Genomic DNA, 132,374 nt, shown 5'->3' on the forward strand with positions numbered 1-132,374 from the left:
TCCATTTGGGATCATCTGAGAATTTGTTCATTGACGCACCGATATCGCTATCCCGGCATCACCTTAATTAAACATCTAGACATATCTCCTAATTAAGACCCTTTTCAAGCCTTTTCAATGTCCTCCTGGAAGAAAAGGCCTGTTTTTCTTTCTCGTCTCCTCCCCAGCATTTTTCTGCCTCCTCCAAAGACTTTAATTGAATGCTCATATAGTGCGTTTGCTGTAGGTGAGCCAGGCGGGACAAAAGGCAGGGCAGACGAGGGGATGAAAAGGATGTCGCCAGCTTGAGGAGCCTTTCTACAAACGCACTCATTAACAGATGAAAGATCTGCGCTCTACATATTCCTCTAATTCACGCAGCAACAGGTGCAAATCAAAAAATGATTGTGGCTTGGTGATATGACTCTTTGACCCTGTTTGTTGGTACAACACTCTCAAAGGGCTTTTTTCCCCTTAAATGTTTGCATGTGCGTGCAGGGCCTTTGTGTGAGTGGAGATTTTTCATTATGAAGTATTCTTAGGAGACTGCTGTGCACTGTTCAAACACATCACTGTTGTACTGCATGAATTCAGTAATATGTATGTTCATACATTTTTGAAGGGAAGATGTTTTATATAATGGAGTCAGGAAGCACATGGCTCCTTATAAAGCCTAACAATATACTATTAAAGAAAGTCCAAGAATAAAGCATCTCAGTCTATTCTCCTGGTTTCCATGCAACTTGGAATAAAAGGTTGAGTAAGAAGGTGGACTGATAAAATAAGAGACTCTTTCCATAGAATAAAACAATGGAAATTGCAAAGACAGAAAATTAGATTTCAGAAGAAAATGTGATTTATGTGCTTGCTAGTGCTAGGGTGTTTTGGATTGTTGTAGTTGCTAATGTGTTTAGTCTATATGCTTGATTATTGGGCAAGTCGAGTTCCTATGATTTTCTGGTTGGTTTCTATATTTGTGAATCAGGTCCCTCTTTCGGTGAAAGTCCAGTTTTATTATGTATATCATAAGTTCATAAGTCCAAAATGTAACAGCATACTGTACCTCTCCCCAACAGGCCACGTGATTCTATGAATCATTCATGTTCGTAGCACAAATTATGTGGCAAGTGTGCTGATATTTAAGGTTTAGGGGGTTTGAAAATGTGCCCTCTAAACACCACTAATTAGTGAACATCTCAGACTTCGAATTTTTCGATTTTGATTTAATATTGTTTTAAATTCAACCTTAAAATATTCATGCGTGCATGAATGAATGAATGATAAATACCTGCTATAGTTACATTACATTACCTTATCTGTCTTTCCCCCCCTGTGGGTTTTATTCTTAATATAGTGAAGACAGACGAAATGAAATATTAAGGATAAGAGGGAGGAATGAGAATGGAAAATTTGAAATTTAAAAACTGCTCAAAATAATTGATTTCTTTTTCATACAATGGATCAAAAAGTAAAGCAAAGTAAGTTTATCTTAACCTGACGTGCCCACCTGATAACTCTTGAAAAGCACTATATTCTTCCACTACAGTGACTTTATATTCAGGAGGACTACGTGAGTACATAAACATCAGACAAACCTATTGTCATTAAAGTATGTGCCACATTCTGGATGTCATTTATTTTCCCATTCCATTGTTAAAATGATTCATCTCTAACGTTAGTTGAAAGAACGTCACAACACAAGAAAGTTCCTCTTCAGAATGCTGTTGATTTCCCACAGATATTGAGGACTGTTCCCTCAAGTTCAAAGAAAAATAGTGCCCCTCAAGAGGCACCAAATGCTCTAATAAATAACATCTTATATATAAAGGCAAGCGAAGCTTTTTGGTTTATATATATATATATATATATATATATATATATATATATATATATATATATTGTTAGCATCCACGTACATCTCAACAGATCTATTAGTGTTCAGAGTAAAGTGCTATAAAGTAGTAGTGAATGTATAACTTAACTGGTGATTTATTGTTGTTCAGTACATGTGACCAAGGACCACAAAACCAGTCTTAAGTGTCAATTTATTTTTTCCGAAATTGAGATTTATACATCATCTAAAAGCTGAATAAATAAGCTTTCAATTGATGTATGGTTTGTTAGGATTGGACACTATTTGGCCGAGATACAACTAACATTATTTGAAAATCTGGAATCTGACAACGTGATCTCATGATAATTCGTATGTATTTTACGTAAAATGTGGTTCTATAAAACGTACATTTACTTACGTTTTTACAGGCACTAAAACGTACAATACTTACGTATTTTCAGCATCTAAACGTACAAATATTTACGTATTTTCAGCATTTAAACGTACAAAATGAAGTATTGACGACATCTAAAAATAAATCCTTATGAATATTGAAATCGCTGCATTAATTCTATTAGTTGTTTTTAGTTGTCATATCAATTACCTTGTTTTCAATTGCATCATTAAATAGTTTACTCGTTTACTTAATACAAAATGATAACATTTCGTTTTGTGATTTCTGCTGCCAGCTCGTTTCCAAGAATAGGCTTACATAATGTTAAACAAGACTTCACTTTAAACCTTAAAATAAATAACATTTGAAATCGTTTAACCTTTACTTGTCATGTAATGTTTACTTTGTTTGCCATCGGCCACAAAAGGCGTTTTCTCCGACATGCTGTGACTGACAACAGAACTATAAAAAAAACATCAAAACCACAACATAATTACGAAATGAAACGATTTTATTCGTGCGCTGTAATCCAGATTCAAAATCCATACGACTGCGAGGAACAGACCCAAATCCAAGCCTTTATTCGACGATCTTCATCTCCATCCCGAGCAGCGAGTCCAGCGACCGTGAACTGCAAAACCCGCGCTGATTGACGAGTTCGTTACGAATTCAAATGTTGCCGCTTCAAACTACAGGTTTTACTGCAGGATTATCGAACGCTCATTGGCTCTCGCTAGCATTCGTCACAGATTGCGACATGCAGTGTTTCTGGTGAGGTGTGTATTTGAATGATGCCAGCACGCGCGCGCCTTCACGAGTTCACTGAGCGTGAGAGGATCAGGAAAATAATCTGGGTAATATTTTCAGCGATTAACAACATAAATTCTGCTCTGCACCTCACACAAACCTACTGTATTCCGCCAGAGAGGACTGCGGCTGCAACGCATCGTCATTTGGATTACTTTTGGTAGTGCTTTTGACATTTTTGCAATAAATAAATGATTGTAATTGTATTTACCTGTCTGTCATGTTTTTCTTATACTGTACAGAAATATCTTTGTTTAGGTTTAGATGTAGGAGTGGGATTAGCGACTATAAAAACATTTTTAATGCTATATTGTTACTAAAATGGTTATTTTCCTGCATGTTTCGGTCAATTGCGTTTGATATCCTTTTATATTCGCTATAAAATGGGTAGGTTTAGGTTGGGGGTAGGGTAAGGAGTCTAAAATCTAAATTGCTTATTAATAAAATTATAAAAATGCATTGATTCGAATATCTTAATGAGATAAAAGATACGTAAATATTTTTACGTTTTTTAGCTAAAAATACGTATCGATTTGTACGTTTTAAACGTTGAAATACGTCTAAATTGTACGTTTTAGCATCAATAAAAATGTACGTTTTGTGTTTGTAAATGTTACGTATTAATAAGTAAGTTACGTATAAAAAATCTAAATATTGAGAAAATCGCCTTTAAAGCTGTCCAAATGAATTCTTAGCAATGCATATTACTAATATTACAAAATATCTTCATGGAATATGATCTTTACTTAATATACTAATGATTATTTATTATTTTGACCCATACCCCAGCGACTTAAGACTGGTTTTGTGGTCCAGGGTCACATATGTGTTGTTTAGGTGTTAGACTATTTACAGACTATATATATATATATACACACACACACACACACACATACATACATAGCCTATACATGCACACACACAATACATAAGTATAATTAAAATGCTGACTATTGTCCTATTTTCCTTTCTCAGCAGTTTCTTGTAACATAATAAAAATCTTGTCCATTTATTTGATATATATTATTAATATATACAGTACATGCTAGATATAATTAAAATAGTTAAATATATCATACAAAATAATTAAAATAATATATAATATAATAAATATAACTACATGACTGAATGAGTATTGTCCTGTTTTTTTTCTCGTAAGTCAGCAGTTTCTTAATATTCTTAATATGAATATTACATACATAAAATAATATTACAGTCAGCTGGCTACACAATGAATCACAATAAATAAAGCCCTTAGCCTATTGCATAGTAAAATTATATTTTGTATAATACAATATTATTTGTAATAATCCAATTATTTTAAAGTAGCTTTTTATATTTAGGTGGAGTTCTCGGACAAGTGTTCTAAAAAAGAGAGAAAAAAGTCTGCATTACTGTTACTTTTAAACGTTGTCTTAATATTTCTGGGAGATATTTGTCTGCACATCTCGACTGCCCCATTGAAAAGAGCCCCGTCACACCTGGCCATATTCGCCCAGACATCACATGTCTTGCCTTCACTGAACCTCATCTGGGCTGCCATAGAGACATGGGACATCCTCACAAAAGAGACACTGACACAGGCCAGTGAGGCAAAGGATCTGTAACAAAGAGACAGGGGGATGGGGGACATCCATTTAGCTTGCCATACACAGTCAAACGCAATGGCGAAATATCAAAAAGCTACCCAGAACAACAACAAAAACCCTTATGTGATTCATGAATGTTCTGCATCAAAGTCAGTCAGCTGCAAATGATATGAATGCCTAAGAGGATGTTTGCATATTAGGTTTCAATAGTGTTTTTACTTACAGTATTTGAAGATTTTGTTCACATATCTTTTGCTTCTTGATGCCGAGGCATGAGCGTGGAGGAACATATTCATTTGATTTCACCCATTTGACACTTTCATTCCATTTGCATCAAGTGGCCCTCAATGGGCGTCTCACCTCCTGCTCTAATTAAAATGATGTAATGAATAGACTCCTTTCACTCCACCCAGCTAAAAGATAAACGTGTAAAGACTCCATCTCCAATAGACCCTCTGTCGAATGGAGATCATACAGGGCAAAAGCAGGAGAGCAACCAGCTGGATGCTCAGTGTTTGCATAGTTCACTCTGCACGATTAAGAAAGCTAATGACTGGATTTGCAATTATTTTTTGCTTTAAAAAGAGCATGGGGGGCACAAAAGAGGTTAAGCTGTTCTGGCCAACCTGATAACCATAAAGACATTGGTGAAACATTGTAAAAGGAAAGTCACAATGCAAGATAAACATAATCTTGTAGAAAAAAACCAAGCATAATTAGCATTTTCCCATACACTGTAAAAAGTGATAAGTTGACTTAACTTAAAAAAATTGAGGAAATCCGTTGCCTTAAAATTTAAATGATAATTAAAAAAATAAGTTAATTGAATTGTCAACAAACTTTTTTTTTTTTTAATTATTATGTACTTAATCATTTTAAGGCAATGCGTTTCCTCAATTTTTTAAAGTTAAGTCAACTTTCACTTTTTACAGTGTATACAGTGTATAAAGTATACACTTAAGCTTTTAGAAAAACAAGTCTTACATTTACATTTAGTCATTTTGCAGACGCTTTTATCCAAAGCGATTTACAATTGGTGAATACATAAAGCGATTCATCTTGAAGAGGCAATCAGACAAACGAAGTGCTTGTAACACCAAGTCTCAGGCATTGTTTAAATAAGTACAAGCTAGCAGGGGAAGGAATAAATAGAGAGAAAGAGATTTTTTTTGTTTTTTTAGGTGTAGGATGAAGTCTTATTTCAACAAGTACTTTATCTTGTTTTATGACAAATCTAAAGGGATTTTTTTTTTCTTGAAAATGCGTTCTTGGTAGCCTGTGATTAGCAACGCCAAGGCCATGGGTTTGATTCTTATACCAAAACTGTTGAATGAAAGTTGCTTTGGATAAAGGGGTCTGCCGAATGCATTAATTTATGTTGTAAAGAGGAGTAATTAAAAAGGACACAAACAAATCAACTCTCAAGACCATTTGGGGGTAAATTATTCACTAAGTTCAGCGCTGGCCTTGGTACGACAGAGAATTGCGTGCAGACATTTACGGTGCATCCATGCTGTGTGTGAGAGAAACGGTTTGTCAGCCATTGAAACTGAAGCAGGTGTACTTTGGATATTTATTTTGTTTTTGTTGAGCATCCAAGTGAAATTCTTGTTTAACTTTAGAACTAGTTTTATTAAATCTATCCTCTATCTATCTATCTATCTATCTATCTATCTATCTATCTATCTATCTATCTATCTATCTATCTATCTATCTATCTATCTATCTATCTATCTATCTATCTATCTATCTATCTATCTATCTATCTATCTATCTATCTATCTATCTATCTATCTATCTATCTATCTATCTATCTATCTATCTATCTGCCTGTCTATCTTATCTACAGTGCTGCAGGAGCTTCTCTGTCTGGCAGCCCATGAAAGATTCCTCCACACATTTACCACCAATGAGAGAAATGCCCACAATGCTCACCAAATACTGTTACAGCGGCCTGCTGCTCACTCCAGGTTAGGACACATGCAGTTGTGGAATTCTTGAGCTTCTTGTTAGTCAAAACCTTTGAACTGATAGACAGCCTTTGGCTGTGAAAACTGTGGGGAAAACTGTGAAGGCACAAAGGAAATGCAGGCAATTATTCTAATCAGTACTTGGATGTCAGAACAATGAAAAAGATTTCAGTTTTTATACACACAGGTCTTAGTTGTGAAAATATCAACCCAAATAAAGATAATGATATCGGTTCGTTTTTAAAGTCTCGATTGTCAAGTCTCAGACTCTAAGTCTTGTTTGCCAAGAAAACTAAATTATTTTATTTTATTATTTTTCTTACCTGATTTGATAAAGATTAAATATAATAAAACTTTACGGGCTTTATACTTTTTTAATAGAATGAAAAGAAGTCTTATTACGTTGCTTCACAAGTTAATTAACTTTGGGTCTTTTATGGCAAAATAGCAAAAACTGCTGTTTAAAGATGCATATTTTCCTTTTAGGTCCACTAAAAGATAATAGCTTTTTGTTTTATTGAGGTGCTTTTATACAAAGGTCCTTAAAAATGAGGAAATGCACAATCAAAAAATATCAACATTAAAATTGTTAGTCTCTCTAAAACAGAGATTATAAATGCATGAAACAGGTTCATGATGCAGAGTGTGAGATAGTCTTCAATCTCCTGCACTACACTGCCCCTATGTGGACATAAAGCACTTAACACCTAAAACTACTCATACAGAGGATATGATGATGCATGTGGCATTAAGAGGGAGTCATTAAATAGAAAACAAGAATTAGACAAAAAGATGGGGAACTAAAATTAATTAGCACTTCTTCTCCCCATAGGCAAAAATGAATGCAACTGAGAGCAAAATGTCAGGTCAGGTTACCTTAATCATGTTTTTTTTTTCTTACAAATATGCAGCTTTTCACTTCACAGGATGTTAATTGATGGACTGGAGTGGTGTGGATTACTTGTGGATTATTGTGATGTTTTTATCAGCTGTTTGGACTCTCATTCTGACGGCACCCATTCACTGCAGAGGATCCATTGGTGAGCAAGTGATGCTAAGTTTCTACAAATCTGTTTGGATGAAGAAACAAACTCATCTACATCTTGGATAGCGTGAGGGTAAGTAAATCTTCAGCAAATTTTCATTTTTGGGTACACTACTTCTTTAACCCATATAGCCTGACAACCTAAACCGCTACTGGCCAAGACTTAAGTTGCGTCTGTACAGAAACTGAAATGATCGTTCACCCAAAAATGTAGATTTTGTTATTATTTACTTACCCTCCACTTGCTCCATACCTGTATGAGTTTCTTTCTTCTGGTGAACACAAAAGAAGATATTTTAAAGAATGTTGGCAACAGTAGTATTTATTTGTTTTTTTCCACATTAAGGAAGTCAGTGGCTACCATCAACTTTGGTTTCCAACATTTTTCACAACTTATTTTGTGTTCAGCAGAACAAGGAAATTCATACAGGTTTAGAACATGATAGAATTTTCATTTTTTGATGAACTTTCATTTTTTTATGAAATTTTAAGTATGCATTTTACATTGAAAAAGTAATTCAACAGCAATACAATAAATAGTTTTTTGTTTTGTTCTTGAGGCCTCTGTTACTCATTTCATTGGCTATTGACACTTAGAAAGTTCTCTGACAACCTGTTAACAAGCCCCTATGGGAAATCTAATCAAAAGCCTCCTTTGCAAACTGTACACAGTGATAAAGTTCCTTCGTGGATGTGTTGCTATAGATGCTGTAGGGCTTTTTCCTCTCACCCCTGAAATCTCAAGTGTTGAGGAAACACTTCTACTGCAGAGATTATCCTGCCGATAACGTGTTAACGTCTGCATAGTTGTGTGCCGCTTGTCATTGAGGCTCTCTGTGTGAGCAATGAAAGCACAACGAGGCTGCATTTATTTAACCAAAAATACAGTAAAAACAGCAGCATTGTGAAATGTTGTTATAATTTTAGATAAAGGTTTTCTCTTTGAATATGCATTAAAAATGTATTTTATTCCTGTGATGCAAAGCTGAATTTTCAGCATCATTACTCCAGTCTTCAGTGTCACATGATTCTTCAGAAATCATTCTAATATGCTGATTTGCTGCTTAAGAAACATTTCTTTTTATTATCAGTGTTGAAAACAGTTGTGCTGCTTAATTATTTTGTCGAAACAGTGATTTTCTTTCTTTTTTTTAGCATTCTTTGATGAATAGAAAGCTCAAAAGAACAGCATTTGTAATAGAAATCTTTTGTAACATTATAAATGACTATACTGTCACTTTTGTTAAGTTTAATGCATCCATGCTGAATAAAAGTAGTAATTATTTTTTTCAAACTAACCAAAAAATCTCACAGACCCCAAACTTTTGAACGGTAGTGTTTCTGCAGTATATAGTATGCTAATTTTCAGTATGCATAGATATACATAACATATAATATGCAAGTGACAAATATGCAGGTTTGCTGAAATGTGAAATATACATTATAACAGATTACACTGCACTGGTTCTGTATCTCACAATGCATTGTGCTCATCCAGACCTTGCATTTCCACTGCGACAATGAAATGAAACACAATAGACTTTAGTCAGGGTAGACGTCGTATTTAATTCAACACAAATGAAAGTGTGAGGGATAAAAGTGGTGAGGCTGTATCGTGCATCTTGGTACTGATCACAAAACATTTTTTTCTGAAATTGTTAAAAAATACACAACCTAGACTACATCTGTCCCTCATGGCCTAATTTTCATTCACGTCTAATAAAATAAAGCATCTAATAGTGTTCAGTCAGTAGTACACTATCCTTCATGTCTATCCCTGCGTTCCATTCAGAAGGGCTCATCCCTATGCCCTAATCCCTTCAAAGGGTTTACCCTCCGGAGTGAGAGCTTCGAAGGTTTGAAGGGTGTAGGGGACCAACACCATGGGAGCCCAAAGTGTCCATCAGTTGCACCCTTCAAAATCCTTCATTCCAAAGGGCCCTTTGAAATGGCTAGTTTTGAGCACTTCGGTTTGGAACGACCCTTCAATATGGCGGCCATGATTGTTTTCACTCCGAAGTGCCCTTCGGAGGGCGATATATCCCATTTGGAACGCACCGAATGACTGTTCAGTGCTTAATGCTACAACCACAGCTAGAGGAAACGGCTTCTAAACCTAATTTGAGAAATGTACATCTAATGTTAAATTACATTAAGTTGACATTACATTACCCAATAGATACAAAAAATTCTTACATACGCATAAACAGTCTGGGGTCAGTAAGATTGATTAATTAAATGATTGATTTTTAAAGAATAAATTAAAACTTTTATTCAGCAGAGGTGCATTGAATTCATCAAAAGAGACAGTAAAGACATTCTTCTTCAAATTAAAAGTTATTTTAAATTTTCTCTACATCAAAGAATTCTGAAAAAAAATTATCACAGTTTCCACAAAAATATTAAGCTGTTTTTAACATTGATAATAATAAGAAATATTTCTTGAGCAACAAATCAGCATATTAGAATGATTTCTGAAGTATCATGTGATATTGAAGACTGGCGTAATGATGCTGAAAATTCAGCTTTGCATCACAGGAATAAATTACATTTAAAACATACTAAATAAACATTTATTTTAAATTGTAATAATATGTCACAATATTGCTGTTTTTACTGTATCTTTAATTAAATAAATGCAGTTTTAATGAACATAAGAGAGACATCTTTAAAAAAAAACATATGTCCAATGAATGATGGTTATATTCATATACTGAGAAAAAAACAAATGTGAATTAAGATTTGAAAGCTGAAAGATTGTCAATGATTATAAAAGTGTGAGAAGTAAATATGATTGTGACAGTAGTCAGTTAAGCACACATTGCACTAAATCCATCTCTCTCTCTCACACACACACACACACACAGAGTCATAATTACACAGGATCTGTTGATCTTTGCTCTGCCAGAGCTGCATATGGAGTCTCCCTGCCTAATGCAAAGTTCTGGTTAAACATTGTCCCAAAGTTTGCGTTCTGCCTTCTGTTGTTTTTACACTAAAGCCCAGGCAATTGTTGGAGGCATTATTGACTTTGTAATTAAACTATTTTAACGTCAGGATTTTGTAATCATTACATTTCAAGCCATCTGTTCCTGTCCGAGGCCCGAAATGGATTTTCCCTTTGAGGAGATAAAGGCCAGCACAATGTGTCTGGTTTTATCATTTATCGTCACGTCTTTACACACAGACAAAAGCTGAAATCCTCATCTGAGCCATGCACCAGCACCGTACATACAAATATATTATGATGCAATTATATCATTTCAGACGATCTGATTATGGATTTATTAGCGTCCATCTGCTCAAAGACTAACAAAGCTGAATTTAAAGAACCCGGGGATGAATAAACCACACCAAGAGTCACAATGTATGATCAGCTTGTGGCCTGGATGCTTGGTTTTAGTCAACACCTTTATCAACTTGATTGTTAGCAATGCCAGAAATCAATTAATCTCTTAACATGAAGATAACTCCCAAATTTGATCCACAATTGTGTTTCCTGTTTGAAATCTCCTTGGTGTAAACCAGAGTTATTTAAACTAAAACTATTTAAAAATAAATTAATTGAAATAAAAAAAATGGAAATGAGAAATGTTGCTTTGGCAAACTAACTAAACTAAGTTTAAGTTGAAGCATTAAAATTACTTACTAAAAATGAATGTTATATTATGGTAATATTATTTGTCTATTTGCACTTCAAGAAAACCTGTGTTTAATTATCCTTTGTGTATATTAGTTCCTGTTTGTTCCTTAGTTCCTCGTTCGGTGTTATTTATGTCATATCTGTCTTCATGTTCTCTAAGCCGGCTAAGGCCACGGAGGATCCGCCGTGGCCTCCCATGGCTCCTTGATCCTTGGCCTTAGCCCTTCGTCCCCCCCTCCTCGATGGTACTGTTATGGCACGGGACACGCCGTCCGGCAGGGGGACGATCTGTCACATGTATGTTCCTGTTAAGTTTACTGTTTGCCTTATTTGGTAATTTTCCTGTTCTTGTTTAGTTGATTGATCATTTCACGCACCTGTGTTTAATTATCCTTTGTGTATATTAGTTCCTGTTTGTTCCTCGTCTGGTGTTTTTATGTCATATCTGTCTTCATGTTCTCCGTTGGTGCTACCTGCAGTTCCTTGTTTGATTTATTAAAGACTGTTTAAGTCTACTCCACGTCTCCACGTTTCTCACTGCAGGCAGTAGCAGCCGGCCGTGACAAAGTTTGGGGTTGGTAAAATTTTTATGCTCTTGAAAGAAGACTCTTTTGCCCAACAAGGTTGCATTTATTTGATACAGTAAAAACAGTAAAATTTTGAAATATTTTTACAATGTAAAGTAACTGTTTTATATTTTGATATATTTTAAAATGTCATTTAAATTAAATCTTACAATTAAATAATACAATCTTAATACAATTAAATCTCCTTGGTGTGAACCATGCTTATTATACATTTGTGTAATTGAAAATAAAAAAAATTAAATAAAAATTTTACTTACAAAACATAAATGAAACGGAAACTAGAAATGTTGCTTTGGCAACTAACTGAACTAAGGTTAAGCTGAAGCACTGAAATTACTAACCAAAATTTCAACTAAACTAAAACTAAAGTAAAACTTTAATGGAAATAAATTCAACTTAAATGGTAATATTACAAACACAATTAATTAAATAAACAAAAGCACAAATTACTAAAAATTAAACAAATTGAAAACTGAAAATATAAAATGAAAAATAAAAACGAATAGTATATAAATACAACTAAAATAACTCTGGTGTGAACAGGCCTTCATTATATCTGATTTGAACATCTGCTGTCAAAGTCTGCTCTATTAATGTCCTTCTGCTGATTTCATGCTTGTCTCTTTTTAATGACTGCATTAGTGATGTTCTTTATGGATAAATGCTTTTTCCAAGAAAGATATCATTTGAAAACAAAGGCTGAATAAAGGCTCTTTAATTATGGAAACATTTGTGGAAACATTTAACAAATGATATCAGATGGTCACAGTGTAGATGTTATTTAGCTTGTAGTTAATTAAATAATAAAGTTTGACCTCCAGAAATAAAGCAAAAAAAAAAAAAAAAAAATTATATTTTTTATTAGTATATACAAGAATGCCAAATCAAGAACAATAATGAAATTGTATTATACTACAAAACCTTAAATAAAAGATATAATTGGGCCATTACCTGTCATAATCCTAACTGTTAGCACAAAGAAACAACAGTTCAGTAAATCAATTAGTCTTTTTGCAATGTAATTAACAATGAAAAATGCACTGACAGATATACAGATGAGCTAAAACATGTCTCACCTTCTGTGAGTACAGCAGAGATGTTGAATTACAGCTAAGGTTTCGGTCAGGACGGCCCTCCAGTTGACCCCATAAACACAGTGTTAATGGGGGGCAGAGACGACACCATTTCTCTAATATCTGTGGTCCCCTGGAGAGGCAGCAGTGCATTCTGGGAGTGATAAGGAGCAGGAGTTCCATACATGCAGGGTGTCGAGACAGAGCAGGAATGAGCGATGCTGGATCCTGAAATAGGACAAAATAAAGAAGCAAAAGACCGTAATGGAAGATATTATATATCAAAATGACAAAAAATAGCCATGCATAACTATCTCATTAAATATATAAGGGAGGCTGGGGCTAGTTGTCACACTACATGTAAGCACATACCTTAAAGTCTTGGTTAAAGACTGAAAATATCCACTGTTTGTCTTTGTATAAACAAGAATAAACAAGCCGTTCATTTAATGCACATTGAGCGGGGCAAGTTGTCACACTGGTAACCTACCAGTAGTTCATTTTATGACATTTAATGGCTTTTTAATGGTAAAATTTGGAGGCAATTAATGAAACTGAAACATTTTACAACATAGACTACCATTCAAATGTTTGGGATTAGGAGGATTTTTTAAAGCAATTAATAGTTTTATTCAGCGACTGTATATTAAGTTGAGCAAAAGTGACAGTAAAGACTTTTACATTGTTGAAAAAGGTTTCTATTTCAAATAAATGCTGTTCCTTTGAATTTTCTATTCATTAAAGAATAATGAAAAATGTATCATGGTTTTCACAAAAAATAATAATTAATAATAATAATTGTTTCTTGAGCAGCAGATCAGCATATTAGAATTAATGCAATAATACTGAAAATTCAGCTTTGCATCACAGGAATAAATTACATTTCAAAATATATTCAAATAGATTTTAAATTGTAGTAATATTTCACAATATTGCTGTGTTTTTGATCAAATAAATGCAGGTTTGTAAGCATGAGACTTCTTTAAGTTTCTTTAAAGACTTACAAAAAGCATAAAAAAAAACTTTCAGACCCCAAACTTTTAACGGTAGTGTAAAAAAAGTGATACATATAAAAACATGTGACAACTTGCCCAGCCTGACATCTTGTCCTGAGAACACCGTCATCTTATGTTTAAAATTTATACTCTTGTTATGCCAGTGTGGTTTTAGAGTGTTACAGGTGCTGAGATTTCTGTCCTCACCTGCTGTGTGTGTGCCCATTGCGGAGAGATCAGTGTAGTAGGGTCTTGTTGTCTTCCTGCTCGTGTCGTCCAGGATGTTGAGAGGGTCGTGTACTTCAGCATAGGCCGAAACGGAGCGAATGCTGCTCACGCTGCTGATAACTGACACATGCTGATCAATAAACGTGCCCATCCTCTGAGCGTCCACATACCCGCTGCTGCTGTAATATCCTAGCCAGGAGAAAGAACAATAATAATGTTTCAACAGGACCATCTGAAAATAACATCATATTTACCTTGCTCTGCAGCATACTAACATTAATTACAATACATGATAAATCTTGTCGTCTGAGGTCAGTTTTTGGGCTTTGCAAATGTATGTTACAGATAAGTCTATGGTGAAAGAACATAAGGTAAATCGCTTTTTTATTTAAATGTATTTATTTTTATAGTTTTCCTTATTTATGTAATTCCTTTTTTGCTACATTTGTTTAATAGGAGGAGTGAAGAAAGGACAAGAAATGATCATTATTCCCCATAGAACAGATGATTCGTCAGGCAAATTAATTTAATTTCCTTTTAGTTTTTATTTTATTTTAAATTAAAATGTTTTATTTATTTAAATAAATATATAATTAAAAAAATAACAAATCTATTTATTTATAATTATTTAAAAAGTAAAACAGTAATACTGCATTTATTACAGTAAAAAGAGTAATGTTGTGAAATATTATTACAATTTAAAATAACTATTTTCTATTTGAATATATTTTAAAATGTAATTTATTCCTGTGATCCAAAGCTGAATTTTCAGCACCATTACTCCAGTCTTCAGTGTCACATGATCCTTCAGAAATCATTCTAATATGATGATTTGGCTGCTTAAGAAACATTTATTATTATTATCAATGTTTTGCTACTTAATATTTTGTGGAAACCTTAATACATATAAGATTTTTGATGAATAGTAAGTTCAAAAGAACAGAATTTATTTGGAATAGGGTTGCTAAGGGGTGTAAAATTTCTGGTAAGTTTCTGGAAACTTTCCAAAAATTCCTGGAAGATTCTAAAAATTCCTGGAAAGTTTCTAAAATTTCTGGAATGTTTCCAAAATTTACTGGAAATTCTCCACCTTTTTGCAACTCTAATTTGGAATAGAATATTTTTAACATTAATACTTTTTTAAACTTTATAAATGTCACTTTTGATCAATTTAATGCATCCATCCTGCATAAAAGTATTAATTACTGACCCCAAATTTTAAACAGTAGTGAAAATTTGAATACATTTACTTTAATTGGCCAATAATAATTCATGTTTTCTCACCATTGTGCCCAGAGCTGCAAACTGGACCTGAACATCCATCTCCACTGGCAGCACTTCCCCCAAAGCTGTACGCTGCGGAGTCCAGCAGCTGTATGCCCTCGGTATCCATCACAGGGTCACCTGAGGCTGCGTATCCAGTCGCTGCAACCCTCGAGCTGTAGGGAGACACGGTGCAGCTGCTGCTGAAGCAGTCTTTGGTCAGCTGGTGTCCAGAGAAGGGTGCGTAGCGGCCGCTTTCAGCACGAGCCTGATAGGCTGATGTTGGAGTGTGAGTCTGAGCTCTGAACACAGGCTGGTAGTAAGACGAGCTGGGATAGGAGCCGGAACTAGAATTGTGCAGACTCTGGTACATGCCGTCGGAGAAGGTCTGGCAGGACACTTGGGGCTGGATGGGGCAGCTGCTCTGCGGCCTCACAGCCATCGGGCCCTGGTTGATCACGCTGCTACGGTTGATCATGGCAGGAGAGATCGGAGGGGTCATCAGGGGGGCGCTGTTCTGCGAGTAATCCATTTGACCTGAAAAATAATAGTAATTATATTAATATAAATTATTATGTTAAACATTTTCACTTAGAAATTTCACAATTAATGACAAAGAAACAGCAACACATTGAATTAAACATGAAATTTAGAAGTAGAACGACTGAAATAGTATTTTCTTGTAAAATATACAGTAGTGAAGTAATGCTTGTTTTATTTACAACTTACCTGTATAGTTAATATTGAAATACTGAAATGAAGAATTGCTTCATATCATTATAGAGAAAAATATTTATTATTTTAATATAGAAATCTAAATAATAATTATTGTATTAATATTAAATATTAATTAAGAAACACTAACAGCATCACTTTGGAGTAGGAATGCATAAATCTGTTAAGACAAACCTAACTATACTGTACCAAAGTTTACTGAAGTATATTTGACAAGAAATGACTATTTCAGTTTTTCAGTTCAAAACTTCATGTTTAATTCAGTGTGTTGCTATTTCTTTGTAATTATTTGTGAAATGTACTAGCAATTAAATAATTAATAATAATAATAATAATTAAATAAATTAAATAAATTTGCTTCCATATATGAGCTTTGAAGTTGTAAAGCAATGGTACAGAAAATATTATTATATTTTTAAATAATTTATAAATGTACTAATGTTTAAAAATCTTGTTAAATTAAATTTTATACCCTAGTCTTTGGTTTTGAAACAATTCATCTTCTCATCTTTTCATCAAAGAATTGCATATCCTTATGGTGAAAATAATATGAGAATTACTTCTGAAAAAGTGACTGTTACACTCTATAGTCAATAATAACTTTATAATAATAACTTTTTTGACTATATTAAACATGAATATGTCTCAAATTGATGTGAGCTGCTGTTTTCAAGTACCAGATATAGTAAAGTTGTCCGGATCGGCACTATGGTACACAACGGTACTGGTCCCGAGCCCCTGCTGTGCAGCTGTGAGCGACAGGAAATCATGTTCTGGTGGGTTCTCGTCCTTGACGGTTGAATCACTGGACGCCACACCGGATTTATTCCGATTGGCCAAGAAACAGGAACTTGGGGAGGCGGTAAAAGTAGCTTTACTAGCATCTGTCAAAATGAAAAGATCACATTTAACTGGGTTAAAGACATTTGCATATACATTGAAATGTTTGGGGTCAGTTAGTTTTTTTATGTTTAAGAAATAAATACTTTTATTCTGCTAGGATACATTAAAGTTGACCAAAAGTGACAGTAAAAACATTTATAATGTTACAAAACATTTTCTGTTCTTTTGAACTTCCTCATAAAAGAATCCTGAAAAAAATTTGATCACTGTTTCCACAAAAATATTAGGCAGCACAACTGTTTTCCACACTGATAATAATATTAAATGTTTCTCAAACTCCAAATCAGCATATCAGAAAGGATTTCTGAAGGATCATATGACACTGAAGACTAGAGTAATGATGCTGAAAATTCAGCTTTTTTTTAATCACAGAAATAAATGAGATAGAAAGCAGTTATTTTTTAATTGCAAAAATATTTTCTCATGTTTTTACAGTATTTCTGATCAAATAAATGCAGCCTTGGTGTTTCAAAAACATGAACAAATCTTACTTTTTAGCGTTAATGTACAGTAAAATAAACTACTAAGGGGCCTACTAATACACCTATAAATAAAACAAAAATATCAAGGTACCTGCACTCCTCATGTATTTCTCCAGTAGATTCTGAAGGTCTTGCTCTTTGTCGTTGTTGAATTGGGTTTCAATGGCTAGCAGGATGTACTCATCCAAAAGCATCCGAATGAGATGGAACGAGCCTGTAAATAACATTAAACCAGGTTCAACTGTTTTAGTATATGCTGCAGAATTCACTTCCTAATCTTAATAACCATAATAATCAAACCCTTATAAGTTAAAAGTAGCTGCACTCAGCTGCACACAAACTCTGGGTTTGTTTAGAATAGCACACTACTTGTCCTATTTTTGCAGTTCATGGTACAGTATTCCAGGATCACTGATTATACAAAAAAAAAAACACACTATGCAGAGTACTGAATCCCACAATGTAATGCACACAACCAGAGTTTCCCACGGGTTTCACCGAGCTATTGCTGAGGTCAAATGTGTGTGGCCTTCCAGGTGATACTGTTTGGCTTTGTGAACACCTGTAGGGTCATCAAATGTTAGGAGCACTGAGAAAGGTCGTTCCCTAATCAGGGCGCACACACGCGACACGAGATAACGCTTTGTTTGCACAGGCTTTTATGGCTCATTCTCCGCAGTGGATCCCCAGCTAAAGAGCCTGAATGAATAGTACAGATTTGACTATGCTATTATGATTCAATTATATCTAAAGAATTTGAAAGCAACTGAATCAGTGACTGCAGTTTATATGAATGCATGCTAAAGGCTTACCAAAGCTAGTAGCGTTGTTTAGGGTGAGATTGTGCATCACTCGTGCTCCAAAAAAACTCCACTTCAGAAGGAAATCTTGAGCTCGCTTCTTCACTGACCGACCATTTTGTTTGCTGGGCTAGAAGACAGATAATGTACAATTTAACATTAACAGTCATGGCTAGCCTGAATACTGTGAGTTTGAAATGCGACAAACCTTAATAACTTTCTGCTCGACCACTGAGTCCAGCCATTCAATGAAAGACTCTACTGTGGCGTTTTTCCTCAGGAGGTCTTTCAACTCTTGAAACACTGAAATTGAGTCATCTAGCAGATAAGATCAAGAAATCATAAATGTAGTTTGAGGCTCAGCATATGAGATTAAAAAAAAGCCATCAGTAACTCACATTCAGAGTAGAAGTCTGAATCTTGGTCATTTGTAACTGAAAGGAGTGCTTGAGAACCAATACTGTTCAGATCCACCTTATCAATATCATTCACCATGGAAGTCACTACATTCTGGTCAAAAAGTGCAGGTCTTGCAATCTGAAAAGATATAAATCCATTATAGATGCGCTTTTATTTAAAAAATGACCAAAAGCAAGATTTATTGATGTTTCTGTACAACATACTGTATCTACCTGTGCTAGATGTAAAAAGGAGGTCTGTCTCTTTAAGGAGGACACAAATTGTCGCGCTATCGGCAGTTTCTTTTCTGAGAGGATTTCTGGAAGATTCTCTAAGGAAGACACCATCCAGTGTTCCCAGTGCTTGGCAAAATTTCGAATATCTGCCAAAAGACTGGAGATATTTCCCTAAACTCACTCAAAAACACTTAACAATATCAAATTCAACATCTTTTTGAATCAACTACATATAAACCAAATGTGCAATATACTGTATAATGCAGCAGTTTAATAGACGAACCTCTCTGGCATGTCCTGCATAGTAGCAGGGATGAGAACATCAGTCAAAACCTGTGGAAAATAATTCAGACAGTTTGAGTCAAACATGATGTGACGACTATGAGTTACTGTTCAACAACAAAAAAGTATTAATGGAATGATTCGTGTAAATGATACCATATTTTTGAATTATTTCATTATAGCTTTAAAATGTAACAATATTTCTGTGATTGATTTTCTTATTTTAAGATTCAAAGTCTAGGTTTGAGACAAGGGTACAACAATAAAACTGACACATAAATAGCATTTAAAAGTAGCAAAAGAAATTAAGTCATAGTAGAAGTGACAGTAAAGATATTTATAATGTAGCAATAGATTTATATTTAAAATAAATGCTGTTATTTGAACTTCACATTCATGGAAGAACCCTGAAAAAAAATCTATCACAGCCTCCACAAAAACATTAAGCAGCACAACTGTTTTAAACCAACCCAAAACTTTGAATGATAGTATAAAATGCACATCCAGATATGGCTCAAAAACACTCACTTTATAGAGTATAGAGTCACACACACAGAAGATGTCCACGATAACCGGATTCTCTAGCAGCGGCAGGAGATGTTCAGGCATTCCTTGCCAGAAGTGAAGTAGAAAGTTCTGGATCTGGAACAAATGGGATTGATTACTGTGCATTTTCTAGAATCTAGACGTCATGATTAGAGATTCTTTAAGAGCTTAAAATTGCACCTCCTCAAAGTTGACATTAATGGCATTGTCCAGAATGCACTGACAGTGGGTTTTATACATCATAATCAATGTGTCGACCTAACAAATGAAAAGAATAGCAGAATCTGAATTAAGTAAATTAGAAGTAGCACATATAAACAGCATTTTGGAATGGGTCTCCATAGAAATGAGCAGACCTTATCTTTTGAAACAGACTCCTGAAGCACTAAATGCTGTGCACTCGGGAATTCAGGTAAAAGAGTTCCTGTTTTAGAACTAAGAGAGTATTTTCTGGTGAATCCTCCCTGTGAATAATAAAGAGCAGGTATAGAAGTACAATTATGCTGCTGTTTAGACACCAAAACATGACAACATTTTTAAAATATATATGCAATGCATGTGAAGGTCTTACATTTTGCAAGAATACACAAGTATTCCACAAGTATTCGATACTTTACTCAGCAAGGATGCATTATATTGATACCAATCATTGCATATGATTTCTGAAGGACCATGTGACACTGAAGACTACTGAAAATTCAACTTTGAATTCATTGGAATAAATTACATTTGAATTTATATTAAAATAAAGAACGTTTCTTTCAAATTGCAATAATGTCATGCAATTTTACCGTTTTTACTTGATTGAATTTTGATCAATTAAATGCAGCCTTGGTGAGCATAAGAGACTTATGTATATTTAAAAACATACCAACCCCAAACTTTTGGACAGTATATCAATGAGAATGAGAATGTTGAGATACTAAAATTGAAGTGCAGCACTTCTATTTAATATGAAAAATAGTAAAGCTGCCAACCTCATTTTTTAGCTTGCTTCCAGAGAATCTGTGCAAAACGTATAAGAGACATTACTATTATGATAAAACATTAAAAATTGTAAATGAATCATGAAAATAAACATCAATACATATAATCTGTCTCAGTATGGGCATTGAAAAATCACTTGCATTACAGATTATTTAAAACATTCAAGGACTTGCAATTGGACTCTGAAATGAAGGGATGAAGGTCAAAACTAACCGTGTCAAACCTTTTCCAGAGTACACAGAGTGATAATACGCACTGCTCTCCTTGATTCCAATACCATAATAATGATACCTGAAAGACAAACGCAGAGAGCTTTAGATGTAGCCATTTAAATAGCACATTAAATAGTAATAAATAACATTTTCAGTAAGCAGGCCATTTAGCTCTCTCTTACTTCGAATGGCCTCTGGTTCCAAGCCTTCGTGTTGTAAGCAGAGGAAATTTCTGCCTTATGGTCTGAAATGACAATGACAGAGTTCTAATATATAGTACAATCGATCTCCATGCACTGTAAATACAAAATCAATAGGTATTTTTTGTCTGATAATGATAAAGCACAACCTTTTACCAGATATTTATCATGACAGCTTTCTAAAGATCAACTAAAATAAACCTAAAATGCAACAGGTTTCAGTAGAGTACCAGTTTTAGAAGTTACAGAACTGAGAACGTTTCTAATAAACACATAAAAAAGATATAAAAGCTCCTCTTACCTTCCCAAAAGTGGCAGCACATGCAGGATCTAATTTCTCCTTCCGACAAAAGTCTAGATAATGAGCGTAGAGGATGCACCGTGGCAGGCAAACACCTTCGCAAACTATGTAATTTTCCTCAAGCCTAATAAGACAACAAAACACAAGCGTATTATCATTCTTTGCTTCCACTTTCTGTACATTATTTATAATGGCAAGCTTCATGAAAAGAAGAAATGATGAGAGAGTACCATTGTAAAGTAAGTTGAGTCTGTTTCTTCTTGTCCTTGATGATCTGACTGATGCTTTTCTTTGGCACAGTTTGTTTGACAGAGAACGTCTTAGAATAATCCAGGTGGCCCAGGTCCTCTTCAGAGGATATGCTTCCATTACTTTCATCAGCTTCTGCCAAATGAATAACATGCATAGCTTTCAAACCGTGACGTGTGCCAAAACTATTCATACCGTATAATTGCTAAACAAACTGGCGACAGATTGAGAATTTCGAACTGAAAGCATAGCAGTAGTTCAATCAAAGCCGGTTTGAAAACAATTTACAACAAAGATGATTTCCCCACCTGATTTAATGCCAGAATCCTCCTCCTCATCAAGCCTGGCTTTGAAAAACATGTTTTTCCCGAGATTATCTTGGTCAACACGAATTGTAGAGTGGAGGTCATCTGCGTTTTTGCAAGCTCTCTTTGTCTGCGACGCTTGTAGTTGATGAAACGTGTCATTCTTCAATGGACTCCCTATATTTCTTTTCATTGGCATGTTCAAGGAGAAATTAAAAAGAAAAACTGGAATGCAAAATTAAAACCACCAAGTCAAATAATACAAAAAAGTGCCCTCAACATCTAAATTGTTAAAACATTCCAAAATCAACAGCCCATTCTAACGTTTGGCAATGTGATGCATATATCCATTCCTGAAATGATACGCATCTCCAAAGCGTCCCAACGAATCTCCAAAAAAACATTTAAACAATTTGTCAACTATGTGTGTTGCTTTTCCTCTTTCCTCAGAAACAAATGCTCACAAAATAAACCTGTAGCATGATAACCGTTCAAATATAACATTAATCCTGGAAAAGTTCATTAATCCAAGAATGGGCAAGATAACACCTTCCAGTCTTAATTAAAGCTCCGCTCTCTCTGAAATGGTGCGTCACAGAGGTGACTACCTTAGGGCCATTTATCTTATTTACAGAAGACTGGCAATGGATTCTGGGATTTAATGATTAACCAAGAGGGATATCATCTCCTTGAAATCTGGTGCTGGTCGTGCAGCTCGGCTATAGACCCAATCAGAGCCAGTCAGCCTCCTCAATGCTACTTTGCCTTTCATTTACATGCATTCATACACTATATTCAGAACATTTTGTTATTACTGGGTTTATCTGCAACAGTGAGGACTAGATTCCAAGTTTCAAAAAGCCATGTTAAATAAGTAGAACATTTTGAATAGCCATATAAACACAAATATTGGACAATAAAAGAATATTAGGTTTTAGGTGTTGAGTTGTTGTGGAACAGTTTGACTGTAAACATTATTGCAGTAATTAAACAGTATATCATATAAGATTTTAAAGTAAATCAATCTTAAAACAATTACAATGCAATAAATGAAACGGAAACAAATGTAAAATTTAGCATACAAAAATAGCATATACCATATATATATAGTAGAAATTTTATATATTTCTTAAATTATATTTTGAATTAGTGATGTATGCATTTCTAATATTTCTTATGTTTTAAATTTCAGTTTTACTTTTAGTAATTTTAGGCCTACATCAAGTTAAACTAAATGAAAAGTTGCCTTAGCAACTAGCTTAAAAAAAAAATTATAAATATATATATATATATATATATATATATATATATATATATATATATATAATTTGTTTTATTTTTAAGTAACGATTTGTTAAATTGTTTTAGGTTCAATTTTATTTAAGGATAGCCCTGATGCTTGTGCGCTTTTATTATGTTCTGGTTCACCCAAGAGTAGCAAAAATATGATAAAGCTTTTTTGTTTTTTTAAAAAAAACAAACATTTGTATAATTGGACATATGATTGAAAATCTACTATAAAAGTTACTGATATACAGACAACCTAGCTGTGTGACAACGGTCTCCCCTGCGGTTCATTTGTTGAACTATATGTAGAAGATTCCTTATTGGCCCACAAACGCAGCGTTTTTCGGCACGTGTCAAGGCCTCGCAATCTCCAGAAAACATGATGCGCGCTCGGAGAAGCTTGCCAGACGAGAAGGTAAAACACAACGCAATTTATAGATTCTACAGACAAACTGTTTGAATATAATACATTCGGTATTCATGACTTCGGTATTCAACCAAAAACTACTTTTCAACACAAATACACCTTCATATAATCTTGTCAGGTCGACAGATTCGACAGGTCGACTGTCATGCAGAGAAAACTGATTAAACCATTCATAAATGATGAAGTGCGAATAACTATATACGTTTGCATTAACATATAAAGAACTGCAGTCGTCGGGTGTTACTTGCTACAATCTAGTGCTTTTATATTTATGAGATATGATCGTGCAGCTCAGAAATGAATAAATTAATCAGTCTTACAATAATATACGATACTATTGCAGGTACATAAATTAACTTATATGTGTTGTATAACGCTATTTTTTTAGTGTGTTGACCTCCATCCCAAGCTGTGGCAGACATGCTCGGTGCCTTAGCAATTACCACGACTGCATAATTAGATTGGATTCATATGCCTTAGAGTCAAATGGAGAGGTAAGGATTAATTTGTCATGTTATATAACTGATGTTTCTTGAACATTCTGTCATATGCATAGCTATATTTATGTAGTTTTTAGTACCAAATTATGTGCTGTGGACTTGCTGTGCTATCCTAATATATACAGAAAGTTTGTATATGATCATTGGCTTTATCTAAAAAAAAAAAAGTCCACAAGAAAATGTTAAATTGAATTGAAAGGGGGCGTGACCCTAACAAGCCCCACACTGTACTATATATTCCCGCTTGTTCTTTTGATGAAATCTAAAAAGGCAGAAAGCACAGTCAATTATTTGTATGCACTTACAGTATTTGTTACTGTCGTTTTGCATTGAATTTGGAGTGCTTAATTTATTTACTATACATGCAGTGTTTCCCTGTCAGACAGTGTTTGTAGATGTTTGTACCAAACCATTGATTTTTGAGTAGCTTGAGAAAGACATTATACTACTTAAATATTTTACTAGAATTCAGTGGAAAAATGGCTTTATTGTAGTGTAAATATTGATACAAATTTTTAAATTTAAGAGATTTATCAAATGCAGCCTAATATATGTCTTATTTTATAACAGTATATCTGTATATATGAACAGATGGGTTTTATGAGTATGTGGCGCTAACATTGTCATGCTCACAAAGCAGTTAAAATTAATGCAAACCACTGATAACCAAGATTCTATATGTGTGAAGTGCCCTGCCAATAAAAAAGATTGGCTTTGCATTGGGATTTCATTCAAACAAATGTGACCGGACTGCTGTTGTTTTAAGGACTACCAAACATCATTTGCATGCTGGTCTTTGTTGAAAGAATGCTCAAGACTTGTTAATATCATTTTAATTTCTTCACTGATTTCTTACTTTAGTTTTCTTCTTATCTGTTGTTGTATTTGCTGTACACATGCAGCTGAATTGAGCATTACCGTAACTTTGTTAAACATATTCCAGCAGCACAGTATGAATCCGTGCCGGATTTTATTCCCCCACTTTGTAAAATAATTTCTTCTGTTGAAAAGGGGGGGAAATAATTATGTATCTAATTTAGGAATTGTTGAACAGGCATCATAATTTGATTTGGCATGGAATTAAAATTGTAATGTTTTGCTGTGGTTCACTGTGCTTGTCATAAAGCCAGTCTCTCAGTATAATTAATTTCCTTAGATTGCCCATTTGACCAAGTAACGTAAGTGTCTAAAGTTTATGAATTAAAATGGTTTGTTCTGAGTTTTAAGTAATGCTGTTTTAAAAAAAAAAAATGTATTTGCTATTTAACATTTAATTTGTTCTTAGTTTATTGATTTCTCGCAACAATAGGACTTGTTTAACACATTCTTTTAAAGACAGCACACTGAAAGAAGATTCTTAAATATTTAATTTGTTTCTGTTCTATCTTGTGCTTTTGCTTTGAAATATTCTCTCCTTTTTCTTTTTCACTGTAAAAAATAAAAAAGTTGAGAACTTAAAAGTTTAAGGCAACCAGCTTCAGCAGATTTTTGAGTTTTCTCAACTTGTTGTTTTCAGTTTATACAACAAAAAGTTGAGAACTCAAAAGTCTCCTACAAAAACAAGTTGAGAACTCAATCTGCTAAAGCTGGTTGCCTTAAACTTTTCCTTTTTTTTTTTTTAAGGTGTTTTAATATTTTAAAATATACTGCAAATGGGTTTATTTGATTTGTGTATATTCACTTCCCCTATTTTGCATTGTGACAGTAATGCTTCATGCATTATTTTTTTCTGGCAAAACTTTATTTTTATTTATTTATTCTCATACAGACTTTTATTGCCCTTGCCACATATCCAAATTCCCATCCCGGGATGGCATTGTAATAACACCACTGCAATTTTGTGAAAATATGAGCCAGAGCTGTCATTTACCTGGTCTCAGATTTAAAGTGCATGTTTCATACGTTGCAGAACGTTGATAAGATTTTTTTTTGTATTTTAGGGCAAAAGAGGAGTCAAAGCTCCCGGCTCCATGTGTTTTGTGGCCTGTAGAGCTGAAGCTGACTCACATTGACTGCAGTCCTGAGGACACACTGGTACACTTTCAGGGCCAATATATGACCATCTGTGAACTGGACTACAACATTCTTCAAGTTGAAATTCAAAATGCTGTGAAATCGAAAGTTTCTGTTAAAGTTGGAGAACTTTGTCTGGTAGAAGATGCTGTGTCTGGTCGCTGGTTCAGAGGAAGAGTCCAAAATATCCAGAAGGATTTGTTCCATGTGTTTTTGCTGGACCATGGAGATGTGTTGATTGTTGGGCCCAGCCATTTGTCCTGTATATCTGACACACTGCTTATGCTCCCACCAAAGATTGTCTGCGGTTTCTTTGCCAACATACTGCCAGTCCAGACCCGATGGGACAGTTTGACAGAGAGTTATTTCTCTTCCTTGATAGGCAGTCAGATTAAAGGATATATCCATGCCCGTCTGCCGTACCATGTCCTCTTACTTGAAGTTCCAGACATTAATTGTGACTTGTTAAAACTGAGGCTTGGGAGACATGTGGACACTAGTACATTTCTGCTACTAGTTGAGATGCTTATTGGGGAACCGATTCCACAAAGTAATGAATCTGTCCCAGATCTCTTGATTGAAAACCAAATAGGGCAAGAATGTTGCCTCAAATCCTCAAGCCTGTTGGGCTTCGAAGAGATTCTGTCACTCAATGGCCCAAAGCTGAAAGTTGGTCAAAAAGTAAGAGTCGTCGTAGCTGCAGCTGTGAACCCTAGATTATTCTACTGTCGACTGTCCTCCATGAGCAAGGACCTACAAGAAATGTCAAACAAATTGGCACTTGCATGTGAATCAGGCTGTGGTTCCCTAAGCAGTAAACCTCTTGAAAATCTCGGCTTGCTCTGTGCAGTCAAAGGGAAAGATGAAAAATGGCACAGAGGATTTGTGCAATGTCTCCCTCTCAACTCTCAAGTCCGAGTTGTGTTTGTCGACAGTGGTTATTGTGAATCGGTGAAAGTTGAAAACATCCTTCAGCTACCATCAGAATTCCTCTCAACACCGATCATGGCATTCCCATGTTCACTTTCATGCTTGGAAGAACAAGAAGAGACAATTAAAAACCAACAACTAGAGCTTCTCAAGACTGGGTTGCTGGGGAAGGCTTTGGAGGTTGAAATCAATGACTTTCACAAAGATCAGAACTTCTACTTGGTCACATTGAGCACTGCCGAGAAGCACTCAGAGGAGCAAGCCGAAGTTAAGCCGCTTGAAAGTGAAGTGTTTGAAAGCAAGTCCAACCTTCTCCAAAATGTCCTTGAAAAGATGTACGCAACAGAGATGAAAGCAGTCCAGACTTCTGATACAGTTCCTAGTCAAGCAATACCTGACGGTTCTCTTTTTGAGGGTTATGTGGTGCATGTCCAGAGTCCAAAGCATTTCTGGATAAGGACAAAAGAACAAAATCCTGATTTTGAAAGCATGACGGAAGAAATCAAAGATTACTTCAACAAACTACAGTTGAATGAGGAGGTTTTTGAAGACCCAGTGCCTGGTGCACTTTGCTGTGCAATGTTTGAAAAAGACATGCATTACTACAGGGCCCTTATAGTAGATACTTTGGAAAAAGGAGCTGAGGTGTTTTTCATTGACTTTGGGAACACTGAAAAGGTGCCAAGCATGTTAATTAAGAAGCTTCCCAGAAAGTTTGCCATTCAACCAGAATTTGCACTGAAATGTGCTTTAGCACATGTCGCTCCCATTGAGGACATCTGGACAACCACAGCGTCCGACTTCTTTAGGCAAGTCACATCAGACAAAACTTTGATAGTTCATGTCATTCACAGGAAAAATAGCAAATATGTTGTTGATCTTTTTGAGAGAGGAGCTGAAAGTAATACTAGCATTGCAACCATCATGACAACAGAAAAAATGGCCCTGGATTGGAGATACAACCCGGGATTGGCATCTGTTAAAATGGAGCCGTCATGTAAAGATAAGGGAAATCTGAATAAGAAAAAAAATAAAAAGGTCTGTCACGTGGTGACCTTTTGCAAAGTCACATCTTCTAGGCCCAACCCATATCATGTGAAACCAGAGTGTGAACAACAGAATGACGCTGAAAGATGTACTGCCAGTGAGACAACCAAGCCGAAGGTCATTCCTGCTGACACTTTCAAACCGATACATTTAAAACCTGGATCTGAATTAAGTGTCATTTGCTCACACATAAATTCTCCATCTGATTTTTGGTGCCAAAACCAAAGCACAAAAGTTGATCTGGACAAATTGATGGAAGAGATGCAGGCGTTTTACCGAACGCACACCATTGCGTTCAAGTCGCCTGCAGTATGCTGTGCTGTAAAGTCTCCACAGGACAACCGATGGCATAGAGCATGCATTTTAGAAGAAAAAAACAATGAACTGTATTTGATGTTGGTCGACTTTGGCATAATTATCCAGGAAATTATGCAAAATATCCAAGCTCTTGCCCCACAGTTCTTTGAACTTCATGAAAAAGCATTTCGATGCACTTTGAACTTGATTGAACCTGTTGGAGGAAGTTCTTGGAGTGCAGAAGCATGCAATTTGTTAAGGGATTTTGTGTCTGAGGGTTCACCCAGTATATGCAGAATTCAATCCCACCTTTATGAGCAAGGAAAAGGTCTCCTCTATGTGGTCACCATTCATACGCCTCTTCAACAGGCCACCACGTACCTTGTAGAGAAAGGAGTTGCAAAGAAAATGCAAATTCCAAAGCAGCTAATCTCATCAGCCCAGCCTCGCTCCTTCGTTTACTCTTCTTTCAACCTAAGTTCTGGAAGCGAAGAATTGGTGCATGTTACTCAAGTTTGCAGTCCTTGGGAAATCTATTTCCAGCTTGACAGGAATACAGAGATAGTTGATACGCTGATGGAGAGAGTTGCCGAAGAAAGTCACTTCTTGACTGCGACATCTGGGGACTGCAGTGGTAATGTTTGCCTGGCCAAATATATCTGTGACGGCAAATGGTACAGGGCTCTGACGCACCCTGTTCAATCCCATCAGCATTTGAGTGTGTTCTTTGTCGATTATGGTGATATGCACATTTCTGAGAAAACAAATGTTATGCCGATTCCCACAACGGCAGTTGACTTATTGATGACACCAATGCAGGCTCTGAGATGCAGTCTTTCGAATGTTCCAGAGGGGGAACATTTGCCAGAAGTCAACACGTGGCTCGAGACTAACATCCTCAACAAATCCTTCCATGCCAAGTTTGTTTCAAGGGACAAAAATGGACATTTTGTTTGTGATCTTTATCATGGAAATGTGCATGTCAATGAAAAAGTCAAAGAACTCCTGTCAACTCAGGGTGTGGAAGAACATGATCTGGCTGTCAGCATACCTGCCTTAGATTCCCACAAAGAAGAAGCGAATGTTGACGTTTCAAACAGTAAAGCGAACTCCAAAGCAAGGGGACGTGGTAAAACCAAACAGGTTGATAAGCAAACTCCAAAACCCACAAAATCTCCCAAAGTGGAACGCAAAGGACCAATAAAAGCAGAAAGGCAGGCCATGCCCTGCTCTCTTAACGTGGTGCCGCCTCAACAGAGCTTGCCAAAACTTTGTGATCTTCCTGCTGTCAAAATGGAACCAGCTTCTAAAGGTGTGGGCTTCATCTCTCATTGCAATTCTGTTAGAAGCTTCTTTGTCCAGATGGAAGACGATGAACCAAACATCCTTCAGATGGGTGAGGAACTAAACAGCCCTGTCTTCAAGGATAACGTGAAAAATGTGAAAACTGAAGTAAAAGTAGGGGACCTCGTTGTGGCTGAATTTGAAGAAGACTTGGCTTTGTACAGAGCTGTTGTCACCAGCGCATCAAACTGTGGCCACTTAACAGTCGAGTTTATTGATTACGGCAATACTGCAACTGTTGACAGGAAGAATATTCACATGCTAACCAATACGTTTTTGTCTCAGCCCAGATTGAGCACTCCATGCACACTTGCGAAACCTTACTCTTTTGAAAACAACTCTTTTATCAAGGAAGCAGTTGGTAAGCCTTTACTGGTTGAATTCATTCGAAAGCTCGAAAATTCATGGGAAGTGAGGATCGAGATTGTTGAGGATTGCCATGTGCGTGGGGAATCAAAGTATGATGGTGATCAAAGCAAAGATGTAGATTTGACAAGTCAAGACAAATTTCCAAAAGCATTCCAGAGCAACAACCAAACAGATTCTTACATCCACGAGTCTCAAGCATTTAAAACCTTCCAGCAAAAGACCAAGCCATACACACAACAACGCAAATGTGAACTTGGAAACAATCAGACAGTTGCAACAAAACAAATAAAGAAAGTAGTCACTTTCCTCCCGACATGCATCAAAACTAAAGAGTTTTTGAGAAAGAGAACAAGAAAGAGAAAGGTTAACTTCCAAACACCATGTGCGACAAGAAGTTCAGTGTCTAAAAATTCAAGTATGTTGCAAGAAAATGTTTCTCCTTGTTATGCTAATGACATTGAAACCTCTAAGTCACCTGTTAGCGTTGCTCTGCAAGATGTGAAAGACAACAAGTCAGTGAAAAGTCCTGATAAGTCGCTTGACCATCCTCGCTTCCAAGACATGTCTTCAAAGAGCAGCTTGGCTCGACCACAGACTCTATTCCAGGCCCCAGTCCAAATGAACTTTGAATATAAAGGATTTGCAGCAGCCGTCACAACCCCATCTGAATTTTACGTCATTCTTGAAGACCTGCTTTTGATTGTAGATACAGTCTCTGCCATTCTTGAGAACCTTCCTGAAGAGTTGGTGCAATTACCAGAGGTTCATTTTGTTCCTGGTGCGAGCTGTTTGGTGAAATCGACAGAGAAGAAAAAATGGTGCAGGGCAGAGATCGTGCAGTGTGATTCCACATCAGTGCTCATGAACTTGGTTGACTATGGTCAGTATGTCGTTCTGTCTCGACGGGATGTCGGCCAGCTAAAAAAACTTCCAGAGGAGCTCAGTAGATTACCTAAAGTCACCTACCATTGTTTACTGAGGGGAGTTAAACCCAAAGACCAGGACTGGTCTGACGATGCTATCGTTTTCTTCCAGAACTGTATGTGTCATAGCAACCTTCAGATACGTTTCAGACAGCATGTTTCTGAGACACAATGGGAGGTCGACATTGTCACTGGAAAACAAAATCTTGCAAAAGAGTTAGTAGATGCTGATCATGCCATGTATATTGATAATATGCTTGGAATCAGGTTTCAGCAAGAGCTAGAACCAAACGGGGAATCTAAACAAGACATCTCCAGCAGTGTGAATGTTTTATCCACGACAACTGAGCACACGAGCGAAACCGAATGTTCTCAGCCACTCTCTTCAAAAGATCAAAAGTCATCTCAAGATTCTGTTGGGGAGCAAAACGCATACCCTAAGAACAGCAGTGAAGATCTCGGACCTGTAGAGAGGGCAACGCTTAGTACATCCGGTGTCAAACAATGTGAGTGAGAATAATGATAAACCTACTATGATCTATTGTATTAATTTAACTTTCTTTTCTGTCTTTATGGTCTACAGTACGTAGCCTGCCAGTCAAATGCTTGGACACAACTACTCGATTCTTAATTAGGGGTTAAATGTGACCCTGGACCACAAAACCAGTCTTAAGTGTCAATTTTTCAAAATTGAGATACATCACTGAATAAATAAGCATTCGATTGATGTATGGTTTGTTAGGATTGGACAATATTTGGCCGAGATACAACTATTTGAATATCTGGAATCTGAGGGTGCAAAAAAAACAAATATTGAGAAAATTTCTTTTAAATTTGTCCAGATGAATTCTCAGCAATGCATATTACTAAACAAAAACGATGTTTTGATATATTTACAGTAGTAAATTTACAAAATATCTTCATGGAGTATGATCTTTACTTAATATACTAATGATTTTTGGTATAAAAGGAAAATCTATAATTTTGACCCATACAGTGTATTTTTGGCTATTGCTACAAATGTACCCCAGCGACTTAAGACTGGTTTTGTGGTCCAGGGTCACAAATACTGAAGGAAGATCCATTTTTAGATGGCTACAGTGTTTAACTATTTCTTATGTTTGAAATAGTTTAACAGGCTCATAGAACAAGTTTTTTTGCTGATATAGTTTTCTTTATTATTTAAGTTTATTTTGAAGCAATTACGTAAATATTATACGTAATACGGCATATTATTGTCATTTTGTAATATATAAGGCAGATAAATTACAAAATTACATTTACATGGCGTTAAATTAGCCACAGGCCATCCTGCTCTCCGAGATATTGATGCTGAAAAAATAAATAAGAATAAAACAAACACAATATCAGTCAACTTCTGCTGATAGCTTATGAACTCTTTGGTCTAGAAACACAATTATTTTACTTCTGTTTTCATTTATAATCTCAAATACTGTAAACTGAGTTGTAGTGCCGCTGTTGTAAAACATTTTTAATTGAAAAGTTAGCTCGCACGATTTTCAGACCAATCATCAAAAGAGTTAATTATTTCAACAGTTACCGTGTCACAGTGTAATGATTCTGAGTCAGTCAAGTTGACTATATTAAAAAACAATTAGGTTGTATTTTTGTAGTGCTTTGTCATATTAAAACAGCATAGTAGGTGTCATTACTACAGTAGTTCCATCTGAGCAGTATTTAAAGTTTGGTGATAGTGCCACCTACTGGTCGTAGATCATATTAAAAACTATCTTGGGTCATATGGATTAAAATGATGATAATTTCTTCTCTAAACACAAAATCAAGTGTGTCCACTTGACTTTTGACTGGTAGTGTTTAATGAAGACCTAGATTCATACTATTAATCATCAATCTATGCATGAATAATTTCTGAATTTCACTGTTCAGCTAGTCACCCCCTGAATAATTTATATAGATAGTCTTTACAGTATTCAGGTATTTAAAGAATAGTCTCATAATATTCATCAGTGGTTGATGTAACCAGGAATTGTGGACTACCTTTGAACTAATTTAAAGCTTTACCCGTTTCTTTTATATGTTATATTACTTTTATATTTTTAGTAAATAACTTGTGGCTTTTTTTAAATTTTATCTTAGGTGAGCTGATGTGAGACGGCCTATGCTTCGTAAGTATGAAAATTTAGATTCATTTCCTGTATACTGATTATGTAGGTAAACTGAAATTTTTCAATTGGTTTATTTCAGAACAGAGATGCTGGCGAGTTATGCTCGACATTGCACTTAAAGAACAGTCCAGCTTTGGAATGGCTGGATTTAATTGTTTATTATTTTTTTGCTTCAGTAGTGATGTTCTATAAGTGTGTTTTGTAGAAATAGAGCATTTTGTTTTATGGAGTACAATTTGTATTGTTCAATCATAATAGTTCGTAAGATTTTAACCATGACACTATATCATATTTTTGATGAAAAAATCTAGTTTTAGAACTAAAGACTGGATTTCCAGCTTTTTGGCAGGTCTTATGTATCTATAAATGGACGTTTGACTGATGAAATATACAGTCAGTTTATTGATGGATGTTGGCTATGATGCCTTTGTTTCGAACAGCAAAAGTTTATTTAGTAATTATAAGAATTGACATTTCACCTCTGTTTGATTGTGCTGTTTAACACAGTGTGTTTTTTTTTTTTTTTTTTTTTTGTTTTGTTTGTGAAAATGTTAAAATTTCTAGTTCTGTTGAACGTACAATAAAAAGATAATCTACAGATGTTGTGAAATAGCTGTGGAAAAAGGTTGTTGTCAGAAGTGGGATTCGAACCCACGCCTCCAGGGGAGACTGCGACCTGAACGCAGCGCCTTAGACCGCTCGGCCATCCTGACTGTAACTACATGGTTATTACACGCTAATATAGCTATTACAGTTATTACAAACATTCATTTACTGGTGATTTTAACTACATCTACACATCACTGGCTTCATTAACGTTATATTGTCCTATGTGGAATACAGCATTCTTAGCTAAACAGGACATACTGGAGTATTTTTTGTAACGATGACTCATTGGCAGTAATTGGATGGCACATATCACTAGGTTTCAGATTGTACACAATACTCGTCCACGAGGGGGCGCAGGGCAGCTCAAAACAAACACTGAGCAACACACTAATCTGGGGCCAGTTGCTTAAATTAACCTCTTCTATGTAGTCTAACCAACTACCAGTTAGCCAGTAATCAGTCTTATTTTTTGGATTCAATTTATAATAAATGACATTTATATCTAACTGAAATAAGTTATAACCTATCTTCAAAAAACATTATGTATTTATATATATATTTTTTAATATATATATATATATATATATATATATATACTACTAACTTGTTAGACGCCCCTGGATTTTTTTAAAGAGAGACATTTATATTTGAAGAGTTTATTTGCAAAAACAGTTAACTCCGTTTTAACTGTTTAAAATGTTCAAAAATCATGTATTTTATTATGCTATCATGTTTTTGTTTTATTGTGTTAGCTGAATTTTTTTGTTATTTTTTACCTAATCAAAATAACCCAACTGCAGTTTGATTGAGATTAATTGCAATGCACAATGAAAAAACATGATTTATGAAGATTGTTAAAGACGGAGTTATCTGTTTGTGCAAACAAACTCTTCATTTCGTTTTAATTTCTACGTTTTAATGATTGTTGTCGCAGATGTAGAAGTTCTAGTGTAATAAATACGTTTAATTTGTTTGAAATATGTTTAAAATCTGAATGTAGGAGTTGCAAATGACCGCTTGCGCACGTCAGCTGGGACAAAATAAATAAAATAAAAATAATCTCGAAAATTTGATTCTGACTGGTAAATCAGAGAGAAATAAATTTGTATAAGTTTCCAATGGTACAAATAAAAAAATATCGTTAGATTAGATAAACAGTAAACGACATTTTTTATTGAAGATTAATAATTACAAGAATATAAAGAAATATATATTATGTTACATAATAAAATACTTTTTTTTCTTTTCTACAGTGCGATAGTTTTTTTTTTTGTTTGTTTTTCTTAAGCGTAATAGAAACATTTCACCAACTTAAAACAATATATTTATTGATTTGATAGGTAACACTAATATCGTGGTCAGGGGTTTATTTTTCGATGATGTTCCTCTGACTGTAAACAATATCTTAAGTAACGATAGTGAAAAGATTGAATGAATAAATTAAAGCCACGCCTGTTTAGGACAGTCCTTTCCGTGCTGCAGTCATTCTACTGGTTAGAATGGAGCGCACCACGTGATGTGTACCACGTGTCATGTCATGTCACATGTCATGTGACGGTGAGTGGTTCCTCCTGCTACACGGTAATGATCAGTAATCAGAAAGGACTGCTGTATCATGTCGGACTGTGCGCACTCATTTATTTCCTAGTTTAAAATATGGGTCGTGTGCGGGTTTGCGGAATCGCTGCTACTGTTGTTTCTACTTTCATACTGCTTCAGTGTGTTTCATCAGCAGTGGAGTCGGATGACAGCCCATGGTACCAGGATCTGTGCAGGTGAGATCTTTAATAAATAAACAAACCTAATGCTAATCATTGCTGGCAAACCCTTATGGATATCATATAAAGAGTTGTCAAGAAAGAATTGTGTGGGTTTAAATATGATCTAGTGTGCTTTATATATTTGAATGATAGTTGTGGCCCTGTAGCCTGGGTGCATCTAGGTACCTGGACCTTATAAAATCAAAACATACTTTTTCTCACCTGAGACAAAGAAATGCATTCATTTAGGCACTGAGCTGGTTTTACTATTAGATTATGTCATATAACTGCAATAAATTCTGATCATGCAAATGGATTCAACTGAAATTGTGTCTCTCTTTTTGTGTGTGTGCAGTTACAAATGGGAGGCCATTGACCAAGACAGCAATGTGAGATACACTTTGAAGCTCTGTGATTCGTCTCCAGACACAGAATGTGGAAAAGAAAGCGCGGTCTGTGCCCACAACCTTAAGAGTGCCCAGCACCAGTCAGTGGGTAAGTGCAGTGCATCGATGTGCCAGTATTACACAATGCACTCCCAAACTGCAACAGCAATGTTCATAAAACAAAAACGTGTACACTGCTCATTTTTTATAATAGAATATACATTTTATAATAGAATATGTTTTTTAAATTGTCAGCTTTCTTAGTGATTATTGATTAGAAAATTGATTGGTTGTTTGGTTATTTGATTAGTTAGGATAGATAATGACAGTATCTGTGAGAGTAGCACTGGTTTCACCATCCAAGGCCTGTGTAAGAAAACAATTCTCAGGTTCTCTAAATTCTCATTCATTTGTTGGGTGTTATTGTTGTACTGTCTATTTGCTGATTTTAATTAAGAAAACCTTATTTATATTAGTTTATCAGTAATCAGTTTGCATTCTGAAATAATGAGACAGTGCAGTCTTAATGGTCCTAAAGTAGATTTAATTTTCTTTATGCAATGCATAATTTCTTATACACTACCATTCAAAAGATAGTCTGTGAGATTTTTAAATATATTTCATGCATGCTCACTAAGGCTGCAAAAATACAGTAAAAATGTAATAATGTTAAATTTATTTTTCCATTTAAAATAACTGTTTTCTGTTTTGATTTTATTTTAAAATGTAATTTATTCCTGTGATGCAAAGCTGAATTTTTAGTATCATTACTCCAGTCTTCATTATCACATGATCCTTTAGAAATCATTTGAATATGCTGATTTGGTGCTTAGGAAACTGCTGTGGTCAGTGTTGAAAACATTTGTGCTGAAACATCGATACATTTTTTTTCAGGATTCTATGATGAATAGACCGTTTAAATGAACGGCATTTATTTGAAATGGAAATCTTTATAAATTCTAAAATCACATGGCTTTACTATACTTGATCAGTTCAATGCATTTTTGCTGACTAAAAGTACTGAATTCTTTAAACTGTGCTGAATGAATATTTTTGAACGGTAGTGTGTGTTTAAATTTTTTCCTGTTTTTCATGTAAGCTTAAAGTGCAATGTGATCTTAACATGTTTTCTTGCAAGATTCACTCATTTAGGTCATGTGATTGATACCATTTTCTATCGATTCAAGTCACCCCAAACACTTGGTTGGACAAAGAAAGACGTTTTATTGCTTAGTCTGGATATTCAGGTTAAACATTAAAACTCTTTAAAGGAAGTATGCTAAATACTTCTCGTGTTTTGTCTTCAGAGTAAATAAAAGCCATGTAACTCAGGGCTGTTATAGCACATGGTCATTGCTCTCATAAGCGAGAGCTGCATGACAGAGCACAGACAGAGCGCTTGTTTATTTGGCCTTATCCAACTAGTCAGCTGACCTCCATATGACACAAACCTATCAACTGAACACCCCTGACCAAAAGCGGCTCTGAGTTAACTGTGAGCCCTAGATTTAAATAAAAGGATCCATTTCACTCGTCAGAACAAACACTGGAGATATGTTGATGATCGAATCCGCATGCTTATATTCATAATGAGTGGCTTTCAGCACTGTTACATGCTACAGAAGTTATTTCGTACCTTAGTAAGAAAAACATCCAAACACCATTGTGTAATGTCTATTTAAATAGCGTTTCATGCTGGGTTGACTGTGGTGATTTATATTCGTACTGGTTCTCAGTGTCACACACTTTGGTGGTTGGTGTGTATCTGTTTCCGGCCCATTAATGTGTGCTTCACACAACAGTGTCGATGCGTCTGAAAGTGTTTGCATTTATTTTAGTGTGTATACTCTCGCTCACATATCCTGGTATTCTTTATCTTGTGTTCCTGCAGTCATATCTTTGTGTTCCACAGTAAGTAGGTCAAAGTTATCTAGCAGCAGGTGCAGAAGTACAATTTGACAGTTAGAAAAATGCCTGTTTTGTAAGGAAGTGACAGTATTTAAATATCAGTAATTAAAATTTTCAGGCTACACCGCGAACAATAAATCATAAGTGTTAGTCCTGTCACATTAACTGTGTTTGCTGTCTTAATAAAAGTCTGAAGCATATGCTACACTTACTTGGGGTTACATCAGGTTGATTAAGTCGTGCTTTATTCTCAAAACTATTTAACGCATCCTGAACAGAGCAGTTGTATGAAAAACACAACGGAGATTTACTAGACTACTGTTTTGTACTATACTTATTTCAGTATGCAGTGTGCACACTGTGTGCGACATGCATTTAAAAAAAATTTTTTTTTTTAATTCTCGGATAACCAAAATTTGTTGCATAAAAGCAGATGCACCTGCGCTGCATGGAACATTGCATCCCACAATGCAATAAGCTTGACTTGACCTTCCATATCCAGTATCATGAATGAACCAGAAATAATATCAGCTGCAATTTTGGCTCTTCTTGATTCATGGTGTGACTGCAATAAGACAATTTTACATTCATATGTACACAAATAAGTGAATTGTTTCTTAATATTACTTTAATGAAATAATTGAGTGGCACACGCTGAAGTAAATATAAAACAATAAATGGATGTCAAGTCATTACAATGTAGTGCACTACTGTTTATAAGCATTATAAGCAGTACAATATTAGTACACTGACATTCTCTTTCTCCACACAAGGCATGCTAAATGTTTTCCAGCGTCCTAAAATTTCAGATGTAGTTTCTCTGGCTCTAGTTGGCATGTTTATGGAAGCGTTTATCATATTGAGTTTTTATTAGGTAATCTTCTCATGCAGTTTGTTCCCATGGGTTGTGCACTGCTAGACTTTTGGCCTATGAACTTCTAACCTCTCCAGATCACATACTGTAATAATTCTACTTTGTTGGGAAGCACACAGACATTTACTGAATTTCGATAAGCAGTTTTGTAAAACATACTATGTCTGTTTTTCTTGTGCTTGACTCAACTGTATTGACAAAAGTGGTTCTATTGTCCTTGTTTGTAAGTCGCTTTGGATAAGTGTCTGCTAAATGTAAATGGAAAAAACTGTATTTCTTTTACTGAAATCTGGCTGCGTATAGAGCGTGTTTTTCGGTAGTTATTTTAATAACTGTAGTGTGTTACCAGCTTGCTGAAAAACAATTTCAATATCACAAAAGCTTATGCCCTATTTCTCTCAGACACGCTGCTGTGCTCAAACCAGGTCTTTTTTTTCCCCATAGGTGAGCTCTCCTTGCGGAAGGTCTCGCCTGCTGTGCTTGATTTCAACAGCTCGAGGAAATGTGACGACAAGAGCCGCAACATTCAGAGCAGCATCACCTTTCAATGCGGCAAAACTATGGTGAGCTTTCCTCCCCAGCATGCACTGTTAGTCAGTGACTCCTGTGAACAGAGCGTGACATTTGCAAGGCTGTTTGTTTCCTTCCACCTTCTTGCTGAGCAAGAAGAAATGACACAGATGGAAAAATGATATAATATTGAGGCAAAGTGAAAGTAGGTGTGGCTGATCTAAATGTGCTGAAATTTACCCCTAAATATAGATTATTTTTCCTAAATGCATATTTAATTTTACTGCAGTTTCTCTGTGAAGGACAAAAAAATAATATAAATAATAATATTTAAAAAATTTTTTAAGTTTTTTTCTTTTTCTTTTTCTTTAAAGGGCACACCTGAGTTTGTTACCATCTCTGAGTGTGTGCATTACTTTGAATGGAGGACGTATGCCGCCTGCAGACGTGATAAATTTAAACCACATATGGAGGTGAGTAAAGGTGATGAGACTTGATGACAGTTCCGTTAGAGCGTTAACCTGGAGGAAGGTGTGAATGCTTAAGTGTGTGTGGCTGTTTCAGTTGTTCTCAGTCTGAGAAAGAATTAAACTCATCAGTCTTGAACAAATCATTTTAACATTGTGAACTTCTAAATAGACTTGGATAATGCCTAATCTGCATAAAGAACGATTAACATTTTAAACTATTGTGAAAATCCCATTTAATGGTTTAGCACAGTGTTTATTTATTTACTTATTTTGGAATAAAATTAGTTTGTTCAGTTTCTACATTTGAGGGAAACAACTTTTTTCCTATTATTCTATTATTATGCTGCTAATCTAAGCACCGGTCACATTTTCATGAAGTGTAAAAAATTGATGTTTTAAGATATTTCGCCTAATATCTTATTTATGCTACCACAAACAGAGGATACAATCTTCTGGGAGTATTTTTTTTAACACCACCCAATGCATTATTTGCGTATCTCTTTTTAAAGGTCCCTTGCTATGTCTTTGACTCGGATGGAAAGAAGCATGACCTCAACCCGCTGATAAAACTCTCAGACGGCTACCTGGTTGACGACCCAGATGATGAAATTGACTTCTACATTAATATATGCAGAAGCCTAAGTGAGTTACTGTAAACTGTGAAAATGGCTTTTCAACAGCTTGCCACCCAGTCAACAAACATTTTGTCACACAAAACAATCTGCAAAGCGTCTGAGCAGGTTCTTATTTAAACAACGAAAGCATGTGAAAGTGCAATGCAAATAACTTAAGATGATGTCTGTCCATCCATCCAGACCGTGCTGGAAGCTCCTGTCCCGAGGGATCTGCCGCCTGTCTCACCTCTGGCAAAGACTCCTACAACATGGGTCAGCCTGTTCATCAACTTGAGCTGCTCTCCAATGACAAGTATGTGCTGATTTAATAGCTAATTAGTTATTAGGCTGATGCTTTAACTGTCCCATTCTAAAGTTTGCGATTTGGTACGTTTCTGCTCACCAACAGTAAAAACAGTAATATTGTGAAACATTGTTGTAATATAAAAAAAGATTCTGTTTTAATATATTTTAAAATGTAGAAAACTGGAGCAGCAACTGATTAGAATTTTTTTTTTTTATTAATTTATTTTTATTCCCCCAGACTAAAGCTGCGATATGAGGGAGTCAAAGAAGAAGGCCCAGCCTTCTGTAATGGCCACAGTCCTGCAGTGACGATTACATTTATTTGTCCATCTGCAAGGCAGGCGGTAAGAAGATGCCTAGTGTTTGATCTCATTACAGTTTATTTGCTATACTCCGTCCTCTCACAGTTTTCTCAATGGTTTATCAGGGAAGTAACCCTAAGATGATCAGCAACTTGAACTGTCGGTATGAGATCGAGTGGGTGACTGAGTACGCCTGCCACAGAGATTACCTGGAGAGTCACAGCTGCACACTGACCAGCGAACAGCACGACATCTCCATTGACCTTACTTACCTGACACACAACCGTGAGTTAACTCTATTAGTTTAGTTGGAGGCAATGATGTAAATATTGTTTCTGAATGAAGAATGAAGGAGTGATGGATTTGATATGGTGTTTAATGAGTAAGTGATTAACTGAATAAACCATACATATCCCAGTGTCATTGTACAGTGGTAATATTAAAAGTCATGTACAGTAATTGAAATAAAATATTAGGTAAAAATTAAATGAAAGCTTAAACTTAAGTGGAAATGTAACATTTTGCCTTGGTGACTAACTGAAATAAAATGGGTTTAACTTGAAGTACTAAAATGACAAAAACTAAAGCTGAAAAAAAGCCAAATTGACAAAAGCACAAAATTAACATTAAACTTTAACATTAAAGCTAATTTAAAATATGAATAAATACTGTAATAGTTTATAAATAATAGTAAAATAGAACTAATACCATGGCATATTCATTTACTGTGGAATTTACATGTTACTTCATTGTGCCTCAGAGATGAAAAATGTCTAAAAACATGATATTGGTACTGTACCATGTCCAAAAAAACATGGTATTTCCAAAGGCACAACATTGGCTTGGTTGTAATAGCATGGTATTTCCATCATACTCTTTTGGTATGGTACATTTTGTTACTAAGAGAAATCAGAGGGCAGTTTGTTGGATACGGAGGTTGTTTTTCCCACTGAAGGTACACTAGAACAGGAACTTTGAGAACAAGTATAGTAAAAATTCTCTGTAAACATCATAAAACATGCATTAAGGTTTTACCATGACTTCATACAGTTTAGCAAAAATAAAAAAAACCTTCTCCTATAACAAGTCCATACAGTTGTGGTTCATCCTTGATGTGATTGAGTACTTATTTATCAAATATAATGCTTTACCATTTGTCTCATTTCTTTATCCTTAGCTACTGGCACTCCCTATATGGCTGACGCCAGAAATGGTGAGGACACCTATACCTTCTATCTGAACGTGTGTGGGGAGACCAAAGCTGGACAATGTGTTGATGACAAAGGTTACATATCTGTCTGCCAAGTCAAAGACACGGGGAATGTGAAGAAGATTGCTGGGAGATTCCAGAACCAAACTCTGAGGTTCGCCTTAGCTTGTGTTACTGATTTACAGTGAAAATTTAAACTGAAGAGCAGTCATAACCCTTTTCTTTTTTTATCTCAAGATATTCCGATGGTGATCTTACGCTAATCTACCCAGACGGCAGTAGATGCAGCAGTGGATTCCAGCGCATGACCATCATTAACTTTGAGTGCAATGCAACGGCTGGTGAGTGACATAATGACTCATCACATAGCGACTCGTGAAGTCACGTGCTGATGAAACCACAGCACTGCTGTTTTAATCCTGATTGAGGAAGTTTAATTAGATGAGAACCAAAATGGAAATGCAACAATGTGACCTCGATGATTGTTTCATGTCGGAAATGTGGTTTTCAAAATGTTTCGCTCACAGCTGACTTGTGGTTTGCAGAGTACGGCCAGCCGGATTTTACGGGAGAGTCTGACTGCACGTATTACTTTGACTGGCAAACAGCATATGCATGTGTGAAGGAGAAGGAAGACCTGATGTGTCGAGTCACAGACCACAAGAAGCGTTATGATCTGTCACCTCTTACGCGTTACCCAGGTAGAGATGAGCATAATGATTGTGTTCTGGGAAGTGAAGTCAAAGATTCATAATGAAAACTTGTGGCTTGAAGATATTTTATTTTTTTATAAGTTACTTTCATGATTTATTTTTAGTTCTTTAATGACAAGTAAATAAATACACTATTAAGTTGAGGATTGGTATGATTTTTTAATGAAGTCTCTTATGCTCACCAAGGCTGCATTTATTTGATCAAAAAAGGTGTAATATTATGACATTACAATTTAAAAACTTGTCTTTTGGAATGTTTTTTAAAACGTAATTTGAAAGCAATTGTTCTACTTAATATTTTTGTGACTACCCCCCCCCCCCCCACACAGAATTCTTTAATGAGTAGAGTTCAAAAAACAATATTTCTTTGAAATATAAATTGTGCTACCATTTATATTTAGTCACCTTTGATCAATTTAAATCATCCTAGCTGAATAAACATGGTAATTTTATTTCAAAAAAATAATCTTTCTGTCTTATCTATTCACTTATTCATTTGTTCATTTATTTTTACTTCACCATGCCAAAACATTGCCTAATTTCTAAAAGAAAGGTTCACCTAAAAAGAAAGACAAAAATTCTGTGGAACCCTCCAAAAATATTAATTAATAAATAAGCATATAGAAAAAAAAAGCACTATAAAAATGCTTACCACTTTGTGGAGGAACATTTTAAAGGCTAAATCAAAAAGAAATTAGTAACATTAAAGGCTAAATCAAAAAATGTTGTAAGTGGGAAAGCTCATTTGAAAAAATAAATGCAGGCTGGGTTAAAGGATAAATCATTAGCATTTGATGAGCCATAAAAAATAATCTCAGGCTGGTGCTGTCAAACCTGTTTTCTTGAATATGAAAGTTTCTATAAACTTCTCAAAAATTAATTGTAACAGCATTATTTAGCTTATTGTAAATGTTGTTTTCTCAGAATCAGAGGGATCTCAAAACTGGGAGGCTGTGGGCACCAAGGCAGCAGAGTCTGATAAGAAGCGCTTTTACATGAATGTTTGTCATAAAATCATCCAAGACGGGGATGCCAGATCTTGCCCTGAGGATGCAGCAATATGTGCAGTAGGTCAGTGCACCATTAGAGATTATTTCCTAGATATATATAAAAACTTTTTTTAGTTCTGTCTTACTCAGAACATTTCAATCTAACCCAAATTTTCTTCTCTTAGGAAACGGGAAAACTATGAATTTGGGCAAATTCCTGATTTCTCCGCAAAAAGCAGCAGAGGGTGATGACATAAGACTCATTTACACTGATGGAGACAAATGCGGGCAGAACATGAAAGTGAAAACCATCATCACTCTGAAGTGCAAGCCTGGAGATGTTGAGAGCGCTCCAGTCCTGAGGAGCATGTCCAGTGATGGATGCATCTATGAGTTTGAGTGGTTCACCGCTTCAGCCTGCGTCCTCTCGAAAACAGAAGGTGACGACTGCAAGGTGGAAGACCCACAAGCAGGTACAGGACAGTGTTGTTGTCGTTTTATTTATGCACTATTATCAGGGATGCATATTAGTGGTGCACATGCAGTCAAAATCAAAAAAGTTCAGACCGCTCATTGGCATACCAACATGCGAATATATAGAATTTTAGATTTCCAGTTTTCATTAAAATTTTGTATATATATATATATATATATATATATATATATATATATATATATATATATAATTTCTATATAGTTTTAATTTAATTAAATTTCTTTGAATTTCATCTTTATTTCAGTTATTGAAAACATTTTTCATACTTTTTAGTAAATTACACTGGTTCAGCATAAAATTACTGTATCTGTTGTGTTGTAATTTTGTATAATCTGTATCTTCTCTCATACCAGTTTATTCCTCCATGTGAATATTTTTCTATGTAAAAACACGTATATTGTGGTTATTTTCTTTTAGTTTGTTTTAGTTTTTAATTTAACTAAACTAAAATGTAATTTTTATTTTATTTAGCAAAAATGTTTTTTTTAATCATTTTACTGTACAATAATATCTAAATATTTCTACAATGTTCTGCTTCATTATTGCGAGAATGTGTAGCCTAGTGGCTAAAGATTTAGGCTGGTTATGGTGTTTATTTGCCTTTTATTGGGCTGCTTTTAAATGTGCTTCTTTTTCTTTGCAGGAATTTCATTTGACCTTTCCCCGCTTCGGAAACCTAGTGGAGGTTATTATAACATGTCCGTTGACAAGTATGATTACTTCATCAATGTGTGTGGCAATGTGAAGGCCGCACAGTGTCCAGAAACAGCAGGGGCCTGTCAAGTTGACCAGAGGCAAGTTCACTTTGGTCATTTTCGTTTAACAAGGTGTGATGCGACAAGTTTTTTATCTTCACTGGAAGTATGATATGAAGCAACGGAATCTCAGCCAATCACAATATATTTGATGTTGATATATACAGCTGTGGAGTGCATGATTTTTAACCAATAAGATTTTGCTGTGGGTGGAGCTAACCTTTTTTTTTTTTTTCCATCTCTGCAGTGGCACAAGCTCTTGGAATCTCGGTGAGTTTAACTCCAAGCTTTCTTACTATGATGGCATGATCCAGCTGACCTACAGAAACGGCTCTCAGTACAACAACAAGCAGCGCACACAGCGTTCCACACACATTTCCTTCCTCTGTGACAGAGAGGCTGGTCCAGGAAAACCAGAGTTTCAGGTATCGCACCTGCTTCTTTGTTCTGTTCGTGCTGACTGTTAACACTCAAATATATTTTTAGCCCCTTCAGGTAAATATTTTTAGCCTCTAGTCAAGTAATGCTACTTCAGCATAAAGTGTGTTCAGCAACTTTTTTTTTTTTTTTTTGTCTCAAGCATTGGACACACCTTCAGATTATTCCTGTAAGTCTTGTGTCTTGTGTGCAAACCAAAAATGTCCTTCATTTATGAGCATTTTTCTGCAGAAAGAAGATGAGTACACTTATAACTTCAAATGGTACACTTCCTACGCCTGTCCTGAGAGACCACATGAGTGTGTTGTGACAGACCCCAAAACTCTGCAGCAATACGACCTGTCCAGGTTAGCTTGCCTTTCTCAAAAGACTCAAATGTCCTAGAGAAGTGATTATACTATATTATTAAATAGTTTAGTTTCATTTTATAAACAAGTTTGGTGCCACTAGAGCTGCATAAATGTCACACTTATCCTTTAGCTTACTAAATACTTCCTCCATCTGCCACTGATTGAACAAACATATTAAATTGAAATAGGAGTCACAATTTTTAAGATGGGTAAATTAATGAAAAAATTACCTTTTTATATAAATATATCCTAATAAATGTAAATTGCAATCAAATAATTATTAAAAATAATCTTTAAAAAAAATTAAATGTAATAAAATCTTTATATTTAAACAATTTCCATTACCCTTTTATTTACTAATTAAATTATGTATTTACATGTTATGTTATATTTATATATGTATGTGTATGTGTGTATATGTATATATATATATATATATATATATATATATATATATATATATATATATATATATATATATATGTGTGTGTGTGTTTATGTTATATTTATGTTTTTATTCTGTTGATTGTAACGACAAAATGGCAAAATATTTTGTTTAAAATATATTTTGTCTAATTTTTCTATATTTCAATATTGAGCAAAAATCATGCTTTTAGTGTAGTATTATGTTAGGCAAGCATGTGTTCACTTTTTTGTAAACTTGATTTATTATTTTCAACTTTTTTTTTATTACGTTTAGGTTACTTATTTTTTCCATGAAAAATGTTATAAAGTTAAACATGACTTACTTCAAATAACAGATTTTTAATTTAATTTTGTTTTATTTTGTTATTATTTATTTAGTGTTCATTTATTTTAACCAAATTTCATTTTTTGGATGTAGCCTTCTATGTCATAGTGGAGACATCTGATACTAGATATGGACATTTGGATACGATTAGATAGATGGATAGATATGACTACTAGATAGAAACGCACTGTTAATCCTGGTAATTGTTTAGGTAGTGTTATCGCTCCATTATACATGTTTGACAACATCCAAACAATGCTAGTATTAAAAGGTCAGACAGTGTTAACAACAATGGCTCTACAGTAAATCTCTCGTTTCCTTCCTCTCTGCAGTTTGTCAGTATCTAATGGCGGTAGGAACTGGCAGGCCATGCACACCTCTGACTCCAGCGACCTGAGGAAGTACTACATCAATATATGCCGGCCACTTAAAGCCGTGCCTGACTGTGACAGGAGAGCTTCTGTCTGTGAGGTGAAATTCGAGGCTGACAAGGTTAGTTCACTGACTGTAAACACTGGAATGACATGGTAATATAAAATAACATGTATAACAAAAAACAAACTGCACCACTGACAACAAATGTGTGTGTACATGTTACTCGAGCAGGAAGGCCTGTCTGAGAAGGTAGAAGTCAGTAACTTAGGCATTGCTACGAAGGGGCCAGTGATTGTGGAAGAGAACAAGCTAATGTTGGAGTACACTAACGGCTCAGTGTGTCAAGCAGATGGAGTGATGACCACTTACAGAACTCGTATCCACTTTGCCTGCTCATCTGGGACAGCAGTGAGTCATTACTGTCCTTTTAGTCATTTTTATTGTTGCTATAAGGCTTATTTAAAACTACGTTTATAAATCAGTGGCATGAACAATATGAGACCAATGGTTTTTTTTTCTTTAGCCATCCGGTCCTCGCTTTTTGGTGAACCAGAATTGCACCGTTGACTTTGTTTGGGACACAGAAGCAGCCTGTGCCATCTCAACCGTTGAGGCCACCAACCAGGTCCACTTTCATTTTTGCACCAATTCACTGACTTTGACGGAATGGAGAAGATTTATTTTCTTATGTGTCTTGTTATTTATCTACAGACCTGCTCAGTGAAAGATCCCAACACTGGCTTTGAGTTCAACCTGCAACCGCTGGCTTCTGAAAGCGGATACCACGTCAATTCTCATGGGAAAGACTTTGTCGTAAGAAGCACTTTAAAATCTTTCAAATGCTCTTGAGTAGGGTGTGGATCGATGCAGAAGTCAATTTTAGTATGATACTAGCTTCTGGTACGCAAGTATCAATACTAAACAGAGACCTAATAATAAACGGCCTTGGATGACTAATGAAATGAAACTGAGACTTTCAGTAGATTCAGTATTTATTTATACAGTCTAATTATACAGATGTTGCTTGAGGTTAGTACTTTTTATTTTATTTTTTATTAATTTATTTTTTTAGAGAAATTAATCCTATTTTTATTCACCAAGGATGCATTAAATTGATGGATTAAAATGACAAAACATTTGTAATGTTACCAAGGATTTATATTTCAAATAAACTATTTTCTTTTTAGCTTTCTATTCATCAAAGAATTAAAAATGTCTCACGGTTTCCACAAAAATTAAGCAGCACAACTGTATTCAACATCATAATAATAAGTAATGTTTCTTGAGCATCAAATCAGCATATTAGAATGATTTCTGAAGGATCATGTGACACTGAAGACTGATGCAAAGCTGAATTTCCAGCATCATTACTCCAAAGGAATAAATTACATTTTAAAACAAACTCATTTAAAATTTTAAAGATTTATTTTAAATTGTAATAATATTTCACACATTACTGTTTTTACTGTGTTTTTGATCAAATAAATAAATGCAGCCTTGGTGAGCATAAGAGTTTTTAAAAAATATATATATATATTTTTTTTAAGAATTATTATTATTTATTTATTTATTTATTTTTTTTGACCCCAAAGTTTTGAATTGAGCAGTTAATGTGCATAAACATTCAGTTACTTTTAGCATTCATTTGTTTTTGTAACAAACATTGTGGAATAAATGTGCTGAATACCAGCATTTTGTTGTCTGGGTCATGTACTAAATTTCCAAAAAAAAATTTGAAAAATTAAAAAAAATATATATTTTTTTTTAAACCACAATACTGTATACGGTGCAGTCTACTCCTCAGTTTGACCCTGTGTTCAGTTTCTCTTTGCCCTCTTTCATATATCACGTTTAGTGCAATTATACCAATTTTAAAACAAAAGTAACTCCTGTCTACTGTAGGTGAACATTTGTGATTCAGTAAAAGTGTGCGGGACTGTCAGAGGTAAACCTGTGGCCGGCTGTGAGCTGGAAGATAAGAAACCAGTGAGTCAAGTTGGTGTGGAACAGTCTCTCCAGTTCTCCACCGATGGCATTCTCACTCTCATGTACAAAGGGATCATGGAAAAATTGACAGGTGCGTAACTGAGAGGGCCGCAAATTTTGACGCCCAAATTTTAAATGTTAATGTATCATTGGTAGTATTGTATTTCGTTGTACCTTGCATGATCATGTTAGAGTAATTGCAAGATGATGAAACTAGCACAGCTTTGTAGAAAATGCTCCAATATATTAGGATATATTATACACAAGTCTTTGAATGACCAATCAGAATGAAGTATTCTAGAGAGACTTGTATTAGGTTATATTGTTCTGCCCAGACTGAACCCACTTTACCCTGTTTCTCATCCTCTCTATAGGTACCGAAGACACATTCGTCATTAATTTTGTGTGTGACCAAAAGGCCAACCCGGCCTTTCTGAGGCTTATACAGGAAGAGCTGGGCACAAGTACACACGTAACCCACAATGTGTTTTTTGAGCTTTCCACTGCACTAGCCTGTGAACCTGCTCCTGTGGATTGCCAAGTCGCTGGTAAGCTTTCCCATGCACAAAAACATGCTTTTAATGCTGAAGTGTGTCATTGCTGTCACAATTTTGATACCAATCTCAAGCTGATTCCTCTGTCTTGCATTTCCAGATTTGCAAGGTAGAGAGTACGACTTGGGTGACCTCAGTCTGGATGACAAGTATTACGTTCCTCTGGACACCTCAGATCAGGCCCGCATTCAAAAGTTTTACATCAACGTGTGTAAACCGCTGCCTCGCGTCCAGGGCTGCCCTGGTGAGTGTCTACAAACAGATATTGACAGTCTCTTTTGAAATGTCTTCCTATATTTAGCTTGGTACTTTGAGATTGATTTTTCTCTTTGTAACACCGACCAAGGGCTGGAGGAGTAGTGCTGGTCTGAATGACCACGCAGTAAACTAATAGACTTCTGTTGTTGGCAGGTGGAGCGATTGGAGCATGTGCCCAGCTGGGTGGCAAAGGTGTGAATCTGGGATACGTGCAGTCCAGCCTGCAGGCAGCGGCAGATGGCTCCATCAGTATTGTTTATCTGAATGGGGACAAGTGCAATTCAGGACGTTACTCTACCCGAATCGTCTTCCAGTGTGATGACAGTCCTGTAAGCAAGTGCATGCTTTCTCTCTAAAGTCCAAATAGATTTTTATCCATGGCACCTTCCACAATAAATTAGTGTCTGATTCAGTTTTTTGAATTAAAATAAATTTATTTTCAATGAAAATGATTGAATATGTATAATCCTAAGATGCACATAGTGTGATGGTATGACTATGACTGTGTTTATAGTTAAATTATTTAAAAAAACAAAAATTAATCATTATTTAGCTGCACAGGATCTATATAACCCTGTTGCTGCAAGTAAAAAATCTAATATAACTTGGAACCAATATTTGAGGGAAATTAGTTTCTTGAGCAGCAAATCAGCATATTAGAAAGATTTTTGATGGATCATGTGACGCTGAAGACTGGAGTAATGGCTGCTAAAAATTCAGCTTTGCTTTAAAGGAATAAATTGCATTTTTAAATAGATTTAAAATGTAATACTATTTCATGATCAAATAAATGCAGCCTTGGTGAGCACGAGAGTTCTTTAAAAACATTTAAAAATCTTACCGCCCCCAAACTTCTGAATGGTAATAAAATAACATGACAAAATGATTTAAAAATCTGTTTCAAACCTTATTTTGAACTATTTAAGATGCTAAAGGTATTCTATTTTATTTTTTATGGTGAAGCTGTTGAAACACATTTTTCTTTTCTCTATTAAAAGGGTGCACCCATGTTTGATCGCATAGATGGCTGTGAATATGTCTTCATCTGGAGAACCTCAGAAGCTTGCCCAATCAAAAGAGTTCAGGGTAGGATCAACAGCCAATTCAGTTGCAGGAATTTAAAAAAAACAAAAAAAAAAAAACTCTTTGACTCAATTTAGTTCCTGACGCCTATAGGTGAAAACTGTAAGGTCAAGGACCCCAAGAGCGGTTACGAGTACAATCTTACACCACTGGCCGGAACGGACTATGAAGTGAAGGATTTGAGTTATGAGTATCACTTTGCAGTGTGTGGCCCAGTTACATCCTCAGTCTGCCCTCACGGTCCCAGCAACTCTGTGTCCTCCTGTCAGGTCGAGGGCAGTGCACACAGAATAGCAGGTGAGTTTGTTTTGTTTAGTATCAAAACTGAGCTAGTAGGGCACTTTTTTCATTCCAAAAATTTTAATTTGCTGAAAATGTACTCACCCTCAGGCAGTCCAAGATGTAGATGAGGTTGTTTCTTCATCTGAACAGATGAAGAACTGAGAAATTTAACATTACATCACTTGCTCACCAATGGTTCCTGTGCAGTGAATGGGTGCCGTCAGAGTCTAAACATCTGATTAAAAACATCACAATAATCCTCAAGTAATTCACCCGACTCCAGTCAACCAGTTAACATCTTATGAAGTGCAAAGCTGCATGTTTGTTATAAACAAATCCATCATAATCATTTTTCACTTTAAACCATTGCTTATGGCAAAAATACAAATCCTCTATCCATAATATTGCTTTCTCCAGTGACAAAGTCGTCTTGTCTGAATCGGGAGAAATTCAGACTTTTTCACTGGAAGAAGTATTATTATGAATTGTAGAAATGCCTTAATAATGGGTTTATTACAAACACGTAGCTTTTTGCTTACAAGATGTTAGACTGGAGTTTTGTGGATTATTGTGATGTCTTTACCAGCTGTTTGAACTCTCATTCTGACGGCACCCATTCACTGCAGACGATCCATTGGTGAGCAAGTGATATAATCCTAAACTTCTCCAAATCCGTTCCGATGAAGAAAAACTCATCTACATCTTTTATGGTTTGAGGGTAAGTAAATGTTTAGCAAATGTTCATGTTTGGGTGAACTATTCACTTAAACTTTTCTATGCTCCTTTGCAGGCTCAGCCAATCAAAACCTCACATTTGATGATGGGATTATTATGATCAACTACACACATGGGGAAAAGTGCCACAAGATCTATGAGCGGTCCACGGCTATTCTCTTCTCCTGCGACCACAGCAAGAATCCTGTGAGTTTCTTTCAGCCAATGAATAAGTTAAGAAGTTAAAAGAATTTCCTGAATGTTTCTTTTCCTTTCTTTGTTCATCAGGGAAAGCCAGAGTTCATAAAGGAGACTGCAGACTGCACATACCTCTTTGAATGGCACACAGCTTTGGCCTGCCCTTCCTTCAAAACCACAACCTGCTCCTACAAGTAAGAGCAACCTTCTTGCTAATGTGTTAGCTCCCAATACATAATACAACTGTCTAAATGACCTACAACCCCCTCTCTGTCTGGCAGTGATGGCAATGGCCACTCCTACGATCTATCCTCACTGGCCCTGCACAAATCTAATTGGATAGTCGTGCCAGAAGCGACCAATCAGAAGCAGCGTTACTATATTAATGTGTGCAAGTCTCTGGTGCCTCAGACCGGTGAGTTGTAGCAGTACTGCTGGAGTGTATTGACCGGTCTGCGTTGGTGTTATAACTGGTGTTTTGTCTCAGGTTTGTGGAGCTGCCCGTCTAGCGCTGCGGCTTGTATGAAGGATGGAGATGAATATGTGAATCTGGGGGAGGCAGAGGCGGGTCCACAGTGGGATAAAAACATCCTGATTCTGAAGTACACCAACGGACAAGCCTGTCCTGACGGCAAGAGAAACCGGACCACCATTATACGCTTCAGATGCGACCCAGACAAAGTGGTTTGTGATTATTTATGCTCTTCTCTGTATACTCACTACTGTTTATTTTTTTGTAACTATTATTTTCATTCATATTTTTTTTAAATAAATGCACAGTCAGTTTTTTTTTTTTGAAAGAAATACTTTTATTCAGCAATCAAACATTAAATTGATCAAAAGTGACAGTGAAGAAATGTATAAAAGATTTTTTTCAAATAAATGCTGTTCTTTTAAACTTTGTATTCATCAAACGATCCTGAAAAAAATGTAGTTTCGCAGTTTCCTCAAAAATATTAAGCAGTGCAACTGTTTTCAACATTGATAATAATAAACGTTTTATGAGTCCGCAAGTCAGAGTAAGTCAGTATATAATAATGATTTCTAAAGGATCATGTGACACTGAAGACTGGTGTAATGATGTTGAAAATTCAGCTTTGAATAACAAAAATAAATTACATTTTAAATTATATTCAAATAGAAAACTGTTATTTCAGTTGTAATAATATTTCACAATATTATTGCTTTTACTGTATTTTTGATCAAATAAATGTAGCCTTGGTGAGCTTAAATTTATATGTAAAAAAAAATAAAATAAATAAAATACAAATATTATAAGAATATAGCTATTAGATATTCTCTAAGTATATGCTAATATTTATAGTAGTGCTGTCAATCGATTAAAAAAATTAGTCACGTTAATCACAGTCATGGACTGTGATTAATCATGATTAATCGCAAATTTAAAATACTAGGATTTACCTGTAAATGTGTTGAAATAAAGAAATGCATGACAAACTAGTTCAGGCATCCTCAAATCTGGCCCACTCCTGCAGAGTTTAGCTGTAACCCTAATCAAACACACCTGAGCATGCTAATCAGAGTCTTCAAGATCATTCGAAAATCACAGACAGGTGAGTTTGATCAGGGTTGGAGCTAAACTCTGCAGCAGATTGGCCCTCCAGGGAAGGATTTGAGGAACCCTGAACTTGTTTAAGGAAACAGAACTTTTCACACTTCCGCCAGGTATGAGACATAATCCTTATTATTCTTTTGTTTTTATTCAGCCATTATCAGCCTTTAAACTGGCAATAAAACGTTTACCAAGTCACATCGCTTCAGTCCCAGTATACATTTACCCAACTATTATCAAAAGTATTTCTAAATAAATACAACAAAACATTTCTTGCGACCTTACATGAAGTATTATTACAAAATGCATTATGAAGAAGAATTGGACCTGTTCTGCAGCTGCATAAGAGCTAATATTAGCATCATGCTTCATAAGACAATTTATGAGATTAATAGTACACTTCTACTCAGAACTCACTTCAAACCACCATCGAGTGTTTGTAATAACTTCCTTTTGCGATCACATGTGGAATTTGGTTGTTTAATGTTGTTAAAATATGCGATTTATAGCCTTTTATATCGCTGCACAAATTAGCATTTCAGATGTACACATTCATCCTATCCTAATCATGTTTATTATCTTATATAATCTACAGTGGCTGTTGTCATGTTTATTTCTGCTGTGTAAAAGCCTTAACATGTATGCTCTGCTGAAACTCACGTTGTTTGTGATGTTAACCGTCTCTCCGTTCTTAAGTTGCCAGGGATACATTCCAAGTGTAATACACATTAGTAAAAGGATCTATTTTCATTTTTATTTGTCTATATACACTTTGGACAACCGTGGTACATTATAAAAGTAGACCAAAAAACCGCAACCCACGGCTCTGTAATTTTTCCCGCGACTGTATTTTCAAAATAGCCCACTTGTGCCGCTACCCTGGCAACACTGGTTTGCTGTAACCTCATCACACAATGATAGATAACCTTCCGCACTGCGATGACGGGAAGAAGTTGGGAACAAACCTTATCAAACGAGTAATTTGCGTAAAAAAAAAATATTAACGCGTTAATTTTTAGATTAATCGCATGCGTTAGTGCTTTAACGTTGACACCCCTAATTTATAGTAATATATATCTCATACTGTACAGTGTACAGTGAGCATAACAACATCCTCTGCTTGTCTGTGTCTCTGACTTTCTGTCTGTTTTTCTGCAGGACTCTGAACCTACTCTGATCACGGCACTGGAAGACTGTGTCTATAGCTTTGTGTGGTTCACTGCTGCAGCCTGTCCTCTCAACAGCACTGAACATGGGGACTGTAAAGTCACAAATCCAGCCACAGGTGAGTCACCCACATGAGCCTCAGTCACACTGAATACACAATTATTTAGAACAACTGAATCATCTTATCCAGACACTTCCTGTCTGCTCATAACAGTGCATGTGGCTGTTGCATGCAAATAGCCTGAATAACAGTGTGGGTGTTTTTACACAATGATCAAATTAAAAGTTCTAGCATTTATGTTTGTCCCTAAATCAATCTGAGATGTGCTGTGCTTGTGCCTGGTCTCCACAGGTCATCTCTTCGACCTTAATGCCCTCAGTCGGACAGGTGGCTATACGGTCTATGATCCCATGGCCAATAAGAAGATGTTCAGACTGAACGTGTGTGGAGAAATAGCCAATGCTGGTTGTGCTTCTGAAACAGGTATATTTCCCTGTGTACCTTTCATTTAGTGAAAAACAGTGTAAAAAAATATATTTGGTATAATATTATAATATATTATAGGATATCTACCAACCTGACAAATAAATAAATAAAAAATACAAGTTATAAATTTTGTCACTCGGGTTTATTCAGTTACTATGTAAATTAAGTTATTATTATTTATTTTAAGTATTTCTGTAAATAATTGTCACTACATTTTGTCACTTTAGATACAATTTTTTTTACTTTATATAGATACTTGTATTTTTTAGGTGTATTTTTTTTTCTTCCAAAGAATAAAGAAGCAGTTTGGTTTGTGCTTTGTTTTGCTCAGCATTTCTGTTTCAGTGACTTTTTTTAAGACATTTAGGCCCAGAGCAAAAAAGACTTTGTACAGTAATGTTGAGATGTTTTTTGCTGCAGCCGTGTGCATCAAAGACAGTCAGAAGGTCGTAAGTGGTGGGAAAACCTCAAGGAAGCTGGTGTATAGGGATCAGGTGGTGGAGCTCACTTATGAGGATGGAGACACGTGTGCCGCCGACCTTTCCCTCAAACACAAGAGCATCTTCAGCTTCGTCTGCAAGTCTGAGGGAGAAGGTACTGATGAACCCGTGCTGGTGTACTCGGATGACACCACTTGTACTCACTTTTTCTCCTGGCACACTCCTCTGGTCTGCGAACAACAGGTAAGAGGAAGTCTATAATCTTTCGGTTCTCTAAACCTTGCTTCAGGTGAACCTGCAACAAATTTAGTGTCTCTTCTCTGCAGGTGAAGTGCTCCGTTTGGAACGGTACCAACCAGATTGACCTCAGTCCTCTGATCCATCTCACCGGTTACTACACGGCTGTCAACGAGGATGTAGACTGGGACAAGTCTCCTGATTTCTACATCAACATATGCCAGCCTCTCAACCCCATCCCAGGGGTCAACTGTCCTCCAGGGGCTGCTGTGTGCATGGATCCTGTTGATGGAGATCCAGTTGTAAGTAAAAGCATCAGTACAACAATGAATTCCACTTTCTTTGATATACAGAACTAAAAAGTAGTATGAATGGTTTAACTTTTGAAAATGAAGAAATTAAAACAGCCATTAATTAGTATTGTAATTTTACTGTGTTGTACTGTAAAATGCAATTATAATAATTTTTGTATTTATAATTTTTTATTTGTTTAATATTTATTTAGTACTTGTAGTAGTAATTATAATAAAATAATATAATTATAATTTATTATTATTATATTTTTCCTAAATGCATTTTTATTTTACAGTGAAATATAGTAATTGCTTATTTTAATATTTTATTTCATAATAATAAACATTATTGGTAGTAGTAGAAGTATTTTATTTTTCTTATACTAATTTTTAGAGATATTATTGTGTATTATCGTATAATATATCTTAATGTCTTTTATTATTGCTGCTGTTATAGTCATATTGATATATATGTAATCAGTTTCTTTTTTTCTTCTTTTTTTTTGGCCAAATCGTGCTATTTTGTAAATTTATCATTTTAAATCATCATTTTGTTCAGAAATCACAATTAGAATTTCTCCCCAAATTGTGCAGCCAAAGCATTGATAATGGAATTTAATGTTATCGGTATTATAATAATAACCAATATTGGAGGCTGTCTTATACTACATGCACACATAGTCAAACTACCGATGAAGAAAATACATATTGTCAGTTTTGAGTTTGTGATATTATTCATATTAGTTTGAGTCTATTTGAGCAAAATATTTTTACTAATCATTCCATGGCACCAGGGGTGATATTGAAGTTTGAATTTGATTTTCCTTTCTGTGCAGGACATCGGACGAATCACCTCCCCTCCTCGCTATAACAGCAACACCAAAGAGGTGGAGATCACCTTCAGCAGCACAACCGTCTGCCATTCTAACCCCACCTCCAACTACTCCTCCAAGATCATCTTCACCTGCCAGAAAGGAGCAGAGCTGGTAAGAGAGCAACCCTGAGTGTAACCGAGTGGTTGTTGGTTGTTGGTCTCTGTCGTACCTAAGTGTAAGTGTTGGTTTTGCACAAACAGGGTTCTCCCCAGATGATTCGAGCTCAGGACTGTATGTATGTGTTCGAGTGGGCCACTCCTGTGGTTTGTCCGGAGACCATCACAGCGCAGGGCTGCAATCTGACCGTCTCCCAGCTGCGCTACACATTTGACCTCTCAGTGCTGTCAGGGACCGTTCAGGTAATGAAGAGAGAAAGACTTCTCCAAGACTGAGTATTTTAAACTTGTGCCGTCAAAGCTTTGGGCTTCTATAAAATTGTATAATATTTCTGAAACAAGTCACCAAGGTTCCATTTATTTGATCACGCAAGAGTGCAGTGATATTGTGAAATATTGCTACAATTTAAAATGACCGTTTTGTATTTTAATATATTTTGAAATGTATTTTATTCCTGTGAGTGAAAGCTGAATTTTCAGCATCATTACTCCAGTCTTCAATGTCACATGATGCATCAGAAATCATTCTAATATGCCGATTTGCTCAAGAGAAATTTCCTGTTATTATCAATGTTGAGATCAGTTGTGCTGCTTAATGTTTTTGTGGAAGTTGTGATGCATTTTATTTCAGAATAGTTCAAAACCACATTTACTTGATATTGAATATTTTGTATCATTATAAATGTCTTTACTGTCGTATCGTTATCCTCCCTTAATAAAAGTATTAATTAAACAAAAAATCTAGAACGCTAATCCTTTAAATGGTTGTTAGCAAAGGGATGATTCTAATTTATTTGTGTTTTTTAGGTTCCTAGAAGCTCCGGCTTCTTTAAAATCAACGTGTGTGGGACTGTGACAGGCACAGCATGTAAAGACAGCGCGGTATGTCTGATCTCAACGGACTCTGTGGCTTCATACGGAAACAGAAAAATCATGAACCTAGACTACAAGAGAGAAGAGCAGGCTGTGATCATGCAGTACAGTGGAGGAGACACCTGTCCTCAAGGTCAGACAAACACTCTGAAGCACTCTAAAAACCTATTAAGTTGCCTACCTAGACACCTTTTTAAGGCACATTTTTGACAAATGGTCTTGTTCTAGAAGGTAATAATTGTAATATACCTCATTTTGGCCTCAGTTGTATGGAAACATTGTATGCATGTTATAGTGAATGCAGTACCACTATGCATTGCAGTCAACCAAAGACAAGATCTTATATTGAATCTATTAATAGACTCTTGTTAAACTTTCCCCCTAAATGATTCAAATGTGTGTTTGTTGTCTTTCAGTTACAGATAAAAATGAAGTGTGCATTTTCCCCTTTACGTTCCTGGGCAAGTTTTATTCTGAGTGCACAACTCAGGGCAGGACTGACGGCAGGAAGTGGTGTGCCACTACAAGCAACTATGACAAAGATCAGAAATGGGGCTTTTGCTCTGGTGGTACGAATCCTTTACGATCTAAAAACTCATGAATTACATGTACTGTTTTGGGATAGAGCAACTAGACGAGCTATATTTATTTCATTCTGTTTTTATTTCATCAATCTGTTTTTTAATGCTTTCAGTTCCTTATTAAGGAAAGGAAACTAAACAGACTTGTTTAACTTGAAGTAAAATAATTTTAGTAAAATGTAAATAACTATATTTACAAAATGTAATTTTTTGCTTAAAATGGAAATAATTTAAAAATGTAATTATTTCAGTAGATTCAGCTATTTAGCAGCACATAACGTGAACATTACTTAAATTGTCTGTTATTTAAGATTGTGTTTGTCTAATTGAATGTCTAAATGAATGTTAATTATTTGAAACTTGATTTGAAGACTGTCTTTTTACTGTTATTTTTTGTTTGTTTATTTCACAGCACCAAGAGGGAAACGGCAGTCATCCATTTTGTTCTCGTGTGACAGAGCGGCCGGCCATGGAAGTCCTCAGCTGATGAGCGAAACCCAAGGATGTTCTGCCACCTTCCAGTGGCGAACGAATGTGGTCTGCCCACCCAAAAAGATGGAGTGCAAGCTTGCAGGACAACACCAGACCTACGACCTGCGCACACTCTCGTCTCTAACAGAGCCGTGGAAATTTAGCAACAGGGACGATTCGTAAGTTTCACACTAACTAACGTTAAAAAAAGTGAAATCGCAATCAACCACCCCTTTAAAACATTTCTTGTTCTTGCATTCATTTGAATTTATTAATTTTTTTTTTTTTTTAATGTTCAATAATGATATTACAGTATCTGGTGAGCAGATTTGTGATGGTACGTCTATAATAAAAATATATATTATAAAATCAAATTTATTCTTAAGATGGACAAAATTCCTGGATCTTTTTATTTATTTTTTCAATTTTTGTAGGCCACAACAGAGCAATAATTATTGACTATTTGTATCAGACATAATTTCTATATCTATATATTTGTTTTTGTTCAAAAACATACATATTTGAAGTACTATTTGTACTCAAGTCAGTGGAATATGGACACATTGCATTTAATCAGTAATGAAACACTGGTGTAATATTGCACCTGCATCTGTTCAGTGTTAATGAAATTCACAATTGTACTATTTGTTCTCACAGGTACTACTTCAACCTCTGCCAGGCCATTCATGGAGGCCAGCCAGGCTGTGCCGCAGAAGCCGCCATGTGTCGCAGACGTGCTGGCGGGAAGACCGAGACTCTGGGCCGTGTTCACACGCAGACCATGGAGTTAATCGGTAAGTCTTTTTAAACCTTCTCTGACATGATTACAGTTTTGTTGGTTTCTCATCAGCATGTATCCTCACCAGATGGAAAGATCCTTGTCAATTATTCCATGGGCGACGACGTGTGTGGAAACAACAAACCAGCCAGAACAATCTTGCAGCTGAAGTGTGGCGGCACAGTGGGCCATCCGAAATTATTCAAGTAAGTTGACTTGGCATGAATATTCTTAACTTGTGGTGTTGGTTTAGCATCTATTAGAGATGTCAGTTTTTACCAGATTTAACTTAACCATATAGAAAAAAACATACTCTACTAGTCAAAAGTTACAAATTAAGATTTTTTTTTAAAATGTCTTTGAAAGAAGTCCATTTTGGTCACAAAGGATGCATTTATTTGATGAAAAATACAGTAAAAGCAGTAATATTGTGAAATATTATTACAATTTAAAATAACTAGTTTAATATATTTTAAAAAGTAATTTATTCCTGTGATGCAAAGCTGAGTTTTCAGCATAATTTCTCTGGTCTTCAGTGTCACATAATCCTTCAGAAATAATTCTAAAATGCTGATTTGGTGCTCAAGAACCATTTCTTATCAGAAAAAGTGGTTTCCATTTGAGATGCTGGTCTGTATTTTTAATGTACAGTTCTTCTTAGGAACTATTGAGTTGAATAAGATTCATATTTTTGTCTATGTGTTTTAGGGAGGATAAAACAGCATGTGAGTTCTGGGTGGAGTGGGAAACTCGATCTGCATGTGCTGTAAAGCAGGAGGAAGTGGAGATGATCAATGGAACCATCAAAGTGCCCGAGACAGGAGCCATTTTCAGCCTGGGAACACTGTATTACCGGTGAGCATCTCTCCCTCTCATTCATTAAAACAGAGCCTACAACTACACCACACCACATGTAGAAATGTGCATGAGATAAACAGTGTTTTATCTGTCCTCAGTTTCCACAACGCTACGGGAGACATCCGTCCCAATGGAGATCGCTATATCTACCACATCCAGCTGTCAGGCATCACCGACAGCTCCATTTCCAATTGCCTGGGTGCCAATATCTGTCAGGTCAAGATTAATGACAGTTACCGCAGAAAAATTGGCTCCTCCAGCAAAGCCAAGTATTATATCAAAGGTGAGACAAAATCAATAAGTGACCATATTAGGAGTTACAGTGTGTGATGTGCGAGTACAGTGTGCTCAAATATTTCAGTATGCATATTGGGACAGATGAAAGGCAAAGTTGGGTTTATTTTCCACTTCTGTTTATAACAGCATGCAAATATCAAACATATTTTAAAATATTTTTATTTAAAGGTTTAAAATATTTTGCTTGTTTGTTTTACAAAGATTTCCTTAGTTTATTTGTGTATTTATTTACATTAAATTAATCAATTTATTTATTTATAATTTATTTATTTTTATTTTTAAAATCTATTTATAATGCACTTTTTTTTTAAATTAAATCATTTATAAATTCTTTTTGATACAACAAAAATGGCAAAAATGTTTTTAAATATTGTTTAAATTGTTGTTGTTTGAAAAGAGGATTTGTTTGTTCATTATTTAATTTACACATTCTCTTTGTAACAACACAACTTTGTAACAAATATTTTGTTTAAAATATATTTTGTATGATTACTTGGTTTCTGTATACTTATTCAATATTTGGCAAAACATTTAGGTTTTTATTTTATTTTTTTAGAATTAGGTTGCTGTGTTGTCCACTTTAATTTATATTTTTATTCAAAAATTTCAAATTCAATTAATTTTTTTCCATGAATTCCTAATATATTGTTAGTTTAGGTTGCTTACTTTTAAAAGCAAATTTTTCTATGAACACAATTTATTTTGTATTTTTGTGATGTAACCATTTTATGAAATGACCTGGTGTTGTATTTTGTCAGGTGGAAATCTTGATGTCTTGGTACCATCTGAATCTGTATGTGGACGAGACAAAACCAAAACTGTGTCCTCGACCATCCTGTTCCACTGCAGCCCTACGGCAGGGGAGGGTATCCCAGAATTCCTCCTGGAGACAGATGGCTGCCAGTATCTGTTTGTTTGGCACACCACCACAGTTTGTGAATTTTTGTGAGTATTACTAAAGCCTAATCATACTTTTAAGCTTCAATTCAACAATTCTACAACATAGATTTGTTAGCAGAGTAAGTTTGAGTATAATACATTGGTTTTCTCGTAGTTCATCCACCTCCATGGACCCGCACAGCACTGATGGAGGGGAGGAGCATGCCGGATTATCTGGGCGGAGTCAGGCCGTAGGGACGGTGCTTAGCCTGCTCTTGGTTGTGCTCACAATCTGTTTGCTTGTCCTTCTGCTGCACAAACGAGACAGGAGGTAAAATGCAAATTACATTTGTGTGATGATTTTATTTTTAAACTAATTTTTTAATGAAATTAATACTTTAGATGCATTCAGTTGTTCAAAGGTGACAGTAAAGACATTTACAATATTAGAAAGGATTTATTTTTCAAATAAATGCTCCAAATCAGCATATTAGTATCATGTGACACTGAAGACTGGAGTAATGATGCTGAAAATTTAGCTTTGCATCACAGGAATAAATTACATTTTAAATTGAAACCGAAAACAGTTATTTTAAATTGTAATAATATTTTGCAATATTATTTTTACTGTATTTTTAAACAAATTCAGCATTGGTGAACATAAGAAATATAAATAAAAATATTTAATATTTGAAATCTTACAGACCCCATTGCTTTTGAATGGTAGTTTAAATATATTTGTTATAAACTGAAACCAATTTATTATTTAAAAAAATATATAGGAATTCTACTCGAGCTGCTTTGAGTTGCACTGTAAAAAAACTAAAAAAAAAACTGTAATACTATCACTTTAAAATTTATTGTTTAGTTCATTGTTAATTAATTTCTTTAATTATTTGTAAATGTTTACCAGTAATTTCCGATTGAAAATTGTTTCTACACCAGTTTTTTAGTCAGTGTGTTTAATATGCATTTTCGTATTTTTAGGCAACTTGTAATACAGAAAGTGTCAAGCTGCTGCAGGAAAGGAAATCCAGTATCCTACAAATACTCCAGGGTAATGTTTTATCTTTTATTTGCAGGTTTTACAATAAGTAAAAATTCATCAGAATGAGTATGAACATAACTCTATTTTGTTTTGTTTTTTTGTCTTGTCTTTCTGTTTGTCTCTCTTGATAGGTGAACACAGATGAGGACGGAGGTGAAGATGAGATGGAATGGTTAATGGAAGAGACCGGGACGCCCACGCGGGAGCCTCAAGAGAACGGTCACATCACCACCAAACCGGTCAGCGCTGACGCCCTGCGCTCCTTCTCCCTGGACGAGCAGGACAGCGAGGATGAGGTGCTCACAGTCCCAGGAGTCCGAATTGCCCCTTCATCATCCACTTCCTCAAGGCTGCAATCAGCTTTACTGAAAGCAGAGAGCGATGAGGATCTGGTGGGGCTCCTTGTGGACACACGGAGCAGAAATAAGACCCGATACAGCAACAGAAACCAGAGGAAACCTCAGCCAGACCCTGATGACAGCGACGAGGATCTACTGAAAGTCTGAGAGCGCCAGGCGGCCCAAACTGAACTTTTGAATGTCTCTGCCACCACGCTCCAATTGTTTAGTTGTTCCATTTTGGGTTTTCTAAAGGGAAATCTCTCTGTGAGCTGTTTACGAGACAGCTTTCAAGAGCAAGTTGGTCGATTCGTCCACTAAATAGACTCAATGCCTTTCTGACAAAATACGTTTTTTGTCATTTGATCGTTTATTTGTTGTGTGTTCGGTTTTCCATTGATTTAAGATGAATTGTGTACAGCATCGTATGTGAATTTGGTCTCCCACAAACTTACAGAAATGGACTATATCAATTTTTTATTGTTATTTAAAGATTTTTGGGTACTTTTTTTTGTTAATTCACCAGCTTACTGGAAAAATACACTGTTCTGTGAAATAATTCTGGATGATTGTGGCAGATATAGTCAAAGATCTTTTCTAAAGTACAGTCTGAAGCAGTATTTCACATATCTTGAGCCATGTAGCACTGAGAGGAGCTTGATCCGCTTTGCCAAGTTCATATTTAAATCACAACCCTCTGAATATCATGCTTCACATTTGCGTTCTGCATTGACGTTTACCTTTAGCAGTGTTCATCTAAACCATAACATCCATCCGTTGGGTGTTTTGTGCAATGCCTTTTCCCCCTTGTTCTGATAAAAAGCATGTTTTAATTACACAGAGTGTATACAGAGATTTAGTGCCAAGAAGGAATGACATTGCATGTACGACTGTTGCAGGCTTCCTTTAGAATCATAATTTCTCATTGCAATCAGAAGAAATATTATTGCATCTTTGTGGTGTTTATTTGCATTATTGTTTAGTAACACTTTACAATAAAATTCAATTCATTAATGGGACATGATGGTTAAAAAAAAAAAAAAAAAAATAAGATAGTAGGAAAATTGTATTTCAGTTCTTTTGTGTTTAATTGTAAAACTTTTGCGGTTCTCTGAGAAACTTTGTTCGCTAAACTATTGCGTTTCCAGTAAAACTTTTGCGTTCCCCTGGTTAACTCTTATGTTTGCTCACAAAACTGTTGCGATTGATCAGAAATTTTCTGTTCTCCTGAGAAACTTTGTTTTCTCACAAAACGTTTTTGTTTCCTATATAAACTTTGTTTGTTTGTTTGCAAAATTATAGCATTTGCTCACAAAACATTTGTGTTCTTCAGAGAAACTTCACTTGTGAAACTTCTGCGTTTAAAACTGCAATTCGCTCCCAAAACTTTTGTTTTTGGAAATAAAATGAGTTGGGAGGAAAAATTCTATTTCAGTTCTTTTGTGAGTGAGCACAAAGTTTCTCGGGGGGACATTATAATTTTGTGCGCAGTTTTTTTTGGATGCAAAAAATGCAAAAGCACTGAAATTTTTCCTCGAATCACCATTTCACCTTGGCTCCATATATGAAATGACAGTAAACTTTCTTTTTTTTTTTTTTTTGCAAAATTTATTAATCTGATCATTTTATTAATATTCTATTGCTTATTTTATGTTTATGCACAATACATTATTTATACATCTTGAAATGTTGCAAATGTATTAAAATATGTGGAAATAACATTAACCTAGATTAATAAATTCTGTAAAAGTATTGTTCATGGTTAGTTGGTGACATCTAAAGCACTAATTAACATAAACAAATTGAACTTTACTGTAAAGTGTTACCCACTGTTTAATCATTTTTCTGTCTTTCTTTATTTTTTTATTTGTTTTGCACAGAAGACACTGGTGCCTATGAAAAAGCCACAAGTACAGCAGACAACAGAAAGCCTTTTACAAAGCACTTTTCCCGTTAGCACGAAAAGTTTTGTTGCCAGTCCCATTAACACCTGCAAAAATTATGCGTTTTATTTGCTGAATCGGTTTCAGCTCCCGTTGTTCTGCTGACTTTACGAAAAAGGCATATATTTGCATAAGTTGTGTTGCAGGTTAGCTGTCATCTCTACAGAAATGATTTACCAAAACGTTCTTCTCACATGGCAGTGAAGGTACAACAGGACACTGGTCCAGTTTGGCAGCATGTGTACAGTGTTTTTCACTCCAGCTCAATGCTCTTTGCTCTAATAGTTTGTCTCATAGGCTTGTATTACCATTCATCCGTGTATTCCTCACATATATGATTGCCAAATAAAATCACACCAGTTATGTATATCTGTCATAACTCACTGCTTCTGAAACAGTACATCAAGATGCATTAAAGCATGCCTGGTTATCTCTTTTAGTACTTTGCACTTTGGTGGACAGTGTTTATTTATTTATTTTTTTTCTGTCCTTTTGGGCAGAAGGTGGACGGTGCACTCAGTAGCTGTTGGTCATCATGTGCTCCACTCTTCTTACAAAAACATGTCTGCTCCTGCTGTATGGGATATTGTATGGTACAAATCTCTGAAATACTTCAAGGTCCTGAGATAGTTTTATTTTATTTATTTTTTTGTCCTGATAGAGGCTTTAACTCTTCTCAGACTGTATTTGTCATGTTTTACAGCATCATGTTTTGGGATTTAAATATATACTGAGATATTATGGCATTATTTCAATAAAACCATCAACTCCTCGGTATGCGTTCTTTATAGGTGTTATTGTGGTTCATCTTGCTACTTTGACTAGACTTGGGGCACACTCAAAACAATTGAATCAAACCAGTGTTTTAGTTTTTATTAATATTTTTGTTAGGATTTTCTTTTAAATCATAAAAATATTGTGGTTTTAGTATTTTTATTAGTTTGTTACCATTTACATTTGATTAATTTTTATTTCAGTTTTAGCTTTAGTTTAGTTGTAGTTGTAATTAATTTCCAGTTAGAAACTAAATGAATGTTAGAAATGTTGCCTTGAAATCTAACTAAAATAAGTTTTTCTTCATCTAATATTAATTTTCAGCTTTACTTTTTTATAGTAGATTTTTCTGTATAGATAGTAATTTTAAGAAATGAAATATTAGAATAGTTGCCTTGGCATCTGAAATATGTTTATATTTCAGTTTATTTTTCATCTAATATTTATGTTTTGCTTTATTATATTTTCAGTTTTCAGTCATTTTTAATTTAAGTTCTAGTAATTTTGTGTTTATGCCATGTTTAGTAGGTTTTTTTGGTTATTTTTCTTTCAGCCTTAGTTTTAGTTTAATTTAATTTTTATTAATTTCCAGTTAGTAATTCTAGTGCTTCAATTTAATATTGTATTAATATTAGCTGAATAGTTATATTTCAGCTTTAATTTTTTTTTTAACAATTTGTTTAATATTTAGTAATTTATTTTTTTTTATTTTAATTTTTTTTTCCAATTAGTAATTTTAGAGCTTCAAATTATTTCAGTTACTTGTCAAGGAAACATTTGTAATGTTCACAAGTTTTTAATTTATTTTTTTAATCTAATATTCATATTTTATTTCAGCTTTATTTAAATTATTTGTATTTTCATTTTTCACTATAATTTTTTTAATGTTATTATCTGCTGTCGCCATTAAAGTCTAAACAGAACAAGTCTACCCAGAGAGTTTCAGGGTTTAGTTAAATAAGTTATGGTTTAGTCTGTAGTCTATCTACTAAACCACTTACTGAACCGTTTTCATACGACACTTGATGAACAAAAATTATACAGTAACAAATTACATAACAGGCTTCAGATGTCACTGGGGTTAAAATGTAACTTCTTGTCCCCCATGTCCCATCCCAGCATGTAATTGGTCAATCGCAGCACGAATATATCAAATTTCAACCACCTCTGGACTTGGACTCTGGTGCCTCAACTTAACAGACCTATTTTTACAGCTGCGGACAACTACAGGTCCTCCACCGCCAACCGTACAGTGACCATGACCACTTTTGAAGATATCTTAGAGGAGGCCGGCAAGTTCGGTCGGTGCCAGATGCGAATTTTTTCCACATTCTGCTTGGTCTCTATACCATTTTCTTTTGTATACGTGGGGATTGTATTCCAGGGCTTCACCCCCGAACATTGGTGCCGTGACCCAGGCGTCAGTGAGATCCGGGAAAGATGTGGCTGGAGTCTTCAAGGCGCACGCAGGGCGACTGTACCCTTGATGAACAGCTCCACAGGGGTGATGTATAGTCAGTGTCAGAAACTGGACATGGACTGGAACGCCACCGGTCTAACCTGCGACAATCCAGAAAGTGAGTTCACCAAGGCCCAGCTTTCTACTCTACCAATGACGGGCTGTACAGACGGCTGGGAGTACGACTATGCAGGGAGGCAGTCATTTGTCACTGAGGTGAGTGGAGAGATTACAAACCAGCTCTTTCTTTTGGTGGTAATTGTGTTAAGTGCAATGAGAGAAGAAAATGTCTGACGTGAGACCTGTGTGTTGCAGTTTGATCTAGTGTGTGCAGACGCCTGGTATGTTGACATGTTCCAGGCCACGCTCAGTGTTGGTTTCTTAGTGGGCAGCATTGCAATTGGATACCTGGCAGACAAGTATGACTAACTCTTACTACAGGGTTTCCCAATCCTCCTTTTCTTTTCTTTTCTTTTCTTCAAAATAAGTTTTCAAAGTTACATGGATGCATTTTGAATTTCTAATTTACTTTTGAAAAAAATCCTTACGAGACTGATAAGCAACAGCTGTTTTTAGCTTGTTTATTAAAAATATGCCAAAAGACAAAATGCCCTCATATTGAAGATATTCTCTGAAAACAAGTCTTAATATGCAGTGTTGCTTCTCAAGAAAATATATCTTGTTTCAGGGATTTGTAGTATTTTTACAGGAAAATAACTTCTTTCGTGAATCTGCATTACTATGCATATTATCTAAATTACATTTTTTTGGATTCAGTGCAATCAAGATTTATACATGATGCTGAAAATTAAGCTTTGCATCACAAGAATAAATTGCATTTTAAAATATTTTCAAATAAAAAAGTAATATCATTCCACAATATTACAGTTTTGTTTCTGTATTTTTGATTAATTAAATGAGCAGAAGAGACTTCTTTCAAAAACATTGAAAAATCTTACCGACATTAAACTTTTGAACAGTTGTGTACATTCTATCAGTCAGCCTACAAAATGAAAGCCAAGTACACTGTAAAAAGTGATAAGTTGACTAAACTTAAAAAAATTGAGGAAACCCGTTGCCTTAAAATTAAGTAAATAATCATTTTAAAAAAATAAAGTGAATTGTCAAGTTCACTTAACTTTTTTTTTTAATTATTATTATTTACTTAATCATTTTAAGGCAACAGGTTTCCTCAATTTTTTTAAGTTAAGTCAACTTAGCACTTTTTACAGTGTAATGGTTTTTATTAGCATGCAGAAAAGGAATGTTTCAGTAGTGATCTAACTGATTCACATTTGTTCTTATTTTTTCTTTCAGATACGGCAGAATGAAGAGTTTCCTAATGACCAACTTTGTCATCGGAGTAACAGGGATTCTGGTGGCCACGTCGCCCAATTACATCACCCTGCTGGTGTTCAGAGTTCTCTTTGGCTTTGGAGTGAAGGGCGGCTGGATGGTTGGATACGTGCTGGGTAACAAAACATTTTCAAATTCTTTAATTATACTTAAGTATAAGTATATTTAGTTCAGATGCAGTGGTGGATGCATTAAATGTTCACCAGGATCCTTGATATTTCAGATCCTCATGTTTCCATTATGTCTTCTTTTCTGGCTGCAGTCACAGAGTTGGTTGGAATGGAATACAGGAGAATGGTGGGAGTGACCTATCAGATGTTCTTCAGCTTGGGCCTTCTCATGCTTCCTCTCTTAGCTTACTTCATACCAAACTGGCGCTGGCTACAGGTGGTCTTCACCGTTCCTTACATCTGCTTCCTGACATACTATTGGTAAGAGCCTGTTTATGGCGCATGATGTGCAATACGGATATAAGATGAGTTACTTGCATGTTTGTGTGCAAATTTGTATTGGAACAATATGTCCAATACACCAACCCACCTTAATAAAACTATCCATTTCTTATAAACTTTAAATGAATATTCCAGATTAAATATAAATAATAAAATTAATGCTTTTATTCAGTGTGGATGCATTAAACTGATCAAAAGTGACAGTAAAGACATTTATAATGTTACAAAATATATCTATTTCAAATTAATGCTGCTTTAAAAAATGTATGTTCATCTACGAATCCTGAAAAAAATCTAGTAGGATTTCCACAAAATATTATTATAGATGTATTTCCACATAATATAAAATAATAAGCAATTTTTTCAACAACAATCATAATGAGAAAGATTTCTTGATCAGAATGATTTCAGCTTTACCCTCCCACAAATAAATTATAATTTAAAAAATATATAAAAATATTTCACAATATTACAGATTTTACTGTGTTATTTTTGGTCAAATAAATGCAGCTTTGGTTGAGAATAAACTTTTTTTAGTGGTAGTTAAAACATGTTTTTGATATGTGCTTTTTTATTCAAACCAATCATTTTTAGTTCATTTGTTCATGTAATTCATATTTCCAGATGCTGCATTATAAAACAGATGAGCTAAACTTCTATTTATTGAACAGATTAATTAAACAGATTTGTAAACTTTTGAGTTAAGCTATGTTGGATAAATGTAGCCTTGTTGCATTATTAAATACTTTCTGAATTTCAGGTTTATCCCCGAATCACCAAGATGGCTCCTCAGTCAAAACAAGAGAAAAGAAGCACTGGAGATCACAAAAGCAATAGCAAAAGAGAACAAAAAGACACTGTCCAAGCTTATTGAGGTACAGAGTTTACACAATGATGATGAGCATAAAATAACACCAATGCCCAAATGTCTCTTAAACGTCCAGTTTCATCCATCAGACATTGACTGATGAAAACACAGACCCCACCTCGACTGCATCTTTCATGGACCTGTTCAAGACTTCCAAACTGAGAAAATTCACATTCATCCTGAGCTTCAACTGGTACGTCAGATCCGAAGCACCGTGTTAAGTGCATTGGGGTGAACATCCATCTGTAACCTGTCCATTGTGTCGCCAGGTTCACCAGTGCTGTGGTTTACCAGGGTCTCATTATGAGGCTGGGAATCCTCGGAGGAAACGTGTATGTGGACTTCCTCATATCTGGAATCGTGGAATTGCCAGCAGCTTTCCTCATCCTCCTCACTATCGAACGCATCGGCCGAAGGCTTCCTTTTGCAGCTGCGAATATCGTGGCAGGAGCGGCCTGCTTAATCACAGCGTTCATCCCCGACAGTGGGTTATTATTTGGAGATATAATTACATTTGACTGAAAACAGGTGATTATATGTATATTTACTTTAAATTTTGTATCTTCCACAGATTTGTTCTGGTTAAAAAGTGCTGTTGCTTGTGTTGGACGGCTGGGCATCACTATGGCTTTTGAAATGGTAGTGTTTGTGAATACTGAACTATATCCCACTGTTATCAGGTAAGATATAATGCAACGTGACCGTGTTTTTTTGTTTTTGTTTTTTTTTTCATTATTCATCACAGATAACTTCTAGACTTCTAGACTAAACAGATAATTAGACTTTCGTATTGTATGTTTTTGGTTATGTATCTGATGTTGTTTGGCTCAGAAATCTGGGTGTTTCGGTCTGTTCCACGCTGTGTGACATTGGTGGGATTGTAGCACCGTTCCTGCTCTACAGGCTTGCAGTCATCTGGCTAGAACTACCTCTCATTATTTTCGGTACAAAAAACAGATCTTTATTTTGCATACAGTCAAACTGATTTTTTTGTGTGTTGTTAGGTAGACCAACAAACATGAATAATCAACCTCAAGATGCAGGAAAATGACAGTCCCAAACACTTCAATGAAACTATATATAGATGGATGGATTAGATAGATATTTGAGATTTTTATGAAATGTGCAGTGGCAAAATTCTTTACATTTATTTATTTATATATATATATATACACACACACACATATATATTTGGAAAGCATACTAAAATTTCTTTATATTTTTAACAGCAAGTATTTGTAATTATTTATAACCTATGGTATTATTACAAAATTATAGGCTATTATAAAATAATAATAAAGCTATTATTACAAAATTATATTATTAAAAGTATATATAATTTATTATATATATTATTAATTCTGTGATTTGGCCACTAGCAAAGTGAAATATGTATTAATGTGTATATTTATTAATACTAGATTTATGCTATATTAAATATACACTATTTAATTATTTAAATATGTTTTTTGCTTCCTAAATGGTGTAGTTATAGTATCTACCACCAGGGGCTAGCATGGTACTGCTATCCAGACAAACCTTAACCCACTGGATCGACATTTTGTGACATGATATTGTGATGTTGAGTATGTTCTAGATGCAGTGTGAGGCTGTTGAAGTGAACGTTGTCTCTCACAGGTGCTCTTGCGTTTGTGGCCGGTGGACTGGTTCTGCTGTTACCTGAAACCAAAGGTATGCCTCTTCCAGAAACCATTGATGACATCGAATGTCCAAACAGGTGAGGTTTGACTCCCTGCACATGTACGCCATGGTAACCTTTGTCAACTTAAACCTTTCTTCACAAATGTGAACTGTACATGCAGGAACAAAGAAAACCAGCTGAAGAGTCAACAGCTAGAGAATTTGCTGCCCTCTGATGTGACATCGAACAAAGAAGTTACAGCCGTCTGATTGAGCTGAGACAAAAAACCTCAACCTCCTTAACTTTATTATTATGTGATGCTGCTTATCCCTTGTATTTTGAGGATTTAATCAACATATACATACTGAAATCAGTTTTAAAAGTTAATGAACAATTTAGATCTTTTCAGCCATAAAAATATGAATTCGATTTAGTAATCAAGCCAAAAAAATTTCAAATGACCATTAATTTTTCCGAGCTGTAATTATTGTTCTCAGACTGTGGAGTTGTCATTGACTGTACTGTAGTTACTGTATTTTTTTCTCTTAGATAGTTATTGTGTTTTAATTTTACATTTTTAAAATACATTTTTTGACCAAAATGTTTATTTAAAAAAAAAAAAAGTAAAATAACTCAGTAAAGTATCTACAGGAGGGCTCCTCAAATCTGGACCTCGAGATCCACTTTCCTGCAGAGTTTAGCTGTAACCCTAATCAAACACACCTGAACATGCTAATCAATGTCTTCAGGATCATTAGAAAATCACAGACAGGTGAGTTTGATCAGGGTTGGAGCTAAACTCTGTAGTGGATTGGACCTCCAGGGTAAGATTTGAGGAACCCTGATCTACAGTATGTATGTATTAAAATGTTGGCTTAAATTATTCATGCTAATAGTAAATGTTATTGTACTTGTATTTGAACATTGCATTGTCACTGTAACAGCAAAACTGGAGCACAAATAAAGAGACTTTCTCTAAAGATTTTTACCACCCCTTTAATTTTGGAAAACATTTCTATATTAGATCTGATTACATTTTAAGGTCTTTGAAGAGTTTTGTAATAAAACATGATCACTTGGAATTGGCTCAAATCGGAACACATCCGGATTGTGCATGTAACTGTACAGACTAACAGTGGGCTGAACTTCTGAACAGGGTGTGTTACTTAACCTCAAAACAGCTTATGAATCAATAACATATCCATTATTGCATTCTCAGTTATACGCTGAAATTCCACACATCATTTGCTTATGTTTTGACTAATCCATTCTCAGTTTTCTTTCATGCTGCGTTCTATCCAGTTGACAAACTTGGAGACGCGGGTGTACACTCCAGGTTTCATGGCATTAGCACAGCCAAGACCCCATGACGTCACTCCCTGAAGGACGAATGTGTTCTGTGAGTAGCAGACGAGAGGCCCACCGCTGTCACCCTAAATGAGTGTGAGGAACAGGTCGCAATTTAGGTTGTTATTCGCTTAAAATCTGTCACTTTGCCGTAGATCTTAAATCTCATTTGTGAAAAATTATACAGGTTGGGTAAATGATTGTAGTGTAATATTCTTTTTTTTATTTTTTTCCAAACATCGAGCATCCCACACAAGTAGCACTCCTCACAAGAAGTACTTGAGACTCAAAACCCTAATATTGCAATAGTCAATAGTCAATGTTGGGGAAAGTAATGCATTACAGCAGTGGTTCCCAACCCTGGTCCTGGAGGCACCCCGACACTGCACATTTTAATGCTAATAATAATAATAATAATACATTTTATTTATTGGCGCCTTACATGACACTCAAGGTCACCTTACCTACACCTCCTTTCTCTGACACACCAATTTCAGGTCTTGGAGTCTCTACTAATGAGCTGATGACCTGAATCAGGTGTGTTTGATTAAGCAGACATGCAAAACGTGCAGTGTTGGGGTGCCTCAAGGACCAGGGTTGGGAACCACTGCATTACAGTATTGTGTTATATTACTTACTTATTTTTATGTAAAGTAATGTTACAGTACTTTTGCATTACTTTTTCAAAATCTGCCTTTGCCTCATTTTTCTCTCTTCAGAAACATGAAGAAAAAAATGTAACACAAATGTTTATCTAAAGTTATTTTTGCTGATCATTGAAGGTCAGCAGGAAAAACATTAGTTAAAAAAATATTAACTACATAAAGTATATTTGTGTTATTTAACATTTAATTATTGCAGGTTTTTGTCATATTCTGAGTTTGCATTTCACTGTTTTTATTCATTTTTGAGGAATACTGAATCTGTTTTTGTGCTAGTTAGATGAGTAAATGCATGTTGACATTTAGTCTAGCACTTACTCCTGATTTCTCTTAACCCGGGAGAGGAGAGCTGTCAGTCAGTACATAGGAAAACAAAGTAACTGGCATTACTTATTTGAAGAAGTAACTTGGATATTTTCTTGTTAATTAAAAAGTAATCCATTTCTTTATTAGTTATTTGAAAAATGTAATCTGATAATACGTAACTCGCGTTATTTCCCCAACATTGGATATTAGTATGCTGCTAAGCTAAAGATTCTACACTAACAAGTGCACAAAATTCATAGCATATGCAAACATTTGGTTATATTTTGTATCGAATGGAACTATTGACTAGTGCCGAAAAAAACAGTTTGTTGAAATGCATTCTGAGATTGCTTTATCAGTGACAAATTTATGCAATTCCTCCTTGTAATTTGGCCAAGTGAGGCACTTTATAAGGCTATTTATGTTCGTATTAATGCCTAAAAATGCTGTCTAGGTAGGCAGCTCGCTAGGATTTGGAATTGAGCAAATTAAGTCAATGAATCTAGAAGAACCTAAATAGGTCCTTTACCTGACAACTGTCCGTTCCACCTTCTATGTTTCCTGCACACATCTCATGCTCCTTCACACGGCCGTTCAAAAATGATGGACGGTTGCAGATTTTGTTCTCAATTACAGGGAAGCCGGTTTCTTTCAGGAAACCTTCTCCACCAGTTCCTAGTAAATAGAAAGGCTTGAAGCTATGAAATCTTTTATTATAATAAATTAGAATAATTAAAAATAATCCATTTAGCTGTATGTATTTATTAAATTAACCTACCCTGTGTGTCGCCCCAGCCTGTTACATAACATTCAGTATTGCTTGGTACAATGTAGTCCTTTTCTGGTAGGCAAGCAGGCAATACCTTATCGTTTAATAATGCAGGCCTAAAATCAGATACAGTCATGAGGTTGCTGTCTTAATGTCATTATAAATCAAATTAGGTTGCTATATTAGACTAGACTACAGTTTCAAAAGTCAGTTCTAGGTGAGTCAGTGCTGGGGAATCTTTTAGTGTTGGGGAATTAAACTTCTAAAATATTACAGACTTCACCTGATTCAGTGTGTTATTTGATTTGCAATGGCAATGCAACAGGAGACTAACCTGTCCAACTTGAGAAGAGCGATGTCAGTTCCAGCTGGTCCCTTAATGATCTTAGAAACGTCTCGCTCCTGTTTTGATGCTTCATTTGCACGCTCTGTGTGGATTCCAAGCACGATCTTGTAGGCAGATGGACTCTCAGACCTGCATAATCACACGATCACATTTAACTGTATGAAGAACCCATTAAGAATTGGTTTTTATTCCATGTCTGTTTGGAGCTTTAAGGTCACATATGCTAGTGCAGTGCATGGTTGTCAACTCCTGTTTAGAAGTCCACAAACAAATAAAATGTACAGGGTTGTGGATTCCCAGAAGCAGAGTGAGAACCACTGCACTTTTGTACTACTAAATATTGACACAATTCATTTTTTGCGTGATATTAACCCTTTATTTGCCTTTTTGTGCCTTCAAAAAAAGTCACTTACCTCTCTAGGCAGTGAGCTGCAGTTAGGACCCACTGGGCATCAATTAGTGTTCCACCACAGAAATGAATTTTGCTTCTGGTATGACAGAAAATGATTGTTAATAACTACAATATAATTTCTGCCTAGTACAGGGGTAGAGAAATGTAACTTATTTGTGTACTTGGTCCTAAGACTGATCTGCCAAGGCCACGAGTGTGCTTTGGAAATACATCCCCCAACAATCCTCCCAAAGCACCGCTTGGGTTTTACTGCTGGTTGTCCGCATTTGAGGCCATCTGGTTAGAAAGTAATATCTATGTCATGTATCTTTTACATAGCAAGGATTTTTGTATTTAAGCCCCAGTATCGGCAATTAGCATCCAGGAATTTCTTTGCCTTTGGAGTCAAACAATTCCAAAAGGAATATTAAGAATTGTTACCGCAGTCTGGGATCTGACAGTAATCCCACTTCTTATTTCGATCTGTTGTATAGCACCAAGGTCCATTCACATCATTGTCTGGGTTTCTGCATTGCTAACAGAGTAACCAAGTAAAAACTGTGTTAATTTTAGCCATTGCCCTCACAAAACGTCTAAAATTCTGCATAGACTTACATTAGACTCTAGACCCTTGTCTGGATGGGTTTCAGGGGTAAAACTGGCATGCTGATGGGGCGTCATAGAACTCCATGCTTGGCAGGTCACTCCCGTTATAGTAGTGGATGTGGAACCCCGGTAACTTGCTCCATTTCCAACCTTACAATCTTGCAAAAAGAATCAAAGCACATTCTAAGTCACACCCTCCCTTAGACAGTACTATGGTACACTTGACCTTTGATATAATCTGTTAGCTTGTAGATGGATAAACCTGGTTGCTGAGTAGCTTGGACTAGTTTTGTGGGATCGATAGGGGGTTCCTGTGTGCTGGGCTTGTTGTCACACCGCTCAATGTTGCAGTACTCCCACCGAACTGAGGGATCTGTGGTATAACACCAAGGGGCTCGATCACCATCTGGGTTTCTGCACAGGTTCCTCCTCAGATCTCTGCATGATGGGTGAAAACATGACAGCAGCCAGAGAAATGAGTGGAGATAAAGTTTGCTGCAGTTCAAGATGATGGAATTTTGTATAGTGTCTTACGCTTTCGGGAAATCCTGAGGTGTTTTGGAATGTCGATGAGGATCCATGGATGTCCAGAACTGGCATTTCTTTCCACTGACAGTCTCTGACATGGCACCGCGGTAGGAGCTTCCATCACCTTCATAACATTCCTCACCAACAGGGATTACCGGCTCCTCTGCAAATTACATATTTATGTTATGCACGGCTCTTTTACCAGTTACAGGAGCACCAAAAGCTATGTTTAATGAGAAATTGATTTTTAACGGCTCCTTCAACACCAACCAGGTCTAGGCTGATCTCCACAACTAGGTACACTGCAGTACTCCCAGCGGGTCTCTGGATCTGTGGTGTAGCACCATGGACTTCTTTCATTATCAGGGTTTCTGCAGTAGTTATTATCAAGGCCTCTAGGATGGAAACAAATTTTAGATGCATTCGGGAATAAGACCAATTTCAACGTTTTACCCTGAAGGATAATTCAGACTTTGAAGAGTCTGTCTCTTTGGCTCTTCTTTAAGTAATTCGTAGCACCTTGATTAGTTACTCTGCTCAAAGGCAGACCTCCACGTGTAGGGTTTGAAACCTCGAACAAAACCTCAAGGCCATCATGTTGATGCTTACTTGCACGGATAGTTCTCTGAAGTTCTAGAATGCTTGTGGGGACTTTGGGATGACCATTCCTGGCAAGTTTTTCCTGAGACTGTCACCGCAATGGTGCCCCTGTAGGAACTACCTTCTCCACTTGCACAAGTAAGCTCCGGTACAATTGTGGGTGGTTCAGTTGCTACAAGAAAACAATGACCAGTTAATGATGAACTAATCACTTGTGTTTCAAATTGAACGAAAACGAACACTGCTTACTGCATCGAGGAATGTTGCAAGATTCCCAGCGTTTAGACGGACTAGTGGTAAAACACCAGGGCTTGGGCTCTCCATCGGGGTTCCTGCAATAGTTCTCTTCCAAGTACTTATCAGGTAGGCTACAAAAGACAGACCACAGTCAAAGTATGCACAAAATAGACCATATCCCATATGTGCTATAAAGGATAATGTCTCACGCTGAAGGGATGTAACCATGGTTGTGGGGTTTTTGAGAGTCCCAGCGCTGGCAGGTAAATCCACTAGTAGAGGTGGAGATCTTGCCTCTGTAGTTTTCTCCACTGCACTGCATACATTCCTCTGCAGATATGTAAGCAGAATGAAGGGTCAGTTCCAAATTGTGCTTTTGCACCATTGTACTTCCCTTAAAAGTGTTGCTCTGAATGAAAGTGAGCTACTAAATCCCTTCATGAAAGGTTTATCCACCAAGTCATTAGTGAAAGGACATTTCAGATAAATAATTTTCTTGTTTATGATCGCATGATTCTGGGTAGCACATCTTCTCGATTCATTTTAATACCTGAGATGATTATTGTTGGGATTCAGGTTTTTTTTTTTCTTTTTTTTTCACCAAGCACTGCACAAGGTGTATACCAGATACAAGTTTAAATACTGTAAATTAAATGTAAAGATGTTCACATGATGAAGTTGGATAAAGGATAAAGTGGGAGTGACACCAGTAACACCCTGCTTCCTTCAGAGTGCTCACTCTTTTGCATGAGATTCGCCCATCAGTATGATATCCCACCATTATTTAGCAGTTTGTTCACTGAATTTACCTGTGCAGTTTTGGATATCGCAGTTCTCCCATCGTTTCCCTGGATCTGTGGTATAGCACCAGGGACCCTTTTGATCTCCATCCGGGTTTCGGCAAAAGTTTGACTCCAAGTCAGCTTTTGGATGCGTCTTTGGCGTTATGCTGTGGAAAGTTACATTAATTAGCTGATCACTGTAGTTTTTGTATTTCCTATAGCTGTTTTCTCTTTTATTGCATCATGAATGAAAAAGTCAAATTAAGAGATATACTTTGGCACATGGGGGAAAGTTCCCTCCCATCTCTGACATGTTTTTCCTGATTTTGTCTTGGATTTTGTCCCTCTGTAGTCCGTGCCAATGCTATTCACGCATTCCAGTAAGTACTCTGTAAGAAGGAATTCCGTGCATTCATTACAACATTAAAAACTCATTCATTATGTTTTAAGCTAGTATGCTAATTTCATTTACTAATGACATTGGTACATGATATACACTGGTGTGATTTTTTACATTTTTTGCATATTTTTCACACTTAAAAGATTCAGAACATCAAACAAATTTTAATATTACACAAAGATAATGCAAGTAAATACAAAATGCAGTTTTTAAATGATGATTTCATTTATTAAGGGAAAAAAGCTGTCCAAACCTACCTGGCCCTATGTGAAAAATTAATTGCCCCCTCCTATTAAATCATGAAAGAACTGTGATTAACCACATTATTTTAGAAAGCTGAGTTAAATTTCACTATAGCCAAACCCAGGCCTGATTACTGCCAGACCTGTTAAATCAGGAAATCACTTAAATAGAACCTGTCTGACAAACTGAAGCATGTTTAAAGAGCAACACATCATTCCGCGATCTTAAGAAATTCATAAACAGATGAGAAACAAAGTAGTCTACATGTATCAGTCTGGAAAGGGTTATAAAGCCATTTCTAAGGCTTTGGGACTCCAGAAAACCATGGTCAGAGCCATTATCCACAAATGGAGAAAACTTGGAACAGTGGTGAACCTTCCCAGGAGTGGCCGGCCTACCAAAATTACTCCAAGAGCACAAAGACGACTCATTCAGGAGGTCATAAAAGAACCCAGAACAACATCTAAAGAACTGCAGGCCTCACTTGCCTCAATTAAGGTCAGTGTTCATGATTCAAGAATAAGAAAGAGACTGGGCAAAAACAGCATCCATGGGAGAGTTCCAAGGCAAAAGCCATTGCTGACCAAAAAGAACACAAAGGCTCATATCACATTTGCCAAAAAATATCTTTTCAGCTTCAGAACCTGGATGACTTGCCATAATTGATGGAACCATGAATTCTGCACTCTATCAGAAAATCCTGAAGGAGAATGTCCGGCCATCAGTTTGTGACCTCAAGCTCAAGTGCACTTAGGTTATGCAGAAGGACAATGATTCCCAACACAGCAGCAAGTCCACCTCTGAATGTCTCAAGAAAAACAAAATTAAGGTTTTGGAGTGGCCAAATCAAAGTCTGGACTTAAATCTAATTGAAATGCTGTGGCATGACCTTAAACAGTCCATTCATGCTCAAACCCTCCAATGTGGCTGAATTAAAACAAATCTGCAAAGAAAAGTGGGCCAAAATTCCTCCACAGTGATGTGAAAGACTCATTGCCAGTTATCGCAAACGCTTGATTGCAGTTGTTGCTGCTAAGGGTGGGCCAACCAGTTATTAGGGGGCAAGCACTTTTTCACACGGGGCCATGTGGGTTTGGATTTTGTTTTCCCTTCATAATAAAAAACTTCATTTAAAAACTGCATGTTGTGTTTACTTGTGTTATCTCTGATTAATATTTAAATTTGTTTGATGATCTGAAACATTAATGTGTGACAAACATGCGAAAAAAAAAAAATCAGGAAGGGGACCAACACTTTTTCACACCACTGTATGTACGTATGATAATGTAGCAGTTTTCTTATTGGTAGTTACTGTACATTCTTATGGCCCGCAAGGGCAGTGGTTCTTAAAAGGTTTGTTGTCTGTGACACAAAAACAGATCTCGTCTTTTCTGACAGCAAGAAAAGATGCTAATTGCTAATACTGAAATGTGCACAAATAAGCGTACATATATATGGCAAAAGAGGGCAAAAATGCTTCCTGTATCTATTGATGTAAACATCATAGTGAAAAAAAGTGAAACACACTCAATATTTTGGCCCAATGTTTCATCTTCCATATGATTAATCATACTTCTGCTGTTTATGAGCCTATTTTTGTTGTGTTAATAGTTGGATGGTCTTACGCAGTTTTTAGCCTAATTTTGGTAGTGTTGGATCGCTACAGGATTTTAAATGTAAAATCTGGGTCCTGAAGCACCAGCTGAAAACCACTGATCTACAGAATACTTAAGACAACATTCATCACGCTTATTTCAAGCTACTCAAAATTGAAACATTTCATTGTTTAACCTACACAGTACTTGATTAATTTGCACTTAAAAAAAAAAAAAAAAACAGCAACCCCTCACTGGATGATAGATTTTTAGATAATCCTCTTTACTTTGTTTACTTACATGGACCAAACTACACTTTGATAAATCTGGATTATATATTAACTCAGTTAGACTTTTGAAAAAGCATTTCAAGTTTCTTAACATTTGTAATGTACTTAAAGCTGATTTAAAAGGTAGTAATGTATGCTGAAATGATTTTAGGGGGTCCTTCATAACATCATCTGTTATTAAACTTTCAAATCTGTAAAGTAATAAAATAGAATGGGCTATAAAATCTTACCCTTTTTCTCATAGAGGGCAGCACTCATTCTTCGCAGTATTTGATCAGTTTTCGAGTTGGCAGGTAGTGTTACACAATCCTGATCTTTTTCGATGTATAAAAAGGACCTGCAAAGTACATATATACAAATGCATAAACATATATTTGGAATAAAGCATCACTTGTTCAAATTAGAGAGTTTTGTTATGGTCTGACTTTCACCTGCATGTAAAAGAAGTCTCTTTGTTACACTTGACGGCGCAATCTTCCACTGTTTTTACAGGGTATTGATTTTTGGGCAATTTCACTATCCAGGCCCCATCTGTTTTTATATACGCTTCCAAAACATCTGCGGAAAGAGAAAATATGGGGAAAAGGATAAACTGAGTTTCAAGTCACAAACACATGATTTATTAGTATCGGATGAAGTAAGACTCAGGTTCTGTGAACTGTGTTCCTACTATATATACCTAAACCGACAAGGCCAAAACGTCTTAAACTAGAGCCCAGGTGAGCCCCTACCAAATTGTATTACAGAATATTTCTAAAATACAAAGATTTCAAACTTGATCAACAGAACTCTTTGTATGAAAGCATCAACTGAACATATTTGCAGATGAACAGATCTTCTTACCTGTGCTTTGGCTGTGGCACCTGAGGAAATCTGAAGGGAACATGATCATATACAGATAAATAAGAAATAGTCTTATAATTAAGCACTATGAATAAATATCTGTTGGCTTACCTGTAAAAAGGAAGAGACAAAGTAAAAGAACTGCTTTGTGAACCTCCATGTCGGAGAATTGACAGGCAGGGACTTTGAGAGGTTTTCAATCTTTTAAGCATGTCAGTACAACAAACATCATAGGGCCGTCACTCATCAGTCAATCATTGTCCTAACAAGGACATGGACCTGGTCAAGTTATGTTTGTCGATCAGTGTGTTGTTTGAACCCACCATTACTGTTTCTGATCACATGATTTATCAGAGCTGACATTTTTATTTGATCAACATCATTGGTTGTACTTCATAGTAAAATAGTTTGGTACTAAAATTCCATTGAAAAACAATGAGATGTATAGAAAAAAGGACAGGCAGATAAAGTCTTTAATTATAAAGCAATGGATTAAACAAACTGCTGTTTCTTGAGACCCAGATAACTCAATAATCTATTTAATTTCATAATCTTAATATAGCATTTAAGTCTCATATAAGTCTCATTTAAGTCTAATATAGTCTCATCAATGTCACAAATCAACAAGTTAATTATCAACTGAGAAAACAGGAGCCGTCCTACGCTAACTCAGTACACAAACAGAACAGCCTAATTTTGCAATTGTGAACACTGAGCCAAGCAACCATGAGGAAAAACTAGTGCAATCAAGATTTGAGCTGAAGGGAATATGGAGAGAATGACAGCCAAAGAAGTCAATAATGCAATGAAAAAAAAAAAAAAAAAAACGTGCAGTCTCAGTTAAGCTTGTTTTCCCCACTCTACCTGCGTTCAGCAAAACAGTAGAAAGCAATCAAGGTTTGGAGTTTCAATCTGGTATCAACATCCACTGTTTACAGTTACTATAACTACTGCAGTTGAAGCTGTTGGCTGTAGGGTGTGCATTGATTCACAAGTCTACGCATGTGTATTACTTTAACCAGAATTTATCAAGGTAAGTTGTGGTTTTGTTGACTTTAATTTGCACAGATTGGGTTGCATTATTAATTTTAATTTATCTGTTTCAGTTTAGTGTTTACATGAAGTTGTATTTGGTTGCTCAAGGCCACGATGTCTTAAGATTTGTTAGGACTATATTGATTTCGCTTTGATTTATTTGTCCCTAACTGCTGCAATAAATGACAGTGATTCCATAACAACAATCAAACAAACACCTCTTCCCCCAAAGTTCTGCAGTCAAACTTGAGGGCAATGTCTGCAGAAATACCCCAAAACCGAACTTTGGTAGACACCAGTTTGAGTCCGAAGACAGACTATTTGGGGACCCCTCAAACTGTCTGCTCTGTTGTCCAGCATCATGAGGAAAACCAGCCGAGCTGCCAGCTACCTCCAGTGAGTGAGTCTGAAGCTGGTTTCCCATCTCAGTCTGTGAATCAGGAGGCGTTTGAGGAACAGCAGAGATCTGAAATGGGCAGAGCCACCTGCCAACCAGCCCAACACATAATGTCTCAAAGATCCCCTCAGGAGGTTAGTCTCAGGAATTTGCAATTTATTAACATTTATTGTTTATTAGTGGGCATGATTAATGCTGATTGTGGCCTTTAGGATTTGCAGGTGTGTGTGAGATGAAGCCACGATTACACAGAAATCATTTGTCTTAATAATGGCATTATTACATAAAGACATCAAAGGTCCTTACTTTGACTCTGAAAAACAGTAATTTACACACTGTATCTGTATAAACTGAGAAAATGTCTTAAAATTAGATTTGAATTTTTATTAGTATGGTATTGGCACTACATTATTTTTTTTCTCTTGGTAAGTAATTTCATTAATACACTTCTTTAATACATGTCTTTATTTTTATTTCAGTTTTCATCATTTTAAGACAATTTTTGATCATTTTAGATGGACACAAATTACTCTTCATACAACGGAATTCAGAGGAATTTAATTTTTTTAATGTTACTGACAAAAACAAAAAAAAAACTGAAAAGGATGTGTAAAGTGTCCATGTCCATGCTTTTCTGACGTGTTAAAATTAAACGTTTTATTATATTACATAATTATAAATTATTAAAACCTAAATACATCTGTTTTAATACTTGTATTTATTAAAGTAATGTGGATTTGTTCTGTTGCAACACTTATTGTTAATTAGCTAATATAGAAGAGTATAGAATAATTAATAATATAATTAATTTTCTTTTCTTTCTTTAATTATTTTTTAAAATCTCAATATAGATTTAGATTTTTACATCTGATCATATCTCTTTCCGAACAGAATCCAGGCCAAAATGAGAAAATTATCCTTCGGCTTCAGTTGAAGCAGCTGCAGAGGGTTTTACAGGAACAAAACACATTGCTCTCTCTTATCAGTCCAGGTATGTTTGGAGAAACTCTTACATAACAGGGATTTAAGTTGTTTGTGATGGTTATGGTTATTGAGAAAATACAATTCTTTAGATTTTCAGTTCTAAAAGTTCTCAAATTATATTTACAGGAAGACATGCAAATGATATTTTTAATCTGTGGTTATTACTCTTTTTGAGTTTTAACCACCAGCAAATGCACTATTTTATACTGTATGGTAAATCTACCACTTCTTCATTGCAGACCTTTACTTTCTCTTTCAGGACAGATTTTATCTCCCACATTCTTAGGGCAGTGGCAGGTCCAGACACCTCTGAGCTTTTCAGAAGCTGATTCCCTCAAGCCTACTGGGAATTTAGATGCCTTCAAGGAAAGCTCAACCAAATATTCTGGTGCGGTTGAGAATGAGTCAGAGGCTCTGGCAACTAATAACACCAACGGTAGGAATCGAGAAGTCCTTTATCTTTATGCTCTTTAGAAAAAGGCATTTTTACAATAGTGAAGAAATAAAATTCAATTTGAGATACCATGTTCTCTACAAATCAGTAGTCAAATAATTAAAAAAACAAACCAACATGAAATGCAAGTAAAACATGCAATCTTGCACATTTCATCCTCTGTGCCTGACAGAGAAGTTTCTTAAATCTTAACTTTCCAGTTTCTAGACTACAGGTCATGAGTCACATTTACAAATCTACGTCACTCACATCAGAAAGTCCCATAAAATGGGAAAAAATTAATTGACTGCAGTGTGACATGCTACTTCATCTAATACTATTTTTAAAAGCATATGGCTAATTGTTTTTTTTTTTCATTACTGCTCAATAATAACATAATATGAGGTCATGCGCTGAATTCATAATGACTACATGGACTGTATGTACATCTTTCACACCGCAGGGCCATTTAAAAATGAACTAGAAAAGGTAGGAAACAAATGTGATTTAAAATGGTCACAGTGCCTAAAACATACATTTCTGCAATTTATACATTCCTACAAATTTTAAACCCTAAAATCCAGACTTTGATTAAAAAACATTTTAAAAATAAATAAATCTTAGACACGATACTGTATGTCTACTACCCATTCACTATTCCAAATGTATTCGAAAAAAATGCAATTGCAAGCAACTGACTGAAATTCACCCAACATCCTTTTCAAAGCATCATCTTTTTTACTTGGTTCAGTCATCTGCGGTATCTTCTGAACTTTCCGGTTTCTGTTTCTCCAGCAGGAAGGGAAGATACATTGATATATATAGCTTCTTAAATTTACTGCTGCTCAGGCAGTACAGGATCGGATCCAGTAGACAGTTCAGATAAGAGAGACAAAGAAGCCCATCGTACAGTTTAACGACAGTAACTTTTTCCTCTTTCATCACGAGCCCACTGATCTTTAGTTGCACCACTCTTGTAAAGGCATATGGCAAGAAGCAGACAGCAAAGACGAGAACCACCGAAGTGACGAGGAACATCGCTCTCCAGAGTTTAGTCTTGTCGCCCACCGACTTCTGTTTGAGTCTTTTGATAATCCGTATTGAGCAGTACACAAGAACAAAAAAGGGGATGAAAATCTGAGTAAAAAACACAATTTCCCTGAGTAGAACAATGGTGCTGAGTTCCTCATCTTTTTCACTGCTGTTGCATCTGATAAAACTTTGCAACATGGCCGGAATGGTCAAAATTCCCAGCAGCCCCCAGATGAATACAGAAATCTGAGGCGATCGTTTCAAAATACTCAGAACTTTCCTCTTCCCAGGATGGACCACGCTAAAATATCGATAAATGGAGATGACCGTCAGGAAGGCGATGCTTGCTCCTCGGTTGAGAAACTGCAGAAAGAGCTGTACTTTGCACACTACTTTCTGTTCACTGCATTGCTGAAAGTTATACGCCTTTACAGGCAATCCAATCAGCAACAAAATGTCAGCCAGGACCAGATTGAACAGGAAAATGTCAATGGTCTTAGATTTCCAGAACTTGAGCTTGAAGATGAAGAGATGGATAACTGTAATGTTCAGCAGGAGACCCAAGATAAACTCCAGCACTACCACAGAAGAGTAGAAAATATACAGCGCTCGGTTTTGGTCGACGTTCTCCTGACAGTTTGCGTCAAAGTTGTCCGTTGTTAGGTCTGTGGAGTTGTCCATATTCTCCAAATTTGGATTAATGTAAGTAGACGACACAACTGTGAGCGTCTGTTCTACCAAAGCAGAGCATTTTAAAGCTGCTCAGACTCGAAAGTAAAGCACCTCCTCTGCTAGAGCGTTCAAGTCTCTACCTGTTGAGAAGTTACAGTAAATTCCTGACGACACGATCTGCTGTGAAAAAGACAAAAAAGGGCGTCATCAAAGACAACTAATGTTTAAATCTTTTATAGAGCACTCAGTGAGCGTCACTGATAATGGACAAAGCTAATGCACACTTTAAAAAAAGCAGCTAAAGGCATATAGTCATGTGTATTTGCAAATATAATATCTTATGAGAGCAGAGAATATTCTGGCAGTACAATATTAGGGCGTGTTGACTTTACTGTGCAAGTTATAACAAATGTACACGAAAAAATGTGATTGTTTTTGATCTTCAGTCTTAAACACCTTAGTTTGTATATTAGAACTATTTAGTGGCTTGTCCAGACAGGCCTGAGTAGACTGAAGGGTTTTTGAGAAGAAAATTAGCTGAAGGGCAAATATTGCCTTTTTTAGCAAAAGGACATGACCTGTTTGAAAGATTTGTCATGCCTCCCATTTCCATAACAAGTTGATTTTTTTTTTTTTTTTTTTACAGTAGTTCAGTATTCCAAACAATGCAGATGTTCACTTTTAAGACTATATATTTTTGCATAATGTTGGAAAAATGAATTGCATTACATTTGTTCCTGGAAGTACGGGTTACCTCATCTATGTTGGGTAATAATATTAAATGAGATTTCGAATTGCTTTGCAGATGTTGCACCATCAGCAGAGCTCAGACGCTTGTCTCCTATTAAAGAAGAGTCTTTAGAACCAGCACAAGAAGACTGTCCTCTTAGCCCTTTCGGATCGAGGCAAGGTCTCCCACCAAACCCAGAGGAAAGGTAATATATGATGCAAAAAGGTAGCAAAAAATATATATTTATAAAACAGACTGTTTTGAAGTTTCATGGAAGCTGGGTAAAGTTATAATCACTGTGGGGCATCGATGAGAATGCACAAAGCTCCATTAATTACTCGACGTGTGGATCAAGGTGTGGTTACTATAAAGAAAAGAACAATGAAAATATTGACAAATCTAAATCATCAAACACTAATACACTGCTGCTCATGCAACAACAAATTCCTCTCATTATTACAAAAGGTTTCAACAATATATCAAATACTCAAACATACAACAAACAATATCCATGGATATAAAATTATGATTAATGTAAATGAAATTTTTGTCTGCAGTAATGGCTGCTAAAAATTCAGCTTTGCAATCACAGGAATAAATTACATTTTAAAATATAATACCCATTTTACCAAAAAATTTTATATTTCACAACATTAGGCTACTGTTGCATGCTTTCATGAGCATAACAGACTTTCATATCTTCATATCTTTCATATCTTACATATCATCTATTAAACACAGGCCTATTCGACCAGGACTGAGAAAAGAGCAAAAAACATTTGAAGATTTTGTTGAAGAACATCTCAAAACAGACCAAGCTATTCTCCAACATGAGATTCAGGTATCAGCAGTATTCAAAAAGAAACTTAACACAGTTATACACAGTTTTAAGTGTGTTCTAAACAATATCCTCTCTATTTTCCAGACTAATGCACAAATCAGAGGAGCAGAGAAGAGGAATTTCCTTCGTAAAGGAGAAGGAACATCTAGAATTTCGAAGGGTAAGGACTGCTCACAAAAACTCCAGAGGAGACGCTCTGTTAGTCCACAAATGAAGCTCAGTCAGCAGACGATGCGTCCCACTGAATTTCATCAGAAAGAGATACCAAATAGGAGCAGTCCTGGACTGAAGGGCTTAGAAAACTTCTGTGACCAAAGATCTGGCGTGGAAGACCCTCTAAAGAAGACCTTTGCTCTACAGGATGATGATTTATCATCAAACAACAAAGGGAAAGTCAAAGCCTTGACTGCTAATAACAATGCAGCCACACTTAAAAGTAAGCACAGTGTAGGAGTCTTGAGGAATTTTGGGGAAACCAATGGAAGCAAGCCAAGTGGATCTGCTCTGGCACAAAGCAAAGAAAGTGTTGGTTTTAAAAAAATGAATGACCACATTGTCAAAATCCCTGAGAAAAATTTGACAAGAAAAAAAAACGGTTTTACTACAAATTACCGTTTGCACAGCCAGAGTGGATATCCATCTAAAGAAGTCAATCTAACTGACGAGGTGATGGAGTCACTGGCTCTTAGCGATTCTCACAACAGCACTAGCAGTGAGGATGGACCCAGCTCTCAGTCTCACCAGCCGTTACCTCATTACCGCTCAAGGCACACGGATCACAAAGATCAGAGTCTGGATTTGTCAGATGGCGACTATGCTAGTGACGCCCCGAGTGAGACTCGATTCAATGAAGAACATCACACTTCTAATTCTATGTCCAGTTCTTCCAGCTTCAGCAGCGACTCTGAACTCAAGAGCTTACAGGAGTCTTTGGCTAACTGCTCCAAAAAAACAGACAAAAGGGGGACCGACAGTGACTTTAGACAACCTTCTGCTTCTGAACTCCTCACTATGGAGTTCCCAAAAGTCAAAGTCACTCCAGAAGACACCACTCATGGCATGGGACAAGAGAAACCACATACTCCAATCAGGTTTTGAAGAAAGATTATGATTTGTACATAATAATATGATTTTTACTCAATTTTCTATCTCTGAATTCACATATTCATGAATTTGACTAGGGAAGAGATGGGAGAGCATGGTTTTAATGGTGAGGATGGCTGCAGACCTTTGCTCAGGCCTAAGAAAGAACTACATGAACCTCAGGTAGAATCAACAAGACATTTTAGACAAGTTTACATCATGTCTCAATGTGTGAATCCACTTTATTTCTCACATACAGTACTACTAAAAATAAAGGTTCCAAAAGGGGGTTTCACAATGATTCCATAGAAGAACCATTTTGGGTTCCTCAAAGAACCTTTCTCTAAATAGTTCTAACAAGAAGCATTTTTTAGTGTGAACAACATTTTAAGAACCTTTTTCCACTTTTAAGAACTTTTTGTGCAGTGGAAATGTTTTACAGATCTTTAATTTTCTTTATGGAACCACTGAATGACATAGATTTTTTTATAGTCTTATCCTTAAATGGTTTCAATAGCGAATTTCCATTCAGAAAATACTTAACGTGTTATGTTTAAATCTTTGTGCATGTAGGATCTGAGACTGCAGATCTCATCTCTGAAGCAGCAGTTGATGGAGAGGGAGTCTCACTGGTCGCAGACCCACAGTCTCCTCCAGAGTCATGTTGAAGCCCTCACCCGAGAAAACCAGGAGCTTCACAGCAGGCTCAATGTGAACAAGAGATCGCACCAGAGTGCTGGTTCCTCTGCTCTTCAGTCTGGATCATACAGCACGGTCAGAGCAAACCACTATTTTTCCACTAAAAATATCTAAACATATACATATATTATATAAAAATATATAAACATATACTTGGAAAGCAGGGCAAAAAAATGAATTAACATATTTGAGTGATTAAACATTGAAGGGAATATTACCTTTGGTCTTTACACAAAACAAACAAACAAACAAAATCTGTTTATATACTGTATCTGTATGCATACGCTGTTCACTTTTTTTATTGTTTGTGCTTTTAATCTATTAAATTTGAGTTAATTAATACTGTGCCTCAATGAATAACATATGTTGCACTTCAGTTTGAGCAGAGAAGAGAAGAACCACAGCGGACCCATCACGTAAGGAGCGCAACTCCAGCCTTTAACAAACCCTTCATCCATAGAACACAACAGGGCAATGTTAGTATGCTAACATTATAAATGTGCATTAATAACAACAAGAACTGTTTTTCAATCTGTAAAACATTTTTATAGCTTTAAAGTAAATATTTCCTTATTTGTGTTTAGTCATTTTTAGTCAGACTAGTTTTAGTCACAACTTGAGCTAAACTCCTTTCCTGTAAACCCGTTGAGGTGTGTAATATGTTCTCGAGTGCCTTTAAGCTCCTCAGAAATAATTCATGATGACTCTCAAAGCCCAGTGTCAGATAATTGACTCAGTTCTTTATAATTAATTCACGAATGTGCAATGCATCTACCCATCTCCATTTCATACAGTGTAAGTGTTAAATTCTGATTTTATATTGTAATTGTTTGCCCTGTTTATAATTTATGAACACAGAGCTATTCAATATAAATGGAACATTTAGTCAGACCAACATATAACATCACTTTTATGTAATATATTTATTCAATCACTGTGCCTGTTTTTGACACACATAATACAGATCACATGCTTTCAAAAAAAAAAAAAAGTTCTTGTTTTAAGTATAAACTTAATTTAAATTTTGTTAGATTCATAAAATAAAATTCCTTTTTTAGATATTTTACTGGAAAACAGAACAAAAATACTGATACATTTTTGTGCAGTGATTCCATTGTATTTTATCGAAAGCATCTGATTTTTTCTTCTCCTTGAATGCCTAGGCAAATGGACGTTCTGTTACCAAAGCTAACAGGCTAACAGAATGCACAGACAACTCTTTGAGTAAGCATGTTCTCTCATGCTTCGTCTCCTATAAACCAACATATAAGTTGTCATCACAGATGTACTGTGTACAACTTGCCATGTCTTGTTATGTTTTTCCAAAAAGGAAAGAATCCTGCACTTTCCATTGGCAGACCACAGAACAATGCCATGATTACACAAGGCGGAAAGGTATTTACATTTCTCTTAAAGGGATAGTTCCCCTGATGCAGTCAGCCAACATCAGTACACTCAGAATTAGAGCATGAAGTAATGACACACACTTGTACAGTGTGTTATCCCATTGTATCACTCATTATGATAGAACAGTCTGACCCAGTTTCTATTATGAAATGTTCAACGCATCATAGTATCATAATGACACTTTTGTCCACAGGGAAGTTTGGTTTATCATCATACTGACTGCAATAATACACAAATGGCATCCCAGGCCAGAAAAAACAAAGTACGAGAGGAAACCCGCTATCCGGATGGAAGGGTAATAACAGTGTTTTGCAATTCGAAATTTTAGTTACACAAAGCTTGCAATATTTATTTAAAAATGCTCTACTTTTAATTAGGTAGAGCGTCTTTTTTGGAGCGGATGTCGTGTGATCACATTCCGCAATGGAACGAAAAAAGAGATTGGTGTTGATAAGTCAGTCACTGTTACGTTCTTCAATGGAGATGTTAAACGGATGCTGGCTGACGGGACTGTGGTGCGTATCACGAGTGAATAAGGAAGTCTTATCAAGTCTGTTCCCACAGTTACTGGTGTATTGCAACATTTCAAAATTCACAGGTTATGTGGTGGTCATCCACCAGAACACTAACATGTTCCTACAGGCCCAAACCTTTGGTTTTTGTCTCATGATGCTACAGATATGTCACAATTTTTCATCTGTTCCTGCATTTGTGTTCTTGAAATAAATCTTCAAATCAGGGTCAATACAATTTTTATTTCATTTTATATTTTGGTTTCCAGTTTCATTATGGTTTCAAGTGCAGACTAAATAATTTTAGCAGTTTTTTTCTTCTTCCAGGCAGTCTTTTGTGCATTTTAAAATTATTTTTGGTGATGTTTGGTGGTGGTGATCAGAACGTTTCCTTTCATTTAGCAGAGGTTTTGTATCTCTTTTTAGAACTGATTGTTCATAGGCCTTGCTGATTTGAGCTTATGCCCCGATTATTTGTGGATAATCTTGGCAATGTTGACTAAAAAACTGAAACTAAAACTAAAAAGCTAAAAAATAAGCTCAAATCAGTGGAGCCTATGATCAATCAGTTCCAAAAATAAATACAAAACCTGTGCTAATCGAAAGAAAAAAGCTGATAGAAAGATTGAATCCGGTATTTGGTGGATGAGAAAATGAGAAATTTATAAGGCCAGAAATTTTTGATCAGAAACACCATAAGTTTAACAAAATGGGGGAACCGCCCCCCTCCCCAAATACAAAAATAAAAAAATAAAAATGATAATAAAAATAAATAAATAAATACATAAATAAAAAGAGATGTTATACCCATGTGTGAGCAAAGTTAATAAGTTTAAGTCCAGTGCATTAACTTGCGTCAAAAAGACAGAGTTAAACGAACAATTAAACTGTTTGAAATTTCTCTCTCTTTACATTTAGATATACTACTATAATGATGCTCGAACAACACACTCAACTTATCCATCTGGGTTGGAGGTTGTGCAGTTTCCAAACAACCAAAGAGGTTAGGAAAAATGACGTGAAAGACTTTCTTTCATTGACGAACACTATAAAAAGTATTTTTCTAAGTTGTAAATAAAATAGATCATTATAGTTACTTGCTTTCTTTGTAAAGCTTTCTTTCCGTTTCTTTGTAATTATTTGTGAATGTTACATTTAACAGAAAAACACCATCCTGATGGTACAAGGGAGATATCCTTCCCGGATGGCACGGTCAAGATTCTCCACTCCGATGGTCGAGAGGAGAGCATTTTTCCAGATGGAACTGTTGTCAAGATATCACAGTAAGATGAATATCTGCTTTCCTGTTTGTTTCTTTCTTTTTTCTTCTTCTTAACTCCCTTACACTGTTTCCACAGACATGGGGAAAAGGTGGTGGAGTTTACTAATGGGCAGAGAGAGATTCACACTTCACAATACAAGCGGAGGATGTTCCCAGATGGAACAGTTAAAACTGTCTACACAAATGGGAGACAAGAAACAAAGTTCTCATCTGGGAGGGTTCGCATTAAGAACAATGAAGGCCTCGTTATAATGGACAAAAAATGAACTTCTAAAAACCCTTTTCATGTTATTTATTTGTTGTTTTTTATATTGACGAAGAATTTAGTAGCTATTCTTATACATATTTAACTGACCTCATACTGAAGAAGAAAAAATACTTTTTGGAGTTTCAAGTGCTGTTTTGTACTTTATTACGGTAATTTATTATTTAAACTGTATGACAATCGGATGAACTAAGCCTGTTTATTTTTACATGTACTGTCAGCAGGCGTCTTGTATTGCTAAGAGTTCCTCTCAGCATGAACACATCTGATACAGTATGCAGGTGAAGACTTGTGACCCTCTGACCTAGTGCTGACATTGTACTACATTGCAACACTCTGGTTTCAGTAGAGGAAATAGTAAGAGAGAGCTGGTAACGTCGTTGATAACTTAATACCTGGGAACAGTTCAGGGAAACTAAAATCTATTCTTAGTGTAATTTTTAATCAGTTATCGCTCGGTCAGAAGTTATACTGTATATGATGTTATGTTCTTTTCTGATTTGGTCACAATATTATTCTGTTCTTCAGAAACTGGCACATAGAGAGAATAACCCTGTGTTCATTTACTGTTGTTTTTGATGGGTGGATTTTAAGATAAGTTACATTTTCCTAATGTTATGCCTTTAGAAATGTCCTATTTGGAGATTTAAGTTTATGAAAACTATGCAAAGACATGCGTTGCTTGTTTGTCTTAACTGAGCATTAAACCTGAGGATGTGTTTTATGGTTGTAGATGTTTTTGTATTGTCTGAGATTAGTATGCGTATGTAAAATATACACTACCATTCAAAAGTTTAGGGTCAGAAAGGTTTTCTTTTTCTTTTCAAAAGAAATTAACACTTTTATTAAACAAACACACTCAGAAATAAAGGTACAAAAGCTGTCACTGGGGCGGCACCTTTTCAAAAGGTACATGTTTGTACCTAAAGGGTCCATTTTGGTACCTTAAAGGTACATATTATTACTTCAAGTGTACATATTTGAACCTAATAGGTACAAAACTGTACCTTTTGAAAAGGTACCGCCTCAGTGACAGCTTTTGTACCTTTATTTCTGAGAGTGCATGACTTCTGAAGGATCAGGCATGTGACACTAAAGACTGGAGTAATGGCTGTGGAGAATTCAGCTTTGTCATCACAAGAATAAATTATATTAAATATATTATTTTAAATATATTAAAATAGAAAATGGTTCTTTCAAATGTACTGTATTTACTGTATTTTTGCACAAATAAATGCAGTCTTGGTGAATATAGGAATCTACAAAAAATTTACAAAAAAAAACAAACTTTTGAAAGGTAGTGTATATATTGACATTTTAGATATTTTTTGTTTACCTCCGTTATATTTTCACACACATATGCGAATATATATTGTATGCACTCTTTCCAGTTTCCTCTTCTTGTGTTGTGTTGTAATTACAAACTCTTAAAAAAATTTAGCCAACTTAAATAATTAAAAACAAAATACATTTTACTTGACTTTTGAATTTAAAAAGCAGCATTTGCTGAGAAGAGGTGGATCTTTCGGCCCCCAAAGCAGAGGCTCAAATTTGTCCCTGACACCAATGCTCTGACTGCTTTCCATCTTCGTTCTCTCTTTTTCATTAAAGGAAGATGCCAGTCGGTTTGTGAGTTTATGAACTTCATTCACAATAGCCTTAACATCCGCTTGGTCATGAGAGGCTTTCCACGTAGCTTCATTAAAGGGAAACGTCAGTATGAAGTCGCCAACACGACAAGGAGGGATGCCTCTGTCTTGAGTCATGCTGTTCCACGGGACGGCTGGAGATTTGAGTTTACGTACATGAAGAGATGGTAACTTGCATATGGTAGATGGTGCATTTCTATGCGATTGCCTCGTGCTTTTATATGTTGTGAGTTTCAGGCCATCAGATTCCACCTCGTCGTTCATTTCCTCAAACTGCTGAGGATCCCTTTCATGTCCAATTGATTTCGAACTGGGGTGAATGGGCCAAGTAGCATAACTGATGTTATTACTAGCACAAACATTTACAGAAGTGCCTTGAGAACTTGAAGAGCTTGGGATAGACTGATTCCTGTTTTTGTTGCCTAATTGAGTTGCATGTAAAGTTTTGGGCAACAAAAACCCTTGAGAGATTTTTGGCCGTAAATACCGGCTACCCGATCTCTTCCTGCAGTATCCCTTCTGTCTGAAACTATCAATCATCCTGTAGTTCATCAGGTCGATGATATCACTGATCAGCCCTTTCTTGACAGTTACATCAGCAGGGCAGTCCAGTGAAAGTGCAGGACTGTAGTTGACCTCTAGAAGCCACGGTTTGTAGCTGGCATCGATGAGGATGTCAAACCCCAACAGTTCTAGACAGTTGGGGCTGGAGGGAACACAAGGAACGGCTGTGAGCAGAGTCAGCGTAATGATATTGCTGATCCTGTGCCACAGCAGAAGTTCGTTAACATCTTGTTTGTGAAGAAAACTGCGGAATCTGCTCATGGTCCACTTGCATCCTCGACCCACTCGCTCTTTGTCCGTGGCGTAGCACATTCCAAACTTATTAATGCTTGGTATTTGTCAAATGAGAGTACAGGCTCTCTAAAGAAGCAAGGGTGTACTTTTCTGTTGCGAAACGCACTAGGCCTTCCTGGTGCATGTAAATCACAAGAGGAGAGAAGCTTTTTATGCAAACGTAAATGCGTAGATCAAACTTGTAGCCTGAAATGAGAAGCGGGTTGCTGATGTATCTCTGCACGATTACTGAAGAGTCGTAGACCAAGCCCTTGATGTCCTCAAACAGAAATATACCTCTTCCTCTCGACAGGTCAACTGGCTTACAAATCCAGTAGAGGGACTTCCCTCTGTCAGTCATGCGATTCCTAGTGTACACCCCAAGAAACTTTGTGTATTCGTTTGGCAATATGAAAGCAGCAGGGCTGAAGTCGTACAGGGCTGTGCCGAAAGCGATCTTCATTCTTCTCATGTGTCGTGCCAGACAGTCCTTGCGTGTAATCTGGCTCATTTTGGGATGGTGGTTCAGTCTTTGCCAGGGCAGGATGTTTTCGTAGTCGGACTTTCGGAAGCCAGAGGCTCTCCAGTAGAGGTTCCAGTCTCCTTCCTCCTGCTCCTCTTCATCATATTCCTCCCAGCCGCGCTCCAGCAGCACCTCACGTACCACCTGCGGAGCTCCTCCGTGCATTCTGAACACCAGGGGAGCAAAACCACATTCCCTTTCGGCCATAGATAAGATCCCAGTGCCTCCAAGAAATCATGTAATTCAGTTCTCTGAATTCTGCATGGAATAGGGGAAATCACATTGGTTTAAATTTCAAATGGATCCTGCTGATCTGTTGTAGAAAAACTGGAAATGCTTACCTTTGCTACTTATGCAGATCACTTAGTAATTAATACGGCTTGTAAGTTGTCATGTGAATACAATGCATGCCAACATTTCAGTTAAAGTTTGTAATAAATAAATAATGAAAAAATAAAAACAGATTAATGCAGTCATATGCCAGTTGTTTAGAACATGGATTTTAAAACTTTTAGATGCAACGTGCCCTCCAAATACTGTATAATCATATACTCATGTGAAGGACCCCTATCTTAAAAAGGAATTTTAGAGGTTTAAAGGCACAATACATAGAGTTTTAAAAAAAAAAGATCATAAATATGTCTGAAGTATTATTTAGAAAATGTAGTTTTTAAGTTTTCTTGCATTGCATGTTCTATTCATAATACTGTACTGTATTTATTTGTTTATAATTAGTCTTTATCTTAATTTAATATTTAATATTTATTTATTTGTATTTGTACATTTTTTCCTAATTGTTTTCCCTGAACTTTTTAATAGACTAGTATTCCCTCGCAGCCTAAAATTTAAAAACTCCTGGTCTAGAGGCTCATAGAAACTGGAAAATACTGACTTAATCTAGTTAACGTTAGGGCAGTCATGATAAGGCGTTTATGCACTGACTAATACCAGATCATTCTTGTGCATGTAAACACAGTCACACGATTATGACTCAAAAGAAAGACATTTTAAATTACGCCCACGAAATAAAGCACAGCCTTTAATAAAGCACAATTAAGCCAGCGTGTTTTTCTTTTTACATCCATTCATATAATTTACCTCAGTTTTACTGCATCTAGTTACATACAGTATCTAGGTCTAATTTCACACTTTTTTCGATTTTAAAACCGTTTGTAAAGTATATTAGCATAAATCACTCTTACCTGACCGAGCTCTGTTGCCTGGTAGATCCTCCACAGAGTTCCTGTCAGACAGGTTGTGTGTCCTCTGCTCTGGTCATCTTTCGTTGCTAGGAAACGTTTGAATAAAAGCGCGCCATGTGAGCGTCTCTACAGCGTTACCTTGAGAGGTCGGAACAGGTGACGTCACTGTGTGTGAATCAGCGTTTGCCAATCGTACAAAATATTGCAACATATATATAGATTGTTATACTGTGGATGGGAAAATTGGGATATGTGTGAAGATAAGTGTATTTTATAAGATATTTTAAATGTGTTATTAATAGACAAAAATTTAAGACGTTAATCGTATAATGAAATAGGCAACCATATTTAGAAGTGAAGTTGAATCATCTCATGTCACATATAGGCCTAATTGCATTACAGTTTATATCAAATGATTTTCTCTGGAAATGTTATTGTTTTGTACTCTAGGATCGCGCACATGTTCAGACCCGAATATAGAGAACAAGAAGAAAACACTGCCACCTACGGAGATTAAAATACACCTACAAAAAAGGTAAGACTGGAAAGGACCAGTTTGCTATCAGTGAGAATGCTGCTATCTACTGGTCACAACAACGCGTGCGTTATTCTGTAATATTATCAGTGCACATGTGCAACATTACGTTACCTATACCTTAAGTTTATGAGAGAAATACAGTGATTTACACTGTAGTCTTCATAGCAGCATGAAGGTGGCATCTTATAAATCTTATAGTCCAGCTGTAAGTATTATATTGGGGAATGAATTCATTTCTGGTTACTAAAATTGAAGGTTTGTCATGTAAAATATGAACTGCTTAAAGGAGTATAGATCAGAATTTCACGGTATTATCAGCCCATAAAAATGTCCTAAATCTGTTTATTTGGAATATACTGTACAGTGTGTCGTAAACACAGAATATTTGTACACTATCTGGTAAGAATCCAAGCACATGTTTTCTTCAGTTGTATAACTGTTTAAAATGGTTTGTTTTTTTAGTGCTGTCATAAAAATATTTCTGGTAAGCTGTGAATGTGAATGTCACATATTACTATCATTCTGAGATGCATAACCAGAGTTATTGTCTGAATTACAACCCAGGTTCCCAGAATGAGATTCAGTTGCTTTATTTTGATTCACTGTTATATTGTTCATTTCTTACATAACACTAATAGCCATTGCTTCAGGAAGAGTGTAATCTGCAAATTATTCTTCGATTCCTTTTTTTAATTTTTTTTTTTTGGTGAAAAAGCTTCATAATGACTCACTCAGACTATCTATAAGCATTCCAGGAAGATCCACATGCAGAAATGCCCTTTAGACATTGCTGATAAAGGCTATAAAGATCATAATCTGTGCAGAATCTTTTTTACTTTATTCTTGTGGTAATATTTACAGGTGCATCTCAATAAATTATAATGTCGTGGAAAAGTTCATTTCAGTAATTCAACTCAAATTGTGAAACTCGTGTATTAAATAAATTCAATGCACACAGACTGAAGTAGTTTAAGTCTTTGGTTCTTTTAATTGACCATATGCACGGAGCGCAATTTAGAGCTTCCGGATAAAGATAAGCCAGCTCGTAATCTTCCGGTGAAGCTCATTTTATATGTGCTATATATAGGTAGAGACTCTCACAGAAACTGAGAAACAAAATAATTGCAACATTGTAAATAATGATTGTGGAATTAACATACAGTTTCATGTTATTAAAGAACATATAATTTTATATGCAGAGTCCAGGAAAGTACCCACGTCAGTATAACTGTGCATTTAAATGCTGACAAATAAACACTATCATAGGCAGTTAGATTAATCTCTTAAACGACGTAATGGTATTCTCGATTAATCAATATCTTACCTTCAAAGCCATGAACACATTTTTAAAATCTTATAAAATTTTAAGCCATTTATGGTTTCTCATTTCTGTGTGGTAAAATTCCCATTATTAAAGGTTCAGCTTTCATTCATGAAGATGACATGAAGAAATATGCTAAAAACGTGTGTCGGCGAAAAATAGATTTTTTAAGATGAAAATGAAATTATAACCAAGAGATGACAATATAGAGGATCACTCATTGGCTGCAGCTGCCATTTCAACTTAGTTTTTCACGTCTTTTGATTTATTATAAAATAAATATTATAACAAATTTAGTACTTTGTCGCACTGAAGTATAAAGTAGGCTATAGCAAGTGCAGGAAGTCACAAAATCACAGTCAAATACAAATTAAATAAGTTGGTATAACAAATAAATAATGCATTCAGTATTTTGAAATGTTTAGATTTAATTTAAATAACTAGGCTACATCGTTTAAGTTTTATCCACAATAATGCACAGCTTTATTTTGACATCGGCTCGTCAGGTGATTCATTCCGTCGCCGCTGTCAATCATAGCAATGACTCGCAGCATGATTTAACGGATTCCCTCGCGTAAGTTTAACATTCGCATTTTGTCATTCCTGAAACGGAATATGTAGAAGTTTGGTCATCTTAGACAAACAAAACTTTTCTCCTAAATGTGAATGGATTATGTAGAGAAACCGAGTAAAGGACGCTCTTCTTACTGCACAGTACACTTGACCGGAAATGACTGAGCTGGCTTATCTACAACCAGGAAGTTACCGTGCATAAGGTCAATTGTGATGATTTTGGCTCACATTTAACAAAAACCCACCAATTCAATATCTCAACAAATTAGAATACTTCATAAGTCCAAAAAAAAAAAACATTTTTAGTGAATTGTTGGCCTTCTGGAAAGTATGTTCATTTACTGTATATGTACTCAATACTTGGTAGGGGCTCCTTTTGCTTTAATTACTGCCTCAGTTCGGCGTGGCATGGAGGTGATCAGTTTGTGGCACTGCTGAGGTGGTATGGAAGCCCAGGTTTCTTTGACAGTGGCCTTCAGCTCATCTGCATTGTTTGGTCTCTTGTTTCTCATTTCAGATTCTCTATGGGGTTCAGGTCTGGTGAGTTTGCTGGCCAGTCAAGCACACCAACACCATGGTCATTTAACCAACTTTTGGTGCTTTTGGCAGTGTGGGCAGGTGCCAAATCCTGCTGGAAAATGAAATCAGCATCTTTAAAAAGCTGGTCAGCAGAAGGAAGCATGAAGTGCTCCAAAATTTCTTGGTAAACGGGTGCAGTGACTTTGGTTTTCAAAAACCACAATGGACCAACACCAGCAGATGACATTGCACCCCAAATCATCACAGACTGTGGAAACTTCACACTGGACTTCAAGCAACTTGGGCTATGAGCTTCTCCACCCTTCCTCCAGACTCTAGGACCTTCACTGTGAAACTTTACTGTAAATTTACAGGCATTTTCTAACAGTATTATACTGTATTTTTATAAAACAGTAAAATGCTGTATATTTTACAGAATGTCTGTAAATATACAGCAGTTTTCTGTTTTCAGCCCGCTAAATTTGTAATACAGTATCATACTGTAAATGCATTGCATTGTGAGATAGATTTATTTTACGCGCTCAATTCAAATGTGATGTGAACAGTGTACTACAGGCAAACTAGATTCATCAGCGGGATTTAATTGAACAGAATAATTATTCGTGTTATTAAGATAAACCAGTGGTTTGTGAATCTGTGAGTAGTTTTTAAGCTTTGTGAGCTTTGTTTCGCATTTCAAGCAGTGTTGCCAACTTAGCAATTTTGTTGCTAAATTTAGCAACTTTTCACCCTACCCTAGCAACTTTTTCTTCCAAAAGCATCTAGCAACAAATTTAGCAATTTTTAAAATTTATTTGGCAACTTTTAGCAACTTTTGATAAGTGACTCAGACAATAAAAAGGCACACATTTTCCATCCAAATTACACAAAAAGAGGAAACCAAAGATGCCTAGCAGTACACACATCATGTGAATTGAGTTAGCTGCTATTTGCAATTGTTCAATTCAATAATAATAATAGTTCATTTATGATACACTTTGTTAGTAGCTTGTACCTGCAATTGTTGATCAGTTAGTACACTCTATGAAAAACAGAAAAGATACTGGTAATTTTCCAGGACATTATCCATTATAACCCAGTAACCCAAAAATACAATGTGTAAATTAAAATGCAGACTTTTCTTAGAGTGTAACATACTAACTACTAATACACTGCTTAAAGCATAATTGTTGAGAATGTGTAGTATTACTAGTTTACTAGCTGTTCAATAATTCAATGTATTTAAAATAGTTATTTACATTTACATTTAGTTATTTAGCAGACGCTTTTATCCAAAGTGACTTACAAATGAGGACAATAGAAGCAATCAAAACCAACAAAAGAGCAACAATATGCAAGCGCTATGACAAGTCACAGTTAGCCTAATGCAGTGCACGTAGCAAGTGTTTGTTTGTTTGTTTGTTTTATAAAGAAAACAAGTAGATAGAATATATAAAAAAAGAAACCTAGTGTTAGAGGGTCAGATACAAAGAAGACTAATAAATCCAAAGAGGACAGATAGATAAAATAGAATTAGAATAGAGAGAGCTAGAGTTAGAGGGTCAAATAAAGATGGAAGAGATGTGTTTTTAGCCGATTCTTGAAGATGGATAAGGACGTAAAATTGTGTCACAACGTAAAATCATCAAAAAATATATTTTATATATGTTAATTAATTAAATGAATGTTATTTATATTTTAACATTATATTATGCATTTTTATTTTTGCTGAGATTTGATGTTGTGACAATTTTGCATCGTGATCGCGCAACGACATCATAACGTCATTTAGCAACTTTTAGCAACACATTGACCTTCCTTTAGCAACTTTCTCTGAAAATTAGTTGGCAACACTGATTTCAAGCGTTAGCTGCCTGTGACGCAGCAAACAATGGATGACCCTGCATGAACAGATGCGAAAATAATCTGTCATCTGAATCATCAAACCTGTGCCTGAGACGATGATAAATGGACTTTGGAGCATGAGAAGATGGATTATTGTTCGTCTGAGTATCGATACGGTAAGATTTTTTCGTTCACATTTCTACATTGTTTCCACGAATGGTTTGATTTCGGAAACGTTAAACTTTTGCTAATTTAAATCACGAGTAAACAATTCTCACCTCTTTACCAAGTAACTTTGATACTTCATATAATACGGCAACATTGACCATGTCATTCTGTTACAGCCCATTATATCTAGCTCGCTAAATTATATCCAAGTTAGCTCGTTAAGACACACATAACACATTCACATGACCTGCAACTGATTTTTTTTTTTTTTTTTTTCGTTTGTTTGTTTCAGGCTGAACAATGTGACGAAGATCCGGTGCTGATGTAAGTGCTTCACAAGTATTTGTAATCCATGTTACAAAATGTCAGTTCTATGATCGTGCTTTTTAATTTGTTATAATTTTGCCAGCACATGGAAATCCATAGTCATGTTCCTAATGCTTATTTCAAATGTAGTAGGCCTATTCCTGATTGCTTCCATGTCTTCCATGGTCCTACAGCTGCTCCCACACTTGCAGAAATTAGATGGTTTTACCCTTCAAGCAGGTGTAAGTAGAGATTACTCAACAAATCACATTTATTTGCAACATGTTTTATGTGTTGGTTCTGTTAGTGATGGTTGTGCTGTCTTTTTAAAAATTGTTTCAGGTATTCATCACTCCATCTGATGTGCAGCAGTCTCTACATTTGCCAGAGAACACAACTTATAATTCTTATGTAAACAGTAAAGGTTTAGTACACCCTAAAATTAACATTAAGTCATTATTTACGCTATGGAAGCATATGGGTAGCAAAATTCAATTTGAAATAATTTCAAATTCAATTTGTGATATGCAAAATGGCAATGTATTTCTGTGTTTTAATGTACATTTTCCCATACATATGTGCAAAGTTTAGTGCAAAATGAAAATGAAAATTCAAGTATATAATTTACATCTGCCATTTTCTACAATAGTTTTAATATGCAAATTAAAAACATATTTTAATGCTTTATAAGTTGCAAAATGAAAATGAAAAAGTATTACCCAAATTGATTAGATATGTTTAACATGTCCAAGCAAAAACTGTAGCAAAATCATCATTTAAATGCTGTTTTTCCTAAATGCATTTAGACTTAGGGGTAGGACACTTGAGATTGCATTTTCATCATAATACCGCATGATAATTGTAGCAAAATGCAGTGAGAATTTCAGAATGCATTCTGAGCCAAAGGGTAGCAAAATGGTGATTTAAATGTCTTTTATTTTTATTAAATGCATTGACACTTACATATAAGACGTTTCAATTGCATTTTCATTTAATACCCCATGATGAATATAAAGTCAATGTGGATTTGAAAATGCATTCGAAATGCATTTGAAAATGCAACACACCCCCAGCCTGTCAATCTTTAGGCTACATCAAGGCGGGATGCACAATAGGTCAATATTCATCGTTAACCAAACGCTTTCCACACTGACTTAAACTATATTCATCATGGAGTATTTAATGAAAATGCAATTGAAACGTCTTATATGCAAGTGTCAATGCATTTAAGAAAAATAAAAGACATTTAAATCATCATTTTGCTATCCTTCTGCTGCACCTCAGCATGCTCATAATGCCTACTGAAACTCTCACTGCATTGTGCTGCAATTATCATGCGGTATTATGATGAAAATGCAATCCCAAGTGTCCTACCCGGAAGTCTAAATGAATTTAGGAAAAATTTAAATGATAATTTTGCTACAGTTTTTGCTTGGACATGTTAGACCCATCTAATCAATTGGGGTAATACATTTTCATTTTGCAACTTATAAAGCATTAAAATGTGTTTTTAATTTGTATATTAAATCTAGTGTAGGAAATGGCAAATGTAAATTACATAATGGAATTTTCATTTTCATTTTGCACGTGTACTTAATTTCTAGCGATTATCGCTGATTTGATTGCACAGATACTATTTAAACTAAACTGAGCTAGACAATGACATCTCTGAATTCAATAATGAAATGCCTTTAACTGAAAATTGAAAATTGAGTGTTTAATCTTATCATTATACATTACTGACACTCCTCCAATTTGATACTGTTAAGTGCTTTGACACAATCTGTATTGTAAAAGCGCTATATAAATAAAGGTGACTTGACTATGGGAAAATGTAAATTTAAATACAGAAAAACATTGCCATTTTGCATATTACAATTAAAACTGAATTTTGCTACCCATATGCTTCCATATTACGCAACCTGGCGTTGTTCTAATGCCGTTTGACCTTCTTTGTTTTTCGGAACCACTAAAGGAGAATAAATAAAAAGTAAAAAAAGCCTTCTCACGCTTGTCCATATAATGGCAGTGATAGTGACCAGTATCAAGACATGTGACATGTCATATATTCCAAGTGTTCTGGGGGAATGCGATATGATTTGGTGAAAAACAAACCGTAATTTTAATATATTGTTTAATGAAAGTCCTGACACTGACGTTGGTCTTTTGTGCTCGACTGTGCATTCATGAGATCCTATTATTATGCAGTTCACATCTATAGTTGTGGCTAAAAGTATTGGCAGTGACAAATTTTGTGTTTTGCAAAATTTTCTGCTTAAGCTGTTGTGGTGTTCATTCACATAATTTCTACAAGTATTGGCAGTGACATAATCTAGAAACAATGTGAATGAACACCACAACAGCTTAAGTAGCAAGCAGCACATTTTTCAAAACAACAAAATCTATGCCACTGCCAATACTTTTGGTCACGTCTGAACAAAAGCATGCAAGTTGTGAGCAATAAAGATTAATTAGAAAGAGACATTAAATACAATACAAGTACTTACTTTTCTGGGGTGATTATATCTGTTGTGTTCATCAAGTTATCACTCAAGAAGTCAGTCTTACTGTCATCTGACAACCAAAGTTCCAGTCTGGATATACTCCATGAAGAAAGTACACAGATATTTTTGGGGGGATTTCAAGGAGATATATTACATGTTGCAGTTTCATTAATCTTGATTTCTTTTGAGTGCTTTTTACGGGTGAATCAAAGTGAACTGTGGCGCTAATAGAATGTCATTAACACAGTCGTGCACAAAAGACCAACAGCCAAGGTCAGGATTTTCATTAAATAATACGTTAAATTTCCGTTTGTTTTCACCAAATCCTATCATATACCACCAGAAAACTTGGAATATATGACAGGTGTTGCATGGGATCATTCTGTGATAATTTTGCATAGTTTTTCAAAGCTTGATGCTGGTTGCTATTCACTGCTGTGGTATGGACGAGTGCGTGTGGTATATTTTGGAAAATTTCTCCTTTTGTGGTCCGAAAAAGAAAGAATGGCATACTGCATTAGAACAACGCCAGGTGAGTAAATGATGCGATTTTCATTTTTGATAAGCTATCCCTAGGATGTTCATCTCTGTCTCTCAGCTCAATGCAGTCTGCAAAATATTATCAATGATCAAATTCATTTAAGATCAATTTCAAGAAAAGTGTACTGCACCCTACAGATGAACACTACCCAGAAAATGCTGATTTGGCAAAAGAAATGAAATGGTGAACCCTGTAAATGGGATTTCCCTGAACAAATTTCAGAGTTAGTTTAATAGTTATGTTGAACTATGTATAGACAACTAAACAGAACCACAATGGAACCCACAATAGTTTATTTGAAGTATTTACTTTTTTTTTTTCAGGTCAATCTCTAAGCAACCAGCGGTAGATGTTGAGCAGCCCAACTTTGTCTCTGGCCTTGCAGTGCTGTTTGTATTATTGTATGATTTCAACCTCCAGTATCAGGAAGAGGTGGCATGCACCCTTGCGATTGAGGTTAGACATTAGCATATTTGCCATTGATATATATGATAGTGAATTGTCACTAACTTGTCTTCACAGTATTTGTAAAGTACTTAAGTATTTTTTCACAAACCTTTTATAAAGTTGATTATAGAGCTGATTGATATATTGCCTATTTAACATTATCATGTAATCACATCGCAAGTGTTGCAATTCTCTGTGCTGTCTAATATATATATATATATATATATAAAACTAAAGCTGGCATTTCATCCAATATGTTCATATAAGGCAATGTTCTGGTCTTTTCTTCTAAATAAATAAATGTTTTAAAACTCAGAGAATGTTGTTTTCTCTTTTTTGTTGTGACTACCGTTATGAAAAAGTATAATATTTTTAATTTTGTAAATCTAAGAGTACTGAAAGAAAAGCAGGAATTACAGTATTCCCTGTAAAAAAACAGTCCAATACTGTAAAAAATAAATTATATAACAGAATAATACTGTATTTGGTAAATACAGTACAGAACTGTAAATGTTGTATACAGTAGTAGTCCTGTAAAAATACAGTAAGTGGCTGGCAACCCAGCTGCCAGTATTTTACTGTAAATTTACAACGAAAAGTTTTACAGTGTTGGTTTCCAAATGAAATACAAAACTTGCTCTCATCTGAAAAGAGGACTTTGGACCACTGGGCAGCAGTCCAGTTCTTCTTCTCCTTAGTCCAGGTAAGACGCCTCTGACGTTGTCTGTGGTTCAGGAGTGGCTTAACAAGAGGAATACGACAACTGTAGCCAAATTCCTTGACACGTCTGTGTGTGTGGTGGCTCTTGATGCCTTGACCCCAGCCTCAGTCCATTCCTTGTGAAGTTCACCCAAATTTGATTTTGCTTGACAATCCTCATAAGGCTGCGGTTCTCTCGGTTGGTCGTGCATCTTTTTCTTCCACATTCCTTCCACTCAACTTTCTGTTAACATGCTTGGATGCAACACTCTGTGAACAGTCAGCTTCTTTGGCAATGAATGTTTGTGGCTTACCCTCCTTGTGAAGGGTGTCAATGATTGTCTTCTGGACAACTGTCAGATCAGCAGTCTTCCCCATGATTGTGTAGCCTAGTGAACCAAACTGAGAGACCGTTTTGAAGGCCCAGGAAACCTTTGCAGGTGTTTTGAGTTGATTAGCTGATTGGCATGTCACCATATTCTAATTTGTTGAGATGAATTGGTGGGTTTTTGTTAAATGTGAGTCAAAATCATCACAATTAAAAGAACCAAAGACTTAAACTACTTCAGTCTGTGTGCACTGAATTTATTTAATACACAAGTTTCGCAATTTGAGTTGAATTACTGAAATAAATGAACTTTTCCACGATATTATAATTTATTGAGATGCACCTGTACATTTCGTGTAACATTCTGTCTGAACTGATTATTATATATTATTATAGTAAGATTATTATATAATTTCCTACATTATTTTTATGTTCTCAGACATTTTATTATCTGGATCTCATGTGATTTTTGTTTTGTAGATTTGACGTGATCTTTGACTCAGCATGATGCAATAGGGAACTGGTACAGTCACTGGTGTAATTTAATTCAAAGTCATGTTTATGGGAAAAACAGCTGATTTATTATATAAAGACATCAATCTCAAAATAATACAAGCCTGCTTTATGATCATATTTCTTTTTATATGATCTCTTAATCTACTAAACACTTTGTTCATGTTAACCTGACATGTTCACATTTAACATAATATTTGATCTGCTGCACATGAGGTAAATCCAATAAACACATTAAAAGAAAAAGGTATTTTAATGGATATACTGAAAGAAATAATTTGTGCTTAAAAAATATATTATTAAAATATTATTAAAAAATATAAAGAAAATTATCAAGACATTTACATGCTACATCAAAAAATAGAAGAGCTTCTCAACACTGTAAAACATTCTGTAAAAAATAATCTATGACTGACAACAAAATCTACATTTTACATACTGATGCTACTGATGAAATATCAGCCAAAATCTGTTTACATTTTTGTCTGAGAGATAATATCTTTGTCATCTTTGTCATTCAATTCTTTGAGGTCAGCCTTTTCTGGTTTATGCAAGTCGTCAATAGTCACTGGTGGAGTTGGATGCTTGTACTCATTATACTCAACATAAAGGTAAGTTACCATGGTAAGGGCAAGAACTGCTAAAGCAATGTAGATTTTGGTGGACAGACAGATGAATGTGCTGTAAGCAAAGGCTATAACAAAACCGAGTGACTCCCACATGCGGTAGTTAGCAAATGCTGCTTCTTTGTGCTCAGCAAAGAGAATGCCATAAAGTGCTGCAAATGAAATAAACACACAGTATAATGATTATACAATATATTTATTTATTAAAAACACTGTATTATATTTATATATATTTAAAAACATGTTAAAACATTGCATTTATACAAATATTATTTTAATATTTAATTATTTCTTTCTTTTTATTGTTTTATTAATAATGATTATTATTTATGAGTTTTGTGTTGTAATAATTATCATTCAGCTTCAATAGTCCTTTAGCCTGATTTTAGTCTGTTTATAATTGTCTGTAGAGTGTTTATCAGGCTTTAGCATCCAAAACTTTTCTTTTTATATTCGTAATAATAACTTAACTGTATAGGTAACTAAGTAGTATGCGGTATAAAGCACTCACCATTGGTTTGTGTTTGCCACACAGCGTCTGCCATCCCCCAGAGGGCCGGAAATACGAAGAACACTCCCAGCTGGTCTGGATGAGGCTCCCAGTACAAAAGACCCAGAAAACAGCCCAGGTTTGTCACTGCAGCTGTAAAAGTGTAGTAAGACAGAATGAACATAAATACTAGCAACCATACTTAACCTTTAAACCATATGTCAACCTGTTCTTTTATTACCCAAGGAAAAGAGGGCGATTCTTCCAGTGTATTGAGCCAGTCTACCAAACGCGAATGAGCACAGGGAGTTAGTAGCACCAAAGCAGATCATCACAAAGCCAACGTAGTGTATTCCCAACGCACAAGTCACATAGTTCTGCAGCGGAAAGAGGGTCGCAAACACATTACATTCATATTTCATTAGGATGAATTAGTATTCATGTACTCCCAGTCTGTAGGGCCGTACCCACTATAGACAATGAAAAAGACCAATATTTAAAATTCTTGCATTGCTCTGCTGCCCTCCATTACGCAACGCTCTGTTTGTTGTTTGGATGATGAAAAGTTACATTATTAATTTAGGTTGGTCTGCTTATAAACTTAAAGCAAAAAGAACAATGGCTTTGTTTAAGGACTTGGCACTTAATCAGTTGCATAAGCTTAGCCACCATGTTAAGACTGTGTCTAAAGAAGTGGTTTGATCAACAAGCAGTTACCATAGGGGTAATCAGTCTTACTTTTTCAATACAAATAAGACCAATCTACCTTTTCATAACTGATTTTAAAAAGTTATGACCAGTCTTTAAGAAAAATAATTAGATGACTTAACTTTTTAAGACTAGTCTAAATGGTTTATGCAACCGGCCCCTGGACTGAAAGACTGAAGAACCCTGGATTGTTGTTGTATTGTTATGGTTTGACAATGTTGACAATTACTATTATTGTTATTATTATTGTTGTTTTTCAAGCATTCAATTAAAAAAATTAGGCTGGTCTGCCTCAGCGATCTAACAACGCTCATCAATGTCAAAATGACCGAGATGGCCAATCAAATCGAAGTAGGCAGAGCCGCAGAGTTTACTGTTCACAAAAACAGAGTAAGATGGAAATAGCGAAACATTTAATATTTGACTACTGTTTAATGTTAAAATGTTAAACTAACCACAGTAATACACAGTGATGCAAACGACTCTACATTCTTTCTCAAATATGGTATAATTTACATAACTGAATGTGATGAGACAAGAAACGTGTTGTGGTTTCGACACACATACAAATAAATGCGCGTATTTTAAAATATCATTTGCAAATAGTTCAAAATGATTGCTTGTCAACTACAATTTCCTTCACTGTTCTATTTCTTTATGGTTCATTAAAAATATGTTCAAGACGTGATGGTGTACCTTTGTGTATTCGCCAGAAAGGAAACTTTGCTCAAACCCACTGTACATGGTCAACGGGATGAGAAGCAACAATCTAGGATCTCTCAAGAGCTTGAAGGTTGCCAGAAAGGTGCTGCAAAACGATTCGTCGCCCTTGGTCTTACGAAATTCTCTGGCCAGATCTCGGTCGATGTTGTCCAGGAACACTGCCACAAAAATTATGGCCAGAACTCCCACACCTGCAGAGACCAGAAACCACGAGGTTAGACAGTCTTAATGGAAATGTATGAAAACTATATTTGTATATTTTCTGAAAGAAATATAAATGGTGCTTGTCTATTGCTAAGCGCTTGCTAGGTTGTTCTTGGTGGATGACTTATGTACTTATGAAGTTAAATAATTGTTGTTTTTTTTCAGATCTCTAATTTTAAACACCACTAATAACTGTATTTTTATGTTTACTTTCATGGAAGGAGTAATCTGGACATTCAAAGCTAGATATTTTTAGTGGATTGTATGAATGAAGTCATTCAGCAGTTCACTAAACTAGTTTTTGGAAACAAATATGAATGATTGTTACCCACCAATGTAGCAGCCTAGTAGTGTGTTCACTAGGTGTCTTGCTGGAAGGGTTGAGTTAGCGACTGTGAAATTATCAACGCATGATGTCGCACCGCAGAACTGCAGGTTCTCCTCAGGGACTTCTAAAAACGAATAAATGTTCAGTGTATTTACAGTCACCAAATAAAGTAAATAAAAATAAACACACTGGCAAAGTGTTTAATTCAACTGTACCTATGCTAGTATCCTGGCCGAATATCAGAGACGACATGAGGTTTCCCCATACCGCTGATGACTGAAAAATGAAGAAAAAGATGCCAAAATATTGGTTGATGAGATCCTGGCCTTTCTTGTTGATTTTCTGGCCTCGTCTGTTTCCGCTTATTGTGAGATAGGTGCATTTTGCAGACCACAGCGGTGAACCTCCCATACCCAGAATGGCAGAGGTAGTCATCAGACTTGGCCTGCAGACAAAAATGATTTCAGAGTGGTGCTTTCTAACTTAACTGAACTGAACAGTACCTTCAGCTCTTAAATTTTGAAATGAAATGTTTGGGATCTGTAAGTAGCAACACAACTGTTTTCAGCATTGATAATAATAAGAAATGTAGGAATTCGGCATATTAGAATGATTTCTGAAGGATCTTGTGACATTGGAGACTGGAGTAATGATGCTGAAAATTCAGCTTTGCATCACAGTAATAAATTACATTTTAAAATGTATTTAAACTGAAATCAGTTATTTTTTATCAAATAAATGTAGCTCTTTCAAATATATATATATATATATATATATATATAAATTACTGATCCTAAACTTTTGAACAGTATAAAATATATTAAATATATAACAGTATAAATATATCTGTCTTGTATTCAACACATAATAGTCCTTTCATGCCTAGTATTTGAAACTGTGTCTTAGTTGTTTATATTGTTCAGCAAAGAAATCAATAAGTACAAAAGGCAGAGAAATGCACACACCAGCCCGGCGCAAGGTTTCCAAAGGAATATGCCACATAACAGCCCATAGAGAGGACGATGGTCCATTTACAGCCCAGATTTTTGATCATTATCGGAGGCAGAAACATTGAGGACAAAATGATGGCTCCATAGATGACACTGAGGGAAATAACGCCCATTCCATCCTCGGCATTGAGGCTGCTCTGTAACGTACAAACATGCCTCTGTCAGTGTAAATACACCCACAAATCAATACCAATGATACAGTCAAATCAAATCAAATCAGTGTAAGTGTTTTTCTTCATTAAGGTAACTGTTCTGTAGGACGATTTGAAAGATAAAATGCTTTACATCAATCATGGTTTTACAGATTTTCATAGCTTTAATTGTTTCTCATTTCATTTTTAAGAGTTTTTTTTTTTTTTTAACCTCCCATCTAACTTTTTAAACTTTTATTTATGATAAATTAATTATCTGCTTTGCACCTTTTCTGAGCAATTACAAAGAATCATGTTGTAAGTATATATTTATCTGTACAATATGTACATATATTTATTTTTGCTTTAACCAATAACACTGTCATTTACTATCGTGCTAAACAATTTATAGATCAATGTCTATGTACACATCTCTGCAAGAATTTAAATATTAGAGATGCATTGTCAATAAAAAGATGTTTACATTTAATCAATTATCTCTGATTTCTATTTGTTACCTGTAAACTCTGCAGCCCTCCATATGCTGTGAATAAGAGCAAAAATCCAAAAGAAACCACAAGGACATTTTTGGAGGTTCGGCTCATAAATTTTTTCATCCTGAAATCCTGTGAATGCTTCAAAAGGGAGGAATTCCTTCAGTGAGTGTCCTGTTAAAACAAAACAGACTTTATATTGACCTTAGATTGGAAGTCACACTGAGCTAATATAGTGAGACTGAACACGCTCTAGGACAAAGTTCAGTGTAATGCAGTCATAAACGCGTCCAATTTTGGATGACTAAACCTGGGTCAATGAAAGACAAACTGCTGATCTCTTATCAGTTACTGAAGTGTTTTTAGCGAGTTTTCCTATGCTTTTTCCCATGACACAAAAACACATGTTGCTGTTCTCATAACATTGAACTCAAAACATCGACCCAAGTTAAAAAATATAAAACAAGTCTAGTATATGTCACTCAAAGTGGTGCTAATAGTCTTCAATGCAGTTGTCAAGTGGAATGTTTTTGTGATGTCAGTATGTTGATTGCTTTATTGTGCCATTTTTCACGTGTATTCTGACATGTGTAAATGTAGTCACGTCAGCCAAGACATGTGCAGCACATTTTAACAATAATATATTTAAATGACAGATTTTACTGCACAGTTTGTCTTGAATCTGCAGACACAGAGACTGCTGACTGGTTGTCTTGTTTACTGTATTTTTGATCTGCCTCGGTGACTGGTGACTGTGGTGAGCATGAGAGACTTCTTTCAAAAACATTTCAAAATCTTGCCAACCCCAAACTTTTGAATGAAATAAATATAATTTTTTAAAACACATTTTATGGTAGCTTCCATAACCCTTCCATAATAATATATAACAAGTGTATATATATATATATATATATATATATATATATGTAAAATAAAATATTTTTGATCAAATAACTCTAGAACTCTCTATTCTAATTCTATTCTAAAAAAAAAAAAAAAACACTTGACCCGCTAACACTAGAATTCTCTATCCTTTTTCTATTCTATCTTATTTTCTTTTTTATTTATTATAAAAATTGACCCTCTAACACTATAGCACTATAGCACTCTTTTTCTATTCTTTTGACTTGTTTTATTTTTATTTAAAAAAAATGACCCTCTAACACTAGCGTTCCCTATTCTTTTTCTATTCTATCTACTTGTTTTATTTTTATTCATTATATAAAAACACTCTTGCTACGTATACTGCGTTAGGCTAACCAAGACTTGTCACAGCACTTACTTACACTGTAAAAAGTGATAAGTTGACTTAACTTAAAAAAATTGAGGAAACCCATTGCCTTAAAATTACTAAGTAAATAATAATAATAAAAACAAAGTTAAGTGAACTTGACAATTCACTTAAATTATTTTTTTTTAAATTATTTACTTTAAAAAAACTTGAGGAAACCCGTTGCCTTAAAATGATTTTTTATATAATTTTTAAGTTGTCAACTTATCACTTTTTACAGTGTATTATTGCTCTTTTATTGGTTTTCATTGCTTCTATTGCCCTCATTTGTAAGTCACTTTGGATAAAACGTCTGCTAAATTCTGCATTCTAAATTCTATGTATAAAAACATATATAGGAGACATCTTTTAAAAGCATTATTACAAACCCCAAACTTCTGAACAGTATAAATATAAGCTTCCATAACCCTGTCATGTGCTGCACATTCCCCAGTAATATATTTAAATGACAAATTTTACTTCATACACTGTAAAAAGTGAAAGTTGACTTAACTTAAAAAAAGTGAGGAAACCTGTTGCCCTAAAATTTTTAAGTAAATGATAATTAAAAAAAATAAGTTAATTGAATTGTCTAGTTCACTTAACTTTTTTTTTTTAATTATTATGTACTTAATAATTTTAAGGCAATGGGTTTCCTCAATTTTTTTAAGTTAAGTCAACTTTCACTTTTTACAGTGAGTTTGTCCTCTCTGAATCTGCAGACACAAAGAGACGGCTGTCTTGTCAAAATTAAATGGTTTTTATTATTTCTCATATATACGCAAGAGAAGAATTCCCCCCCTGCAGGAACCATTTGGGATTTAAACCTATGAAGTGTTACTGTAAAATATCACCATAGTTTGAACCTACAACCTTTCAGTTACTAGCCCAGATCTGTAACTAATAAGCTACACCACTGCCTTATGCAGCTGAAAGCTCAGTTGCCAAAACGGTAAATGGTCTGTGTTCAAAATTCAAAAACAATGTAAAATTGAACATATATAGCCTTTCGTTGCAAAGTTTACTCTATTCACACCCTTATGTATTGTGCAATAAAATCTCCTTCATTTATATATGAGGTTGTATTCTTCATTTACCATATACAAACCTTGAACTTTTGCTGCTATCATAAAACATTTTGTTGGACTGTTGAAGATTCCAGAGGTTGTGCTATAATGTGAATGTAGTCACTACAAAAGGCTGTCTATAGGCTTGACATGTGGTGTACAGCTTTAGCTTTTAATATTTCGTAGCATTGCCTCACATGCCTTACTGGTTTTATCCAAGGGTAACTATAGTATTAAATGAATTGCATTAAATGAATAGTGTTAAATGAATAGTATTAAATGAATGAGATGATGAGTTTGCTTCTTCATCTGAACAGATTTAGAGAAATTTAGCATTACATCACTTGCTCACTAATGGATCCTCTGCAGTGAATGGGTGCCGTCAGAATGAGAGTCCAAACATCACAGTAATCCACAAGTAATCCGCACAACTCCAGTCCATTAATTAACATCTTAGTGAAAAAAATACAAATATTTATTAAACAGAAATGCAATAAATTCTACCAGAGCTTTAAAAATTCAGTTTATGTTTCCTTTCCACATTAAAATGTATTAATAAAACTAAAAAGTAACAAACAAGAATATGTTTCTGTACATACTGTAAATAATGATTATTGTGATGACCTATTTTATTGAAGGATAAGGGTTATTTACCATGACCTAAATAGTAATAACCTAAATTACCTAAAATAGTGTAAGACTGATATTTTATCAGGAATATAGGCTATGCCTGATATAATAATCACCCTATATCTTTATCTTAAGTTGTAATAATCTTTGCACAAGTAGAATTTGCACAAGCAGAGTTGGTTAACCAAACATCATCAAAGCATTATGAAGCTACACCAGATTTGTCCTTTCAGGGTTTCATTTTTCTGTATATATTTATCATGGCTACACGCGCATCTGTTAGTTCACACAAAACATATTCAATTTATTGAGGAGGATTTGTTTAATATACTTTTATTGTGACACACCTTTTACAGTCCACACTCTCAGATAATATTTTAGAGACTGGATTAGGCAGATGCAGATAATAATAAACTTCTATAATCACTAACATGTTGTATCTGATTGTGAAATTAATATTGTTTTACTATGTACTAACCAGTAGTTGTGACAGCTGGGAGGTGAAAGTCACAATTTCTCATCTTTGACTCTACCCAGACTTTATTTGTGCATTTCATTCCTTTCCTCAGAATTCATTTGAAGTCAGTAAGTAACCACTTTATCTGAGATGACTTACAATACACTTATAAGAAGGTTATGTGGAGTTACTGTAAGTGTCTTGCAATGGTTGTTCTTAAATTATGTGGATTTAATTATCATAGGCTAACACTAACCTAAACCTCGTTGTGTCCATTATAGGGGTCCCCACAATGTAGGCTTTAAGGTCTTATAATATGCCTATAGATTTTACTATCTAATCTCCCTGCTAAAAAAAAAAACAATAGAAACCATCACAGAAATTCCAATGGTTTCCATTAAAATACCATTATAAACCATTAGTTTTTTCCAGTAAAACCATTACAAAATTCCTTTTTGTAGTGTGTTTTGCGCATTTTTCCAATAGGATTTAACATCCCAGCAATAGAATCCATCACATACCAGTAGACACCATTATAGTTTCCATTAAAACCAGTACAATTCCCATTATAACCATTAAAACCATTACATTTTCTATTGTGTTTTGGGTAGGGTTCTATTGTTTTTTTCAGCAGGGCCAATCTAGATTTCATAAAACAGAAGACCCTGGCATTTCTGCATTTGAAATATATTATGTATACACTACACAAATTAGTTGAGAATCAAAGATTCACTCTGCTATAATTATGATCAGAAGTGGGTTTTTGATTTTTAGAGCATTTGTCATTCTTCCATTTGATCCCAAAAGTGAGATGAGGCAAGAAAAAAATGAAAATGTGTCATAAATTCCTAAAGTGTCATGTCAGAGATTCCTAGGAAATTCCAGAAATTATCAAGTTCTTAAATTCAAATCATTCATTATTCCAAAGCACTTTGTTTAATAGAGGTCTGCTACCCTCCAACTTCTTTCCTGGAAAGCAGATTATTTTAGAAATATCTTATGTAAACTATGTCAGTCTTGCAAAGATTCCATATGGATATTTCATTATTACTAATTAATTTGATCTCCCAAAGGTTTCTTCAACAGGGTGCACAGTTCTCAATAAACTTGAGAAACTAGCTAACCAGGGATTATTTTAGCAGCTATGTTTAAAATATTTGTAGTTTTATTTATTTATTTGTTTAGTTTTAGTAATTTTATGTGCTTTTTCATTTGACCTCATGCAAATGTCCTAATATAGCACAATAGGCCTTATTCTACAGAAAAGTAAGATTAATTTACATTAGTATATAGACCATACTGAATTTAACGTGTAGGAAAAGGAGATGAGATCATGTAATTTTCACAGCTCACACCTTTTAAAAGTGTTTTATCGAGCTTTAGTCTGCTACTTTTTTCTTTCTTTCTTTTTTCTTTTCTTTTTTTCTTTTTTGTCAGAGAGACATTTCGTCAGATGAACAATCGTTATTTTGTTAAACAAAAGTAGGCTATAATCCATTGAATCCGCTGTACTTCAGTCCCTCACGTGCTCGTTTTTATTCCTTTCAAAATTTAAATTTGGCGGTACCCTGACAAAGACGTTCTGGACGTTGCTTCTAGACGGATGTAGCCTACTGTTACTTCCTCTACAGTCAAAAATCTGGGTGTTATATTAGACAGCAACTTGTCTTTTGAAAATCATATTTCCCATCCTGCTGGAAAAAAAAAACAATAGAACCCTGCCCAAAACACAATAGAAAATGTAATGGTTTTAATGGTTATGATGGGAATTGTATTGGTTTTAATGGAAACTATAATGGTGTCTACTGGTATGTGATGGATTCTATTGCTGGGATGTTAAATCCTATTGGAAAAATGCCCAAAACACACTACAAAAAGGAATTTTGTAATGGTTTTACTGGAAAAATCTAATGGTTCATAATGGTATTTTAATGGAAACCATTGGAATTTCTGTGATGGTTTCTATTGGGTTTCTATTGTTGTTGTTTTTTAGCAGGGATGTTACAAAAAAAGCATTCTTCCATCTTAGAAACATTGCCAAGCTACGAAACAAAATGCCTCACATCTCTTGCAAAATGAAGCACTGTATTCAAAATATCACTAACACATCTCCCTATCTGTTTCTGATGCAGAAAAGCTAGTTCATGCATTCATGACCTCTAGACTGGACTATTGTAATGCACTGCTAGGTGGCTGTCCTGCATCTTCAATAAACAAGCTACAGGTTGTCCAAAATGCAGCTGCTAGAGTCTTTACCAGGTCAAGAAAATATGATCATATTACTCCAATTTTACAGTCTCTGCACTGGCTACCTATTAGGTTTAGCTCCTGCGTACCTAACTAGTCTTCTATCTCGCTACAATCCATCACGCTCCCTAAGGTCGCAAAACTCTGGACTCTTACTAGATAGCAAAGTGCACTAAAGGAAGAAGAGCTTTTTCGCATTTGGCTCCCAAACTCTGGAATAGCCTTCCTGCTGACGTTCGGGGTTCAGACACATCTCTTTAGCCAAGCATTGAGATAATGCGTCTCATAATCTTGTACTGCAGTTACTTATTCTGATCAAATGTACATTGTTATTATTTAGCTTGAGTTGAACAAATAATTTTTGCTTGGTTGGAACTGCTGCTTTGCAAAGATTTGTATCATGAAAAGCGAAATTGCTTCTATCAGTTCTAACACTAGAGGTCAGTGTTTAATAAATCTTGGTTAGAGGACATTTAGTTGAATTTTAGTGTCTGTATTATGTCAGTTTCCATGTTTACACAGGTGCCTTAGCAAAGTAAACACACGTTCATCACATTATCTATTGTAACATGTTCCAATAGCCTTGAAAGAGTCCAAATAATTCATCACAAACACTAAATCTATGTTTTATCATTTCAACACTAACAAACTTTTTTTGTGAAAGGTTTTGCATAAAGTGTGCTTGTGCAAGACCTGTTCTTCTTTATATTAAAAGACAATTAGTTTGATATTGTTATGATATATTGTTATCTAAGGCAAAGATGTAATGTAATGATATGTAAACATTTAGACAGTGACAGCTAAGGTCATGGGTTCGATTCCCTGGGAATGCATGAACTGATTAAATCTTGAATGCAATGTTGGATGAACTCATCTGCCAAATGCGTAAATGAAAATGTATGCAGAAGTTCTCAAACCAGGTTAAAACACCTTCAGGAGAAGCCGTCTACAGACTTTCTACTAACTGTCTACTAACTTTGCCGTGCCTCTATAGGAGTTTGTCTAGTTTTCCCCCTTTCTTAAACAAATCCCTTAAGGAATGCCAGATATTCATGCAGTAGTGTAGTCGTCTAATCCTCCGGGAAGTTAAAACACTCTCCACGGGCCGACCAGCTGAGAGACTGAAATATAAATATATAAAACAGCAACCAGAACTGCAACCATGCTCAGGAGAATAGACTTTGCTTACCTGGAGGACATTTTTATTGCTTAAGTTGCTCATTCACAGCTTGTCAAACTTAATGGAGTTCTTGGTTATATAGAGAAATAAATGTATGACTATTTATAGAAATAAAAAAGACACAAATTAGACAACTATTAACAGTAAAACTGTTGCGGACAGCATGATTTTAACGGAATTTGATGAGAAATGCTTGAGTTCATATTCAGATCTCTGATTTAATTGCAGACTTTGAGACCTTGGAAAACTGAGGACAGTTTGAGACTGTTTTGTTTTTGTTTGTTTTTTTTTCATGGAGAAAAATCTAAGTATAAAAAAATCTAATTTAATCTTATTACTGTCTAGAATAGACAGCTATTAAATTATTCAATTATTATTTTTATCTGTAATGTGATAAATTGCTAAGTGAATCTGGATATTTAACAAGAAAGAAAAAAAAACATTATTATTTGGAAATTAAAAAGTGGATTACAAGGACATTTTGGGAATTTGAAATTACATCCAGAAACCTATTTCATTCGCAATAAATACTGGAAATTACATTACGAATGTAACAGTGTTACTTTAGCATAATTGAAATTAAACTATTTTATTAATATTTTGAATTAGTTATATTTTTCATTATAATTTTTCATTTTATTTTTAGTTCATGTTTTAGCCATTTTTGTTGTTTTTAGTTTTTTCAGTCTACATTTTTTTATTCATTTGTATTTCAGCTTTGTCTGCTTTGCAACTAGCTGAAATAAAAAGTTTCTTTTTTTTATTGTATTTTATTTGAATGAATGTTTATATTATTTATTTTTTATGGCCTTAACTTTAGTTAACTATAACATCCCTGGAGTGTAAATAGGGCGAGTTCAGGAACTTCCTCCTGGAGGCACTGGAAGCCATTCATCCAAATGCATGTAAATAGAGTAGCTGAGTGCATGATGCCATTCCAATGCTAGGAGGCGCTGGTGCTCGTAACATGCATGCATTTGGCACCAGGTTTCCATGACCCACACAACCTCATTTGTTTTCTTTTGTATATGTGTGGTTCAGCAGGCGAGACGGGTTTTTCCTGCTGATAGCTACCGATGACAGGCGTGAGTCACTCGCACAGTGCCCATTGTTTGCTGTTTGCTGATGTGGATGTAGATCTGGAGGGCATTTTCTGTTGCTGGTCCCAGCACAATGCACAATGGCACAGAGATGCTGACACCCAACAAAAATGTCTTTATTTAGCAAAATTGAAACGGCTCACGATGACACGTGTGTGCTTCACCACTAGTCCTCCCTGTTTTCCCCTCACCTCATCCTCCCATAAGAGAGAAAGACAGGAAGGAGAGGATGAGGGCTTTCCATTTGTTAGTTGAACCAGACTTCCAGTCTCTAAATTATTGTTTTGTGAAGTTTGTGAAGGCCTAAATTATCTTTTGTCTGTCCACAAAATTCAGCAATTTTTACCACTGATTGTAGACCTGTTTCATATATGATGCTGCAAGTTGAGAATACTTCACTTGTCTGCAAGTGATGTAATGTTTTTCATTAGCATAGCGCTCTGATGTCCACAGGATATTTTTTGCCACAAAGTTAAAGGCGTGGTCATATGTACCCTTTCACATTTAGGGGTCCTCAGAAGTGAAAGTTGGGTAAACTTCTATAGTGGTGGACAAGAGATTTCTTCAGATAATCAAAGGTCAAATGGTCAGAAGAAAGAAAGATGTCAAATTTGCCGTCCTTCCCTCAGACTCTGTGTTAAGCAGCATTAACTACTTTTCTGTAATGTAATGCCAATATAATATAACACAAAGTATTAAAAAAAGTGCCCTCAGCAAAATCCTAGGTGCGTCCGAGATCGTATGCTGTCTGAGTAGGTACTACATTAAAAATGTTGAAGAACATTTGTTATAAATAGTGTGAATATGGGTAATGAAACTCAGATGCACTGCATTGACCATGTTGATATGGTCACAGCATCAGTTGCGTAACTTCCATCCACGAATCCTCTTCCATGGCCTCATGGGATAGTAAAGTGTCCATCAAATGCACATTCGCTGGAAGTGGTAGGTCATCCTGGTACTTTTCACCTACTGTTTTTAAAATATGTTTTTGGACATGCTATTTTTGGTGTAGTGTTCGGGCGCAACGTAACTTGGAAGGAAACTATTTTCTTTGAATGTGAAGACTTCTGACTCAAAGGCCACAATAGGGAAATAACTAGAAGAATAACAAAGTGCAGTAAACAGGGAAAGTATTGGTGCTACAAACAAGTGTGTTTATAATTACGACAATACATTAAAATAATATGATATTGTAAACTGATATTTCATAACGACTTGTTTTGTACAGCTAAAATAACTGGAAGCGGATGACACCAGAAAGAAACCTTGCACGTTCAAGTTACAAAAGGCCGCACCCACTGTTAAATGGACACATATTGATAGTGCATGTACAACGTTAACACGGGTATTGTTCAACATGTAGTGTGCATGCGTCGAAAACATCCTACTTTGAAAGACTAGCATGCTTTAATTGTGCACGAGTTTCGGTATCTATAGAGACTTACATATATACGTTTAAATGCAATTTTATATAGGTTTCCTAAAGAAAATGAATGCATCGCTTATGAAGTTTCTATCATAATTTGGAACATCCATGAGCATTCATTTGGAATTTTTCAAACAGTGGATACCTGCTCATCTAGATATTTCAAAGAGACAAATGTAGCAAAACCCATTGTCTCAAACCTTATCATATCTGCATGATCAGTGATGATGAGACAAAGTTATAATGGCTGTTTCTGTTCATGTGCGATTCAGAATTGAGTCAGATAGGGGGCCTGCATGAGCGACACAGACGGAAGACATATTAGCGATCATGTGTGAGGCGTTAAAGACAGGATTTTCTGCTGAATGAGTGGTGTCAAGGTCAAGAAGAAAGAAATAAGACAGAAAAGGAGTTTAACTGTGACAAAAAACTAGCATGAATTATTCATTTGCCCCTTTTTCTTACGCTCCTCTTCACAGCACACAGTCCTGACAGCTTTATTTCAGCTCGTTCTAGAGAAAAGAGTGTGGCTTTCTGCACCTTCTTACTTCCCAAAATGGCCTTTTAATTAGGCTGACAAATTACAGTCGACGTTCGCTGCAGCTATTGGGAAAAGGAACTGTGGGAAATTTGTGTTCCTCAAGCTTTCTTTTGTCTGCTGACTGTAAAGAGAAGTAGCAGCCGGTGGGAACCTATTATTGAGACAAAAATTCTCAGCACTACCATTAGCATCTTCTAAAAGTATCAGCTTCTTTTTTACTCTGAATATTTTATCTCACACAGATTTAAAAAAAAAAATACTTACAGCATTTGTAATGTGTTATTTTTATATAAAGTGTCGTGTTTTGTAATGTATTGATTAACAGTTATAATCCCACAGATAAAAATAGGTTAGGATCAAATGTCGTCCGTAACAATTGCCTGTGGTAGCATATATATATATACCCATTTTATATATATACTTACTGTATATACTATACTATACTACTATATAGATCATAAGGCCATGAAGACATAAAATAAAGACTCCAGTGCAGTGACAGGAATTTGAGGGTTCATACGAGATTTAGTTAATCTGCCAAACTTCGACCTCTGGTGGAGAAAAACAAAGAGTTGTGAGTAATTGCATGGATTTGCCCTTGGGATGTCTCTTTACATAAATATAAATATAACACCTTCTCTTAAAGTAATAGTTTTACCCAAAGGAATGTTTTGAAAAATGTCTGTTTTTTTTTTGTTTTTTTTTTTTGCCCATACAAGAAAATTGTATACAATGTTTGTTTGTACTCACACAGAAGAACAAAGTCATACCGGTTTGGAGCGACATTATGGTGAGTAAATGATTACAAAATTTACAATTAATTTTTTGTGCATACCAGCACTTCTGACTCGTTGCTGGTACTCAGATTCAAAGTGCCAATTTTTTTGGTGATTAGAAATGACACTATATAAAGCACACTACCCAGGAGGGGGCACCGTGAATTATCTCTCTTCCCAACAAATCATGTGAATGAATGCAAGTGGAGTTTTCATGGTTTTCATGCAGGTCAGGCCTCATGCAGAGTAGTAAAATAATAATTATTTTTACAAAATTATTTTACATTTTAATGAAAACAATACCTTAAAATGAAAAGAATCAGGTTTATGCAATCAGATCAGATTACACCAGTAAACTCCTGGAAAGTTCAAGGATCAAGTAAGCGAATGTATTGAGACAATAATAAGTTCAAAACAGCACTAATGCAGAGAAAACATGGCTGATTTAATCAGAGATGGGCGAGAGAATAGTGACTCACGTCCAGACGTCAGTAAAACAGCATTCTTTTCAGCATGTATTTGGCTTAAAAGCACGAGTGTTTAATAATGAATACTGGCTGAAGGTGTTTTAGATTATAGTACAATGGACAGTGGTTTATTAATTCTGAATGGATCCGTATATAGTAGCATGTACAGTCATGTCAAGGCAGCTGGTTTAGTGGTCTTTTGGTGTCTCCCTGTGGTCCTGTTTGGTATCGCAGCTTGACTTTTGCTAATTTTTATAAAAGTGCTCTAAACAATTCTTTCTTTCTGTCTGTCTGTCTCTATTGTGGAATTATAAACACATTGGGAATTATGAAAATTAAAAAGTACTTAAATGTATTTTGGGGGGGGGGTTGTTGCCACTTCTTTTTTCCCACTTCAAGCACGGACTTAGAATATAGTGCATTAATCATTCTGAGCACGTTTATGATACTTTTATGGTGCTTTTGCATCATTTTTGAAGCTTGAAAGCACCATTCCCAGTTTAACTGAATAAATGATGACAGAATTAAATTTTTGGGCTTTACTCTTCCTTTAATCTTCAATCGTACATTCTGACTGTGAGATTCCCCTGTGTATCTGAACACCGTCTAGACGGTTGTTTCTGCATTTTCATAAATTCAGCAAGAAACAAATTCTTTTGATATGCAACATACTTTTTCTGCTTCCACTCTAGGTAAATTAGCTCAAGATTAGCTTGCAGAAGAAAAGTCTGAATATGCCAAATGAGTGAAAGCTTAAAGGAATATTGCACCCAAAAATGCAAATTTACTCAGCCTCAGGCCTTCCAAGATAAGTTTGTTTTTTCATTGGAAAAAATGTATAATTTCACTTGCTCAACAATGAATCCTCTGCAGTGAATGGGTGCCGTCAGAAAGAGAGCAGATGAAAACATCAAAATAATCCACATGACACGAGTCAATCAATTAATATCTTGTGAAGCAAAAAGCTATGTTTGTAAGAAACAAATCCATCATTAATCCTCTCACATCAAAATCCACCAACATACTTGTTTAGAACAGTTTTGGATGCTTGGTCTGTGCATATTTCTCTCATGATTCAGGCGAGATACTGGAGAAAACAATATTATGGATAGAGGACTCATATTTTTAGGAAGCAACAGTTTGAAGTTAAAAACGTTACAGTGATTGATTTGTTTCTTACAAACATGCAGCTTTTCACTTCACAAGATTAATTAATGGACAGGAATCGTGCGGATTACTTGTGTATTATTATGATGTTGCAAGCTGTTTTGGGCTCTCATTCTGACGGCACCTATTCACTGCAGAGGATCCGTTGGTAAGCAAGTGATGTAGTGCTTTAAATGCTAAAGAAACAAACTCATCTACATCTTGGATGGCTTGAGAATGAGTACATTTTCAGCAAATGTTCATTTTTGGGTGAACTATTCCTTTAATGTTTGTAGCTGTTCAGTAAACAGATTCTAGAACCTTTGCAAGACGAATTTCTTTCAGCTGTGCTTGTGTGTGTACATGTGGGTGGTAACTCTCTCTTATACTCCATAGATGCAAAAGCTGCACCGTTGCTATGGTAAATGCAATTAACAGGTGCAACTTCAAGGCATCTCTTTTTCACTTAGCGCTCATGAAGCGTCCCCCATCATGTTTTATGGGTCTGTTTAAACTGGTGGTCCTCTTCAGACCGATTTGACGCACATCAGTTGAATGCAAGTGAGAGGAACTTATTGTTTGTCCCACGTAAACTGAATTATATCAGCGTGGAGCAGCAGCCTCTCATAAAGGCGCGCTAGCAGGGCTCTCTGTCTATGTAGACGGCTAATCAGATGCGGAGACGTCTGCCACTTGACAAGCACAGAGGCTCAATGAGGTGAAGCTTTCCCTATTGCCAAGCCATCGCCACGGAAACGGCATTCCGTGCCAGAGCGCATCCTTTGGGACTGGAGGCAACTGCCCACCGCTTCTATCTGCACTAAATAAGTGGGTTGAAAAGGAGCTGTAGAGAGCAGACTCTTCCCCTGAAGACTTCCTCTGGCTCTCTAGGCGCTGAGGCCTCTGCTGTCTCACTGTAAAGCCACACTAATATCAAACACAGCTGTGCTGGCAGAACGCTATCACAGGCCAAGAGCTGGCAATTTGTGTCAGTAGCTGGAGTGCTGCTCCAATTTGGCGACCATTTGTTTGTTAGCTTAGGAAGTCAGTGCAACCTTACCTCAACACTGAAGGCTTTTACATTCAATCAGCCTTGAAAATCTGATCGGGAACTACCACGGAAATGACAAATGTGTCTAAAGAGTTTAAAATGGCATGCACATGAGATTACTTATTCCAACATGTCCAAAATAAAAATTTTTAGGTGCTGGTCACAAAAGTTTTTCATTATTTTTATTCACATTTTACCTCCTTTACTTTGCATTAATTCATTTTAAATGTCTTGGGAAGTTCAAAATGTTTTGGAAAAATCTTGTTTTAAAATGCAATTACCCAAAGTAGAAAGTTGTGACCTGTAAAAAAAAGTCTATTGCTCTAGGCTATAGCTCCGGGAAAAAAAACATTATCACAAAAACATTACAAAAAAACTATTCACCTTATTTTTCGTGGCCTTATTTTGTAAATTTAATGTGGCTTCCGGTGTCTTCCGCTTCTAGCTGTTCAGCTGTACAAAGCAAAATTATCTTAATTGTAGTGCAAAGAGGTTTATTGTTTACTGCACTTTGTTATTCTTCTCATTATTTCCCTACAGTGACTAATGAACTGGAAGTCTTGTACATTCACAGAAAACGGCTTACATCCGCATTGAAAAATAAGGTAGATTCTTTAAAAAGCAAACAAAATATGTTCTTAGAGTTATGAAAATGTTATTTCTGAATGTTCTATGAACAATCAAAGGATCCATTTTTTTAAAATGTTTTAAAAATGTTCTTTCCTACGAATGTTAAGGGAACATTCAGTGTAATCATTTTGGAAGTGTTATTTTTTAATGTTCTCGGAACATTCTGAAAAAAATAGCAACCTTTAAAAAAAGTCAATGTCCAATATGTCTAAATGTCTCAATGTCCAACTAAAACAATTCAGAAACATTCCATGATTGATGTATAAATAATGTTTTTGGGTTAACATTGAGAAGGTTATTAAAGACCAGATAATTCTGAATGAACTTTATGTTCACATGGAAGAACGTTTGTTCATAACTTTGAGAGAACCTTGCCAGAACATTAGCCTGGCCTGGGAACATTCCTTGTTAGCTGGGATTCCAGCATTATATCATGTGTGGTAACCTTAATATTTACAATTAACATTCACTTAATAATTAAAATATAATATAAATATAAAATAATTAACATAGAAACTTAGAAAATGAATCGCCACATTCTAAATGTAATTTCCCTCTGTAATTTATTAATGTACATTTTTGTGTTTGACTATCTCTCATTCATCGCTCTTTAAAGTTTAGAAAACAGTTAGATTTGCTAAAGAATTGCTAAAGTTGGATTTTTCCATAAACTGCACTGAAGGAAGAACAAAAACCAGTTTCCAGTGTGATGGAAATATTCATCATCATTAGGATGTGTGGGACAGCTGTGTAAACGGCATGTTTTCCCAACAGGCCTTGTGGACCACTCCTAAAAATGAAGGTTAATTCTGTGTTAAAAACTATACAGTTTTATAGCACTGCGGATTACCCAGCATGCATTGTGACTGGGGTCAAATCAGAGTGAGTTTGAACTGATTATAAAAGTGTGTGAAATGGGTTTAGGGGAATATAAGTCTATAATTCACACTTAAATTCACATGTGCATTTTTGTAGCATGATATCAATCAAATCATTCTGTAAATTATGGGTGGTGTATGATATGTTAAACATATCACGTGGTATGCTAAATGAAAGAATGTAGTACAAAATACAACAGCCAATTAAACTGACATAAAATATTGTACTGTGCCAACTAAAATAGGATGAAACTGTAATTATAGAACTGCAGAATACACTGACTGTGTCAAAAGCTTCAACTCATTCCTCCACAGTGTTAAATACGACATAAGCTTTGACTCCACTGCATGGACACTAAGCCTGAAGGAAGTTTTATTTCAGATCTGTCATTTTTTAGGCCTTGAAACAGAGCTTGTTGTCCGTCACAGTATGTGAGATTCAGCCAGTTTTCTCTCAGTGAGAAAGTGATGTATGTGGGTAGAAGATGAGTACACATGGTGGGTAATTAGTCTCGTTGGGTTTGAGTTCAATGACTTACAGATGGCTGGGTGGATCAGTCAGACAAAGCAGAAATGTTTCACTTAATTCTTTCTGTGTTGTCCATTTAGACACTTTTGGCTCTGGTTAAGACATGCAACTTGCAGCACCTTGAGATAGAATACAAATTTATGGTGATATTTAAAATTATGGCGATTAAGTCATCATGATTTGAAAAATTTAACTCAGAAATTATGCACATAAAAAAGGGGTTGCAAACAGTATTTCACATTGATTAGTGAGTCCCACATGGCTGTCTGTCAGATTGTTTATGCATGTCCCGTGTGCTTTAGCATGGGCTGTTCTGTGCAAATGTCACGTCTACAGTTTTTTAAGCAATTTAGCAAAAAAAAAACAAAAAAAAACAGATGAATGCATTTACTCTTTTTACTTAAAATGCATAATATGTTTTTCTGGTCCCATATGAAATATTTAGTTTTGAAATGTGGGGCATTACCATTGTGAGCAAGCTGATACAAAAAAAGAGTTGGAGTTTATTAAATCATGGATGATATTCCAGACAAGCTCAGGGTGTGTCATATTTAGTTACAGCTGCTTTCATTTTTTGTCCCTAAAGAGTAAATGTGCTCAAGATACTGAGTTCCTAACATCATATTCATCACTTTATTTCCAAGTAAGAGAAGTACCACACCTAGCATTTACAGTATTATCAACATGTAACTGCATTCACAGCCATTCTGCAATAAGTGATATATTCATTGTGAAAAAATGAAGAGCATTTCATTACAATTCTATTATAATTCTAAATTTTATCTATCTATCTATCTATCTATCTATCTATCTATCTATCTATCTATCTATCTATCTATCTATCTATCTATCTATCTATCTATCTATCTATATATATATCTATCTAACAATATATCAATATTATTTTATATAAAAATTAAATGTATTATATACTTTGTATGTACTTTTATATGTATTATTTATTTGAGGTTTCAAAAAGTATTGAATAAAAGGGTGCCGTTAATTGTGGCCAATGTGTATTTGAGAAAAACATTTATTTCATAATGATATTTCCCCCCATCTTAAATTCTTATTATCCAATGAAAGGTTAGATTTTTGTGAATTTTTTTAATAAAAGATCAAAAGGATTAACAATGCAGATTAATTTTCACAGCCTTCTTTGATCATATTTACCAAGGGTGCCGATATTTTTGGCCATGACTGCACTATTTCTTGTCTATTTGTCTATTTTAGCAAAGGTTTTATCCACTGTGCAACATATCCTTCTGAATAAATATCATACAGTATAAATTCATACTGATCTGTCAGTGACACTTGATTGTCTACATTAATGTAATGAAATAATGTATGCAAGGCAGCAGGAGGGATGCAGGATGTTGCCCTTGTTGCACCTTCCTTCCCCCTCCACCCTGCAGCATGAACATTCCTCTGTTTTTATTGCTAGAGTACATGCTTTTCTGTATAATGCCTATTCTTATCACAGAAGAAAGTTGTAGATATAAAAATCTCCTAAGTGCTTTCAGATGTCAGTTGAAGAACATTTCTGAGTTCAAAGTTCAGTCTTAAACTTCAGCTTTAAAGTAAGCATGTGTATGTAAGCCTACATGTGGAAGAGGGAGATAAAATAAAACCGGTGTTAAAAAGACACCCCGCAGGCCGCAGCAGGAAACCATATTACTTTGGCTCTCCCCAGCTTCCTGTTTCTACCACAGATATTACAGTACAGCTTGAGACATTGTGATTTACTTATTGTTACCCTTGACCTCACTGCTACATATAACCACATATTATGGAAACCTGTTTCCACCATGGGCTAAAAAAAAATTAAAAAGGTAAATATAATTTTTTTTAGCTCACAACAGACCACCAAAGTGCAGCGCTAGACAGAATCTCCCTACAGCGTTGTAAAACTGAGACCAGACAAAATGTAAATTGGTGATGCTTTTGCATGGGTTTTGTCTGACCTTTTGTTTTGGGCCATTGTGTTAACATGTACCAACATTTTGTAAATGAAATCTGCCTAGATTTTTACAGATCACTTAGACAAGCCACACAGTTTCAGGTATAATTCATGTAGCTCAAACAGTCTTGGTTGCAAGATGTTAACTCACAAATATGATAACTCAGAAATCTGATAAGAAAAGTCTGAATTGTGAAAAATAAACCCACAATTGTCAAAAAAAAGTCAGAATTGTGACATAAAGAGTCACAATTACTTTTTTTCTGTGGCAGAAAAAAACAGAGATGCTGAGAGAAACTCACAATAGTCAACATTACAAGATGCAAACTTGGAATTAAGGAAAATCATAATTTTGAAAATCAATCATTTTTATATCTCTCACAATTCTTAGAATTAAAAAAAAAAGAAAAGAAAAAAGAAATGTGAAATGTGAGGTAAAAAGTCACAATTACCTTTTTTATTTTTTTCATTAAATGGCAGAAATAGGCTTCAATAGCATAAGCAACAGAGGGGGGGGAAATCTTCTTATAAAATTAGTAGGTAAGTATGTAGAAAATACAACAAATATTTATTTATTTACTTATTTGGCAGGTACAGTTTTTTTCTTCTTCAGTGAGATACAAATAGCAGTTAACTGGTATTAAAATTTAGAATTTCTCTCTCAACATTATAAATATTATTTTACTTTCAAATATGATTTTATTTTCAGATGGCTATAGTTTTCTGATTACTCACAGAGTTGAGCACAGTCATAAAGACAGATGTGAATTCTCAGGACACATTTTTTGCGGATTAGGTAGCAGGGATATTTTATGTGTGGTATTCAAAAGAATCACTTAAAACCCCTTTTAATAAGATCTTTCCAGTTGTGCTTTGTCAGTTTCTGCCCCAGGATCTGCATCAGTGTGGAATAAGATAGATAGATCGAGGTGAAGAAAGCTGCCACAAAGAATGCTGACTCACAATGCATATATCGGTTGGATAGAAAATGATGATTTATTTGCCACTCTATCTTCTCTTTAATTTTCCCTTCAAATGGACAATTGATGTCTGGCTCTCCAGACCACCAAAGTGCAGCGCTAGACAGAATCTTCCTACAGCGTTGTAAAACTGAGACCAGACAAAATGTAAATTGGTGATGCTTTTGCATGGGTTTTGTCTGACCTTTTGTTTTGGGCCATTGTGTTAACATGTACCAACATTTTGTAAAGGAAATCTGCCTAGATTTTTACAGATCACTTAGACAAGCCACACAGTTTCAGGTACAATTCATGTAGCTCAAACAGTTTGGGATGAGTTACAATGCGTAATACTTAGGACCAAGGGTTTTGAAAAACCATATCTTTGAAATGAAAACTGATTCAGAATAGTCTAGGTCTATCAACAGTCTACATCTGAATAATAATTCAGAGCTCTATGATGGTGATGTAACAGGCTCATATTGAATTAGTTTTATATGGTGGATTGTCCTGCTTCATTGAGCTGATTGCTTTGCAGATGTGCACAGCTGGCCATGTCAGGTCTATCATGATGTTGTTTGACTGAGCAGCTGTATGTATGTGTATGCAGAGGCAGACAAAGTACACAACTATATTACTTGAGTGAAAGTATAGATACTGCTGGTCAAATATTACTCCATTACAAGTGTTTATGCCAATGTACATTTATATTGTTTTATTATTGTTGGATGCAATACCTTATGCCTCTGAAGCAACTTCCAATACATTACTATATATATATATATATGTGTGTGTGTGTGTATGTATGTATAACACCTCTATACCACCCTCACAAAAGCAGGATGGTGGTGATCTCACACCGTTCTGGCAGTGTGTGCGCACATGTGTAGCCATTCATCCACATTTGAACTGAGTGGACAGTGAAATTGCTGTAAATACACAATTTTACAAAATCAATACAATATTGTGTGTAATATATACCACAATATTAACTTCAATTATTGAATTGTTGTAAATAAATATCACATTTACAACTGGTCAGTGTTCAGAAAATGCTGCTAAATCACTTCACCAGTGATTACTGATAGGTTGTCCAAAAAAAAAGAAAGAAAAAAAGGTCCCCCACCAACTTCTTAAGGTGCAGTATAAAGTACAATATTTGTCTTCCAAATGTAGTTTCCAGAAAAAGTAATACTCAAGTAAAGTACAGATACTCCAAAAGGGTACTTAAGTACAATACTCCAGTACTGTCCACCTCTGTATATGGAAAGTATATTTCTATTTATTGTTTTTAATTTTAAAAGCTCCTGAGTATCAAAAGAAGAAATCTCTACTTTTATTGCATCAAACTATTTAAAAAAAAAAAAAAAAAAAAAAAATATATATATATATATATATATATATATATATATATATATATATATAATTTTATTGAACGACATCCGGTACACACAAAAGTATTTTGAATGGAGCAGCAAGTGCCTGGCAT

At 35.4% G+C, this 132,374-nt stretch overlaps 9 protein-coding genes, 1 long non-coding RNA gene and 1 other non-coding gene across 16 annotated transcripts; 5 read left to right on the top strand and 6 right to left on the bottom strand.

Annotated features, from left to right (window-relative positions):
• Window positions 1-12,513: 12,513 nt before the first annotated feature.
• Window positions 12,514-23,712, bottom strand: rfx6 (regulatory factor X, 6). 3 transcript variants are annotated; one of them, XM_058756420.1, is made up of 20 exons: window positions 23,588-23,712; window positions 22,048-22,229; window positions 21,721-21,874; window positions 21,491-21,614; window positions 21,172-21,233; window positions 20,991-21,068; window positions 20,768-20,795; window positions 20,147-20,254; window positions 19,971-20,048; window positions 19,773-19,886; window positions 19,246-19,295; window positions 18,960-19,119; window positions 18,726-18,864; window positions 18,536-18,630; window positions 18,340-18,457; window positions 17,619-17,741; window positions 16,820-17,026; window positions 15,429-15,944; window positions 14,124-14,333; window positions 12,514-13,149 (listed from the first exon to the last, which is right to left on the bottom strand). In XM_058756420.1, the coding sequence occupies exons 1-20, from the start codon at window positions 23,710-23,712 to the stop codon at window positions 12,971-12,973; spliced, it is 2,850 nt and encodes a 949-aa protein (XP_058612403.1). In that variant the 3' UTR covers window positions 12,514-12,970. The 3 variants fall into 3 exon arrangements, with proteins under 3 accessions (XP_058612403.1, XP_058612402.1, XP_058612404.1); XM_058756419.1 differs by having other exon boundaries at window positions 18,536-18,645; XM_058756421.1 differs by lacking the exon at window positions 23,588-23,712 and having other exon boundaries at window positions 18,536-18,645; window positions 22,048-22,868.
• Window positions 23,610-34,202, top strand: tdrd15 (tudor domain containing 15). Its single transcript, XM_058756417.1, has 5 exons — window positions 23,610-23,746; window positions 24,147-24,252; window positions 26,199-31,687; window positions 33,300-33,328; window positions 33,408-34,202. Exons 2-4 carry the CDS (start codon window positions 24,245-24,247, stop codon window positions 33,311-33,313), a joined length of 5,511 nt encoding a protein of 1,836 aa, XP_058612400.1. The 5' UTR covers window positions 23,610-23,746; window positions 24,147-24,244; the 3' UTR covers window positions 33,314-33,328; window positions 33,408-34,202.
• trnal-cag (transfer RNA leucine (anticodon CAG)) lies at window positions 33,959-34,041 on the bottom strand. The gene has a single exon. It is a non-coding gene; the product is annotated as a tRNA-Leu (tRNA).
• Window positions 34,203-35,476: 1,274 nt separating the features above from the next.
• igf2r (insulin-like growth factor 2 receptor) lies at window positions 35,477-66,248 on the top strand. The gene is made up of 47 exons (XM_058756015.1): window positions 35,477-35,712; window positions 36,053-36,192; window positions 39,310-39,428; window positions 39,750-39,848; window positions 40,355-40,487; window positions 40,661-40,772; window positions 41,004-41,109; window positions 41,193-41,352; window positions 42,245-42,431; window positions 42,515-42,618; window positions 42,823-42,978; window positions 43,915-44,061; window positions 44,165-44,452; window positions 45,119-45,269; window positions 45,478-45,655; window positions 45,900-46,015; window positions 47,102-47,261; window positions 47,376-47,552; window positions 47,668-47,769; window positions 47,856-47,957; window positions 49,047-49,221; window positions 49,505-49,678; window positions 49,785-49,928; window positions 50,096-50,271; window positions 50,941-51,028; window positions 51,119-51,322; window positions 52,098-52,228; window positions 52,310-52,413; window positions 52,501-52,634; window positions 52,707-52,903; window positions 54,951-55,077; window positions 55,312-55,443; window positions 55,867-56,129; window positions 56,213-56,425; window positions 57,253-57,402; window positions 57,492-57,650; window positions 58,215-58,413; window positions 58,697-58,849; window positions 59,274-59,511; window positions 59,990-60,126; window positions 60,199-60,316; window positions 60,819-60,965; window positions 61,067-61,251; window positions 62,024-62,210; window positions 62,320-62,475; window positions 63,132-63,201; window positions 63,324-66,248. The coding sequence occupies exons 1-47, from the start codon at window positions 35,594-35,596 to the stop codon at window positions 63,696-63,698; spliced, it is 7,392 nt and encodes a 2,463-aa protein (XP_058611998.1). The 5' UTR covers window positions 35,477-35,593; the 3' UTR covers window positions 63,699-66,248.
• A 1,172-nt stretch (window positions 66,249-67,420) lies between these two features.
• Window positions 67,421-73,006, top strand: slc22a2 (solute carrier family 22 member 2). The gene is made up of 11 exons (XM_058756155.1): window positions 67,421-67,922; window positions 68,022-68,125; window positions 69,024-69,178; window positions 69,325-69,493; window positions 70,275-70,389; window positions 70,472-70,575; window positions 70,652-70,866; window positions 70,954-71,062; window positions 71,214-71,326; window positions 72,021-72,120; window positions 72,206-73,006. Exons 1-11 carry the CDS (start codon window positions 67,506-67,508, stop codon window positions 72,291-72,293), a joined length of 1,689 nt encoding a protein of 562 aa, XP_058612138.1. The 5' UTR covers window positions 67,421-67,505; the 3' UTR covers window positions 72,294-73,006.
• plg (plasminogen) lies at window positions 72,995-82,209 on the bottom strand. The gene is made up of 20 exons (XM_058756154.1): window positions 82,081-82,209; window positions 81,970-81,999; window positions 81,558-81,684; window positions 81,357-81,463; window positions 78,873-78,987; window positions 78,626-78,765; window positions 78,026-78,146; window positions 77,829-77,947; window positions 77,589-77,751; window positions 77,250-77,374; window positions 76,986-77,142; window positions 76,714-76,889; window positions 76,461-76,609; window positions 76,287-76,380; window positions 76,028-76,142; window positions 75,868-75,942; window positions 75,443-75,583; window positions 75,118-75,224; window positions 74,869-75,014; window positions 72,995-73,457 (listed from the first exon to the last, which is right to left on the bottom strand). Exons 1-20 carry the CDS (start codon window positions 82,127-82,129, stop codon window positions 73,296-73,298), a joined length of 2,418 nt encoding a protein of 805 aa, XP_058612137.1. The 5' UTR covers window positions 82,130-82,209; the 3' UTR covers window positions 72,995-73,295.
• A 141-nt stretch (window positions 82,210-82,350) lies between these two features.
• Window positions 82,351-94,225, top strand: si:ch211-140l13.3 (centromere protein J). 3 transcript variants are annotated; one of them, XM_058756149.1, is made up of 17 exons: window positions 82,351-83,002; window positions 83,237-83,535; window positions 84,293-84,392; window positions 84,645-84,821; window positions 87,328-87,457; window positions 87,994-88,093; window positions 88,178-89,184; window positions 89,275-89,359; window positions 89,750-89,950; window positions 90,253-90,351; window positions 91,039-91,099; window positions 91,206-91,270; window positions 91,476-91,577; window positions 91,660-91,797; window positions 92,713-92,797; window positions 92,957-93,077; window positions 93,153-94,225. In XM_058756149.1, the coding sequence occupies exons 1-17, from the start codon at window positions 82,972-82,974 to the stop codon at window positions 93,340-93,342; spliced, it is 2,991 nt and encodes a 996-aa protein (XP_058612132.1). In that variant the 5' UTR covers window positions 82,351-82,971; the 3' UTR covers window positions 93,343-94,225. The 3 variants fall into 3 exon arrangements, with proteins under 3 accessions (XP_058612132.1, XP_058612134.1, XP_058612133.1); XM_058756151.1 differs by having other exon boundaries at window positions 83,362-83,535; XM_058756150.1 differs by lacking the exon at window positions 91,660-91,797.
• Window positions 84,679-87,130, bottom strand: gpr31 (G protein-coupled receptor 31). The gene has a single exon (XM_058756156.1). It carries the CDS (start codon window positions 86,529-86,531, stop codon window positions 85,566-85,568), a length of 966 nt encoding a protein of 321 aa, XP_058612139.1. The 5' UTR covers window positions 86,532-87,130; the 3' UTR covers window positions 84,679-85,565.
• Window positions 94,226-94,430: 205 nt separating the features above from the next.
• Window positions 94,431-97,652, bottom strand: ttll2 (tubulin tyrosine ligase-like family, member 2). The gene is given in 3 exon segments (XM_058756449.1): window positions 94,431-95,884; window positions 95,886-96,608; window positions 97,553-97,652. Coding segments are annotated over 2 exon segments (1,743 nt in total). The 5' UTR covers window positions 96,558-96,608; window positions 97,553-97,652; the 3' UTR covers window positions 94,431-94,813.
• Window positions 97,653-102,285: 4,633 nt separating this feature from the next.
• Window positions 102,286-106,559, top strand: LOC131527418 (uncharacterized). 2 transcript variants are annotated; one of them, XR_009267650.1, is made up of 5 exons: window positions 102,286-102,524; window positions 102,809-102,840; window positions 102,973-103,064; window positions 103,165-103,246; window positions 106,191-106,559. It is a non-coding gene; the product is annotated as an uncharacterized LOC131527418 (long non-coding RNA). The 2 variants fall into 2 exon arrangements; XR_009267651.1 differs by having other exon boundaries at window positions 103,165-103,233.
• Window positions 106,560-107,841: 1,282 nt separating this feature from the next.
• unc93a (unc-93 homolog A) lies at window positions 107,842-112,760 on the bottom strand. Its single transcript, XM_058756280.1, has 8 exons — window positions 112,593-112,760; window positions 111,899-112,080; window positions 111,149-111,378; window positions 110,938-111,057; window positions 110,375-110,592; window positions 109,212-109,347; window positions 108,992-109,123; window positions 107,842-108,632 (listed from the first exon to the last, which is right to left on the bottom strand). Exons 1-8 carry the CDS (start codon window positions 112,689-112,691, stop codon window positions 108,328-108,330), a joined length of 1,422 nt encoding a protein of 473 aa, XP_058612263.1. The 5' UTR covers window positions 112,692-112,760; the 3' UTR covers window positions 107,842-108,327.
• Between the last annotated feature and the right edge of the window lie 19,614 nt (window positions 112,761-132,374).

The sequence above is a fragment of the Onychostoma macrolepis genome, chromosome 20 (genome assembly GCF_012432095.1).
Source record: "Onychostoma macrolepis isolate SWU-2019 chromosome 20, ASM1243209v1, whole genome shotgun sequence".
Lineage (NCBI taxonomy): Eukaryota > Metazoa > Chordata > Actinopteri > Cypriniformes > Cyprinidae > Onychostoma > Onychostoma macrolepis.

Coding starts and splice junctions, on each gene's coding strand:
- si:ch211-140l13.3 (XM_058756149.1), top strand. CDS start 82,972: ATGTGTATTACTTTAACCAGAATTTATCAAG. Junction 87,458..87,993: donor CCACCAAACCCAGAGGAAAG/GTAATATATGAT, acceptor TATTAAACACAG/GCCTATTCGACCAGGACTGA. Junction 88,094..88,177: donor TTCTCCAACATGAGATTCAG/GTATCAGCAGTA, acceptor TCTATTTTCCAG/ACTAATGCACAAATCAGAGG.
- rfx6 (XM_058756419.1), bottom strand. CDS start 23,712: ATGTTTTCTGGAGATTGCGAGGCCTTGACACGTGCCGAAAAACGCTGC. Junction 20,796..20,990: donor TCTGGAAAAGGTTTGACACG/GTTAGTTTTGAC, acceptor CGTTTTGCACAG/ATTCTCTGGAAGCAAGCTAA. Junction 18,865..18,959: donor CCTTTTTACATCTAGCACAG/GTAGATACAGTA, acceptor ATATCTTTTCAG/ATTGCAAGACCTGCACTTTT.
- igf2r (XM_058756015.1), top strand. CDS start 35,594: ATGGGTCGTGTGCGGGTTTGCGGAATCGCTGCTACTGTTGTTTCTACT. Junction 45,656..45,899: donor CAGGAAAACCAGAGTTTCAG/GTATCGCACCTG, acceptor ATTTTTCTGCAG/AAAGAAGATGAGTACACTTA. Junction 47,553..47,667: donor CCTGCTCATCTGGGACAGCA/GTGAGTCATTAC, acceptor TTTTTTCTTTAG/CCATCCGGTCCTCGCTTTTT.
- unc93a (XM_058756280.1), bottom strand. CDS start 112,691: ATGAAAAAATTTATGAGCCGAACCTCCAAAAATGTCCTTGTGGTTTCT. Junction 112,081..112,592: donor GAGGGCTGCAGAGTTTACAG/GTAACAAATAGA, acceptor TGTACGTTACAG/AGCAGCCTCAATGCCGAGGA. Junction 111,379..111,898: donor GGAAACCTTGCGCCGGGCTG/GTGTGTGCATTT, acceptor TTTTGTCTGCAG/GCCAAGTCTGATGACTACCT.
- slc22a2 (XM_058756155.1), top strand. CDS start 67,506: ATGACCACTTTTGAAGATATCTTAGAGGAGGCCGGCAAGTTCGGTCGG. Junction 71,327..72,020: donor ACTACCTCTCATTATTTTCG/GTACAAAAAACA, acceptor TGTCTCTCACAG/GTGCTCTTGCGTTTGTGGCC. Junction 72,121..72,205: donor GACATCGAATGTCCAAACAG/GTGAGGTTTGAC, acceptor CTGTACATGCAG/GAACAAAGAAAACCAGCTGA.
- gpr31 (XM_058756156.1), bottom strand. CDS start 86,531: ATGGACAACTCCACAGACCTAACAACGGACAACTTTGACGCAAACTGT.
- plg (XM_058756154.1), bottom strand. CDS start 82,129: ATGGAGGTTCACAAAGCAGTTCTTTTACTTTGTCTCTTCCTTTTTACA. Junction 82,000..82,080: donor TTGTCTCTTCCTTTTTACAG/GTAAGCCAACAG, acceptor TGTTCCCTTCAG/ATTTCCTCAGGTGCCACAGC. Junction 75,015..75,117: donor AGGCTGGGGCGACACACAGG/GTAGGTTAATTT, acceptor TCTATTTACTAG/GAACTGGTGGAGAAGGTTTC.